Genomic DNA, 108,123 nt, shown 5'->3' on the forward strand with positions numbered 1-108,123 from the left:
AAAATTGTGGTTAAAGAAATCAAAGCATTTGGTGAAAAAGCAGCCTTCATATTTAAAGCTGTGGTATAAGCTGTACATGGTTTTCCTTCTTTTGTTTGGTGCCATTTGCTTTTCACCCTAATGACCTCAAAGTGCCTCATGTGTATATTGTTTCCATTAAACCTCAACTGCTATTTGTGTCTACTAAATGATGTATAATTTAATTAACTCATCCCATAGGTGTTTGCATAAAGAATATAAATATAGCTTGTTACTTTGAGTATATAATGTAAATATGTCTTTAAGTTTGTAACTGGTTTGTTACATCATATCCTTCTAAGTTGCCGAAGTAGATAACACCATAAAAACCGTTTCAATGTTTTTCCTGTAATTACCTGATTAAAACTATCTTGAAATGAAAAAAATATGTTTTTCCATTCTGTGTTGGTGTTGCTCAGAACAGTGTGCATGAAATGAATTGTTGCAGCTCAAGAACAGAATAAAAAGAAGTAAATACTGGTATTACCTTCAAACTCCATCATCTTTGATTGTAGGAACCATTTTTAAGAGTTGCTATAATGTTTTAAAGAAAAATGGGCTTATACCAGTTTGCTTTGTATGCATAGCAGTACTTGTCATTGACGTCATGCTGAGGAGGTCAAGATTCCTTTATATAAAACATATATATCTGAATTCCCACTTGACCCCACCACAAAAATGCGTATCTCTGAATTCTAAGCTTTGTGTAAGTTACAGAATAAGATATACGCCAGGAAAGGAAGGAAAACTAATCAGTCCATGAAGAAAAATGAACAAGCAGAAATCTGTGAGACCATAATTTGAAAGTTCAGTGGTCAGGGTTTAGGATAGATTATTTCAAATTGAATTGTATTTGCCTCTAGGTTTTACAAGTGCTTTCTTATTGGTTACAGCCAATAAAGTAATTCTCCCTGTTCATTTGATCAGTTGCTAACTTGAGGAATTTTTATTGTGAGGTGTAAATTTTACATGGACTATTAAGTGTAGATACTTGAGCTTTTAATTGATGATGTAAAAATGCATCTCTACCAGAGAAATGAAACAGACAAATGAATTGAATGACGAATAAGGTGAAGAGCTAGTAGAGAAAACTATAGAACTGTGTGAAAAACAAGTGTGAGAAAGCAGTCCAGCATTAAATATGGTTTCATATGATTTAGAAACCTAGTGTTACACCTCACACAAATCTACCGTAGCGTAATGATTAATGCACATCTTCTGGCTTTGAACAAGAAAAAAGGATAGGTAAGGGGTTCTTGTTCTTTTATTTTTCTTGTTGACTTCTTTTTCTTGCTTTTTTTTATCTTTTCTGTCTTGATTTGGTTTCATTTGGGGGGTTTGTGGCGGTGGTGGATTTTGTGGGGGTTTTTGTTTCTTATTCTTTTTTTTTTTCCTTGTTCTTTTTTTCTTTACAGCTGAGTCAAACTTAATTGCTGGAGTTCACAGAGCTGGTGGCAAGTTTCTAAAGACAATTCATAAAAATATCCAAGTCATTTACCAGTCAATACTCAGACTTTTGTATCACTGTTTCCTGAACCTTTTGGCTACTGTCATGGATCACTATGGGATCCTGTGCCAGAACAGAAAGGCTTCAATCTGTAGGATTGTATATCACTTCCATAATTTGAGAACACTGAGCTGTAATTTAACAGTTTGGAAACAGACGTAATAAGTTAAATGAATGACAATAAAAAATAATCCACATTTTATACCTCTGATTTGAGATTAGACAGTGGGTATACACACACAATGGGATCTGACTTAACTGTGCTTTGAGTAATGTGTCCTGTGATGTTGTAGTGTGTTTTTATACTTTGTAATACTCTGAAGTAGTGTGGTTTTTGTATCCCTGTAGTTTTCCCAAATAGTTTACCCCAGACTCTACCACATTTCCCTTTACCTATGTAATTCTTCTTCCTTGATGAGATCATCCCCAAATCCCACCCTGGCCCTCTGTCAATCACTCAGCATCCCATCCCTTCCATCTAGAAGCTTCGGTTCAAGACGTCGAGTGATAAGCCAGAGGCCAGGGGTCAGCCCCCGAGACTTGTTTTATACGCTGTCCTACATGTCTGTCCCCCAGTACCCATCCCTTAGGGTCATCTATTGGTTGGTAAAATGTTACCTACTTTTGGTTTCCACCTCCCTTTAAATGTAACCTTGGCACGTCTCCCGGGGTTCTCGGCTGGAGGCCCTGAGGTGCAGGAGCTCCCCAGACCTCCTCAATAAAACCTTGGATTTATCCCTGCCAAGAGTCGGCCCCTTTCTTCCACTTTCTTCCACAGAGTCTCTCCTGCTGCAAAGGTGCCTGGCCCAGCTGCCCTCGGCACCCTCGGGGCACAGAGAGTGTCTGCCCGCAGTCGGGGTCGCTTCCCCGCTGTCTGCAATTCGGGGCTACCCAGGGGTTCCCGAGAGACTCCCAGGGGGACAGAGACACTGTGAGTCACTAATAATACGTGGTTTTACCTAGAAGGAAAAGGAAATAAAGAGGTAAGTCAGTTCTTCAAGAAGCTTGTATCTCTAGATATCCATGCCCTGACTTGAGGGGGTTTGGAATATTTGAGAATATAATGTCTTTGACAGAATAAGCTTCTCAGATTAATTGTGATTTCAGCTAAGTGGTGGTTTGGCAGAGTCCAGGCACATCTCAGTACCCACCAAATTAAATACAATGTTTTAGCAACATGCAATTCTCTATGTCAGTTCGAGGTAATGCACAGGAACAATTATTTCATGTTTGGCATTTGCTGCTTTTTTATTTTTTAAACCACCAACAAAAACCTCTTCTGCATTCTGATTTGAAGTAATATAAATCAAGGTAAGTAAGCTGACCAAATAATAACTGGTTGAAAGAGACACCCTTCTAAATGTAGACCTAGTACTTATCAATCAAATCTGTTTCTGTGGTCAGTGCTAAAAGTAGCTATAAGAAAGCCTGTTTAATTGATTAAACTTACTGTTGCATGTAAAACTGGCTTTGAGTTAGGGGCTAATCTTCCTTACTCCAATATTGCAACCTGCCAAACCATTCCTGTATGAGCTCTCTCCTTCCAGTACTACATTTGTAGCATACAAATCTATTTACACCTGATGCCTCCTAGCTCTCTGTGTAACTTGCCATTTTGTACCCCATGTAAACAGCAAGTGGTATAGTGAACTACTTCTCTCAAACTGAAAATATGAAAATATTGTTTCTGAAGTAGAAAAGGGTTGTGCAAACGTACTGCTGCTGTCAGCAGTTATCAGTGCCCTTTGCTGGAGCTGGCTGTCTCTTTGTACCTGACAATGTGCTTTGGTGCTTCTCTGTTGTTGCATATATTGCCTGTGAGCAAAGTGTTACAGTAACTTGTTCTTTCCTGTCTTTTCTCCAGAACTTGTTCCCTTTTTCTTTCTGTGTGTTCTGAAGTCGTCTTCAGCTTTCTCTGCCAGCATATAGAGTTTTTACAGTCTGTGTGTGCATCTGATGATGTTAGCTGCTAATTACTAAATGCCCATTATAAAAAGTATTTAAAAGTTGTATTGCAAGCCTCAAAAGAGTTTGAAATACTGCATCAGTCTCGAATATAGTAATGCTGAGAAGTTGTCTCCATTAGGTGGGCATTCAGCCACAGACTGACCAATCCAAAGAACTGTTTTCCAAGTCTGATATGGTTTTACCTAAGTTTTCTTTTGTCTCTTACCTATTTGCATTTAACTGTTTATAAGATGGGCAATGGGCTGGATTGTGCAAAACATTGGGAGACTCTTTCCAAGGGGAGCAGGAAAACTAAAACACTGAAGCTCTAAACAACCGGTGGTTTGCTCTCTTGTCCTAAAAATCACATTGGTAATAGAGTTAAATAATTTTAACAGTTGTTGGAACTATGTTGAAACCAACAAGGTGGAACAAATTAGTTTGGGAAGGTTGTCACTGTTGGCCTTCAAGAATACAAGAGACACTTGAGTCACCAGCTGTGCAGGATCCACTGTTCTTGTTTTCCATGACTCTACAGCTAAGTGTTAAAAATGCTGCTTATGAAGGAGAGAACTCTTTCTTTCAGGGCTACTTCTCTCACAAGAATGGTGAATGACTCTTCCCGCTTCCTTGGGCTTAGTGGTCTGTTAGTTCTTGGAAGCCTGGAAATTGGTGGAGACATGAGAAGTGAGAATGCTGATCCCTGCAAGGCAAAGAGGTACACTGTGGGACAGAGGTTAAATCACCTCTGTCGAAGCAGGGGATTAGAGAGGGGGAGAAGAGGAAGAGAAGCATCATCTGGGTCCTACTCACAAAATTAATCTCTTCAGGATGTGTTCACAAGTAATGCAGCATTCACAGGAAATTTCAAACATTCTGAATACAGCTATGCAGTTTCTGACTTCCCCAGCACCTTTGAGCCTTTTTGTGTACCTGAATTAATAAGTCAAGTCTGATAGAGTCAAGGTCCTGGCTCTTCCCTAACAGGGAGTGTTTTAGAAATCTGCCAAGTCTTAGTCCAGAACACTCCTCTGTACATGGTGCATGTCTGGGATTTGCACAGATGAATAGCTAATTGACTGGAATTGAAGGTTGTTTGCTGTCCAGACATTTCAATTAACAACGCTGTTCTAAAATAGTGGTGCTATCCAGACTTCTGATTAACTCTAGGTTGTGGCAGACTTGCACAGATTTCTATGAGTTAACTACATTAGTAAACTTATATTTCTAAAGTCATAGTTCTGAAGGCTTTGGTGCATTTGGAGCTGGTTGATCAAAGAAGTGACAAGTCTCCATCCTCTGAGACATTCAGAATTCACCAGGGCAGGTCCCTGAGTAATCTGCTCAAGCTGACCCTGCTTTGGGCATTTGATGTTGGGCTAGGTGATCTCCAGAATTCACTTACCGCATCAGCAATACTGTGGTTTTTCAAGAAAATTATGAATTTTGAAGAAGCAAGATAGTTTCAGAATAAGTGGTGTGATTCTGTGCCTGCTAAACCTGATCTCTAATTTTGAGGCAAATCCTACTGTTAATGCTTGAATATTTCAAGTTAAGATCAAAGAATTGTCATTTTAGTCGTGTCATCATTATAACTCAATGTTTTTCACTGTCAGAATTATTAAAATATGAATATATTTCATGAACAAAGGCTTTTCAATATAAGTAATAGGTATTAGCATGGTATTGAGGTGAGGGGGAAAGCTAAGTGTTAGTAAGCTTAAAAATATTCACAGGTGTTTGCATAAGTACTGAACAGCTGCTTCATATGCTCTTTTGGCACAAAAATGTTTTCACAGAGTTGCTAACTTCAAGATAGTTTAGTTGAAAAAAAAAAAAATTCAGTACCTCCAAACCTTTTCCAGATTACCAATCTATCTTAAAAGCACCTCTAAAACCTCTCTGGAATCTGGGGCCTGAACCAAGCCAGGTGAAAATGCCTGTGCACAGTATATTTGGAAGGCACACACATCTGCTCAGGCTGAAGCATCAGCAGCAGGGTGAGACTGGATGTGGGTGAGTACAGGCAGAGCTGGCAGCTAGTCAGTAAATCTGGGACCCTGTTTCTTCTACAAAATTTAAACTGTTCTTAGTAGCCAGAGCCAGAGGATGGGTGGGGACTTGAGAAGACTGAGTCATTCCCCTTCATGCCACTACTAAAAAATCAAAGTAATGTTACTGCACAGAAATATTCATCCCATTTTTAGTCAGACATTTTTCTCAAGTGGTTACTAGAATAGATTTTAACTATCTAATTGCCAGTTCACATTTCTTAGTCCCATTTCTCTCTTATGAAGTTAGAAAAATGAACTATTCTAAAAACTTTGGCCCTTTTTTGTGTTTCTGGAAAATTCACAAGTACCTGAACTGCATCATGTGCTTGTTGGGTGTCTTGTTGCCAATGGATTCCTGCTAGTTTACCTCCAGCCAGCAGTGAGGTGGTAAGTCTGGCTCATCAGCTTACTCAATAACATGCTGATTGTGACTCAAGTCTTTCCTGCACTATCCTTGATGACTTCATGCTCATTTTAGCTTTTCTCTCCATTAATCTACCAGTGTCTCCAAAAATGCTCAATTATTGCCTAAGGTTTCTCTTCCCTTTAGACCAGTCACATCTTTGCTTTCCCCTCAGTCCTCATTTGTTCAGCCTGATAGCTCTGAACTGGCTCACATTCAGTGGTGGCAGTTCTCACTACTTGACAGTATTTTCCTCCAATGTTTATTAATTGTAAATATAATTTCTCGCTAAATGCTGCTGTGAGGCTTTGTGGTAGTGTAAGGAAAGAAGAAGGATTTTGCCCCAAGATCAAATGAAAAATCCCCTACTCCTCCCATAAGGTGGGAAGTAAGCTAAGGGAGGGTGGGAGTGATTATGTTGGTTGTGCTTTTCCATGCTATCACTCTCAGCTTGCAGTAATATACCTCTGGCACCCGAGTTAGGAGTGCAAGGCACTGGAGCTGTTAGACTCACTTTGACTTCACACCCTGAATGTGTGGCCCAGATGTATCTACTGAAACTCCTTCGCTGCAGCAGTTATCTCCATTCCCTCTGAATTTCTTTAACATAAACATTTACATTTAGAGGGAAAAGTAGAGTGAGAACATTAGCAGAGCTCTATTGTAACAGTTTGTTAGGACAGTTCCAGTTATTATTGGAATAATTTAGAAAATGCTCAACCAGTTGACTTCTAGATGACACAGAATAGTTTCTTCCAAGCTAACCTTTACAATGTGTTTTGCCCAGTGCAGATATTCCCAATTGGCTACATATCTGCTGAAGAATGAGACAGAAGTTACCTTTAACCATAACCCTGGGGATAGGCTTCAGTTACATCTTGAGTTCAAAGCTGCCTGCACTGGGAAACATCTTATTTCAAGTCCTTGCTCCCTTGATTTGTATATTTTTTTCACTCTTTTCCTAAGGGCTTACACTTGGGAATCTACTTTTAATCTCCTGAGGAAGACATAGCAGCCTTCCCCTTCATAAAGCAGGCAATCCTAAGGGTATACAGTGGAGTCTTTTTGTAGACCTGGACAGACCACCTGGGCTTGCTCCTTGATTGATAACCCATCACTAACTCAGTGATGGGTTGTGTGACTGTTGTTTACCCACAAATGACCTTTAAAAGATGTAGGCTTCTTTATCAGGTTATTGGCTGAAGAACTGTCCAAAGTGATACTGATTTGTAAATGGACAAACTAGGTCCGGCTATGTGTGTGGACCTCTTCTGGGATTGTTTGCCTTCTAAAAATTTTGGGTAGGTGAAAAAATCTCACCTTGTGTAATGAATGATTGTACTGTAGAAAAGATCTTCAAGCGTGCCCAGTTTAAAACTGTGTGTGTGGCAACTGGACGTAAGAACATTTAAATGGAACTGCTCCCACGTGTTGCAAAGGTCATTTAGGAAAGGCTGACATCATTAATGACTCATGTCTGCAAAAACACAGCAATTGACATACTATCACAACATCACTTGAGATGAAAGTCTTGGCTGTCAGAGCACACTGCCAGGACTCGGTGGAACTTTGACATCTGTGATGCAGCCCAAGAGGAATTTCAGGTTACATATTTACATGGATGATTGGATGGCACCTCATCAGCTGCGGTCACCTTGCAGTGATCTTTTCTTCCCTATTTCCACTACATGGTGCTGTAAATGCTTAACTATATCTCTGAAGATGAATTCTGCTTGCAGTACTCTCACCAGCTACTGACATCCTTGGATACTTGCTTCCTAAACTTCAAACAACTTCTGAAATGTGGCTGGTAGCAACACGCTAATAGAATTTTCAGTGAGTTCTTTTCTTCCTTTTTTGGACACCAAGTAACTTGTCAATAACACATCTACATTGACAGTTTTAAAGAAGATCTTGAAAGATTGTCAGTTCACTCTTAGCTTGATTTCTTAAAAAAGTGGAGAAAGGTAGTAAAGAGGTAGGTATCAACAGGTGCTGCTTAGTGTCAGTAGGCACAGACTAGCTATGTCATTTATAGATATAGATGGATATGGCTATGTTATGCAGAGTTATTCAAAAGCCTGCCATGTCATCATGTCGATCAGCACAATACCTGAAACCTTACCTTTGTCTTTTGATACTGACTGTTAAATCACAGCTGACAGTAATTTGTGATGTCAAACCAGGACTGAAGCAAAGTTCTTTCCCTAATGTGTTTTTTTTTCCATAGTATCCTCCAAGTCAATTATATGCTTGAATATTGGAACTTACAGTGATCATAGATCTCAGGAATTCAGAATATAAAATTGCTTAAAATCTTTAAAATTGCTTAAAATCTTAACTGGGCTCATATACAACGTGGTGAATGCCAAGGATTGCTGAGTGCACAGTCTTGGTTTCATCCAAGTACTCGTGCTTGCTGAAGACTTTTATGTCCATCCAGTACATATGTCAGTGAGCAAGCAGCAGTTAATCAGTCAGCTAGATAGCATGTAAACAATGTCTTACAGTGGTTTATTGACAGTCCTCTTCAGGTGAAATAGCTCCAGATGAGTTATTGATGGCTGATGGTACGTGTAATCTGCATAAGTCCATTTCAATGTTTTCAAACCATTACCTGACCAGAATGAGAAAGCTGAGCTGTGGTTTACCTTAGCAGCTTGGTATTCAGCCTTGCTCAACCCCTGCATTAGTTCTGCTCATCTGTTTAACTCAAACACAGTCATTTCAGTTCTTCTACCAATATAAATATTGCATGCAGCACTCTACAGGGGCATGGCATGAAAAGTTTCTTTTCAGCTGAGCAGAGCTTAGTGAACCACAGCATGTCCCGAGGAATGGCAAATACACCCAGCCTGATGTTGAAGCAAATTGTGGTATCTTAAGCAAAATCTCCATAGCCAGGTAAACAAACTGTGGTGTCTCAAGCAAAATCTCCACAGCCAGGAGATTTTTCTTTTCTCCCACCAGCAAATACATCCTAGAAAAGTGTTTTGGGTTGTTTTGTGGTTTATTCTCTCTTATTCTCAGTCACTTCTTTGCTTACATACATTGTTCCCTGAGCAGCAAGTTTAGGCTTTTATGCTGCTTGCTGCCCATAGCTTTAGAAGAGCATCAGCTTTGGGAACATCTGTAGAAGTGCCTCATCTCTATGCACGCTGCTCTAGAGTTCTTTTGACAGTGTCATGGACAGCTCTTTAGGAGATCTGTTATAAGCCTGAATCTTCAACAGCAAACATCAGGCAAGAACATGATCAGTATCACTTGTAGTCTTACATGGTCCTGCGCCATGACTTGAAGCCTCCTGATGCTTTTTGTTAATCTGGCAGTGGCAGAGTTTCACCTCATCTCATCAGCATTCACCTCAATGATGAAATTGCAAATCTTGTGCTGAGATGTACAAACCATGACAGTTTTCTTCCAATCATCCCCTAGGAACAAACAGAAAAAAAGTGCCTAAAAAGCTACTCCTAAAAAATGTTTCAGGAAAGGAGCGTATGACAAGGTTTCCATCTATAATACCACACATAATATCTTTAGTTGTCAGGTTAGAGGGCAATATACCTTCAGCTTGAGGTCCCAGCAGGGGAAATTGATCTATTCCTTTTGAAATGCTGAAATGTGATTAGCTGGGCTTCCTGATCTTATATTCTTCTACTTTTTCTTCTTACACCATCTTTTCTCAGTTCTTATCTCAGAACTTCCACTGTGACTCACCATGTAGTATTTTCATTATTTCATTACATAAATAAGCACTACCTGCACAGCTTCAAATGCTGCAATGCTAATCTAGCTTTCTACCATTCCCCTTATGCATCCTGACAGGCCAGGTGGGAAACCCTTACCTGTTTCCTATGCCACCAAACATCCCAAACACCTAATCTTTAGAAGTTAATCTTAATCTTTAGAAGTTGGATTACAACCAGGAGAACAGCCCTGTAAATGTGCGACCCTCCTGTGCATTGGGTTCCAACTACTTTGTTGTGCTCTGGTTTTAGCTCACTTTTAGACTGTGGTTGTCCAAATTCCACTTTCCCACTTTGTTTGGTCCAGTACATCTATTCCAGCTGGGAATAGGCCTCTGAGTTTGTCACTGCTCAGTGAATGAACCACATTGGTAATGTTTTTGTAAATTGCATGGAGAAACCCTGTTGTGCTTTTCCTCCCTTACCCCCTCTGCTGTAAGAACCTTGCATAAATTTTAGTGTCACTTAGTCCCACATGAATAAGACTCTTTCAGTGCCAGGGAAAAAAAGTCATTGAAATGCTAGTTAAAAAAAAAAAAAAATTAATATCCCTTAAATCTAGTGGAAGCTAGTATATATTCATTTTTAAACTAGATCAGCCCTTTAGCTAGTAGAACTTATTATTTAGGTGCTGTTATCATGCCTCACATTTTGAGTAAAGCAAAACTGCATGGATTACAATGGAATTATTTATGGAATGAGGAATGTCAACAGAGAAACACACTGAATATTTCAAAAATTGCTTTAACCCATAAGTGGTTAACATTAACATTTGTTTAGTGCCAATGAAGTTAAATTTATGTGGCACGTAATTTAGGAAATTGAGTAGGCAGAGAGCTGGTAGATGCTTTTTTAGTTAAAAAAAAAAAATGTTCATTTTCCGTTAAACGCTCACACATTTGTCATAGCAACCTTGAAGGTGGCCATAATGCTAAGCAAAATAAACAGTCCTAGCATAATGTTCACTGCAATAACATGTCTCATGAGCTAGTTCAGTACTCCTTTTTATTACCTTATTTTCATTGCTCATTCACTGTGTTGGAGTTCTGTTTTGTGGTTTAATCATTATTACATCATTTTCCTTTCTTAATTTAAAGGTGCTGCCCTTTTCCTGTCATTCCATGACACCTCTTTACTACATGCACGTATCCCTCTTTATTTCATTTTTTATTTCTTAACAGTGAGTTCTTTACTCTATTAGTTCTCAATAAAGACTAATAGTTGGGTATGTTTTTTTACAAATCTAATTAGACTCCTAATTGTCATTAGGAGAAAAAATACAACAAGAAGGGAAACAGGAAAAGGGCAATAGAGTTAAAAGAGTATGACAATACAAAATGCATAGAAATGTTCTTCAAAGTCTATCATAGTGACATCTGTGCGTTACAAAAAGTTCTAATGTTTATAGCTAATTTTCATCAAATTTCATGAATCGTGGACCCAATATTTTGCACAAATTCTGAGTTTAAAGTAGAAAAGCTGTTCTCTATTCCAGTAGTCTTTTTTCCTCCTCTTCCTTTTGGAGATGAAGATAGGTAGGTAAAATTGAGCAGAACAACATAATAGAGATTTGCAGCAGATGGAATATTTCTATTCTTTGTGTCTTTCCTGTCATTCCTAATATACACAGGAAAATCCCCACTGACTTTCCCTGGGGATGGCCAACTGCCAGGTCAGGACTGAGCAGGGACAAGGATTCAGGGCTGGCACCTGGTTTTAGCATTTTACCCTTTAACAGCTGACATATTGAAATAACTAAACTGTTCATTCTTAAGCAACATATTTGTACTACATAAACAGAAAAAAAAAATACTGTATTACCCTTTTCCCTTGGTAGAACATGCTAGTTCATGATTCAGGTGAATATTTTTATCTGGTAATCATCCTCATCTGAAACCTGAAATTTAGTTTATCTCAGATAACTCAGGTAGATAAAGAATACTCACTTTTTAAAATCCTTCTGAGATTCCCATTTACTCAATTCTAAGTTAATTCATGAAAAATAAGTAGGGGTTTTTTTCTGGTTTTGTTTTTTTTTTTTTTTTTAAGTCTCATATTGTCCATCCTCTGATATTCTGTTTAGGTCTGTGTATAAAGGCATGAAGAAATGGTCTTTGAGACATCTAAAGTACCTCTTAATGATATTTAGCCATAGTGCCATTTTCATGGAAAGACTATCTAAAAATGATGCAGAATTCTCCAGGATTAATGAAGAGCAGAAGGGAACAACAGGATGATCAGAAATCAAATTTGTGGATGCATTATGGATATTTGCTTTATAAAATCCCAAAGAAAATGTCACAAATTCTTCTCCCAAACCAAAATGACAATCCAAAGAAAATGTACTTATTCCCAGGAGCTTTTCCCAGGTGCTGATGCTTCAGCAAGGTTCCTTTCACTTAACTGTCTGCACTGAAATTTGATATTATAATTATTGCAACAGTTGTGTGGTTTTTCTCTTTCCTCACTAATCCCCCTCTCTCAGTGCAATGCTCAGGTACCAGAATAAAAGGGAGGAAATGCCATTAGGCAAAGCTTGTTTCCAAAGGTCCATCTGTGCAAGTAAGATCTGCTTGCAGGAGTGTAGATTGGGTCAATTTTGGATAAAGCATGAAAAATTATTTATGGAATTAGATTTAATTGATTATATAAGCCCTAACCTTTTCAGCAATGGTATTCTGAAGAAAATAAGAGATTAACTAAGAACTGATGGAGTAATGCTGTTTGTATTTGTTTTATGATGTTAATTAGGTTTACATGATTGTCTGCCATTTACCTCAGACCACAGGATTAACTAATGCCTTCCTATTGACTCCCTCATCAGAATTATTATAATTGCTTTTTCCATGCAGTATTATTACATACAACATTTACTTTAATTTCCCCCAAATATTGAATAAAAAGTGTATTCATTATATAATGCATTTACTCTTAGAGTCATGAAGTCATGAACTCATTTTAAGGACTGAGAAAAAGAAGCAAATACAAAATTATTATGGGCAAGACATGCTGTCTGCCTCAGCAGTCAGTTTAATGTCTGTCATGGGGAAATGTATTTTCAAGGCCAATTGTGGCACAAGTATTTTTAACTTGCCCTTGCTTACTCTGGTTTAAATCTGGAATAACTCACTAAAGTTAGAGAGTAGAAGCCTGGATGAATTCCACAGTGAGAAATGAATTTGGCTGCTAGCAAGTAAAACTAAAGCTGTTAATCTTCCTTTTGATTCTCAAATTGGTCATTTCTATATAAATGTTTACTACAGTTGTAGAATCTAGGAAGAAACTTACTTAACATTTTGGTTTGAAAATGTATTTTTTCCAGCTGAAATCTATATTTCAAGAAAGTGCCTTATTCTGTCAAGTGCCTTAACCTGCCCCCCTTTCTGTACAGCTGTACTGCCTCTCCACTTCTCACTGTTACCAAGTGGTTTCCTTTACAATACTTCCAGGAGGTGCTCCCTTTTCATGGACAGCCAACTACGTCTCATAGGGATTGTGAGCTAAATTCAGAGCAAGGGCTTTTTTCCTCAGATGTTTCTGTAGGCACTTACAGACACATTCAGTTGCCTTATCTACTCCACACTAAAAAGCACCTGAGTGCTTTTTAGATAAGGCACTCAGTGCCTAGTACTTCATCTGTGAATTTATATTATGTATTGTCTGGACATACAGGTGCAATCATATCAAACAGCAAGTTGCTGGGCAGCCCCAGGGATCTGCCAGGATTCACAAAACAGAGGTTCCTCATAATTTATCCATGATCCTTGATTTACTAACTAAAGTTCTCCAGTAACGAGGCATGTGAATTAGTCCCAATAGTTCAGCCTGTCTGAGTAACCCCTTGGGCTTCGAGTGCCAGGCTTGGACCCCAGCAGTGCTGGAGTCAGTGCTCCTAAGTGATGGTCATTGTTACATCCATCAGGCTCTCTGAAAAATTTCTATAGAACAAATATGTGTCCAAAAGGCACATTTCCAAGGCATGCAGCTAGGTAGGGGCAGACTTAATTCTAGAAATTTATCAGTGAAACCAATTTATTCATAATTGACAATCTTCAAGAAGAAGGCTTGCCTGAGAAAGCCTCAGCCTGCAGCCTGGTGGGATAGGGAAGGGATGTGGTGGGGGCTATGGAGCAGGGAGAGCAGGCAGGGTAGGGCAACACATGATGGGCTGATGGGGCTTGGCAGACAGGTGTAGGGGCATGACCTGAGGGGTGTGACCAAAGGCTGCACAGTGCAGGTTCAGATTTGGACCTCCCACAATACAGAAAATGCAGAAATAGTGAGTTAGAATATGCAGCATCCATCACTTAGTGATTAAGAAACACAATTTGACTGTTACTTAGAACAACAGCCACCCTTGGACCCTTGCCTGTCCCTTGGTATTTCCCAATGGATAACTAAGCTATCTCTTGCTCAGATCAATCAGTTTTATGAGCTTTACCCTTCCACGTCTAAGACTTTTCCTGCTTTACGAAAGATAGGCTGGGTTTTCGCACCACGGCATTGCAGCTGGTAGCATGCAAAACCCAGGGGAAGACTTGGGCCCCTCCATAAACTTGTCTTCAAGAAAACTGATAGAGCTGAAAACTGGCCTAGAAACTGCTCCAGCATGTTATCCTGACTCCTCCGTTCTGTCCACCATATTCTTCCTCTTGAAATGCACCAGTGTCTTGGTGGAATCACCAACGAAACCAACTCCTTCCATCTAAAATACTTTTTCACCATCTTTATGTTTTAATAAAGAGCAAGGAGCACCAGCCCTATGTTAGAAAGCAGTGGTGCAAGGATCCCTGGGTGCCTACAAGGTGTACTCAAATTGTCTTAAAGGAGCTTTTCCATTGTCCCAACTGGGCCATTGTCAACTTAGGAAACAGCATACCTTAGACTTTGGTCATGTCTCAGCACTTCTTACTCCTATTTATGCCTGGAAGTCTTCTGGGTAGGTTGTTATCTAAATGGGTGCCTATATTGCAAAAAAAAAAAAAAAAAAAAAAAAAAAAAAAAAAAAGGATGAGCAAAAGCTCCTACAAAAGAAGTCCTAAATAGTACCAGTATGTTAGAGGTGTCCCCTAATGTTCAGAACAAATAAGGAGAATTATAATTTGGGAAGGTCAGCATCAAGAGCTAACATAAAATACATTGAAAGTAAATTATTGATAAAATGGGGTTTTAAAAGACTATTAAGGAATATCATTCCCAGATAAGTACCTAAATGGATCTAAATTCAAGATGTAGCTCTGTGTATGGGCCTTACAATGAAATTCAGTTAAGCTGTGAAGCATAATTTTTTTTTACTTCCTACGTGATATTTTGCTGCAGAAGCCAGATCTACTGAAACAAGCCTCTCTGTGAACACAACTGAACTCAAAGATGAGTTAGAAAATAAGGGGCAAAACATCTATTCTCAAGTAAATGTAAGTAGAATTGTGAATAGCTTGAATTTAATATATAGGTTTTTTCCCCAGAACTTCTTTCCACTGCGCCAAGGGAAGGCTACATAACAATCACCATCTATGAAACCATTCTATGCATATACATTGTGTGTGTAGACAGTGTACAGAGCACCATCTACTGACATACAAAGAGCTGTAATACTCTTCCTTCCTAAATTATCTTCATTGCAGCTCATAACTATTTTGAGGTTTTAGCATTGCTACACCCCACAACCTGTCTTTGACTTAGATATGTCTTCCAACTCTAATTCACACTGTAAAATGCAAAAGGATTATGAGGCAAATGAAAATATGTTGGGAAGTAATCAGGCTAAGAACTTTCTCTTTTTGTGTCGCCAGCCAGCACACCCTGAATATGATGATTTCTTGAATAATCCTTTCATGTATATTGTAATAAAAATGTGAATTAAAAAAAAATAAACCTTCTATTGGCAGAGAGTAACAAGTGCATTTGCAGAGGCCATAATCTTTCTTTCATTTTCTCAGTCTATGTAATTTACATCAAATCCTAGCTTGGATTAATTCATCTTTCATTACAGTAGTTTTAATTTTGCTTGCTCACAGAAAGAAAACCCAGAATGTAATATATTACATGTATCACTTTATCTGCCTCTCCTGTTAAAATGAGTTTAAAGGTTTTAGTAGACTGAGAGCTGTTGATTGGGTACCTCTGTCCTCACTTCCCTCAACAAGAGGAAGCAGTTTATTTTGCAGTTTTTATTCTTCTGGCATCACCCCAGTGAAGTTGAATTTCCAGACTGCTTGTAGCGATTTCATTGCTGTCACCCCCCAGACATGGGGGGCTGTGCCTGAAGTGGCTCAGATGGCTGTAGTTTGCTGATGTGAGATACTGCAGCTATGTGAGAGCAGCAGAGTGCTCTGGGGCATCAGAGGTGTTTCTATCAGAGGGTATTCCCCCCCCCCTGCCCCCCATTTTTATAGAACTGAAATGCAATTTCACAGAAAGAAGGTATGAATGACATAGAAATAGAAAGGAAGTGCAGTCTTCCTTATTTCTCTGTTCTGCAGTAGAATTATTTTTTTCATATCAAATAAAACAATAAAGGGAGCAAAAAACCCAGATATTTTTCCCTATCTGTGTTGTTCAGCCATTACTGACTTGGTGTATGAATTACCAATGCAAATATGAGAGGGAGAGGAGTCTTTAGAGAGTAGCTGGAGGATTTGTGGAAGTGGTCACGAACACACAATGACAGTGTCTTGCTTTCACCCACATTACTCCCTCTTCTCAGTTACAGAGCCCCCAGCTTTCTGAGGAGCAGCCATATGGTTAGGAGAGGGGAACTGATGCTGCTCGGACAGGATTTGGGACTGGTTTTTCTTCTGTGCTCTCAGAGAACTCCTTAAGGACAAGCTGGGCTTAGGTGGCCGCACGATTTCACCGTTATTTCCTAAGTGATTTTTGCAAGATCCTTTTCAAAGGCTTGCACAATTCTACTTTCCATAGTTTATAATCTTATCTTCTGGTTTCTGTCTTGATACTCATGTGAAGGTAAGCTGTTTGCAAAAATCTGTCATTCAACGGAGATAGTCCTTCCCAGCAAAGCTAATGTTTTAAATTATTATACTAATATTAAGAGTATACACACAAATCCTACCAGATTCTTGCTGCAAGAATTGATAAATTTCTGAGCTTCCTGAGCATCCTGAGCATTCCCCAAAGGCATTTAAAAATTAAAAAATCGTTTGTGGACGACCCTTCTGATTTCATCTCACCAACAGTATGTTGCGAGCATCTTAGACTCATGCAATGCAGGCATTTAGGAAAAGGGAGAGAAGACTATTCTTGAAGAGTTTCAATGGTGCAAACAATTACTGTCATTACATGTTACCAGTAAGCTCAGAAAAAAGTTAGAACCATCCTAATAGCATCAGCCATGATATAATCATGTGAAATTGGACCCCCAGGAAGGAAAGCATAAGCTACAAATATACTGGAAGTCAGATGAAGAATTCAGCGCTGTCAGAATGGAATGGGTCTAAACATTTTTTCTGATGGGGAAAAATAGCCATTCAGAAGATGATTGTTGCTATTTATGAACATCAGGTTGCTAAGTGACATCGTGTGATGTTCACCACTTCATCGGCCACCCACAGTTCTCAAGGAATAGCAACAGAGGAGGTGAAAGGGGTGAAAGAAAACCAAAAGACTGAGTTACTATTAAAAAAGAGAAAAAAAGGCCTACAGTTCAAGGGCAAGGAGAATAAGCTTTCCAAAAATACCTTATTTCTTTTGCTGGGAGAATCCAATAGAATTATGCTAAGTAAGAACTTTTCACAGAAGCTGTACCTAGGTGAATCATTTGAAAAAGAGAGACTAAGAACCAAAACCTCCCCCAACCTGAAATATAAGTTACGGACCTGCTTTTATACATACATATGTAAATGTATGGATGTGTGCACATGAGAGTTTGTATTGAATTTTTCCATGAGAGGAAGACTCCATTTGTTGAAGGCCACATCATACTTTTTTTATTTGCTTCTAATGATGTCAGATTTCAATATTTTGGGCTAAAATGCTCCACACTCCTTTAATTTACTATTTTTTTTATTATTTCAGCTATCTCACTTCTACTGCCTCACATAGATTAGATTATTTAAGCACCATTTCTCTGAACCTTTGTCACTTCCTGTGGTTTGCAGTCTCTTGAAATTTATGAGGGGAACCAGGACAAGGTTGAGATTGAGATGGAGAGGAGAAAAAGTCTGGATCAAACACCCCACAAAAGCATGGGTGAGAAACTGATGAGCATGGATGTAGAAATAGAAAAGACGGAGAAGAAAGAACAAACTGCACAATTCATTTCTTTCTGTTGTCTGGTAAGAAAAACTGATGGCATAGATTGGTGGTCAGCATCGAAATCCTCTTCTCTTCCTGTTTGGGATACTTGTATCACTCGGGACTTGAGAAGCATGTTGCATAACACAAGCATGTGTTATGCCTTTCATGCTAGTGTATCTTTTTAGCTGGTAATAGTCATGTTTTTAATCCTACTTTTTTATTTAACCACCTCTCCCATTATGACTCCTTGTTGACGGCTTTTTGACTGCTTTACTCTGGACCATAAACATTCATTTTAACTTTACTGATGCTTTGCTTTAACCTTCGATACTAATATATAAAATGATTGAAAAATATAGATACACCCTAAATGTCTTGTTGGAGAGAGGGAAAAGCAAGACTTTAATTCCATGAACACACTTCTTTGTTGACATTTTCATTTGTGCTGCTGAAAAAGAAAAACCCAGCAAAAAGGCTCATATGCCCTCAGTTCATTTTCCCATGCTAACAGAGTAGCTTTTTTTCGCTGTGGCAAACACACCTTCCAGACAGGGAGTTGCTTTCGGACTTTAGTGGTTCACTCCCTTCCTGTTTGAGACCAATTATGTCTCATTTGCAATACCATTAGTCAAGGAAGTGGCTATCCTGAGGTCACTTCTCAGCCCACCCTTCCTAAATGGCACTGGTATGCCTTTCTTCCAAGCCACCGGGACGGGAGGCTGGGCCCTCTGTGTGGTGCAGGCTCCTCCAAACGTACAAGCAATGTCAATCTTTCAGGACTGGCCACAACTAGTGTGAGCTGAAATGCTCCAAACTAATTTGAAAGCTGTGGTTTGAAAAATGATGCTGGCTATTTATTAAAACAACAAGCATGATCAGACCAAGCCAATTCACTGGTTTAACAGATGGAAGCTTGTTAAAAATCTTTATTCCAATATGTTAAGAATCCAGCTTTGCTATAAATTGTGAAGTATGACTTGTGAGTCAAGCCCCAGTGGAATGGATGCCTCATACTCTGAAAGTCTCAGCCTTATGTTTAAGACCCAACATTTGCCACTTTATGTTTCAATTCAGGGATTTTTTTAGAAGTAAATTATTCCTATAATTTCATAATATTCAATGTTTCCTGTCTTTTATTTTAACTAGGATAGATAGTCTGATACTTTACATTTTATCAATCAAGGACAGTATGATGATGATTATTATTTCTTCTATTTATTAAATTCTGGTCTACCATCTTTACTACTCACATAACACTGTGCTTTTACACCTGAAGGACCAAGTTTTAAGTGATTTCCCAAGGATACACTGTGTACATGACTAGCAGAGAAATAATTTTGTCTTACTATATGCAGTTCTTCCGTTCCCTAGTCTCTCAGCAGGGGGTTAAGAGGGGAAAAGACCCACAGAAAATTCACTTAACTGTGGGAAATCCATGGAAAAATAGAAACAGGTAGTGATAAAAGAGAGTTAAGAGCTGATAGAGGGAGCTGTTGCAAATTTACATCCTCAGTTTCCCTATGGATGCAGCACAGTGTCTGTGCTGCCCTTGTTCACAGGCTTTCCTGGACAACCCTGCAGCCTTAAGGTGTTACTAACACTGGCTGCCAGGACTCGGTAACAGGTTTCTGATCTCAGGGAATCCCTCTCAGGTAACTCACACTCCTGATCAATCACATACCTTCTTTGCCATTTAAATATTCAGCATTTTCTCATTAAATTTGTATTTGCTATAACTATCATAAGACCTTTCTCTGTTGTACTTAAATGAAAACAGAGTAAGTGGCAATCAGGCACCTATGACGACATCATACATGAGTATAAACACTTAAAATAAAATGCTTGTGTACATTTATGAGCAAATCAACTTTCAACCAGAAAACCTAAAAGCAGGAACACTTTGTGCTTGAGTTTCATTCCCATAACTCTAGCTTTGAGCTGAGATTAATGAAGTTACCTTTCAGTGAAACAAGTGAAAGAGACAAGAATGGCTGTAATACATGAAGCCGCTCCCAGTGAAGCCCCACCATTTAACTTCTAAGAAATAATGTCAGTGTAAATCATGATGTGATGAATGCTTCACTGAAATGATTCATGCCATATGGTCTGAAGAGCAAAATGGGCACAGTTTATTTTTAAAAGAATAAGAAATAAGAACTTGGAATATTCATTGCTTTGTCCTGCCAGGCTGAACATTTGCTGCAGCAGGGGCCAGACTTACTGCAGGTCTGTCTTTTTTTGCTCACTTAATATGTTGCACTAGTTTGTGGCTTCAATCTCATTCATAATGGAATAATGCCTACAAAATTATGAACAGCACTCTGCAGCCTCTTCCGCAAACAAATTTTCACTGGGCACCTAAGGGCTACATCATCTCACTTTCCCTTAAAAAAAAACAAAAAAACAACAACAGAAATTTCAGATGTAATTAGTCCTTACATTATAATTACTATCTTGGTAGCAAGAAGACAATTAAACTGAGTCCCCTGACAGAGGTGAAAGGTGCTGGCAATTCCACGTGTCACTCAGCTTTCCCTTTTGTAAAGCTGCTTATGTTCAGTGCCTTTCTTTCTGTGTTGTTGTGTATTAATATATTCTGTGGGAGACTCCACTTAAGCAAAAAGGTTAAAAATCTAGGTTCCTTAATATTCATAATGCTTCTCTTGTAATACACCACTAGGAAAAAAGTGAAACAAATTATTCATATTTATTTAGTGATGCTGAAAGATGCAAGCACATCTCACTGAAATATTTAGGCCCCACATCTACTACCTCAAAGGTAAATGGCAGAACTCAGCAACTTCAGCGATGTGCAATTAAGTGTATAACCTTACAAAGCTAGACTGCCTTATTCATTTTATTCCAGCTCAAGGAGAGTGAAAAGACACCATCTTCTTAGACAAGCACTGTAAAAAGAGTACTAGTGGGTATGTTGCAATCACTGTGCAAGGTGTCAATAGCTGCTTGGTTCAGCCCTCTCCCACCCCTGTGCAGAGAGATGTGCCATAAGAAAGTCACTTGAGAGCAGTCCGTTTTCAAGGAACTGAACTTTGTATTCTGCAGAATTTATTACTGCGCACAGTTTCTTGAAAGAATTAATTCTGGACTGAAAACTTTGATGTCACTGCTTCAGGTGGCTTGATTTGGTCTGGAAGATGTTAGAAGGGTGATTTCTAAATCAAATATTTATGGTGGGATGTCAAGTTCCATTTTAGCAAGATAGCCAGTAAATGGATGGGCAGGATGCTTGTAGCTAGTGGAAATCTGTTCAGGTTCGGTGACATGGGTATCACATCATTCACATTCATTGCAAATACTTCATCTGCAAGACTGATGTAATTGAAATATATAGATCAATGTCAACTTGCAGTCTGATTCCATGATGATGTAATGAGGTTCATACTGCCTGGGGTGGCTACTCCTAAATCATCCTTAAAGATAAGAACAAGCCTGTGGAAGGATTAAAAGCAATTTAACATTAGCTTTTAAACAAGCAAGCTACACTTGTTTAAATGACAGCAAGTCTGAGGAACAGAACCCATTTTTTTTAAATAGGATAAAAGAATGATTAGCACCTTTTTACAGATGAAAGCTGAACAGACTTATTCTGGATTAAGTAAAACTGATGAAAAAATATCTGTGTAAAGAAACTATTTCATGGTAACAAGTAAACCTGTTATTGATGTATCTTAAACTTAATATAAGCTTCTTCTACCAACCTAAGTACACACAGAGTGCAGAGTGCTGTATTTTCTCAATCATTTTTCAGCTGTGCACATACAGTTCAACATTGCACGTAGGCGAGCTTGGATTAGAGGAAAGCATTTATCATGTAGTACATTCAACTCCTTCTCCACTCCTATGATCCCCTCTAGTGGTCAATTAATTGTCTGCTAAATGTTTCTTAGTACTACAAATTACTTGCTCCTCTCCTGCATTAAAACGGTGTCTGGCTCCAGTATGTTTGAATTCAAGAGACCTCATTTTTTATTCCTATGCTGCATATGAGAAAGACAAAGCAATGAATCTTTGAAATGTGCAGCTGCTGCATCTGTGGGCAGCTTTATTTTCCCTTCTAGGAGCAGACAGATTGTGCCCACCATGTAGAACCCAAAGCCATCTCTGTTGGCAGTGCAGACCAGGAGGTGATGGCCCTGCTAAAGCAGTAAGCAGAACCCTCCCACCCCATTCTTGCCACTAGGCTGTCTGAGAATGCCCATTGCAAGCCTGGCAGCGGGAACGCTTCTCAAGCAGTTTTGAACAGCGTAACAATTTGTGACTTGTCATAGTCATGCAAGTAAATTGAGGTTTACCTACCTCAATGGAAAACTGAGTCATGTATTCTGGTTTTTAGCGAGATTACAGGCAACTTGTAATTTAGAGATTTCATACAGAGTGGCAGACCCTTCCCCAAAATTCCCATTTTCACCTTGCTGTACAGACAGACACAGCTGCCATTTTGTATCAGTTCAAGCTGATTCAAGTCAGTGCTGATCCAATGCTATCTTCATTTTCTAATCTTGGCTGTGCATCTCTATTTTTTCCTTGTGCTAGCACCAAGAGGTACCTGACTGCTGAGGGAGATGGCTAACTGGCAGTGAAAAAGAAATTCTGACAAAAACTGAAAAGGTCTAGGGCACTGGTGACCTAGCTAAAGTCACATAGGCCTTCTGTTGGAAAGTAATGGCTGTGGAGTGCCAAGACCTCTCCTTGTGGTACCCTCACTTGCATGCTTGTGGTTTGGTGTTTATGTTTGTATATTGCAAAGGGCATGGGGCAAAGGCAAAGTCCACGCCCATGGGCACAAAACCATCTATGTGTGTTTTAGCCAGCCTACTCATGATTCTTTTTCCCTTCCCCAGAGATGGGAAACTCAGGAATGGACATGGAGAAAGCTGTGGACTGCATGAATGGTAACAGCATGAGAGGAGCATAAGTATACAACCGCAACCAAAATCTTATCTCAGTTGTGGGTGTCAAGAGACAGTTTGGGAAACTCAGACTTGTTCTCCTTCATACACAGAACATCTCTACTAAACAGAAAAGTTATGATAAAGTTATGATTTTTCAAGAACACCCTGTGGAATTAAAACAGTGACTGATACACCTGCTTGGCTATCTCATATATATATATGTATAAGCAATGCAATCAAAAGACAGTGGGAGAAATTACTAATTTAGGTGTCTTCCTGTAACATAAATTAGCGAAATACTTTTATTAGGAATATTTACAGCAAGACCCACTGCTGCCATCTACTTGTATCACACAGTATCTCTTAAATCACCAGGTTTCTTTTCAGTTTTGATAATGTTAGGCTAGTTTCACTTCCAGTTGTTCCCAGTTCTTTGTCTCAGCCTGCATTATTAACTGACATGAAAACAGTTTTGGAGAACAACTGTACAGTGATGAGTCACTCTGGGTGGCATAGAGATACAGCTTTAAAAAAGAACGGAAAAGAGAATTGGCTATTTCTGTCCAGTTCTGCATATCTTGTTTTCTCATTCTACCAACTGGATGTTAATGTTTAAAAAGGAGCAAGAGTTCATGTTCTGAATCTCTGCTCTCAGATGCACGCTTCTTCATTTAGAGAAATTATGTTAGCCCATCTGAAACAAAAGCTAATCAAAGATCTGTTACGTGGTACAAGCCAGTTGAGAGCTGTGAAAGAGATTGCTGAGGTACTGGCACTGATGTACACATATGGTCAACATAAGTGTGTCAGCCTTCAGGATGCTCTTCCTTCCCCTGACTGCCATAAACAATGTTCCTAATTTCTAGATTTCTGTCTGTGCATGTGGGAGGATGTCATAGCTGTCCTGATTCCCGCTTTTTAAAGCTTAGCACTCAATAAAGCCACGTCTTCTGTTAAACAGAAATAATTCAAAATAGTTGCTTCAAAAATTGTAGAGATTTCACGCATTAAGAAAATCTATGTTGTAATTACTTCCATCTGGTTGTATGCCTTTCTGGTCTTCATCTTAGATTTAGCCACTGGATTTTCTGAAGGTCCATATAAGAAAACACTGGTTTAAAAAGTTGAAAAGGGCTGCTGTGGTTTTACACCAGCTGGCAACCAAGCAACATGCAACCATTCACTTGCTCCCTCCTTCTCTTCCTCTGGGGAAAAATAAAAAAAATGGAAAGACACGTAGGTTAAAAAGTAAAGAGCAAAGGCTAGAAAACTTGTGGGTTGAGGTAAAAGACAGTTTAATACATAAATCAGAAGTTGAGTGCAAGCAAAGCAAAACAGGAATTAAGTCACTGCTTCCCATGAGCCCACTGGGAGTGTTCAGCCATCCCCAGGACATGAGTTACTTGGGAACACAAATGCCATCATCTCCAACTCCAAACAGCCCTCCTTATTCCCTTTACCCTCAGCTTTATGTACTGATCATGATGCCACATGGCCTGGAATATCCCTGTGGTAGTTGGGGTCAGCTGTCCTGGCTGTGCCCCTTCCCAGCACCACCAGTCCCTTCACGGGTGGGGTACTATGAGAGTATGAGAAGCAGAAAAAGCCTGGGCTCTGTACAAGCACTGCTCAGCAGTAACAAAAACATCTCTATACTATCAACTACCTGAAACACAGTCCCATACCAGTCACAGTGGAGACAGTTCATCCACCTCAGCCAAAATCAGCAGAGCAGGGCTGAGGCACCACCCCACAGTGGAAAATCTGCATGTGCCCGGGAGATACGGCCTGCACCATCTCAGGCAGAATTTCTCCGTTTGAGAGGTCACAGAAATAACGCAGCAGTCCATGCCTCAAGGCCGGCGTTTCTGAACCATGTCCCAGAGGGGGCTCGGGGTAGGGCCGGCAGAGCTGGCTGCCCTGGCATGAGCCATGGAGCCCCAAAAGGTGGCTGCGGTCATTCCCGACCCTGTATTTCTGCGGGCGGCCGTACCCCCTGGGGCGGGGTAGGCGACTGCAGGGGTAGCGGTTTGGGGCCGAACCCGGAGCACAGCCGCAGGGCCAGGAGGAGATGAACCCCCCGGGGAAGGGTGAGGGAGCCCGGCCGCTCCCCAGCACGGGCGGAAAGGCAGAGCCGGACTGTATGGAAGGGTCATCCCCAGACATGAGGCGGGGGCTCGCCCCGAGCCGCTCAGCGGCCCCTCGGAGCGGGGGTGGCCGCCGAGGGAGGGGCGGGGGCAGCCCGGGGCCGTCCCCCGGCCGGGGCTGCCGTGCGGCGGCAGCGGAACGCGGCGGCGGGCGCGGGTTGCGGAGGGCCGGTTTGAGGAGGGCACCGCACGGCGCGGCGCCGGCATGAGGGAGCTGCTGCCGGGCCCGGGGATGGAGAGCGACATCTTGGACGCGCTGGAGGCCTTGGGGTAACCGGGGAGCAGCGGCGGCTCCCCTTGCGAGGGGCCGCGGGCAGCCTGGCTGGGCGCGGAGCGGGCCGCCGCAGCGCGGGCGAGAGGCCGCGACGGGGAGCGCGGCACCGGCAGAGGAACGGGCCCCGCGCTGCGGCTGCGGCGGGACCGGGCCTCGGCCGGGAGCGGGGTCACGGCGTGGGCGGTGGGCTCGCCCTGGCTGTAGTGCGGGGAGCGCAGAGGAGCCCGGGCGCTCCTGGGGTGCAGCGGCCGTGGAGGGGCACTGGGGCGGCCGCTGGAGGCTGGCGGGGCAGCACCTCGGTCTTTGGTGCCTGCCCACCTCCCGCGATGTGCTTCGGATGGTGCGGGACAAAAACTGTGCGAAATTTAGTTTTCAGTTTTGTTATTACCAGTACTCGAGGGCAGTCAGTTGTTACTGTTAGGAGGAAATTTGACCAAACACCTGAGTTAATGCTTGGATTCTTGTCTGTCAGGCGTGTTCTGAGAGGACAAAGTGTTTTCACATGCACATGTGAAAGTGCCTGTCTCATATTTTCTGACAAACTATTTTGTGTATAAATGACCAATAACTTTTTGTTGTGTTTAAAAAAGAGAAGTCTGAATTACTCCTTGACGAAAGTAGTGTAGAAAGATCAATTCCTTTAAGTGTAGTTACTAACCAGTTTACAATAAAATAATTTGAAAATATGTATATGTTGTGTTACTCTTACTTCTTATTACTAATGTTTATCTGTCTGTGCAGGTACACGGGTGCCCTGTTGGAGGAGGAGGCCCTGAAAAAAGCAGCAGAAAATGGATTGTCTTCACCGGAATTTTTTGAGCTTTGCATTTGGTTAGGTTCCCAGATAAAGTCACTTTGTAATATGGAAGAAAGCATCACTGCAACAGATGGTATATCAATGTTAATTTAGTATTTGTTCAGTGGATTTAGACCCATACTGTTCATCTAATAGTGAAATTATGGTGTTGAAGTTTACAAGAAAGCTGAAAGGTAGCCAAACTCAGGCTGATATTTGTATATATGTAGCTCTTAGATTAAGATCTGTTCTGAAGACTGTTTCAAAAGGAAAAAAGAAGGTGATTTGGGGTGGTTTTAAATATACATAAATTTGAAGAGTACATTCATGGCTGTAATCATATTTTGATGGCATAACTTGCAGTGCCGGGTGTTTTCCAGCTGTTGGTCCAGCACAGTGCTCCAGTCAGCATCCTGTGTGGATATGAGAAGTGCTTCTTAGCACTGCCTGGTTGTTTCTTCTGAGAGCTGAAGCTTGAATGAGATTTTATATTACTTATGTTTTCACCAAAAAAGTAGTGGAACTAAAACTAATCACTAAAAATAATGGGTTCATGACTCCTGTCACTTCTTCATCAGAAAATTAGTTACACTGACATGCTACTTAGAGGCATAAACTGTTCACTTCCTACTGGTGGTCATTTGTGTTCATGTCTTCACAGACTGCTGTAGCATTACCTCATTCAAAGCACGAGTACAATATACTATTAGAAGGCATATCGTCTTGTATGTAGGACTTTTTAAAGAAAAATGTTACTGGTGTAGTAGGTGGTTAGTCTTTGGGCTGTTGAAATCTGCAACAGAGGTGTACATTAAAAAATTAGATTGCAGTTTGATGTTCCTCTAACAAGCCATTAATTGTGCATTTATTTCCATAGGTGTGAAAGATATAGAGAGCTTCCAGCTTGAAATTAGTGGCTTTCTGAGAGAAATGGCTTGTCCGTATTCATCACTGGTGTCTGGAGACATCAAAGACAGATTAAGAGAGAAAGAAGATTGTCTTAAACTCCTTTGTGAGTAATAATCATTTTTCCCATTTATAACACAGTATTTAATGTGCATGCTTTATCATAACTGAACAATTTACAATGAAGAGTTCTCTATGGGTTTTTAAGTTGATGTGTACAGTCATTACATGCTAGCTCAGCATGCATCAACTCACTTGTGCAAAGTGAAAAATAGAGCAGCATACAAAGCTGTTTAACAGAAACTAAAACTTCTTTTAAAAGCATGGTGCAACCTACTGAGGCCTCCTGATCCCTCTCTTGATTCACTTGTTCCATCTCACCTAAACTGAGACCTTGCCTCCTGTGTTTGTGAGAGGTTTCAGAGCAGCTTGAAAAGAAATGCTGCACAATCTGAAGGTGCTGAAAGCAGAATTGAGAGAAGCAATGTCTTAATTGTAAGTTGGACTTGGACAAAAGAGTGGCAGCAAGAACCAATGTGGTAATATGAAACTAGCAAAGGAACTTGGGATCTGGTGGCAGAAGGGAGTTAAACAGTTAAATGCGGTATGTAGACTGAAGGTAGGAAGTCAGGTGAGAGAAATTTGAGGTAAAGAATAGGAAACATACTGACCTGTTCAGGAGAGAACTGAGAAAGTCTCCCTTTTATCATGGTTATCTTACAAATGTAAGATATTGTAGCTGTACTGAGAATGTGGATGCAGAAATGCTGAAGTGTCTCTAAATCTGCTGTTATGATGCTTTTCTCCCTAGTATTTCTAAGTACAGAACTTCAGGCTTTAAAGATACTGCAGAACAAGAAAGTTAAAGGCTCTCATTTGGAAAAGCACAATGAAATTATTCAGGAAATGCAAACTATCTGTGATGCACTGGGTCTGCCAAACTCCTCATCGTCTGATATTCCTCCCTTGTTAACCAGTGTGGAACAAAAGGTATGGGCTTTTACATCCTCTCACTCCTGCTAAACTGTAAGCACTGTCCCAGTAAGCATTCGTCATAGAGTTAAGGGCCCAGCAGTCTCACCCATAAAAACCCTATCTGACAAGTGCAAAAGAATTTTAATCCTGAAAGCCAGCTTAGTGTTTTAAGTTAAACTGTTTTAGTTATGAAGTGAAGTATTTCAGCATTTTCCTGAGGTTGCAATGTACCATCAGACATATTTTACCATGCAAGTTTAAGGTCTAAGTTTTCCTCTTACCCATTCAGATATGCTGTAGCAAGCAGAAAACTTTGGGTAAAAACTGATTGTGCATTTATATATCTCTAGTCATTTCTGGAATGTACCTAAATTTAATATCAAAAACTTAAATCAGTCCTTTTTAGTTTATTAATTTCTAAATTGCAAGTGTGGATTTGTTGCAGAAGAGGATGAAAATGCCTGAATTGCCAGTATTCAGTGAATAAGCCAGCATAAACCTTAGTCAGCAAGATAGTTCTTTCTGTTGTGTCCCTGAGGTTCCAAGTCATTTACTGATGTGATCCTTAATCTGATTTCCTTACTGCAGAATGTAAATAGGCTCTTGAGGTGGAATTTATCTTCTCTGTCAGACAGCTAAAAGTTTTGCTCTTCATCTCTCTCTAGTGCTTGGGGAGAGAGGGACTGATCCCCCTTGTAGGGTAGAATAAAAGCTCCCTCTGCTTCTGAGTCTTCGAACTTAATAATTTGACATGATTGTGCTTGTTTTTTTCATTCTTCCTCATCAACAATTGGGCAGTTGAACATTGAGAGATTTTGGGGTGAGGGCCTGTTATTTGCATGATTTTTTTACATCTGTCTTCAGTGTGACAAGGCAAAACCTTAAATAGGTTAATTTATAAAAGGCATCACCCAGGTGCAAGTGAGACTGCCTATTCCTACGCTGTATCTGTGCTTGATCTGTTTGGTTCTAAGGAAATCTTTACATTCAGTAAATATTTTTGAAGGGATGAGAAGCAATTCTAGCGCTGTTTTGGGGATGAAGATGTCAGAGTTACAACTGATGACTAATGGCCTGATTGTGCTGATCTCTCTCTGTGAGTGATAGCTGTGTTTGCATCCATGTGTGTTCATAGGCTGCAGCTATGGCCTGTGACCTTTCTTGCTCAATTCCTTGCTTCACTTCTTCACTGGTGCAGATTTAGTTTCAGTGCATTGTAAGGACAGGACTCCAGTTTTGCAGTTGTGGGACAGCAAGACCAGACCTGGAGCACCAGTTCCTTCATACACACATATGATATAGAACATTTTCTTTGAATTATTGGACTCCTGGTGTCTGCCACCTTTGGCAAAGTGTGACATTTCCTATCAGGAGGCATCACAGGCTTGAATAGTGCATGGTGTTGCCATCCAGTTTGTATAAACTGTTACACTTTGAGAAGTACTAAAATGAGCAGAATCTGAAAAGCGTTTTATCTTTGGTTTTGGTTATTTGGTTTTTTTATTAATGCTGCCTGGACTATTTTCCAGTAGTTTTCAGGTCTGTCAGTTCCACTGTGGTTATACCACTTGTACTCACTTCAGAGTGTAGAAAGGTGGCAAAACTAGTTCATTCATCTTCTGTGACTCCAAATTAAGAATGTAATTTATTCTCTGTGTGTTTCATTCCTTATGAACAAAGGATTTTTTCTTACCTTGCAGGAGATTTTGTAGAATTTCTGCAATGTGTTTACTTGTCCTCCATCCATTACTTTAATATAGGGCAAGTTTGATAGATGACTGAGTTAGAGACCTAAACTTACAGATATAGGTGCTTTAGAAAGGTGGTGCTACCAATGAAAGTTCATTGGCTTTGTAAACATTTTTTAAGAGCATCATTTTGTTACTTTTTAAAAATATGAACACAGAAATTCACTTGAAATGATATATTTATTTTTCCAAATAATTTTGTGCTTTTGATTTAGATTCTGCATAAAATTGCACTGTTGATATTTAGTATTATATTATTTGTAATCCAGACTTACATACTTACCTAGTATTTTTATTTAGTGTATCTGCAAATGTATCTGCAGCATTTCAACATGTCTACTCTTTGTCTCTGTCTAGCATCTTCAGCATTGTCAGTAGCTGTGGGAGTAGTTCTGAGAATAGTTTGGCTGTGCAGCAGCAACCTACCAAAGGCCAGATCACACACTGTATTTTGGTATGGAACATTAGAACATTTATTGTTTTAAGTGATTTTCCAGTCTATTTAAGAGATTATTATAAAATCAGGATTGCTTTCTTCATTCAAAATGAGTTTTATGGTAGCTCAAACTTTGAATGTACAATCATAGCAAGTATCTTTTGCATCTCCTGTAATTACCTAGGGTAGTGGTTATCAATATAACTAAAGAAATGAGAGATAAATAGACAGTATTACAGCCTTCTATCACTAAGTATATCTTATTATACAGTACTGAAAAACTAATAGTAATTTCAAAGTTGTTTAAGATGCTGTTCCCTTGTAAAGTATATTTAGGGGGAATCTAGGAGTCAGTCTGAAATTTAGTGCCAAAACCTCCATAAATTCTTACTGAACATTGGTGAAAGATTCAAAAAAGTTTATGCCAGTGTTGTGCTTTGAAACTAGTGCTTACATCTGGCTGTTTTCTAATCAAGATAGTGTGAATTTCACACCTAATTGCGAAGTGACATTCTAATACTGTTTATTTGAAAAAACTTTTAATGTGATATTATTCAAAAGACTTCTAACTTTTTTGGCCCACATTATTGAAAGTACTCCGCTACTTTTCACATATCAGTGGAATGAAAAGAAACTACAAAGGGCTACTGAACAAACTAAGTCAAAATTAAGCTAACATAACACTTAAGTGAAATGTGAAAAGAATTTTTTCTTTAAACGTTTGGGTAGAAATCCTGGAATTTATTATTATTTAAGTTAATGTGTTTCATTTAACTTTTGATCTATAGTAATTTTACAGATGTAATGGTGCCTGGACAGTAAGGATTAATGTAACTGCAGGGAGCAAGACCAAAGTGTTGTCCTGTTCACCAAACATCAGGGTCAAACAAAAATGTATTTAAAGTTAGATAAATACTGAATTTATCTGCAGATATGTGAAACAGAGGCTTAAAAATATTTTGTGCTTAAGATTTTGGGTGATCTCTATGCAACTGTACAGTACACCTTATGACTAATTAAGGAGTACGCCTTATGACTAATTAAGGCAACTTTCTCTCCTCAAAGTGTTGCTATTTTAAATTAATAACATGACACCTTTCCACAGGTCAGGTTTTTTTCAAAATCTCAAAAAACTCTGCAGGTGCATACATATATGATGTTTTTCTGTGCAAATGGTGCTAAATGTAAAAATTACTGCTCTGTTTTGACAGAAGATGAGGATATTTAATAAATACACTGAACATGGTAATGAAATGGGAGCTAAATTTTTTTTCTACAAAATTACAAAACAAATGAGAAATGTCATGTTCAATAAGGATACACTATATTTGTTAACAGTAGAATAACTGTTTCTTTTTATGCAGATTTGAATTTGGTTTTTTTTTGTCTCAAGCAGATGCAATGGCTTATTTGTTTTCATTTTATATTTAGAGAGTGTATGAACTCCCAAAGCAATCCCATGAATTTTTAGTGTTACCAAGGTCATTGGTTGCACAGTATGTCAGATAGTCAAATACACTTATCTACATCTAGTTTTAATTATTTGGTTTTAGTTTTACACCTGAGTGCGTAAAAACATTAGGATGATTTGGCTATTACAATTTGGTTTATGTTTCTTTGAGTATGTTTTCACTGCTCTTTTATCAGGGCACTGCATTTGGTTTCATTTCCACTTACACATGCAGACTTCTTTCTGGGTTGTGGTGGGTTTTTTAAACTCCTGCATATCCTTCTCAATCCAGGGCAAGTATCCAGTGTGGAAATACAGGTTATAGCATAGATTCTCACAGCCATTGTGTTCTTGTCCTCTGGCAGACTGTTGTGTGTCAGAATTCCTGTGCTCATACCTCTGTATCAGTCGTGGCTGGACAATGTATTCTGTGGCTGTAAGGCAGCTCAGATTGTTTCACCATTATAGCTGTAGGATTTCCCCCTGAGCCCTGCTGATGGGATTGAGGAGTACGTAGAGATTCACTAATCTGAATATGACTTAACAGTGTGACAAAAGCATAGACCAGTTCATAAGTATAGACCAGTTCATCAGTGAAGAGATTCCTTCTTAACTATTATTGATTAGTAAAGCTGTGCTGGATAAAAATGACATAGGTGTTCTCTGACTTGGAAAGAAAACATTGCAGAAATTTGGGGGCAGTTTCTCAGTCAGTAAAGGATTGTTTCATTTAGCTGCTCTCGTTTCTTCTAGTTCAGATTTTCATTGATTATCTTCCTTAATTGTTCTCTCTAAACTTCCTTTCACTTCTCAGTTCATGGAAATCAGGAGTATGCAGCAGTGATTGACTTGTGATGGCAGAATGTGTGGCTTTCATATGTGGAGCCCAGTGTTCTGTTTACCTCTTAGTTGTCCTTGCAGCTGCAAACTTAAAATAATTCTAATCTCTAGGTAGTATTCAGCATCACTGGTTTTCACATCTTTCACATTCTAACTGTAAATTACATTGAGGATTTTTCATTTTGCTGTATTGGTTTTCGTTTCAGCAGCTGGTCTCATTTTGATAGACTCTCTCTGTTTTAAACTTTGAGGTAATATTTCTGACAGTGGTATATGAATAGACACCTCTTGTCCCATAGAATTTTTAGTTTGTCTGCTGTTCATTTCCTCTTCTATACTCATTACTGATCTATTCGTCTGTTGTTGTCATGCTGATCTTACTCTATTGTTGATTATTAACTTTCGATTTTGATCTTCAAACATTTATTTAAATTCAAACATAGTTTGTGCTTGGGTGCATTTACATTTTGGAGTGGAATATGGCACTGTGTACATGCTTCAGTAAAAAAAAATGACTACATGCAGAAGACAGACAACCTCGGAGTGTTTTTTGTAAAGAAAAAGGTTCTAGAGAAGTAAGACTTATCAGAGAAGGAGTGTTGGGATCAGTATGGTACATGGAACTGAACTTCACCCCTTCTTGTAACCTCTTTTTATATGAATTGAATATAACAACAGGGAGTATTACACTAATTAGATTGCCACTTTTCAGATACTGCTAGGCAGTCTTTTCTCTTAGAGTCAAAACAGTGTTTTCCCTTAATTTGTTCACTTCACAATATATTTACCTCAGACTTTTTCTGGGATATTGTTTTTAACCTGCCAGAATGCTGCCCAGCAGTGATGTAAAAAGAAAGAATATAAACCTTGGTTTTCACAGAAAATTTGAGATCAGATATTTTTCTTCATATACACACACACAAAAAAGAGATAATTTTAAAAATCCTGCCATATGAGAGATGATTTTCTAAGTATTCCTTTTAAAAATTAACTAGGTGCTCCAGAATTTGGTTTTTGCCTTCTGGAATTTTTTTACATAGCAGTCATTAGAGATGATATTTCTGTAACATGTGAAGCTCAAAACTGAGCTTTGAACCATGCCTTTGTCGTGTAAATGCCTGAGTGCCTGCATGAAGTCTTATAATCCTTGCAAATGTACCTAATGGCTGTCCCCAGTTACAGGTTTCACTGTAGATCATGCACTACCTTAATCCTTCTTTCGACATATAAATGAAAATTAATTCTAGTTTTATTCATTTTGCTTGGTTCCCCATGGTTATTTACTAAAGCAAATAAAGATGTAGTTCTCTCCATCAGACTGTACAAAACTTGCATGAACAATAATATGCATGCAGTCAACTCCAGCTGAAAAATCAGTTGGACTATGTTCAAGCTATGTACAAGTGTTGTGGGCATTCATGGTCATGATTTTAGAACAGCTGTGCCAAAGGAAGCTCACTCAAGAAGAGGAGGTAGAGATTTCTTGTAATGAGAGAGGAAAATGCAGTGGTGTTTGGAAGGTAGAGAAAGCATATTTCATCTCTTATTATTGAGGGCAAGAACTAGTGGAAGAAGTATGAGCAAATTTGATTTGAAGTGAATGCAAAAGTTTCAAACATAATTTTAACTGGAACCAGGTGTAGGATTAGAATAAAATTAATGAGAAAGAATGACTGCATGCCTGTCATATCTCCTGCCTTTCTTAATAACACCCATCACCAGATTTTTTGTAGCCCAGTGTAACATTTGGCAACAGAACTCCTAACTTCCAATTGTTGTCATTGCAAAACCTAGTAGTATCTAAAATGAGTAATTTAGCTGTTCCTACTACCTGTATGCACTTGATAAATTTGCTATATAACTATTGTTCTGTTAATGGGAGGACAAGGGATGTGCCATAAAATATTTTTGTATAGAGGCTGGTCATCTTACAGAAGTATTCAGGAAATCTTTTTATAGTGGATCATAAGCTAGAAGATACATGTCTGTTTTCATGAGTCTGCTAAAACAAACGTGCTGTGTTTGATCTTCCGAGTAGCAAAATGAGATTGTAACAAATTTTGCTGAAATAAATCTAAAATATCATTTGTGTTCTGAGATGTATGTGTTTTTTTTAGGTGAAGGACATTCTCTCAAAAGTTAAAAATAACCATGTGGGGAAGTCACTGCTGACAAAACCTCTGAACTCTGACCAAGTGGTAAGGAAAAGTTTCTCCATTTCTTTTCAGTATTTAACAGGATGGTCAAAATGAATGCATATGGCTTCATTTACCTTTGCCTTTTTACAGTCACTGTTGTATTGCTGAATATTAATACTAAAACTCAATTGCTAAAAACTAACAGTGATAATCAGGTATACTTCTAGAATTGACATTATAGAACAGACCTTGTGTTGGTTCATCCATTGTTCATTTTCAAATCATTTTGTACATGCGTCCTACTGCAGCATTACAAAGATGCTGTGCAGTTTGTAGTGGTCACCTCGGGATAGACATCTTAGTTGATGGATGGGGTTGAGTTTGAATTGACCTCTATAACTTTATATATTTGTCTGTTTGAATTTCTTATTGTAACACTTCAGGAAAGATTGGAAAAGATCAATGATGCTCTTTGCAGTGAGTACGAGTGTCGACGGCGGATGTTGATGAAGAGGCTCGATGTGACTGTGCAGTCTTTTGGCTGGTCTGATAGAGCAAAGGTAAATGTGATGTATTTTTTGCTTCCTGTAGGTGGGAATCTGCTACTGTTCCCCAAGTCTTCCTACACAATATGCATGCCGTGTAAATACACAAATACACTTCCATCACTGTTATCTTTTTTCCAGCCTGTTCTCATCTCAAGCTGTAATATCCAAATCCTAGGTATTGAGGAAGGGGATGGATTTAACCAGGCATGGCACAGTCCATCCTTTGTGATTGTTTATAGCTTCACAATTGGAAATTTTAGCATCCTTTGCTGGGGTTTTTCACTCTAATTAAAGTTCCCATCTCCCTGTTCTCTGTATCTAATGCCTTCCAATGAAGTAAACTAGGAGGGAACCTGTGCACTTCATACAGATTCAAAAGTAAGACAAATACTGGGCCTTAACATAGATTGGGTGTAATAAGTGACTGTTCATAATGTCTGAGAGGTTGCAGTGGCTGCCCCCTATCTTGGATTCTACTAGATGAACAGCTGTTCAATTGAACGGGTTATTTTAATAGTAGCTTGTGTGAGAAAATCACACAATTGCTTGTAAACCTTCCAGTCACTAAAAATTCCAAAGCACTCCACTGTATTTGTTCTGCTGGTATTGCTTTAATTGTGATAATTTCATTTGTACTATTTCCTAGAACTCTGTATATTGAAAAATAGTCATGATAATTCCGAGCTGGAAATATATCTTGTTTGTGTCCCAAAGAGTAGGGAGATCAGACACAGGAAGTTTGTAATTTGATGAAGACATATGTGAGAAGCTGGAAGCAGATGATTTAGTTCATTAGCAAGATCAGCTTTCCTTCCAAAGGTTTCTTTAGAAAGCTTAAGGTGAATAAATCTTACAACTTGGAAAGCTTACTGAAAGTATGGATTGTTGCAAGTCTTTGTGGCATCACAGTTTTTCATTGACAGAATCAGCTACATGAAGTTCACTAAGTATCACTGGAACACATGAGTCGAGGTGCTACTGTGCTGCGTTGGAATAGCTCACTGTTTAATTTCTGAAGGGGTTGTGAATGTTTTATGCTGCAAGAAAGGAAAAGGGAGGCATTTAGCTCAGAGAAGCCAGGAGATGGCCCTACTTGTATAACTTCCTTACAGCTGTACCAATACAATTATGTATCTTCAAATTTAAAGTATACTTATAAAATGTAGTTGATGTGACTGATGACTAACTTAAGCAGACTAAAAAACTTTGTCATTTGCTGTTGTTCCATAAAAACAATTAATGCCCTTTTGAAATAGAACACTAGTTTAAAGAGATTTTTGATGATAAAGTAGTCAAATGATTCATTTTCCTGTTTATAAAGACTGTTGAATGTGAAATATATTAAGTTACACAAATAACCAGGTTACATACTAATTCAAAATAACATACTGTTTTAAATCTTTTTTTTTCCCCTATTTCTCTTGAAGGCTGTTCATAACTTCTTTGAGAAGGTTTTGGGGATTGAAAATGTTTTGTCATTGATGTAATTTGGAGATTTTTATTTTTTTTAAGCCAAGAGACAAATTTTTGTCTTTTTAAAATTTGTTAGCTTGCCCTTTTTTCCCCACCATTAAATAGATATTGATACATTTCTCTGCTTTTGATGGTATGGCATTTTGGGGATTTTTTGTTTGTTTGTTTTTTTGTAACTTATTCAGCCTCCGGGAGGGCTAAGTTTGCAAACTGAAATGGGTTCATAAATGATGGAGTAATTACCTAGCAGAACAGTCTTGTCAAGGTTCAGCATGTATTATCTGGTCTAGCCAATATCAAATGTTTTATTTCACTCTGAAGGTCATTCTAGATTTTCCCAGAAAATATATTTATTTTTCTTTTCTGCTAAATAAATTAAGCATCAAAGCATGCTTGGAAAAAATCTAATGTTGTCCTCTTCTCAGTCTCACTTTTTCATGGCTTGGAAAAGTGTTTTGCTGCATTGGTATATTTTCAGGTTTTTTCCACAAATTTACTTTATGTTGAAGCTGCTCTGTTTTCATCATGTTTAGAAGCAATCTGCTGAATATGGTTATATAAAGCTCTTGGGAGACCAGTATGGACTCCTTAAGTTTTAGTCTGTAGACATGTTGGAAGACATTAAAGAATCTGTTGGATGCCAGTGGATAGAGGAGTTCCTTTTGTACTGGTGCTGAGTTTCAGCATCAATTAAACATAATCAGCAGCACTTAGTGTGTAATAGCCCCACCAACAGGAAGAGAACTGGTGATAACTGGCACTATGTTTTGTAATACAGCTTGTATTTTCAGAAGCTACACCTCACCTTGTGTTCAAATTGAAACTTACTGCGACCAGCACGTGGTTTAGAGTAAGTCTGTTGGCGTGTTTGATATCTGGCAAGTAAGTAGTGTTTGATGTCACCCTTTAGGTGAAAACAGACGAAATAGCACGGATCTACCAGCCCAAGCGCTACGCGCTGTCTCCAAAGTCCACCATTACATTAGCTCACCTTCTTGCTGCTCGCGAGGATCTGTCCAAGATCATCAGAACCAGTAGTGGCTCAACACGGGAGAAGACTGCCTGTGCTATCAACAAGGTACGCTCTTCTGGCAGTGATAAATGGACATGGGCATTTGCAGACCACTGAAAAGCAATTCTGGAATTACACTGGTTTTGCTTGGTAGCTTAATTTCATTTTTTCCATTTAAGAAAGGAAGGTTTGCAGTATTCTGGTAAACATTGCAGAAAGTCCTTTTTCTGATCTCCCTAGACAGTCAGTCATGCAACTGGATGAAACAGAGTAGTGTAGATGAGGGGGAAAAAGTTGTATGTATATGTGCAAATGACTTCTTCAGGTCAGTGATACTGCTCACCTCAAGGATACGTATAAGTATTTGTGGTATCAGTTCCTGAGCTACCTTGCCAGGATATTATTGTTTGGTTTGTAAACCCACATCTCTAGTTCATCAGTGTGTTATAAATCACAAAAGTTTCTGCTGTCAGAAATGTCATTTTGCTGCAAAGTAAAATTATCTGGTTTGGTTGCAGTAATGAATCAACATAGTGCTGCTTTCTTGTGTGTGATAAAAGCTGAAGCTTGCAAATAGTGATGTGAGTTTCACCATTCAGGTGGTGACTAAACCTGATTCTATTGATCCTGTATTTACAGATTTTTCTAATGTTTTTTTACCTCATATAGATACTTTAATATGCTTCATTCCTTAACACTCTGAAATTTCTTAATTATTTTAGGATCTCAGAGAAAGTTGGGGTTTTCTTTTTTCTTGAGAGGACTTTAGTTGGAGTGCCTGGGACTGATCAGGGAATGTTAACAGTGATCACACAAAGTTTAGGAAGTACGAGAGCAACAACAAAAAGACCTACTTGGATAAATCTTTGTTCTTCAAAGATGTTTGTTTTGTTTAACTTAGTCCAGTGCAGTTTCTCTTTTTATACACTGAGTAATACCTGCCATAATCAAGATGCCTTTTTTTTTCCTTTTCTTGGAAGTGTTACTGCAGCCTATTGCATATTTTGTTTGTTCTGGCTCTTTACTTCGTGTCAGTAGTTTCTAATGTTAGGCAAACTGATGTGCCTTTGAGAGCTGCACATCAGTTTGCCAGTTGTTTTTTGTTGTTGGCTGATAAGGTTTGAGCTTGAACTTTGAAATTTCAGTAGAAGAGCCACATCATAAGGAGTCTTTTCTGTATGAATATATATGTGTATTTGTATATATTATATATGAAGTGTGTATATTGCTTATTGCAATACTAATACTTCAGGTGTGCAGTGTTCTTCATAAAAAATTCACAAAAGTGATATGAGCTAGCTAGCTGCAGTTATTTCTCTTTTAGAGGTGAAAAATGAGAACATCTTCACAGTTCTGTTGTGGTGTTACAGGGACAGGAGCTAGTGATTCTCTGTCAGGCACTGCACTGAGAGACCAAATTTCCTGAAAATAGCAGGAACCATTTCTCTGTTCACAGGAGAAAATTCTGTCTTTCTTCAAGTTATTACTACTATTTTGTAACTCTGAAAATGACCTATTTTTCCATACAGGTTCTGATGGGGAGAGTCCCTGACCGTGGAGGCAGACCCACAGAGATTGAACCACCTCCTCCTGAAATGCCTCCATGGCAAAAAAGACAAGAAGGTGGTGGAAGAGGTGGCTGGGGTGGTGGTGGTGGTGGAAGGGGTAACTGGGGGGGTGGAGGGGGTAGAGGAGGAGGAGGTGGAGGTTTCAGAGGTGGTGGAAGAGGTGGGGGTGGCTTCCAGGGTGGAGGTGGCTTCCAGGGTGGAGGTGGCTTCCAGGGTGGAGGTGGCTTCCAGGGTGGAGGTGGCTTCCAAGGTGGCAGGGGAGGCTATGGTGGCAGGGGAGGCTATGGTGATCCGTATGGTGGAAGGGGAGGGTACCGAAGATACTGAAGTACTGTAAATCTTAACGGAGTAACTGGCCGAATATAGTGGTGGTGTTTACTGGTACTAGGAATTTAGATATGTTGACTTGGGTTTAGGTTAGAATTAAGTATGACCATATGAGTAATTTCATTAGACCAACTGATGTTCTCACTGAGTTCTTTTAGTTAACTGAAGTTTTATACTAAAATCTGATGACTGAAGTCCTTGTTTTTCGTACTGCTTATATGGTGTTTTTTATTATGTCATTTTATTTAAAATAAGTCTCAGAAAACTGAATAAAGCCCTTTCTAAACAAACAAAAATATATTAATGGTCAGACCCTCTCTAGTTATTGCATGTTGCATGTCTACTCTCCTGCTCCAAAATGTTGTGTAGAAAAAACAAAGTAGGCCTAAGAACTGGATGAAACCACTTTTAAAAGACTCAAGAATGCTGCTTTCAGGCTTGTTCTCTTCAGGTCATTGTTTTCCATTCATAGTTTTCATGAAAATTAATTCATGAATTCATTCATGTAAATGAGTTTTAATTTCAAATGTTAAAATCCTTAAGGCTTTGGTAAAAATTATTCAATTAGATTTGATTATTCTTGCAGAACTTCACATTATAGTAACATTGTGAATTAATACTTTGCATAAATTAATCAGATCAGGTTGGTTTTTGTGTTCATAATGTATCAGACACTCTTTAGTGGTCAAAGCATGTACTGTAAACTCATCATAGTGAGTTTTGATAGTGTCTTATTTTCATTTAACCTGTTTTCCATTGTGGGTGTTTCATAAAAAAATCAGATTGGGCAGAAAACCTGAAGCCATCATGTCACATCTGGTATGAATTCATGTGTATATCCTTGTGTATCAGCTTTGAGACACAAAGTTGGAATAAGGTGAGCTTTTTAAGAAAGAACATGACATTTCTGCTCACCTTTTTTTCTTTCCCCTTGCTTTTTTAAATTATTCTCTTCTCCCTTGCTGCTCTGTGTTTGGGAATCACCAGCTGTCTGGTTAGTAAGTTAACAAGACACCTCATGCACATCACTTTCTCAAAGTGATTTCTCTCTCTGCCAACCTGAAAGAAGCCCTGTCTTGACATGGTCTGGGTGCCTTCTCCCTCCCCTACACTGTTAGTCTAGAAGGAGTTAGCTGACATACTATCATAGCTGTAAATATATGCAGACAATAATTAAATTTAACGCTGTCACTTAAAGTCAGTTTCTGCTGGCCAGTATCTTTTAGATCTCCCATGTTGTGAGGCTGCTCCTGAGTACAGAGGTGGGAAGGGGATGCTGCCTGAGTATGTTCTCATGACAGCATTTATCAGGGTCAGGTCATGACAGAGATTCAGGAAGGCATCTGATGAACCTGGTGTGTCTGATGATTAAATTGCACAGCAGGCTTCAAGCACTTGTAATTGTAGGTATAACTGCAGGTTGAACTTTAGGATTTGATTTTGTGTTTATATTCCTCAGTTACAAGTTCTTTCTGCACAAATTTCCTATTAGTATCCATTGGTATGTTTTAAAGACTTTTTTTACCTTCAAAAACATACATATCATGTCCTGTTTCATTGGCAAGTTCTTGCATGGGTTTAAAGTTCTTTTCCTAATCAAATTATTATCTTTCAAAAGCTTTTCTTCTGTTATTTCCTCTCTCATCAGTTTGCTTGAGAACGCTGCTTCTAACGTGATGCACATGGCTTTACTTGGGTTTTAGGGTTGCAGCAGGTGCCTGACAAAAAGAAGCAGAAGTTTTGCTTGCTAGAACATGTTAGCTGGGATGTGAACTTTTCCAATAATGGCTTAATGTCACCCAACTGCTAGCACTGAAGTTCCTTTGCCAAATTTTTCTATGTTTCTTACCGGCCTAAGCTCTTGCCAGCCTCTGCAGTTGTTAGGGAGAGACCCCTCATGGGTCACATGGGAGCACAGTTATGGCTCTCTTGATTCTGAGCCTGGTTTTTGCTTAAGGCTCTGGAATAGCTCCCAAACCAATGACGTACCACATGAGACTGCTGGCCTTGGAGCCAAGTGTTGGTCAGCAAAGGAATAGAGAGCAGCTTTTTAACAACCAAAGCCTTAAGATTAAATTCTGCTTCCTCATCCCAATGTTACTTTTTGCTACAAGTTATCAGCAGTCAAGCATGTGGCTTCATCAAGGAACTACACCTGGAGAAACAAACGACTTAGCTATGCTTAAAGGTTTCATTAGTCTTAGGATGCAAGATTGCAGCAGTTTAGTTGGATTGTTGTAACTGCAAATGTGGACGTGCCTTGGTGTTTTTACACTCATCAGTCCATCCTGTTTGTTAGTAGGCAGGACAGTTCTGAATGAAGTAAATCATCAAGTGAAGCAGGTGCATGCCCACTTCAATTCCAACAGTTAAATTATTTCAGTATCATGTTTCAGTTATGTGTATGTAGACCATGTAAAATATGGAAATACAAATAGGCTGGAGATTTTCTTTTTTAATCTGGCCATTTCAGTCTTAAATAACTTCAAAATGTGAAGCCAGTAGTTAAAAAATAAAGTAAGCGCCACCACATTTCATGGAGGTATCCTTTGCTGTCCTTTTGTCAGAATGTATGCTTTTAATTTCTCAGTCAATGCAACAATACTATGAATTGATTTAAACCTCAAGTTTTGTCTTGAAAAAAAAGGTTTTTCAAAAATTTTGTTGTAAGTAAAAGACTTTCATATATATATTTGTGAACATTTTTGTGTTTAATAGCACTTAATGAATACCTAAGTTAATATTGTTTTGTTGGTTGAAGATCTGAAAAAAAAGGTTGGGGATTTTTTTCAGGAATTGAGAGACGCTTTTGTCAACAACAGTAAACACTGAGGAATAAAGTACTGTATTTGAAATTATTTGCATCATCTGTGTGCATTGTGACTTGGATCCACTATCATATGTTCCTCCTTTGTTTGTAAGAAAGAATTCCTGCTGGTGATTTACAGTAGTGGTGAAACTTTTTATGGTAATGGAAATAACATATTTTGGCCAAAATGGAGAAGGCAATAGGTAACTTTATAGAAAAATTTTAACAGGCAAGGTATGTCACAAGTCTGGGATTTTGTCTGGGAGTACTAAGGAATCCCAGTTACATTTTATCTTAACTGAAAAGAATTTAAAAGCATAGTGACCTATATGATCACTGCATTTGTCTTTACATAAACTAAGGAAATATCCTCCAATTACTTCTCAAGTTTTATTTTATTACTTTCTATATACCACTTGTTTTGCATAAGACTGTAGAGCAGATTTGCCATACAAATAGGAGTTTCACCTCTTGTCTTCCTTCACAAGACTGGGGACAACTGAATGGATGCCCATTTCCCCATATGAAAACCAATTTAGGCTATGGTAGTTTGAAGTTTACCATAAGGTAAATAGCAAGTCTTTAGGGTGCTACAGTTCTGCCTGTAAAACAGGCAGCATTAGCAGACACAACAGAAGCCTTGCTTAAATTTGGCTACTGTGCTGTGAAATCTTTTCAAAATTAGTATTCTTAACAAAAGTGAGAGAATATGGTACTAAAGACAGGTGCTTTGTAATACTTGGAATAGTGAGTAACAACACAGTGTTTTTACTGTGTCAGCCCCGAAAATACCCAACAAATAATTTGCAAATACCTAGCTTCCTGAGTTTTCCCAGGCACCATTCCAAGGCTCAGAGAAGGTGAAGCTGGTCTAAGGCACTGGTACTAGGTTAATGCTGCAGAAGGGTCTCAGATAATGGTCAAGGAAGATGAGTATAGGTTGTATAGATTTCTCTGAGATACAAAATCAGAGGCGGCAGGAAATGCAATTTTAATATTTTTCTATTATAAATATTAAACCAAAATCTTACAATTTATGTAAAATCTTTACAATCTGTACACTTTTTCAGTCTTCTCAGACAGCATTAAACTTTTTCAAATTGCCACAGAGATCAGTTACAACAAAATAACAGATGCTGCTAGAACAAAAAGGTTTTTCCAAAACATATATGAGCTAATCTAAATGCAATTGTATTTAACCTGAATGTAAATAGTAGGCCTGCCTTGTTAATTACAGTACTACTCAATATATTTACTTTTATCTTTAAACAATCAGAATTCATGCTTAAAAAATAAATGGGGAATGGTGCTTGTCCTTTCTGCCTTCCTGTAAGTAGAGCTGGACCTAGAGAAGGAAGAAGTGAGCGTTTCCATTTGACTTAGCCATGACAAGATAAATTTCAGTATCACTGTTTGGTAACATGACTTCTAAATAGCACTTATAATCGTGTCTCTTTTTCCTAACATAAAGCAGCTTGAAGATGAACACAAAGGCAAGTGATTTTTTTTCTGGGTAGCATTGTCAGTTTTAAGTTTCCCTGTAGTCAGGTTCCACTGTTAAGTCTTTCATGCAGGAAAAAGAAAGTGAAAAGAAGGCACTAACAGCACTTGAAAGAAAAAAAAAGGGGGGGGGGGGGGAGGAAGGAGGTAACTGAAAGTACTTAGAGAGCTCTGAAGTTACCCAGGTATCAACTGACTTCTTTGAAGCAGGAAGTGTTCAGCACACATGAAGCACTGCACACTTGTTCTGTAAGACATTCCTGCAAACAGATCCCTGTTAAATCTTTCAGATTGAACAAGCAAACTTCACAGAGAAACATTAGGTTAGCACTTAGGACAGTACAAATCCGTGGTCATAACTCAGTTTGGAGTATTAAGTACCTAGTTATACAGTAGCCTTAGGGCCAGCTGCTGATATTAGGGAATTTTCCTTTTAACTACAAGGTTTTGGTCATGATCTCCAAATTCCATCATAGATAAAATATATGTATATACACAAATTCTATTCAAATCCAGAGTTCAGACCACCAGTGAGCACTTACCTTGGCTGTACAAGATTTATGAGTCTTAGCTGCTCCTCTGAGGTATTTTTTAAATAAGTGAAAATATATTCAACTTTTATCTTGTTTAATAGTTTTAGAAACAGACTTTTATTTGTTAAATGCCTATTAGAAATACACCTTGCTGTAGTTCCCTGAAGAGGACAGAATCAAGAAGCTCACAGAAAATGGGCAAACCAAGTTTGCAGACATGACCTGACAGCCATTCTGATTGCTTCACTGACCAAAGTGCAATTCCATGTTACTTGTTAATAATTCAGGTTTAGTGTATGAGTTTAAAAAGCTGCACAGTCTCCAGAGCTGTTTTTTTCTATGCATTTCAGTTATTTACAGTAATGTTACAGAAAGTCTACTATTACTATTCTTTCCCTCCATTTGTTTTTACTTATACATGGAGTTGCAAGTACAATCCAATTTCCAAGCAATTTTGAATCACTAAACTGGCAAGTACTTTCAAAATAACTTTATAAATAAAGCATTCATATACTTGATAATGACTGGAAATTGTGGATGGAATGTATATTTATGCCACTCTGAACACAAAGCACAGATGCTATTGTCATTGACTAAATTTCAACCTATAATGGAACTGGAAATTTAGAAGTGTTGAGCATTAAGTGGACTTTGTTTATGATGTTTGTATGAGTGATGACAAACACACAACTCAAAGTGTACAGATTCTCTTGGAATGTAAATGGAATTTTCAAATCAGCTATATTGACAAGTATATTTATCAGTAACTTGAAAGACTTTTATTTTACCTTAAAAATATATACACTTTGTGTCTTTAAGTTACGTCCCTCGCACCTTTTACTGTACAAAATTTACAGACATAGGAGCACACTCATCTTGATTCTTAATGTAAAGTGCATGTGAAATCCAGGAGAGAGAAAATGGAGAATCTTGTTAGGAGCTCTGCAGTAGCTATTGTACAGGGACTGCTGTACAGTTTCCCTCATAATATGGCTCTAAAAATTCTGCTCAACAATGGCATGTACTTTGACATGAGAGAAATATAATTAGTCTTGTCCCATATCTACTGTATCTGGAGAACAAGTTACTCCTTAAGCCAAATAAGGGGAATTAAATCTTCCAAGCCATGGCATGGAAGCAGTATTCAATGTCAAGTCTCTTTAGACTCACTTCTGTTAACTTAATAAAGGTAAGTGTTTGAGCAGCAGAACTTCTAAAGCTCTGAAAGATGTTTAAAAAATTGTCAGTTTATCTTAAAGTGTATGGATCAACCAAATATCAATAACTTAGCTACTTTAATTTTCTTGTTAATTTTTGGAATGAAATGTGACCATTCACTTCATGTTTTTAACTGGTTTCAGCTCCAAGAAGGAATTGTTTTTCCTAATGTAGTTTTTCTACAGTTTTACTTACTCAGCTTTATCAGCCATTTGTTTCTATAAAACTCAGTTTGGGCCAAATTTGAGGTGGCCCAGTCTTATGAATATCTACTTTGTCAGAACATTTGTACAGTAAGGTGTGCTGTGGCAGCCAAGTAAGTCACTGCAAAGTCAATATGGTCTTCAACATGCACAGAGACTTCAGCAACACTCTCACTCCTTTTAAAAGCAAACCCAGAAGATATATTTCCATTGCACAGATAATGCTATATTACCTTACAAGGTCAAAATTATTTTATACATTTGGGAGTGCATGTTTAGAAGGGAAATGTGTTGGGTAAAGAGAACATTTCTGCTTAATATCCCTCAGATTCTCTCTCCAGTTCACTTGGTAAGCAGCTTTATCACAGCCCCTCTTTCAGTCTTCCATTCTTCCATTCCACAGCAGATTTTCCTCTCATCTGCTAGGAGCAGTCTCTGTGTTGTAGACTGTCAACCACATGGTTTCTTTTCTGGATTGTGAGAGATTCAATTGTTTTGTGTGCCTGTTCCAGTTGGATCTTTAAACCTTCATTGTCTGCCTTTAGAATATTCCTTTCCTAAACAAACAAGAAAAAAAAAATAGAGAATTGTATTTTATAGTGTAATTGTTTGAGGACTGCCTGGTTGAATATTTATGTATATTTATGGCTGAATGCCATAAAAATAAATCGGTCTAGCTCTCATCAAAACCAGTAACTTATCTGAATATTTCCACAGTCCCTGTTCTACCCTTTGGGTATACTCTGAAAACTTTCCACCAGCTGGTATCTGAGTCTTGTCCACAACCTGCACTTATCCACCCTCCACTGCACCTCTCATAACAACAGTAGTCTGGGGAAAAAACAACACAGGTCACGCTTTACCACTCTACTGCTGCAGAAATTGATGTAGCAGAAGCATTAATGCATAACATCATCTGGTGTTTAGTAATTGAGGTCAGAAGGAGGGAGCAAGGCCAAGTGTAAATTACAGGGCTCACATGAATGGGGCATTTTAAAGAATACATTGTTACAAGTCATCCATGTTTCATATCCTTGTTGTATTGAATATACTCTTGATTGAAAGGGAAGTGGTTTGTACTGAAAGACTGTCTTAATCTTGGTCTTAATAAACCACTCATCTTTGATAAAACATAGCTTCACTTTATCAGCACCATGGGATATTTTGAAAGTTATAGTCATCATTCAAAGATTAGACTGTGGTCCTGTGGTCATCACAGAATAATGATAAATACCGAGTAAAAAGTATGGAAACAAGTCTTTGTTCCTCGTAATTGTAGCTGGATCCATCGTCCATTAGTTGCACCTTTGGAATTGTAACAGTCTCTTTAATCTGTCTGGAGAGGTGTTTGTACAAACCTGAATCTGGGCCCCATGTTTGAGGTGACACAGTGTTATGAATAGCTATTTTATCAGAACACTTTAGAGTAAGCTGAGATACAACAGGGCTGATGCAGGTAAAATCTAGCAGGAAGCATCCTGTCCACAGCAAAATTTCTTGGTGGCCCTTACACTTGTCAGTTGAACAAAAGCAGAGCTCCCTACCCTCTCAGCCCCTGTCACTTGGGGGAGCAGAGGCCACCAAAATCAAAAGAAATTCAGAACTATGTTCCTCATTTGATGGAGTAACATTCTGTCCTGAGTGATTGGATTATGTTCACATCCTGGAACAGACAGGGATCAGTGTGAATGTCTTCAAAGCCCTATCCTAGCACTAAAATTGATCATTTAAATGAAGCATTGCTGGAAGTTAAAGTGGCTAAGACTTTATGATGCTATTCATGGATTGTTTAATTGCAATTAAACTGGCAATCACTGGAGTAAAGTGACACCTTTCCACCCAGCCACTCCCCCACACATCAACCACTTGACCGTCCTGTTGTGTAAAACAGAATTTGTTCCATCATGTGTGTACCTGCTCAAGTTCCTGGTATGAAGGTTTACAGCTGTGATGCTCCTCCTTCATTTTCTGGCTGGAGTCCTTGTTTTCCCATTTAACAAATGCCTTTCGGCGGCCTAGAATTGGGCTGGGAAACGTGGATGCTGGAGCTGCCTGGAGATAAGGATTGTCTGGCATCCTGTGTTCTTTCTTCTCTCTCCGCTTACGAGACACATCACCAGCCAGCAGTACAGGATCAGTCTGTGTGCTTTTATGAATCACAGCTGGTTTCAGTCTCACTGAGATTTTCTGAGCTGAGGAACCCATGAGCATAATGGTTCGATCCTTACTGTCTTCACTGTGCTCCATTACTTCTCCATTAGGAAAGGTGAATGATCCTTCTTCTTGTCCTTTAAAATATATATGGTAAATTGAGGCAAGATCTTCTCCCAGAAAAGGAGAAACAGGAGGCATGGTAATTAAACATGATTTTAATAAATAAAGCATCTATTCCTTACTGACTTTTACATTCATTGCTCTCCAAAATAGGTGTCATTAGAAGTTTCTCAGTGTTGTGTCCCTTGAAACAACTCTTAGCCCTGTCTCAGTAACACAGATATGGATCAGTAAGAAGAAAACAGGTGTGGCATCAAGGTTAGCTTGAGAAAAACTTTGGTATGGGTAAGAGGTGGTTAGTACGTAGTGCTGCAGTCTTTTCAGACACAAGCACAGAGATGCACATAGCATCAACAGAAATGGGCTGCATTGAGCTCTACATATCTGCTAACAGGAAGCCTAAGGTGGAATCCAGCAGTATGAATCTTATTTAACACAAAAGATTGATAATCAAAGGGGCAGGAAGCAGATTTGAAGAACATTAAATACAGGCAAAGAACAGGAAAGAAATTCAAAGAAAGTGGATATGCAAAGAGTTGAAACATTAAAATCAAAATAAAAACAGAAGTAGCCTGGTGTTTTTCAAGGACAACATATCTTCTTTGGAAGCCTACACAGTAAGAAAATTTTATACAGTTTGCTTGATATAAGGAGAAAAATAGAGAGGTGTAGATTTTTCATTTCCAACTCTGTGGAAGATGGACAGATGGATAGGAATTAGAGATTCAGCTACTGAAGTGGAAAAAATAAAGACAATTAGATGTTGGTTTTCCTAGCAAAAGAGATACATAGGAAAACCGTCTTTATGAACTCTACATTAAAATTTGAGTCAGAGATGTAACAGTGCAGTAGTCAATGGCACAACCTGCTAAAAAGAAAGACTTGCTTGCCACAGGGTGAGAGAGTTAAGGAAGCCTCTTAGCTCTTCACATCACATGGCATCTAGTTCTCACAAGACTCTGGCAGAAGATTTACTCATTATTTGGTGGAATTTGTGCACCATACATTGTGTAGTGTGACTAGAGATCTCCAGGAAAGGGAGTCCATCCTCAGTCTAGTGCAGGAATGATGTTACTTGATACATGCTAATATACATCCCTTTCTAGTTTCTATGTAGATAAAACACTGCAGTTAACTCACAAAACCTAAATGGATGCTGTACAACAGCTTTAAAAGAAAAAGGAGCAAAGAAAGGAAAGATTATCTACATATTTTGATATTTTCTCACCATGGAATTGCTCTTTAACTCCTACTGGGCAGAGGCTTGAAGCAAGAGCAGATGTTGGGCTGTTGTCTGCAACTGAAGTTTTGGATCTTCTCTTGCATTCTATCACAACCAGGTCTTTGCATTGCTTGTGACAGTTCATTCCACAATCTGTAAAGAAAACAATGTTTACATGATTCAGTGGCTCTGCTGTAGCATCTAAGGTAGCTCTGACACTACTGCCCTCCTGGGAAGCAAGAAGCCTTCTTTGGTGTTCTCTACATGCATTACCTGTAACAACATACATCTGTAAAACAACATCCCTTTGCTATACATGCCTAAAACTCCTTTTCATTATGAAAGCACAAAATGAAACCATTTTGTACTTTCAGAGCCACGTAAGTGCTCTGACTTTAGGAGCTGCAGAGAAAGCTGATACCTATATGAGGAAGAAAACTGCAAAACAGATGTTAGGAATGTGCTGCACAATATTCACAGAATGGTGATGTTTGTGTCCAAGGGTCTGTTCCCAAACCCCCTGAATTCAGTCATGTCTTGCAGAGCATTAGAGATGTCAGTTACAAGTTCCTTCACCTCTGCATTTCCTGTATCTGTCATACTATTCTTGAATCAGTCTTGTTCTCCCGGGGAGGTTAGATTAAATGTATCCATATACCAAGCCATGTACCTCAGGATGATCAGAGTTTTGTCATTTCCTATCAATTATGGATTAAATTTAACAAAGTATAAAGTACTTTACCTTTGCATCTGTATCCTTGTTTAATGACTCCCCATAGCTGAAATTCAAACAAACAAAAAGCCTACGTATTAATATATTTCTCTGCATGTTTGGTACCCGCAGATAAAAAGAACACTAAAAGCTCTACTCTTTTCTAATATCTGAGCACTTGCAGAATATCTTGTTTTCCTTCACTTCTAATCATAACATCAAAATAGAACTATTTACCCCTTTAGCATAAGGTAAATAGAATATTTTATGTGTCAATGACAAAATATCTTGAGCTAATCTACTGAATACATCAGCAGATGTGGCAGTTCCTCAAGAAGCTGTGGAGCTGGAGTAGATGGAGAATTCTTCTGTCTCAGCACCCATGTCCAATCTCAGCTGAATGGAAGATTGGTAGGAACTTATAACAGTTTTATTAAACCTTCTGTGCCTCAGGCAGAGGCATGTCATATCTGTATCAGGACATGAATTCTAGCAGCCCCAAGGAGTGAAAGGCTCTGCATTTGGAAGTCTTGCCTGAGACTGTTTTTTGTGACAAAACCAAACCCCACAAAGTATGAACCATGTTTGAACATATTGGCGCTGCCAAGAGGGGAGTAAAGGGTACCTTAAACATCTACAGAGGCAGAAGTCTGGTGTTCACTGATGTTTTATATAGATCCATTTCTGTATATGACACAAGGCAATTATGAGATAAAAAAGGCATAATTTCAAAGAAAGTTAACATAATTTACTAAAAAGTGAGCTTACAAATCCAGCGCAGTTGTCGCAGAAAGTGGGCCTTAAGTAAGTTGTCTCTTGGAAGTTGTGAGCAAAGCCAAGTCCTAATTTGGAATAGATTGAGCTTGCCCTCATAAAGTAAGCTGTTATTTCATCCCTGCTAATCAGACCTTCCCTGGAAATAAACAAGAAAAGTTGTTTGTGAGACACAGATTTTATTAAATGCATAAGGAGAATTAAACGTCTTTTTCTTCACATTTTATAATAGCAATAGCTTAATGCACAAAACACTAAAGTGATCTCAGTAATCTTGCAATGGCTTCCAAGATACACAGAAGCTTATCTGCACATTTAAACTGCAGACTGACAGGATAAATGGAATATCTGCGTATGTGATGCAACCTCAAAATTACTTCATAGTAAACCTCTGAAAAATCACTACTGTATTTTCCCATGCTCTAATATGTTAAGAAAAATGTACCTGATTTTATCAAAATATACATTTTTCAATTCTCTATTTTTAAGGGACAGCTTTATCATAGGAAAATTCTTTAGCAGTATATACTGGATATAATTTGAAAAATGTTTATTTTTCTATTGTCTGTTTTTCCTTCTAAATGAGCTTGGATACCACTGCTGTAAGGCCAATGAAGATGTCCTTCACAACAAATTTAGAAGATGCTTTTTGTATGTTTTCACTTCTGTCTGTGTCTGAGGAGGATGCTTTTAACACCCTAATGATAAAGTACAATTTAAACACAAAACCCACTAAATCTCTCCCAAAACAGATGCTACAAAGTTGATAAGCAGGTACTCACCAGTCCTTAGCCATTACACAAAACGAGAATGGGAAACTGGCAGCAATCTTTTCAAATTCTTCCTGGGAAATGTATCCGTCCTGATCATGGTCATAATTTTTAAAGACAGACTGTGCAAGGTAATAGCAAATAGTTTATAATGAGGATGGTCTGAATTACCACTTTAAAAAGCCTCCACATTATTTATGGATTTCATCTCCCATCTTCTCCCAGTGTCTATTAAACAGTGAAACAATCTAATTGTGTTTTTTGCTGGAGACTAAAAAAGCATTATGATTTCTTGGTTTGCAGCAAAACATAGGTAAGTCAACATAGGCTGGACTAAAAGCTTCACAACACAATGACAGCTGTTTTTTACTTCTGCTTTAGAGTCACTGTGTCCAGGCTCACGTATACAACTTGTACTAATGCTCTCAATTAGTGCTCTCTATGGTGGTTTCTGCAGCCAAATCAGTGTAGCTGCCTACCTTATTTTATTGGGTCAGTGTTTTGAGAAAATCAGTTATAGGACAGAATTGTCAGGCAGACACCTGTTTCCTCTCATGGAATGTATTACTGTTTGTCACAGGCTACAAGCCGAGGGGCAAACCCAGAACAAATTTTAAAATATATTTCAAAACAGTATGTATCAAATGATGCCTCAATATTAGATGTGCTTAGAAAGAAAAGAGATGAAGCAGGCAAGCAAAGATGAACTCTTTACATCTCTACCTCTATCAGTTTTGAAATCACTTTACTTAGTGGTTTCCCATAAAGCAGGGGCCCCAAAAGAAAAAGCAATTGCTGCATGTAACAAAGCCACTGAGAGGCCTCCTGCCAGACTGCATCAGTAACATGATGTTGGAGGCCCTGGTAGAAATGGACTCCCTGGCTCCCTGGAAGAGTGCCTCTGTAAGTACATAAATCAGCATTCACACCTCCTGCTGGCCCTTTACCCACTGAAGGAATTTCCATCCATGCCTCATGGCTGCTGCTGCTATTTACAGGTAGGCAGAAGTATCTGTTTGTGAGGACAGAAGTCCCATCTCCATATTTTCTCATACCTTGAGATTAAGGCTATAAGGATTTACAATAATATGAAGTACACTGGCCAACCTTACTTACATCTACCATCCTCTGAACGTGTTTGCTGATGGTTTTTGGATCAGGTTTTGGGGCCACTCCTGAGGCCCAGTCTGCAACTACTGGTGGTTTGGAAGGTGTCATAGGCTTAAAAAAATTGAAAGGAACTTCATTAAAACCACATGGAAAGATTTTCAGTATTACACTTCTTCCATTTGTGACAGTGGACTATGTGACACAAGACTGCAGAAATGACCTGTTGGACCCATCATTCTTTTGGTAATTACATGGTGGTTAAGCTCTTCCTTGAATTGTTCAAAAGAGCAGTCATTCCCTAAATTGTCACAATTCACTGACAGCCCTGTAAAATCACCATCTTTTCCATATTAATAAAACAGGAACAAAACTACCACATAACACTCATGTGTTTCATTATATGAATCATATAAGAATTCTCCATTTGAATAAAACAGTATAAACTGCCAAGATTAAGACTGATGTCACGTCTCTACACAGCAGCTTCATTTGTCTTTGTGTTCATATTATACAACCTGATATGGTGTCAACTCTGCCACATATTCCACCTTGAACTTCATCATTTGTGCTTTAATAGATTTCACTTCAGTCTATAAAGCTAAAATGTTTTCAATTTAGCATATAATAAAATAAAATAATAAATTGAATGCAAGAGATCAAATTCTCTTTTAAAAAATCCTGGTTTTAAATTTCAGTCACTCATAAAAGCCCTCCTTTTGTCAAGAATCTGTAAAGGCCCTTACAGCAGCTCGGTGACTTCGTGGCTCTCGTGCATACGAAAGTTCATAAATTTCATCTTCTGTGTAGTAAAGATCAAGGGACAGCTGAAAACAAACACATTAGTTTAATCCCAGAACAGTCACTACTACTTTATAAACTTGCTGCTGGAGTGCACTCATATTTTTTGGTGCATTATTTTTTAATTTAGATTACACCTAGGAAAAAATGAACTTGAGCTGCACAGGTGCTCAGAGTGATGTGAAATGTGTCCAATTTTACATTACAGACTGTTATTGCCATTATTGGGAAATCTGTAACAGAGAGTATTGGGAGTTCAGAAGCTCCTGCATTGAAATGAAGTATTTCTTCTCATTTATATCCTGTCGTATATACCTGCATGAAATTATGACCAAAGTTCTACATATTTGTAATAGCCGTTTTTATAAAACATTATTTAGAAGAAAAAATACTTAGAATAATTTCAAACACAACATTTAAAACAAATGGGAGAAAGAAGTAAGAAGTTCAACATTTCAGATAGCTGTATTTCGGGCTCTGGTCATGTGTGCTTAATCTCACACAAGGGTGCTCCCAGTCAGAACAAATAACCTCAGGCACATAAGCATTTTTATCTATTAGCTTTTTCCTGAAACAGGGCTTGTAACCAGAAAGTGGAAGCAGACTATCTGGTTTTTCCAAGATGAGATACTTGTTAAGGCCAAACAAAACTGAGAAATAAGAAAGGAAGATTTACTCTTTTAATAGAAGGTAGTATTTTAACTTAGTAGGAGAAGCCAAAACTAGTTTTAACAATGTCCTAGGTAGTATCAATTTTTTAGTAGCATGGCATTGACTAGATAGGACTGCGAGTGAAATACATCAGCTACATTTGACTAATGTTTATGTCAGACAGTTTCTTATCAGAAGACACTTGACTAGAAATGCTGTATCTTGAGGGATTGAACTTTTATGTGATTTCTTTTTCAATACAAGGAATCTTCCTTACTGACAGTATAGGGAGTAATACAGTGAAGTAGAAATAAATACTTCCTTCCCTTATAGAGAAATAATTTGAAGCCTACTGCTGAACTGGCACCTCTACCCTTGCTGCCACATAAATCATCACTAGTTTCTTCTCTTCTACTCCTGTACCCCTTTGGGGAAAAAATATGACAATCTTATGTATTCATAATTAATTAATTAACAGAATTCTCTATTTTGTTACTTGATAGGTATATGACATTTTTAATTGGATATATTTATCTTATCTAACACACTTACTGTAAGCAAGTGAACAAGGTCCATATTAGCCTCCAGGGGAAGTGGCATTTCCTGGAGTTGTATCAGCTCATCTATGTGGTTATACAGAGAATATAATTTGTACACATTAATCTTTTTGTCCTCCAAGTAGTCTGGCATGCCCTCATAAAGGGATATCAAGTCTTTCAGGTGGACCCCAAGGATTGGGATCTTAAAGTTACTGCACTCATTATAGGCACGTCGGTAACTATCATAATTTCTGTAAGACGAAAGCAATTCTGTCATTTCATTAAACACCTAAAAATAAAAAGAAAACCAAAAAATCAGCACTGGTTACTGTTTCTGTTTTCGTCATACAGCACAAGAACTTGCCATGTTATTGTTAAGGAATTTACTCATGACTCTTGAAAAAAATTTTAAAACTTCGAATGAAATCTAGGTATTCTAGATCTCCTATACCCATAAATTAGGTACTAATATGTAATTATAGAAGGTTAATATGTAGTCTAATCTATAATGCTGATAGCCTAATCTATAATGCTGGTCTCCTTGCACTCCCCATTTAGTCAAATGAAAAGAAGTATGATTTTCTTGAATCAGGGGGATCTGAATGCCGTCGATGTGTAAGCACAGCACAAGCTCTCTGACATTCATATGAGCAGCCATCTCCACATTCATATGTGGAAAGCATTCTCTGACTTTCAGGACACCAGCTGGAATTGCTGGAGAGGTCCTGGCAGTGAAACCATGCGCTGTGCCATGATCCCATCATGGCATGACCAGAAGTTATGCTATGGTTCAAGGTGACATACCTGTCTTTTTAAGAAAATTTTTTCCATGGAAATGAATTAGAAACAGTATCTTGGGTTTTTTATAAAGGCCAAATCAAGCTTCAGTCAAGCAGTATAAATATTTCCCTTGTTTAAAATTATACAGGTACAAAGTTGACTCATTGACATAACAAAATCAATGGACTAATGTTTTTTCTGGGAAATTCTGGCCAGAATTCTCCATTTGTAACCTTTACAAACTGTATGATGCAGTTAAACCTCGAAGTGTTTTTTCAAGTCACTAATTACCAGACTTTTATTACCTGCTTTCTATTAGCACCTGTATACAATTTCTTGAAACAAAAAGTTATTTAAATGATGCACACACATGCAGACCTTAAAATGACACAATTTTGAAAAATATGTTTCTAAAATAAGTTTTCTAACTGATTTTATAGATTCTGATAGCTGTAACCATTTCCACTGGGAGGTCACACTTCAGGTCCTTACTCCAGGTATGCACTGTTCATTTGGGTTGATCATACTGTGATCAAAACAGGCTCATTAGATACCTTCATGGACTCTTTCAGGCCCAAAAAGAAGAAAGTATCTTATTCTCTTAAGAAGTCTCTTAAGAAGACACATGAATGCTTAAGAATTGCTAAAAAATATGCCTTCCTTCCCTTTTTAATAGCTTTCATTGGTGTTTCACAAGAATTTAACTGAATATTAAAACAGAGTCCTAACAGTCCATCATGCTATGTGTGCATTAGGGCTAAATTTGTTCAAGTCTAAATTAAATAAAACAAATGGAAAGATCTGATGAACAAAATCAGTCCTTTCACTCAAAGTGCAGAGCTCTGTGCTAGCATTTTACAGACTAAGGATGATCAATGTTACTACAGAAGACAACAGTTTGTTTTTCAAGCGTTCTAGGATCCAATTCTCTGTTTTCATGTCTGAATATTATTCTGTACTAGTGCATGTAAACGAAAATGCAGCTCATGACATTTGAGACTAAAGGATAAACCTTACAGAATCTATACAAGTCTTAAAGAAAGGTGGAGTTGCAAGAAGTGTAGGACTAACTGATGATGTAGAGATAAAGTAATAAATAAAAACCCTTCAAAACAAAAGAAATCTTTGTTCTGTCTTTCCATCTTATCCAAAGAAGTAAGGTTACTTTTAGTGTGTCCAGTGACAAAAAAAATTAAAGGTTCTCTTATCTGTAAAACTTAGAGAAGCAATACTAACCTTAATTACATCATGAGGAACACATGAGCTTGTTTCCTTGAGCCTGGAAATCGAACTGTGACAGAGACCTCCTATCACTGCCATTAATGTGTTAAAATTCTGCAGCTGGTGGAGCTTCTGTTCACATTAAAAAAAAAAAATCAGTATAATTTAAAGGTTCAGGTTGTTCAATGTGCACACCCAAATTTTAATTTCCTCCACTGTCTTCCTCCAAAGTTTGTGCCATTTGACTTCATGTATTGTGGTGATGAGCTGTGATTTTACTGGGTGTCACATGAACTTACTCTACTGTTATTAAATAAAATATTAAATTTTCAGATACTGTAAGTCTTCAAAGTACCTCCTCAGCACTTCCTCTTTTCCCACAGCCTACCACAAGTAGGAAACACTGCCTATAATCTTGGTTATGACTGCAGCTGAATTAGTATTCAAAGAACACAAATCGGGGCATAGCTCTCCTTTTCCCCAGAAAGGTGTTTCTGGAGGAATGCTTCTAATTACAGCCAAAGCCATGAGAGTTGCTCATGCTTTGGAAAGCTTCACAGCCACACCTGGGAATCTCACACGCTGATTCAAAAGCAAGTCTAGTTTTACAGTGAGAATCATTTCATCAGAATGAACATGAGAAAGTCCTGGTGCCATGACTCTGATATCCAAACACTTGGTAAGAGAGCACACACACACACAAATGCACATGCTGTGCGTATGAGCCAGCAGAGCAGCGCCAACACTCCCAGCTCACCCAATAGTAGCAGTATGGGAAGGGCAGAAAAAGGGCTGCATCAGAGAAAGACAAAATAAACACCAAACATGCTAGATTTTAACTGACCTGTGCAACATGGATAAACTTGATGAACACTTCAGCCCGAAGCTGTGGTGTTGGTCTGCTGAGAACCATTAGCTGCACCCACTGAGAGATACCATTGCAAAGAGAAATTGATCTTTCCATTGTTGGGTTCTCTTTCACACAACTATTCACAATGTAGTTCTGATAATCTGAGAACTTAAAGAGAAAAAAGAAGCATAAATGAAAATTCATGTAGTTTCATATGCCTCATGATCTGTGTGTGGACAGAGGTCTGCTTTGCAAATGAAATAAACCGTATCTTTTAAACCTGAACTATCCATAAAACCGAAATCTTTCCTTTGTAAAAGCTTTTTTAAGTTCAAAGCAGGGGCTTCCACTAATTGAATTAACTGAAAGCTTCTTTTTGCCATAACTCAGAAGTCTTGGCTCTTATAAATCCCAGGAGGAGTAGAACTGGGGTGTCCCTTGCAGCCTCAGTGGCTTCACAGATTCATTGACTTCTATTGGGAAGGTTAAACAGAACTTAAATTGTAATCTAATAACTCAGTAATAGTTTAAGGGAGTTCAGTGTTCAGTTTATGTATTCTGTATCTGGGGCACACTTCTGAATTAAGCTACATTAATACAAAAAGCAGGCTGAATGGGATTAATGCAAAACTGAGATAAAACCGTTAAGAGTGAGGGCTGCAGACTCAATACTTTTAATACAGCTTGTGAGATTATTTAATCAAGACAATCTAAAACAGTTCAGTAAATACCTGTAACACACTTTTTTTTAAAGCCATTCCTAAAGAGAAGAAATAATTAATTTGCTTTTGTTGATGCAATTTTTATCCATTCTGTTGATTTATACATTAACAGAAATACACAAGAATTTGAATCATCAGAAAACGTGACATGGGATTTTTACATCCATTCTTTACTACAATCACTAACATCTTACCAGAAACACTCATAGCTGTAAGAGATATACACTCCTTTCCACAGGAATATGTGGAATAGCATTGATCTTTAAGCAAAGGTCAGGCTGTTGTTTGTTTCTTACACTCCCTCCCTCACCTTCTCCCAATTTAATAATTTTTTCCATCTGTTTGATAAGAACTACTAGCACTTTCAAAGCAGATGACAGCAGACACCTCTAGATTTGTCCTTATTAAATTAAAAATTTAAGAAATATTAGTAATAAGTAGAGCTGTCTCTGAGATTATATAGTACTTACATTACAATTATTCTTTGAATTTTGAACCCCAGCCAGGTTTGGCTGGATCCTGAAATTCAAGCAACTACTCTATACAGATGGATAATTTTTCAATATCTGACTACATAATTATGAACTTCATAGCAGTTTCAGTACAACTTTGAATCAGTTTATATTTTTTTTCTCAGCAGTCATCTCCTTCAGAAAAGTTTGGGTTTTTTTTTTTAATGCTGAAAAAATTAATCTCCAAAACGCTACTTGAAAGTTTTGAATTAATTGTGGTACACAAATAATTTGAGCTCAATTATAACAAGCTTGTTAGTGGCAGATGCAATATTTATATACCTAAACTACTTCAGTGTAAGAGTCTGTTATTGTGATGACTAACTTAAGAGCCTCAACAGGAATCCAGAATCCAGATTCTTACAAAAGACTGTGGCCTCCCTGTACTTTATGACTAGAGATTAAAATACTTTCCAAACACCAGCATGCCTCCAGTCCTGGCTCTGTGAACAGCACTCCTTGCATTTTAATTTGCTGCAAGATAGATGGCATCTCATGGAAGATTTTGCTGTATGCTGTGTATGTGATCAAATATTCCCTTCTGACTTTCAAAAGCCCAAGCCTTTAACAGTTATTCCAAGGACATAACACAGCTGGTAATCTTCAATCTTTCTCCTGGTATATGATGCCACATTTGAACAACAAAAGGATTCTGTGGCTTAGCACATCATGAACATATTCTGCAAAGATTTAATTAATATAGCTAATTTTAAATTACATATCATTTTCTGACCCAAAGTCTTGGTATGCTCAATTTATACAAAAACATATGAGGTACCCTGCATATGAAATGAATTCATGCATGTAACTGTTGGAGCTCCATGATACATCTGACACTGACTAAAACCATACTTGTTACACTCATTAATTACCTTACATCTGCACAGAGGTTTTGAAAATGGTAAGTTATATAAGCTTTGCATATTATTACTGCCTACAGGCAGCAATCTGTGCATGACTTCAGTTCTACAGCTTTTTGAGTTTAATACAGAACACAGAGTCATGTACTGTCAGCTCAAAACAAAGTACATGAAAACACGACTGTGAAATCTTCCACCCTCTAGTGAGAGCCCCTTTTCTTGCATAGGTTCAAGCTTCATATTAGTGGTACCAAAAAAACCCACCAAAACCAACTAAATAACAAGCAACAGCAAAAAAAGAAAAAAACACAGAAAAAATCACTTTGCTTTCAGTCTTATTATCACACAGACTTTGCAACACTCCTAGATTTTGGTCCATAACATTCACTTTTCCATGTGTAAACTGTATCAGGTTTGAAAAGAGGCGATATTGTAGCATACAATGATGCAAGTGAAGCCAAGGTGCATAGGGAAGTTTGCATCTTATCAGCTACAAACATTACTGAGAAAATAAATCAAATGAAAGAAAAAATATCTTCGATAAATCCTTAAAATTTGTTTGTGTATATGAAAGCTTGTATTATAAAATATATTTAACCCCCTTATATTAAAAATGGCATTTTCTAAAGTGTTTTCTTGTCTCTGGTCTTTATTTTGTTATGCCCAACCACAAAAGACAAGCAGAGTCCAGTGCCCATCTTCAGTGCAGTCAATTAGTCACTGCACAGGATTGCTGCACTGTTCACTACAGCCACAGAAGGTTAGCATTCTAGGAGAATATTCCAAGTTTTCTTCATCCCATTTCAGCCTGATCACTGATTTGAGTCAAAGGAAGCTTCTTGTGCCCAATGGCATCCCTTGTTCTAACAAAATCAGCTTCTTTGGAAGGTTTTCTCCTCTTCCTTTCAACTGATCTTGCCCCAGGTCTCCCACAGTTGAGGCTCATTCTCTCACTCACATATGTTTGTAGCAGAAGGGTAGTTACTCAGAATCTAAGTTACACTGGCCACCTTCAATACTAGTAAAGCAAAGCAGTCTGAAAAAAGGCCCAGCATGTCCAACATCTTGTATGGCAGTTAATCTTGTACTGTTGCCTCTCTGCCATATTTCCTATGTCTTTCCCATATTTGCTTAATATAAATAAATAATTACATAAATAAATAAAAAATAACTTACTGATATTCTTCTGAAAGACTTAAACTCAAGATAGGTAAGGTGGTCTGACAGCTCCTCTGGCTCAAGATGATCAAAAAGAAGAGAGACTTTCCGTTTCTTACTGGTGTTGGCCTTTACACGCTGTGTCAGCTTTCTAGACCAATCCCTAGAATTTCTTTTAAAACACAATTACTCCAAGTTATTTACTGAAGAGCAAAATTTTTCTCTTTCCCTAAGTCAGAGGTAACATTGTTTTCATGCCTTACTGCAGTAAAAAGTGAATTATTTGAATTTCAAAACAGTAAACTCCTTTCATGCATTAGAGATTATACGACAAAATATTATTGTTAGTCTTTATTGTATTGATGTAGCACTTTAAGTACAATACAACTGTCTTACTAAACATCATGAGAGTCTATATAATTTCTGCAATCAGTTCTATATTTCCAGAATAGCTATCTGTAACTTTGTCCTCATGGAACCCACCCAGAGCTCCTCCATTTAATAATCCTTAGATATCCTTGAGCAACCTCTGAGTATGAACTGTCCCCCTTTGCTATTGACCCATAGAGTAATAAAATTTATTTCCATCTGAAATGCCAAATATCCCCTTTCATGACCAGATCCAAATGTATGCCAAATTCTGCTCTGCTTTACCTGTGCATTTCCAAAGTACAAACTGGCACTTGTGTTGCCAGTTGTACTGTTCCACAGAACTGTCTCACTCTCGTGTAACAGGGAAACATGTCCTCCCAACAAAGAGCTACGTGACATACAGCTCTAGGATTTGGTTCTTGTCACGACAAGTATTTTATAACCAAAATCATCTAAACAATATCAAGAGTATGACAATGCAATAGACTATATCCTCACTTACCTTTGTTGCTAAAATATAAACACACTTTTTTTACCTCATCTGTTACCCAATCAAATTTTATTCTCCTTGTTCAGTGATTTCAAGTGATCTTGCAAAACCATTAGGCATCTACAAATTTTCTAAGTTCCCTGGACAGGGTAAAACCTGGCTGTCATAGAGAATCAGCCCAAAGTCTACACTGCAGCTAAATCCAACCTAAGCCATTCCTGAAATGTTCCACTACATAATGTATATTTCATCTGTAATGAAGTATAAATTCTTGTGAGGACAGCTAACATATGACTTATGAGAGACATTATAATCGAATAAAGGAAATTCAGAGCAAAAGTTTATTTTCTGAGTATATTGAGACTTCGACACTCACATTTGAGATGTGTCAATTAGACGACAATGTAACTCCTCACCATTAGCTCGAACCACTTCTTGAAATTCCTCCATAGCTGTGGACAGTTTAGAGTCCATTTTGAACATAATCCAGAATTCTGTAATCCAATACCTATTAAAATTAAAATACACACACACACCAAAAAAAAAAAAGAAAAAAAAAAAGGTTTTGATCTAAGTTAGGTGGAAATTTAGTATGACCCTGTATGGGTTGAAATGTTCCTTTGGTCATTTCAGGTCAGCTGCTCCAGCTGTGTCCCCTCCCAGTCTCAAGCTCACCCCCAGCCCGCATTTTGCAGGGGCAGATGTGAAACAGAAGGCACTGATGCTGTGCAATCACTGCTCAGCAAGAGGTAAAATAATGCTGAGTTTTACTCACAGATTTGACACACAGCATTATAGAGGCTGCTATAAAGAAAGTTAACTCCATCCCAGACAGACACAGTACCCAGCACTATACATGTAAAAACCTGTGCTTGTGGGAAAAATGGAAATGCACATTCTTAGGGATGCAAGTATGAACTTGCCTGGAAGCAGAAATGTTACCAGATCTCACACAGTACTAAAGCATGCTTACATAACCAATAATAATCTGCTCTGAGATAATAAAATAATCACAATTTAAAACAACTTCTACTCTCCTGTTACTAAGAATTTCCCCCTTTGTGTAAAAAAGAGATATCCTCAATCTATTAGAGCTGAATATTCTCCCTTTCTTCTGTTTTCTCTAAACTGAGATATCAAACTTTATTATACTTAATAGGTAAAAGTTAGAGTGTTCCAGGACGACTGCAAGTAGAATTACTAAGGAGAATTACCTACTAAATGCAATAGAGCTTTGCTTAGTATAAAAATAACTGCAATATCCTTAATTTTTAATAGACCTATATAATAATATTAGACACACTTGTATCATTTCCTGAGCACTGTCAATTTTCACAGATGTTTAAGATACAGATTCATACAAACTCAGTTCAAAACTGTGACCTGACAACTCTTGCACTGATTTAAGCAGATCTGCTAAAAGTCAGTTGGACCTTTTTGTGTAGAGCTGCTAAAGTGAACCTTGAAAAGCTGAAGCAAAATACCTGTTTCTCTTTTTAATATCAATTTCAGACATGCGAAAACATATTTATATTATATAAAACATATTTATATTTGTCACATGGATGACTGCAAACTAACCAATAGCTACCAACCACGAATATACTTACCTCACAAAATAGCAGATCTTCACACACAGCATTGAAGAGTTATTTTCTAAAGCATTAAGATAGGTAGAAAGCTGTTAAGGAAAACCACATCCATTCACATATGATGTAAAATGTAACATGCTTGATACTTCCCAGCCTGTGAGCAATAAGAATCATCCTGCTGATGGAAAATATTATATTAGATTAGGGTTTTGTGTAAGTATATACAAAGTATATCCCAAGGCTGTTCCAAAGTTTATTGCAACTATGACTACTATGAGTAATATTGGTGCTGTTGCCAGAGCACTGAGTGTCAACCAGTGAAGGGATTCTGTTTTCTATATGTTTCTTTGCAGCATGCCTAGCAATTTCTCATAAAACTTGTGCACTGACACATGTCATTAAAATTTGAAATATTCATACCAATTTTATCAATCAATGCATTTATGAAGCAATCCTTTTTAGCTAATTCACTGGAGATTAAGAAAAAAAAAGTTTTCTTTTAAACATAACCAGTTGTAGACAATGGCAGAGCAAAATGTAACATCCCTCTCCATAGTAACCTCGCCTTTCTAGCTACACAACAGTTTTCATCTAATTTGCTCTGGCAACTGAAAGAAACAATTGTATTTTTAGTGCATTATCTCTTTAAAACATGTTTTGATATTGTAGCCAATGTCTGTTGAAGTAATGGAAAATCCATTTTGAAAAATGTATTATGCATGTCTTGATTCTTCTGATGGAGGTGACACACATATTTTCAGGTCTGAAAAGCATAATTTAATGAAAATATCTTGTGGATCTACTCACAATCTGATTGCAACTAACTGCAGCCTAAATCTACCACAGCTGAGGGGACATGCCTTCCACCCTTTCACCACGCTTACACTACACTGACTACAGAACTGGTGAAGTCAGAGTAAGTTCCCAAATATTTTTAAGGGCCCCTCTCTGAATGACTAGAATTAGATGACTTACAAAGAACTTGTAACCACCTGAAATCACTCCCATAATTTAGGGGATGGGAAATGGTACAACTAGAACACTTGCAAGGTTTTGCGAAATACAAGAGCCCAGACTACCTGATCCATTCAAAACTGTCTTTAACTTTTAATGTCTTTACAGGGAGCTACACACAGAGTTAAAAACCAAGCTTGCAAAACACGCAAGTCTAATAAAAGTTTGAATTGCTTTTCTGGTTGTAGAAAACGTTCCATCTCAGAAAGAAGATGCAAGCACTGACTTTGTTGCATTTTCCAAGAGCCCAGGAGCCTAAGTGAAATGCAACACTACACCACAGCTGTAGCTCAGCACACTTGATCCAACACCTGCCATTAGAGAAGCAGCAAGACAGTCCTGCTATAGACAGATAGTCAGTGCTCCAGTAAAGCTCTGTTGTCAAGGATGCTGCTTGTAAATGCTTGGAAGACACAGAGTTTGAGGAAAGAAAAGATTATTAAATTGAATTGTACCAAAACTGGATGGAGACTCTTAGCATGACAGGTCTCCATCCTGTACTGTGCTCATCTAATTAGGAGTAAACATTTTGTAAAGCTAAGAAGACAGGTAACATATTCCACAATTAAAAATTCCAAAGAAAGGCGAGTATTGTGAATATGATCTAGTAGCCACATTGTGAAAAATCTAATGAGCCAGAAACACACACATATGGAGTCCAGGCAGTCAACTCAAAATGGGAACAAATAGAAAAGAAAAGCTTATGACTTATTACAGCAATTTTGAGGGTGTGTGAGAGAAATAATTTTCATTTAAATTTTCACACCCAATGATACAGTTTTGTTCTTTGTTCTTTGACTTGATAGTGGACAGAGAAAGACACAGATCTAAAACTTAGACCCAGGTTCACAGTACCTAATTGAGGTGCCTAAATTCATCTAACACCTGCTAGATAGTCCCTCCCCAGCCAACAGAGGGTGATTTACCCTACTTAAAACCTGACTTGGAGTTTCCTCTTTTCCTCTGTGTATATCAAGCAAAACCCAACAAACAAAAACTGCCAACTCCAAACAAAACCAAAGCACACCATACAACCAAAAACTGCAAAGAACAAGTATACAGATTAATTAGTGGAATACTAATACACACATAGATTAAATATCCTCTACTTACCCATCTCAAACTTGTCAGACTATAAAGTTACCTTAAAAGCAGGTGAAGATTACAAAGGATATAGATCAACAAGTTTCTGAAGCATGTCTGCAGAGGAGATGAAAAACTGATGCATGGCCAGAATTATTTTTAGCAGCTGGTTGTTTTGACATGCATTTCCTTCTAAATCTGAAAAACAAAAAGGATTATTCATATTGAAATCTTGCTATACCTTCATAAACAATTTGCAACACGCTTTTTCAGAATCCTAATTCTAATCAGGTCTGTTCATGTATGCTATTTCAAAGATAGCAGTAACTTCCTAATTTAGGGAGTGCATAATTTTTCTGGTGAGAGCCATATAACAACTACTATATTTTACTACTGTGTTTGGAAGACTCTTAAAAATAAGGAAAAAAAAAAAAAGGGAAAAAAAAAAGCAGTTTTGCCTTTTTTGAGATCTGTGTCTCAAAAGTAATCAGAATGCCCAGATAATTATACATGATGATCTAAGCCCAACAATGCACTTAAATGCTTAGCCTTAGGCATATGAATATAAACTTGGAAACATATCATTGAACTGCAGAGCAAAACAGTTCAGCCACTGATCCATCTCAGCCAGTCATTGGAATGACTACAGTTATCAAACAGAACAGCAATATTCTCAATTGTTTGTGAGCCTTTTTATACAGATGACACACACAACACCAGAGTGCACATACAGCATAGGATCACAGATGTGCATAGATGCATGTGGAATGAGACACAACATATGCTAGAAACCCAGAGGTTAACCTGTGCATCCCCCCTAGGCTGGACCTAAATGTACTGCACATCAACTTGAACTGTGCATTACGGGGATTTCAGCAGAAGGACTTTAGACTACATCTGTCTTCTGGGTCTCGTGGGGTTTTTTTCCATATGTCAAAAAGATCAAGGACAAGAAATGCAGAACACTTTAAAAAGTTTCCATTTCTGCAACAAACAGTAGTGAAAGTGTTTGTAAATACTAACTGACTATGTTCTCCCACAGCCAGTCATAAGAAAACCTAAGTAGTTTGAATGGGAATTTGACGCCCTTTCAAATACAAAAGAAAATTTATCTTCTTGAATAACTTTAAATAGATTAACCTCTATGGGAATAAACGTCATTCTCTCTTTAAAAAGCAGTAGCAGGAACAAGATAGAGAAGCAAAGCCCAATACAGCAAAGCCCAATACAGCAAAATGGAAGAGGGATGTGAAACAGCAGATTTTTAGCATATGAAATGACTTCTACTGCTAGGGAAGGCAGGGAGAAGGCACTTTAACTTGCACATCACCAAAATGGAAATTTAAACATAGCCCATTTGCAAAATAAGATAATCCACATTAGTTACTGGGTGAGAATTTCCATGCACTTCTACAGGAAGACACCAAATGTCTCCATCTTCAGTGGTAAGGCTAAGGGGAAAGTCTGCCTGTCCTACAGCCCCATGAATGAGAGCAGCATAGACCCCAAGTAACAGGAAGTTCTTGATCTGCCTTTTGACTTACGCTATGAGTTCTGTTTTACAGCATGAACCAAAGTTTATGTGTTCCTTGTTTGTGACCACACAAAATTTCATTCCATACTGAAAGAATCCTTCTGAGATATAAACTGCCTAGGTATTACAGCATGAGCACTGAGGGCAAACCAGAAAGTTATTCAGCTAGAGGAGTGGGAAATTTGCAGAGGAAGGCTGGGACATCAAGAATAAATACTTAATCAGGCCTTTAGTATTTGGCATTTTGTACACCTTGAGTGTCTTCACAAAGAGCACAATTATTTTAGGCCTTGCACACAGAGGCCTGTATCAGTTTTCTTCCTTTGGCAAAACTTGGTGTTCTGCCAGAAGCTCCATCCACTAGCTCCTGTTTAAACAGGAAAAGAGTTCAGTATATGCTTAACTTGGAAGCCAAATGGATATGTGCACACACACTCTTAAGAATATACAGCTTCTTGTAAGTGCTCAATATAAAACATTTCCAGACAACAAAGACAAAAAACAACACTCTCTCTCCCTCAGCACTTTCATTGTGTGCATTTCACCGTGTGCAAAATCCTCTGCTGTGACATAACACAGGTATCACTTGGCCACAGGTTCCCATTTAAATTTTTGGTTTCTAGGTGGTGTCTCTTCCATTTAGCTTTTTCATGTCACAAAGGTACAGAGAAAAACAGTATGTTCTGCCTACTATTAGTAATTAAGTCAACACATTTATGGTGTTTTCCTACATAATGAAAGTGTATTTATGCTTCACCACATCCAGACCCAATTATCTTGCAACAGAGATACACTTCATTACAATGGCATGCAATTATTTTGCACACATTAAAGCAATACCTACAATACTGGGGCTATCTGTTCTCTCATCCAACTAAAAGGCTCGCCTTCACAAAAAAACCCATTGTATTTGTGGTGGCTTAAAAAACAAAATAAACACTCTGCAAAAAGAAATCTAAATGTTCCCAGTAGAGCTGAGCACTGAGCAGCAAGCCTGCATGGAAGAGCACACAATTTACAATGGTATAGCATCTTGTACAAATGGTGGAGCCAGTAAGAGGGCTGGCCTGACTGTGCTGCAATTGTGCCTCTGAGTGCCTCTGCAGCACTCTCCTGAACCCCCAGCAGTTTGTTTTAAAACTCCTTTTCATTTCCGTTTGTATACCTGCTTCTAACCACACAGCCTACTGAGTAAAACCACCGAGTGAACACTAACTAAAGTGGGATGGGTGTGTTTCAGTAAGTCAATTTACATTAAAGAAAGCTGCAAATTACTGCAAGAGCCTTAGCTTTGTCTCACTGCAGCGAAATACAAATAACCAACTCCTTATTTGTTGCATGTTTTTCTCCTGTAAATTCCCCTATTGTATTAAGATTTTTAATAAATGTACTCTGAAATAAAAAAAAGCAGAAGTTGAATATACTTTTCCAGCATTTAACTCCATGAGTGAAAGCACAATAACAGTTAATGATAAGCATTTTATGATCCATGTAGTAGCACAAAGCTGCTAAAAACTACAATTACAGAAGTTCCATTTCCTGTGTTGGACTCAGAACACACAAGGGTAAGAACCTTCTAATTTAGGCCCATCAGCCACTCTATTGCATGATCCAATGAGTGACTCCTCATAATCCATGATTTAGAAATAACTTAAGTATCTCTAGGTCCTTGAACGCTTTAGAGAAACAAATTGCTCAAAAGTCAGTAAGCAAGGCTTTAAGAGCAAATTATCTGCTTTTCACCAGGTCCTGATGGCCACGAGCCTGTGGTAAATATACTTAACAGAAAGTCTATGTTCACTAGAGAAGATCGCTGTACTGAGACTTTCCCTCTGATGCATGAATGCAATGATAAGGCAGTAGTAAGACTGCCAAGGATGTCTTAACCCAACTGAATTTTGCAGGAAAGAAAAGCTATCTTTTCTAGGTCTAAGAGCTGCTTATTTCATAAGCACCATCTTTATTTCATAAGCAGGTTCCAACAGTATCACCTAGAGTACAATTTGAAATGAATCAGAAGTGAATCACGAAGCACTGACATCACATGATCAGTGACTAAGCTACTAAGAACACGAATAACTTCTTGTAAACTCCCTTAAGTCTTTCAGTGGTTATCAAAATGCAGAAAAAAACACAGTGCAAGAAAGTATCAAGCAATTGCCAGAAGTTAAGTGCAAAGCTGAAAGTTGTGGGTTGCTATTCTGATGTGCCACATAGAATTCTTCAAGACTTCTGCATTTTTTTCCTAGTAGTTTAAAGAGTATGGCGTGAGGATGGTGCTATAAACATCTGCAAAGATTATTAAGTCAACATGTGATCTGAAAACGGAGGGAACTTATGTTCTTAAGGCCTCAAAGTTTCAAAGACCTTGATAAAACACACAGACATGTAAGAAATATGCATATACATGTGGGAGTACATGGTTTAGTGGTTTAGTGACTGAAATGAAACAGCCGTAAGTCAACGCATCTGCCCCACATACGAGGTGCAGTACTGCAAGATAACTTTAAAATGGCTAGAAGCAACCAAAACTAAATAAAATACTTCATGAGTATTTTACAGATACTCCCTGGAAATTCCCTTTACAAACAGGAAACAGTCTGTTCCCCTTCAGCTTCAAACTTATGCAACCCACAGTAGCCTTCTTACTCCAGGCTTACTACTTCTGTGTTGGAATACAATGTCCTCTAACAGAGCTAGTAGTTTAACAATCTTCATTAAATTGAATAATTTGGCCAGAATCAGATTCATAAGAAGCAACCATTCTCCATATCAGTTATGACACCATTATTGAGGGTCAGCGAGCACATTAACTTAAACTAATTTTTTAATGACAGCTGAATGCTCAGTTGATGGCAGATTTCAGGGCTAGGAATCAATATATTGTATTCTGCTGCTCCAATACAGAAAGAGCTTTCTCAAAATCTCACTTTAGAACCAGTTTAATTTGTTCTAAAAATTCTACAGTGATGAGGACTTCACAGCTTTTTTAGATGACTTATTCCAATGCTTGAGTTTCTTTATCATTTAAGAGTTCTCCTTTCTGTCTAATCAAATATTTCAGGCAACTTGGGCTGCTTAAGCCTAGACTCCAGCAAACAGAAAAACATTTTCTTTTCCTTATCAATATATTTTCTTTGTTTAAGGGTTGCATCCCTCATCTATTTTCTGAGCTAAGAAACATCAAATTTGTCATTTTTTTATTCCTCAGAGGCAAGGTTTTCTAGCTCTCTGGTCAACTTTGATGTTTTCTGAACCCTTTGTAGCTCAGACAATTAAGAAGAAAACCTGAATATAGTACTACAGAAGAGATCTTAGCACCAGAGTTAGAACATTGTTCTTAATATCCTTTACATAATACCTTTCTATAAACCTACATTTTAATGAGAGATAATGTATATACAGAAAATATGAAAGTACACACATCCCTCCATGCACACAGAGTTTCCACAGCGATACAATATCATTATTGTAATTAATTCCATTTTCAGTTTTAAAGTCCTTCTTCACAATGAGATCCTTCTCTGCAGAAATGCTGTATTTGAAGGACTTTACCATACCAAACCAGCTGATTACTCCAAGTAGAACTTTGTACTCATCCTTGGTGAATTTTTCTTTATTATTTCGAATCATTATCTTAAGTACTTAATATCTTTCAGAAATAATATAACTTAATGAGAATGTCCTTGCAAAGATGACACAGTAATTAGGTAATAGAATGCTTTTTTTAGTTTTAGCTGCAGCAGAAAGCTGGTAGAATATTGAGCTCTCCAGCTTCCATTTAATTCTGTACAGGATGATGGTATTCCCCCTCATGCCACAAGAGTTACATGATGTTTAGCAGATAGCACCAAAAAGCTCAGGGAATTGCACCAAAGTTTTGGATTAGTTTGTGTCTTTTTAAATTGGCTTATTGTCCATACATGCCTGCAACTATTGAGTTTTACATAAATTTATTTACACAAGTAATTGATCTGAAGAAGAAATGCTTCAAAACTAAACTTAGAAGAAATCAGTATTTTCCTGAGAGGAAAAATTGCACTACTTTGTGATCAATCCTGCACCAACAGCTCTCTAAACAAACCAAGTTAACAAAAATGTTAGAAGAAACCCCATAAAGTTGGTGTTTCTTCAAGCCTATTCCATTTAAGCTCCCTACAGAATAGGGGAGGGGGCAACCCACTCCTGTTCTTCCAAATACTCATAAACAATGCAGATATATCCAAGACAAAATGAGGATAATATGTATCCAAAAAGAATAATAAGGCTGTTTTGTGTGAGGGTAGGGAACATTAGGGGAGATAAATCTCCTGGGAAAATCATTACCCTCTCTCAGAAAGAGCTTTTGGAAAGCTACATCGTGCAGAAAGAGCTCTAGGTGGGTAATTCTTTGAAATGAAAACAAGGAGATAAAAGCTCTTGTCAAAGGGAAATGGGATGATTTTCCGAAATTAAAATGTACTTTGAGAGAAACCAAATGCAATGTGGGTGGAAAGCATTCCATTACCCTTGGAAATTCAGATGAGGCACATAGAAGAACACAAAAAGTTTGCACACACAGATGCACAACACACATCCTTCTACAGCATACTTAAAATATTGATTTTAGCAAATTTAGATGCAAACTTTTTAATAAAATAGTCTTTTTCTCCAAAGCCTACAAAACATAATTTGAGTATTCAAGACTTTTTCCAAAGCTTTAAGTCATGATGCTGGAGCCATGTGAATTTTTTGAGCTGCAGGCAACTCCTGAATAATTCAAGTGTAATGCTTGGCAACACAGCTGTGTAAGCATAGGCACTGATGGATAGGAAAAAAACAGACTCCCAGAACAGACCCAGAAACTTCTGAGGCCAGTGTCCCTGTCTGACCACTGAGCCCCGATGTGTGCTTAACCCTTACTCTGCAGTGTTTTACAACAAGCTCCTCTCTAAGCCCATGACTGATCCTGGGGCAGTTGGTCATCACATCCAAGGCAGGAGGAAGCCTGTCCCACCCAAAGGTTCAAATTGCAACAGACTGGTAGACACCAACCTGCTTGCCTCCCAAGGGCTTGAAGAAGTCGCAGATCCCTTGGGTCCCACTTCCTGACCTCAATTTTCATTAGTGCCGCATGCTCCAGCTCTAATCCTGCTGTAATATTCCTCACTGACCGTTTCACTCACATACCTTAGCTTCCTAGTCTTTGCTTTAACTTCTAGGTACACTTCTGGAACTGGTGTTTAGAGACTATGGCAAGCTAACCTCTAACCCAGCAGCTGGGGATGCCTTCTCACACTGCCCCACCAGCAAGGAGGCTAGAGGGACAAGCCAGAACAGCTGACCCCTAGCTGACCAATGGATATTTTCTGTCATACCATGTAATGCTTAGCATTTTAAAAAAGGCTGCGAGATTGTCAGGGCTGCTGTTGCTTGGGAACTGTCTGGGTGTCAGCTGGTTGGTGATGGGCAATTAGAATATTTTGCATTGCTAAATAATAGTTATACTGATTTTTCCTGAAGTTATATTTAGATGCATGAAGACAGAATTTGCAGTCATATCCCAGTAGCAAATATAAGTAAATAAGAGACTGCAGTACAAAGAAGAAAGTCTAAGTTTTCTTCATTTTGTTTTATTACTTACTTCTTGGTTTTGGGAAATTATATTGAAAAAGTGAAGTCAAATTTGCTATACAGAACTCTATAACATATATATAAACATACCTAAAATTCCTTTTCTTTGGGAAATTTTTTTCACAGACATCAGGTTAAAAAAGAAATAATTTTCATTTTGGTACAACCACAATTAACTTTAATAGTTAGCTAAACAGCACTTAGAATTCTCCAGAGCAGTAACTACTTTTCTCTTCCCACAATGTCATGCATTCTACAGAGCAGTAATGACTCTTCTGTTCCCACAATGTCATTAATTGATCATTAACATAGTTTCTGTTGCCAAGCAATAGTAAGGTTTCTGTATTTGACCAAATAGCACTCAGATTACCTAACACACAATGATCAACAGCATTTTCACACAGAACAGCGTCGTGAATAAAACTTAACCACTTCGGGGGGAATTGGAGACCTCAACAATCAGCTCAGGCTTGAAGAGGGAGGGATAGAACCCTGCAAGTTTGTGCAGCATGAGACAAAACCAGGTGATTGTTCAGGCAAGCCTGAGAGGGAAAAAGCAAATGGCCACAGTTGCATTCTGTGGGTGTGCATATGCCTTGAAAGAATTTATTGCCTTTGAATCAGAATTCTATATAAGAATTTGTTATATAGTAAATCTGATAAAAGGATAAATTCAGTAATTGAACTGTGATTGTTTTAGTAGTTAATTGTATGCTTGAACTAGACTGGAAGAACGTATTTATGTTCAAAGAAGAGTGAGTTTTTCCAGATAACTGATATGGGAAAAACAGGATAGTTTTCATTTTTTCCTGTATTTTAGAGGAGAAAATGCCTACAGCTCTAAAGAGGGAACTCTAACTTGCCTACTTCTCTGTTTGTAAGATGGATGCAATATGTATCTGACTCTCAAAGAATTCCTAAGTCTCAATATGTTTTTTGCATGATATTGATATGAGCAATATAAAAACATTATCAGTTCACGTAAGTACACAACTCAATAATGTAGTTATTTTTTATTCCATAAAATGTGAACCATGACTACCTTTTAGGTAGCTTACATCTAAGAGGCCACCAGCACCAGCACTTTTGTGAGATTTTTTGGTTTCTATCAAAACACTTCCATAGCATCTTTCATCCAAATTAGTCTGAATGTAGTTTCCAGTATTTCTACGGTTTGTTTACAAACATGTCACTTTATCACACACTGAGGCAACAAGCTAGTTTAGCACAGATCAAACACTGCAGAACAGCTAAACATCACAACCTACTCCTAGACCTAGCTGTATATGACTACCATTAGAAGTTGCAAATTGTGTTAGGTTCACATAAATTCTATTAAGAGCATTGCTAATCTTTGAAGTTGTAATTTTCCACTTCCTTTAAGTCCTCCACGGGTTAAAGCTGACATATATGTATAAACAAGTAGCTCCATTGCATGCAGTTTATCTGGGATGAGATTTCACATGGAATTATGCTACATGGTCTCAGAAACATTTTTGTTGCTTTCCTAAAGCCCTTTACTTACATCTCTTTAAAGAAACCAAACACAGGGACACTGTAGTGTGACATGCATTTGAAGATGATACTTCTTGATCTCTTTTTAACAGAAGCATCTGAATTGTAGGATAAGCATAGGTTATCCATATGCTACAGTAAACATACTTCTAGCACTCAAATGTAAGAGGTAAAGAGTAAGATCTTGTACTCAGAGGTTAAGGACAGAAACTTCATAACAACAACATCCTGAGCTCTTACAGAATTCTCAGCTTTTAAATGATCCTCAGATTTGTTTAGCAAGATGTGTTTGAATAAATGATGGCTTTCAAGTGCACTCTTGGAATTGTTTCTTAGGTAATTCTACGACATTTCAGGACTTTATTACAGACAAAACAAGGAGGTATCAAATTGGCAATATGTTAAAGACACATGTTGTCCTGATTGCAAAAGTCTTTAAACACTTGTAAAAACAATTTAAACAAATATTTTGTGTGGGCAAGGAAAAGGCCGTCTGACCCTACATGGTTTATAAGCTTGAATGCATGTTGAAATAGCTCATTGGATCTTTTAAAGGTATGTCTGTTTAAAAAATGAGAACCCTTAAACTTTACTCTAGATTAAAAAAAGTAGGTTTATAAGAAAAAAAATAGACGTAATCGAAGAAAAGAAACAGGGACCTCTTAGCATGCACTAAAATATTGTGAACTTTCAAAAAAAAAATCATTTCCAGATTAGAAATTGACTTCACAACACACATTCAGAACTTCAAGTTCACAGTAGCATGGGGATACCCTAGGGTGATAAATGTCATGAACATTTAGCAGATATAAAATTAACAAATTAGGTATCCAGCAAAGGGAACACTGCTAATACATTTTCCCTCTCTGATCTGTAACACTTTCTGAACTAAATATATGCTACCATTTATGTAGTGTCACAAAGATTACTATAAGAACTAGACATAAAAGTATGGCTGTGTTCTACTGACCTGCCAGCAAACTAGACCCTACTCTGCTGGTTTCAACAACAAAGCTGATAGACTAAGTGCCTTTACAACTAACAACAAAATAGGACACAAAGTCATATTGACTTTCAGAGAACTGTCTGCCAGTCAAAAGTACATTTTTCCAGTCATTTTACGTACTACATAATGGAAAAAAAAAATGGATGCGGGGCGTTAAAGTCACTGTCCTATGCAAAATTCCACTCCAGAATCACAGTCACTGATGAAGATCTCCTCAGGAAAAAATTATCTCCCTCCTGAAGCTGTCATATTCTGGGCCAAGATCTATTAACTACTTTTTTGCTTCCCTGAACTTACAACTTCAGCCATTTTGTTGCCAAAGGAAAAACTACTTTTAATTATCTCTTTATGAGCTTTTTGTTCAGGATTAATATCTCTGATGTAGAGGTTGCACTGAATCTAACCTTTCTGCAGCTACTGTCTTTTCTGGTTTTTTAAATCATTTAACCCTACCTCCTGCTTTTCCTCTCTATGCACTCTCTTTCTTTCTCTTTTTCTCCCCTTCTTTTCTAGGCAATGATGCATTTATTTGTGCTCCACAATTCTTCTTGTCAATCCAGATCATAGCTGTAACACCATCCTGTAGCTTCTTATAATATTGGGATGTCTTCTGAGACACATTTTGGAACATATTTTGAATCACTGTCCTGTATAACCAAATCTCTTCTCTTAAATCTGGTGAGAGTGATTTCAAGTCTCTCCGTATTTTCTCCTAAGAAAGGACCGGTATTCCTTTCTAAAACACTTCCAACATTCAATCTCTCATCATGCTATTTTTTCCCTAAACTCTTGCCTTCACTTACATCCTTGCTTTTTTGTTGCCTTTACTTTTGGCAATTCATTTGCAGGATGATTCATCTTCACCATCCTGATTCAAACTTCCCTGGGACTTGAAGAAACCTCTACTTTTAGCATCTTCTCATCATGCTGTTGAATAATGATGCTTACTCTTTCAGATGTAGTGACCACCTACATGACTTCAAATTACCTTTTAAGACCCTCATTGTTTCTGTCACTAAGGCACACGCCTGTCATTCATCAGTCCAAGCTAAAGAAGACCAAGTTTGAGAGAAGTGAAAGAGCACACACTAATCACCCCAAAGCAGGATTTTAAGTTAACTGCACTGAACTTTTGGATTAACTTGGCTCTCCTGACAAAGTCTTTCATCTTGGAATCCATTTATAATACTGCAGCAAAGTTTAGGTGTCTCACTTTTAATTTCAGTAGCATATTCCCTTCTTCCTTTCTTCTCCTAATCCATGTTGTAAGATAAACTACAACAATCAATACAACAAGAATCAACACAAACATACAGCCTGTGTTCTCCACAGCTGTGTGTATTGATTCTTAATACCTTCTTGGTTAGACCTTCTTGTGATCTTCTCTGCATATACAGCAAAAGGCTGCCAGCTTCTCCTTACACACCGTTGTTGACAGCAGCCTCTCTTACACACTGTTTGCTTTCTCCAAACGTGTATAATTGAGTCCAGGAATATAAACTCAGCTGCATCCGTTACAGAGGAATTGTATTTGCCCACATAACATGCAGCAAGTGCAGTATAATGCTAACAAGATGCAGCATCTATTCTGAAACATGACATATCAACATCTCTATCTACTGCCTCTCGCTCTCCTTAAGACCAGACAGCAAATAAACCAATGGCTTTTTTCAGAAAGTAAACTTCAAATATACAATGTCTCAGGGATGTTCTGTACTTTAAAGATTTAAATAAAACTTGCTCAAATCACAATAATGACTTTATAGAATAATATACAAAATATTATAGGTCAGCATATCCAAGACTGAAGATATAATCTCAGCCTAAACAGAACTATCAGCATAGAGGTTGGAAGATTTCAGTACTATGCATGGAAAGAAATTTGCTCAATCATTCAGATTCCTTGTAATCATTCTGCAACTATGCTTCTTTTCCCACCCTTTTGCTCCCTGCCACAAACCCTCTTCAAAATCTCAGATTAAAGACTTTTTATCTCTTCCTTTATTGGCACAAATGTGAATGAATTTTGCACTGGTTTTGCTGATAGTACAAGAGCCTTCTTTAATGAACTTTATTATGCAGGTTACCTAGTGTTGTAGCAGTTGTATTTTTATTTAAATACCTTAATAGGAGGTTCCAACATAGCATAAGAACATGCATAATTTCATGGAAGATGTGTAATTACAGACACTACTATGAATTGTCCAATTAAGGGTCTAAACCTCTGCAGCACACAACATGATTTTAGCAGCCCTTAGAGAGTTATAATGATGTTTGCTGATGCACTACAATTCACCTTGCTTGACCTATGTACAGCTTGTCAAGGGTCAGGAAAACCCTATCTAGTGGATTACAGTAAATTTTCTAGCTGAAGTGTGAAACCCTTAAGAAAGATTCACACGCATGTGTAGCTGAACTGCACAGGTGCACTTGCTTTTCTTCATTACCTTAGTCCTTTTAATATACTGATGAGAACACCTAGGCATGTCTATATTGCTATACAGAGTATTAGCCAAAAATAATCTCCTACTCAGGGTTTCACCTGCACTACTTTAAATCAATCACTTAATTTTATAACGTTACATTTATATTACCGTTTTTTCATATAAACGTGGAGATATTAATATTGGTCAAGTAGTCACAATATTACAGCTACCTGAAGGTCTTATATTTTAGATATCTCATCCCCCTCCAATTGAACTGAAACTTACAAAAATATCAATCAACATTTGTTGAGGAATTAGGGCTTTACAGAAGTTCAGTGTCTTCACAATAACGAATTGGGGAAGAAAAGAAGCAAAAGAGAAATAAGACTTTACTGACAACTACATGTTTCACCAGCTTTTCTCAGACATGCATTTCTCTGCTCATGCTGATTAGAAGGCTTTAAAGTTAAAAACCCCTCGTTTTAAACAAATGTGAAAGATTAGTCATTGTTTACACTGTATTTATGCACTGTACCAGTAGATCAGCACGATGTGTTACTATTTAACTATATAGATAATTATTTTAGAGCTGAGTGGGTGTTCAAGTACATTTATCTTCTAAGGACTACTTCTGAAACTAAGACTTTCCCACATATACTTTGGGAGTAGCTCAAAGCACTGAAAGACTCAGCATTAACAAACAGATGTGCCACTTATAAGCAAATTATTCAGAATCACTTTAAGTGTCTTCAGTAATAACATTTTAATAACATTGAATATAAACACATTTACTAATGAGAAAGTTGGAAAAGGAAACTAGGGGTACATGGCTCAGGCAATGGTTACACTTATCCATATTTCAATTCCTATTGTAAAAGGACAAATAGATAATTGATACGTTTAAAAAATGCAGTTGTGATTTCTGTTTGGATTCTTTCCTCTTATAAAGAAACAACTTCAAATCTATACTGATAACACAAAAAACAATCCAGTGTTATCTCAACTAACTTAAAAATAGCCCCTCTTGTTTAAAAATGTTTAATCTGAATTTGTTCCTTACATGCATTATAAGAATGTTATTGTAACATACAAAAATACAATGATTACTTGCTGACATTTACAGAATTGGTACTTGAAGGCACAACAAAACTAATCTTAGAAGTGTAGATGGTTGGAATGTGTCCGGTTCCCTCAAGAAAAAGCAGTAGTTACTCTAATCTCTCAGCATACATTACACACATCTGCATAAACACATCCATCAACCAAAACCACAATCACCTGTAGCACAGGCAATTCTCAGTTAACACCATTCTACTCCACCAATAAATCAATTTAATTCTCTACTAAGGGATTTAAACACAGCCAACAGAAACATAATCATAGATATAGAAACAAATTAATATGACTCTAAAAACCTCCAGGCACTCACCAAAAGACTGAATGCAGGTTTCAAGAAGGTCTTCCAAAGTGGCTCCTTTGGCTAGGTGCCCCAAGGGCACCATCATGACCTGAGTATGGTTTGAGAGGCTGTGACAGTGGCTGGTCTGCTGCAGCTCCAGCGCTGATTCAGGGGCAGTGCTGCATGCTTGGGCAGGTTGCCTAGAAGAAAGCACAACAGTGAAGTAAATACAAGATAGAGTGGCAAATTTTACACTGCATGGGAAAGGAGGAGAGATTTAAAGGACAATTAGCTCCTAGTTAGGGTGCTGAAAGGCATAACCCTCCCACTTGATATGTACACCAAAGGGACTGCTCAGTAAATGACTTTTTTGTCAGTTGCAGAACACATGGTTATGGAGCTCCCTGAATGATCTGTCAGGATTATAAGGAGTCTTGTCTGTTTGTTGGAGTGTATGCAATAAACTACCACCAGCTGTTTGTGTGTCCACCAAAAGTAAAGGAGCAAAAAAATATTAAACACATCGGAAAGCACCTGACAAGTTTTATTAATTTAATCTGAAAAGTCACTGTTAAGTAAACAAAATATCAGCACAACCTAATAGTGGAGTTTCACAATCAAAACAAATATATTAATTTGCATCTATTAAATGCTATTATTTCCTAGGTTGCTTTAAAATAGTAAACATGAACAAATAAATGTATTTAATAACAATGGTAAATGAGACGAAAATAAAGCACATATCTAATTTCAGTCTTGTGTTTTGCCCATATAATAAATACCTTCTACTGCAAGAACATGTATGTTTATGGATAATATTAAAGGTTATTCGTTGCTTGCACACAAGTTCATATTTCTGTATAAAATAGTAAATTGGAACAATATTGTATTAATGAAAAGTGGTAAAATATATTTGCCTACAAATACCAGGAACCACTGCAAGATCTGACTTGAGAGTATAACCATACAGGTCACAAAATAACAACACGCACTGCCATTTCAATGAAACTTGGGTTTATTTCAGGGACTCCTGAAATTTCAGGGATCCTTTAGGTTTATTTCAGACACTCCACAGCCTTCCTAAATAAGTGACTCCAGTGTCTTTAAGGTGCTATCTTAAGCTTTCACATAACTTTTATTGGAACACTATGCAAGATTCTATTAATCAGCTGACAGTCCCAGGAAGAAAAGGCATAGAAATTCCTCCAGAGTGTGTTACATACAGATAGTAGAAGTAAATTCACAGACGTCCCTGAATAGGCACTCCTGCATGAAGTTAAAAAAATGCATGCCTTATGAAGACAAGCTGGACCCTACCTCATCCCTGTCAAAGCCTCGTCCTTACCTTTCCGTATCACTTGAATGCTGGGGAAGCCACGAAACTGACCACAGTGTCATTTACAACCCAACGTTGATCCCAGGCCTCCATAGTTTCAAATTCAGGAAAATACATACCTGACTCTTCAGAGGCAGCACTCATCACTGACTGAGCTCCTCCGTAGTTAGGCTGACAGTAGCTGACATGCAAATATTCCCTTCCCCCTTTTTCTCAATTTCCCTCTTAGCTTTTATGATCTGACTTCCTGTTCTCATATAAAAAGAACAGGGGCCTGATCACCTTTCAGTGTTTTCTTTTTTACAAGCTTAAGCCCCTCTCCTAGCTTTATTCCTAGCTTTATTTGTGCCTCTTCAACACAGGGCGGAGGATCCCAGCAAGCAGTAACTAAGTAAGAGTTAAGGCAGAAGATATTTCAGGCTTTGGCAACACCCAGGAGAAAACCCGAAGTTTCCACACCTGAAAAAAGTTTGCAGTTATTTTGTGGCCGATTTGGCCATGCCGGACAGGCAAAGCTCTGCCGGTGGTACCTCTGGTTATTGCTTAGAACAGATCCTCTCGCAGCAGTCACCCGACACGACAAACAGATGAAGGGGGACTGAGGTGCAGCGGGGGGACGCCCGCCCTGCATTTCCAATGTACATTCTCGGCGGCGGGGAGGACATCACAAATAAGCGACCGTGCTCTGGCTGACTGACCCGGGGCAGGTGTCGCTCGCCCGGCGGGGCGGTGCCAGCCGCGTTCCCGGCCGCCTGCCCGGCCGTGCCGCAGGTAACCGAGCCCGGGCGGCGCTCAGCCGCCACCGTAACGTGAGGCTCCTCCAGCCCGCGCTGACCCGCCTGCTCGGCCGCACTGGCACCCCAAAGGGTGAAACAAAATCCTCCCCCGCACACTCCCCCCCGCGCTTCTTTCCTCTCCCTGCCCCGCTCGGGAGGACCCGGGCGGCCCCCGCAGAGCCGCCCCCGTGCCCCACGGAAGCCCCCGCCAGCCCCGCCGCGGGGAGAGCCGCGCCCCGGAGAGCCACGCTCTCAGGCGTGACACCGACCCCGGTGCCCTCCGCCGCGGGGAGGGGAGCGACGGGGGCAGAAAGCAGCAAGGCAAACTCACTGGTTTTCTCTCCTCTTGCCTAAGGTCCCCATGCCGGTCCCAGCCGCAGCTCCGCCGCCCGGCTGGCTCTGCCGGCAGCGCAGGGAGCGGGGCTGCAGGGAGCGGGGCTGCGCGGGGCGGAGGAGGCCGGGCGGAGCGGCGCGGCCCCCAGCATCGCCTCCTCCCTCCCGCCTCGCCGCTCTCCCGCTCCCGTCTCGCCTCGGGAGGAGTCTGAAACAGATTCAAGTAGGGCAGCGACGGCGGCGGCCGCCACCCGTGACGAGCGCTGGCGGAGATCTTATCGGCAGGAGGAAGTACTGAGCTGGGGCTGCTCTTCTCTGAAGCCGCCGGCTTTACTAGGTACCGCACGCGCTCTCACCGCCCAGCTCCGAAGCCACCACAACTTTTTTTTCCACGGCACCACCTCGGCCCGGCAGCGCAGGGCAGGGCAGGAGCTGCCGTTCCCTCCCCTCCTCTCCTCCCGGAGCCGCTGCTTCCCGGCCGCCGGGGCTGGCCCGGGCGCGGCTGGAGCGAGGGGCGAGCGGCCTGCCCGGCCCCCCGGTGCCGGCCGCAGCGGGCGGGCGGGGGCCTGGCGAGGGCCCGGCTCTCGGGTAGGGGCCCGGCTCACGCTGCTCGGCCCGGGGGACACGCGGCTGCCTCACCGAGTGAGCCTCGGTGCCGTGCCGAGGTGGAGGCACAAAACTGAGGTGACCGCGTTGGTGATTGCCACTTTAAAGGCTTATCCGGCACCTTCGCTGTCCGTCCAGTTTAACTGCAGAGCAAGGAGAGGGGCCGCAGTGTTTTTCATGGTTCTTGTATCACGATTAGGAGTTTTTGAGAGCTCTTCCAACTCAACGTTGTCAGCTTTTGTGCTTCTGAGAAGAAATGGCCAGGCAAGAAATCTGAAAGGGCAAAGTCACCCTATATCTTGTAACCATAATTTGCCCAAATGGTCTTTTTTTTGAGAAATATACTCAACAGAGCAGTACAAAATACAGGGTCCCAGAGATGCTGCATTGTCAAGATCTTGTTTTAGAGCTCAGTTTATGAGTCGTCATAATGCCAATGTGCCTCACACCAAGATTCAGACCAATTTCATAAACTAGTTCTTTAATTCTAAGACTAACTGACAAGGTTCAGATATTCAGAGTAATCTTCTGCCAGCAATCAGGGCACATTTCAGGTTTCCAAAATGATCAGTTTTGCTCACTGGCTTTTCTCAGAGGCAGTGATAAATACCATTATCACAACAGGGACTGGGGCAACTTGACTTTTGCTTTGCTGAAGAACTTCAGGTAAAAGGAAAAACCCTACATATTCCTGGCAATCACATTCAGTAGGTGCCATTCTTTTAAGTAATTTGTAAGGTCATTCCTAGCATGGAGCTTGGAGGCCACTGTGGTTTAATGAACACAAATACATTAATATGTATCCAAGGTCACATGTCATGTGCTCTGTGGCAATTGTGTTGTTAAGCCAATCTCCTGGCTGTACTTCAGAGAAGTACATCCCAGCCATCTTTGCTTTTTCTTTAACACATTTTCCTTAAGAAGTTCACATGCATGCTGCCATACACACACAAATAGATGGAGAGATGGAGGTTTGACAGAAAGAGTACTTTCAGGCTTCATGGCCTGAAATTAATCCATAAGTAAATCTTACAGTACACAATCTCATACAAATATTCTGTTTTAGTTTATGTGCCCAAAGAGCAGTCTGACATACTGACCCTTGAATGTGGCATTCTTCTGATGAAATGGTCTCCTACTGTAAAGTAGATTCATGCTTGGTTTGTGTTCTCAGAAGATCAAAGATATGCTCTATGGAAAAGCAAGATATTTCTTCTATTTCCAGAGCTCCACTCAGTAGTCATTTGCTTTAAAGTATAACTTATGATACTAAGCCACCCTGCTAACAGAGTTGCAAGATGCTAATGCCTAGGACAAACCATATTGCTCCCAAGGAACATGACCAGCTCAGTATTTTTGTACTCATGTGCTCAGATTCCTGGAAGATTTTGCAACAATAATAACTTATAAATTGGATTTTACCATCCGAACCAAGTGAAAGAACCATCTTACTGCCTCAGCTCAAGCTGGATCTTTGGAGTTCAGTTGTTCTTCAAGATACATCTTTTCCCCTCCAAATGACTGCAGGACCAAAAACATAGCTTGGCCTTGAATCAGAGTAAAAGTAATTTTCTGAAAGCTGTGATTTCAAATATATTTTAAGCTGATTCTGTTTGCTATTTTTCCTGGGCCCATACCTGCTGTTTACACTGGGCCAAGTAGTGATGCATGTGCTACCATACAGTGGGTTGAACACAAAATCCAGACAAAAAATAAGCAAAGATAACCTAAATAAAAATTATACATATTTTTTAATATGGTACTAATTATTTAAATCATTTCACCACCCACTCGTATTAGCTCAACTGTTGCCACAACCAAACAGTGACATGAGAGCAAGACCACACATTTTTACAGTAGCATCTACTTAGATCTGGTTAACATAGATCATGGTGAAAGCACAGCCTCATTTTGAAAGCTCTTCAGTGTCCTTGTGGTGTGGAATCATGAATGAGAAGGGTCCTTGGCACTGACAGAAGATCCGATATGTGGCTGGGTCAGTAGACAACATTAGAGCAGCAAGGCAGATAATATAGTGTAGGAAGCAATTCCAGAAAAGGAGAAAAACTTGCTAACATAATTGGGAAGAAGAACAGAAAATAGAAACCTTAGAAGAAGAACAGAAAATAGAAACCTTAGAAGAGTCGCTGTATGAAAAGTCAACATTGCAAAATCTTATGTAAACTAGGTTGTAATCAGTCATTGGATTTAACAAATTGTCCTCAGTGAGAGCCTACTAGCAATTGCCCGTGATATGCCAAAGGTGTAGTGTCTGCCCTCTTTAAGGTATCATCTAAATGTACTTCTCTGCTATAATTAAAGTTTATAGATCTTAAAACTCTTAAAACAGTTTGTTGGTGTGAGTGTTGATTTCTGTTGTAGCTAGTAGAGCGTTTCTAGTGTCTGTTCCAAGCCTGGGTTATCCTTTTTGATCAGGATGATCTAGGCTTTGGGTACATTCACCGATTTATCAAATATTTCTATTTTTGGAAAGTTGCAGGGTTAGTGAAGATTTTGGTCTGATAACCCCATTGAGGTTATCAGACCTTGGGTAATTCTCTTTCTACTCTATACTGACATTTCTTCTCTAAAGATTGCTTCAGTTAAACATTAACATCCAGCAGCCAGCCTTAAGTTGAACAAGGTGAGACACAACCAGAATTTATGAAAGGAGAAAAGGAAAAGCTTAGAAAAACTGCAAGAACCTAGAGCAGAGCATGGAATGCTTGGACTTGCTGATTTCTGATTTTGCCAGAGCATTTTGTGGGTTATTTGCCAGCCATGGATTTCCCACCATTGTCAGTGGACACTCAGGCTGGTGGTTACAGCTACTGCGAGTAACTTTGTTCACTTCAAATGCCAAAGGTCTGTGGGATGGATTGAATGAGTCCAGTCCTAGTAATGACCCATGTGGGTGTAAATATGCTGCCACTTTATGGAATATCTGTGGGTCTTAGTCTTGGAAATGATAGGCAAGACATAGCTTGTGGGTATAGGAAATAACTTTTATCAGACCAACTGGCAAAATTAAAAAGCCACAAAATTTTGAGTAGATTTAACAAGAGTTTCTGTAGACAGTCTCAGAATCACACAATGCCTGATTTTGGAAGGGACCTCAGGTCCAGCCTTCTGGTTGCTCAGGGCTTTATTTAGCTCGATCTTGAAAGCCTCCAAGTCTGAAGACTGCACAGCTTCTCTGATCAGCCTGTTAGAACATTTGACTGACCTTATGGTTAAAAAAAAAATCTGGAAAATGAAAAAAATCTCTACATCTAGTTACTGTCTAAGTTTGTTTTGATTTATTTGTTGTCACTCATACTCCTGCTGAGCACTGCTGTGGAAATCTAGCTCCCTCTCAATAGTGCTTTTTCCTATATTGTACTACCTGGTCCAATAAAAGGCATTATCTATCCCTAAAAACCTTGTCTTGACTGTGTTTTTAAGCCATTGCAGTTATGACTGTATAACCACATAGAGAGACCCCTTGAAGACTTGTGAACTTCAAAATTCCTATCTCATGTGTATGGGTGTCAATATTGCCTTTCACTATAAAACAAGGTATCATTTCTTTCATAGCATCTCTGCTTCCATTTAAATCATAGTATGGAGGCATACTGGTGGGAGTGGTCATTTTTAACTGCTTTGGTTACATAAGTTAGATGGTTTGTAGTCACTAGAAAATGAGGGTTAGAGAAGTAAAAATATTGTCTGATGGCTGAAATATTTAGAAACTTCTTGTGCATCTTGTATGGGCTCTAGAGAGTTCTTGCTCTTCAAGCGATGATGCCAGAAAGAGCTTTCTACACACGTATTTGCTGTATTCCTCAGGTGCTGACTGGTCATTCTTTTACCTGCAGAAATTGCAGAAATCTGAACATTCAGTAGTGAAAATTAAATAAAAACCATATTCTTCAATCATGCAAAGGACTAAGTAATGCTAATTAGTTTTTGGAAAAAAAAAATCCTCATAGTCTCATTTTAAGTACTACAACTTCTGTGGCACTTCCTTGTGCATCTGCTCCCTGTTTTTAAATAGAGAAAAACCCTCCCACTGTCCTTCACAACGAGTGATAAAGTCTTTTTTTAATATGCAGTTGTGTTCGTAAATATTTGTCCAATTGCTTGGTAATATATTCTGAAAAGAATTGCATCTGTGCTTGTGAAAGTGTTCATATATTCCAGGAATGCGCATGAGCACAAGGTTTGCAACCCAAATTAGAGCTTTTCTCATTCAGTCCAGGCAGTGTGGGACTGATAGATGAATAAATGCATCAGGCAGTGCATGTAGTACTCCAGTGTCATCGTACTCTGATTGGGATTCTGGGCAGAGACAAATCCCCCCAAAATGGCCAAATTCCTCTTCCCTTTTTCTTCTGTTTAGATAAATCTTACAATATGAAGTGAGCTATCACAGTATCTAATATTTAATAACTTCGAGGTTCCTTCTGTGTGCACTCTGGGCTCCCTCACAGACTTAAAATTCAGCAGGGAGTCTAAAATTGACTTTAAGAACTATGAAGAACTATGTCTAAGTTAATCATTAGGTGTATGTACAGATAATGTGCAAGCTGCTGATTGGCAACAGTCTTGAACTATCGGCTATGTGTAATTGAAACTTAGATTTTGTTGTTGCTTTTAATCAAGAAAATTTTAAACAAAAGTGGACTAAAATGAATTCTTGTAAAATTTAGAAAAAGCAATTAAGATGCATCTTGATAATAGATAAAAGCATCAAGAGGTCTGGTGGGTTAGGAAATGCCACTAACTAGTGGCATTCTTCTGGGTAGATTCACACTGATTTGTGTGGCTGTTAGGCTCAGTTCCCCAGCCTTTCTATTGATTCAAAATTTTGATATTTTTCTATTTAGGAGAATGCTGAATTATAGTAAACATTGATCATCAGCCCATAAGGATCATCTGCCCACCTTGCATGAATTCAGAAGCAGCACAGACTGGGGCAATATGCAGTGAAAGGTCACGATATTGCAAACTGAAATCTGTATTCTGCATCAATAAAATCACGTTTAAAGCTGGCATCAGAGAAAGAAGAAAGTTTTTATTTACTATAACTGAGTCCAACAGCATTGTCATCATAACTTTTATTTCCCTCCTGTAGCCCATAGCAAAGTAGTTTTCTTTCCTTTATGATCTTTCAGAATAAACATATTTGGTCAGATTTGATTTGGGTCCTTACATGTACATACAGTTTACCTACTGATTTTGATAAGAATAGCACAAAACACCTTATTTCTTAAAACACGTGTATAAAGTATGGAGAGATAAGGTGAAAACCAGCTGGTACCCTTGAAATAACTGTCCAGAAACTCAAGATACAGAAAGGAAAAGCATAACAATACTACTAAGAATGCTTCTTTTTGGTTCACCATCTGATTTAAGAGAACAAAATAGCTACTTAAACAGGATGTAGATAAAATCACCCCAAACCCCCTTTGTAAACATTTTCCAAGGAGACAGTGATTAGCTACTTCCTTTACAGGATATTTCTTGGTCAGCATCGAGAGGCCAGACATCATGCTCTAGAAATATACTAAGTGCATTGTTTAAACATTTTAAAATTGGTTTCACAGTTAAATTGTTGCGGATATAACAGTCCCTTTGAAAGTATAACAGGATGAAAGTTGGGCTCACAGAAGTGTTGGGGTTTGGTTTTTTTAAATATAATGTTTACTTAATTTTTTCCTAAAATTACACTGGTCCTTCAAGTTGGAAAGAAATGTAGACATAGTTTCCATGTGCTTTGATTTTGGCAGAGCTGCTTTAAAATTTCCAAACTTGAGTGGACAAAATTTGATTTTGCTGCCGCAGTGTTCAAATTCAGTGATAATAATTTTGCCCCCGTTATTTGCAGTGACAAAGTCAGTGGCAGGGATTGTGTGAACAAGTAGGAGCGACAACTCTTGCTGACTGTGAGGTGAGAAGTAAGGAGTAGTCATAGGGGTTTCATAGGACATGGGTGTGGTCAGTGGTGTTTCTCTGCCCTTTCTGACTTCATCTGCAGGGCAGGAACCTTTTCCAAGGGGAGTTCACCTTGGAATGCAGGGTTGTGCTGATTTGAACTAAGCACTGAATTCAATGCTGAAAATGTAATTGGACATGATATGCCACAGAGACAAGCCCCATTCTTCTCTGCTGAGGGACTCTCCTGTTCCATCACTTTAAAGGAAAAGTTCTTTGCTCTTCTCACCAGGTTTTGCTTGCCCCTCTCTCTGTTTCTCTGGTGTGCTCATGATGTGAGTCAAATGGAGAAGAAAGGGAAGAAAGAGAAGAAAGGGAAAATAGGGAAGGAAGAGCATCTTCCCTCAAACCCATTCCAGCAATTCAGCAAGCCCATGGTTCTGGAGGATCAGAAGGAAGCAGAATTGAGCTAAGAATGTGGTTACAGTTAACAATGGCTGCCAAGGCTGGCTCTATTCTGCTGTTATTGCTACAGGAACTAACAGTGAGTTGACCATTATTTAATAGGAAAAAGTAATCATAGTGTGGGCTGCAAATGGTAAATTTACTAGCCATGTGTGTGCACGAAGGGAAAGGTTAGGCTCTTCAAGACTCCATTTTTCCCTCATGTGTTCTCTTCCTTCTATACTCATGGCTAGACCTCGAGGCTCTTTTTTCCACTTGCCTAGGAAGAAGGGTGGTAGACTGAGTAATTTAATTGATGACTTTTAAGTCCAAGAGAGCTGATATTTCATAATATATTTGGAGCTATTTAGAAAAAATCCTGAGGGTTTTTTCAAACCTGTTCACAAAACATGCTACCCATCACAGTACTTTGTTGAACTTCTGTGTGGTCCCTGAAGAACATCATCAGGATAGGGCAATACACTGGGCAGTCTCTATAGGTCCTATGGTTATGGTGAAAATACCTTCAAGAGGTGGGGGAGCAAAACTGTTCTCAGACCCTTCACAGGAAAATACTTAACACTCTTTTGTTGACACCATCAAACTTACAGAAAGGGGATGTAAAACCTGCTCCTCAGTTTTGTAGATTTAATAGACACTTTGGAATAAATGCTGTTGGGAACAGGTCAGGAAAATTAATGCAATAAAGAAAATTTCAAGTAAGCAGAGAGAAAATGGATATTGGTTGTCCATTGTGGCTAGATGTGAAATGAATAGAGGGCAATGTCAATTACTTAGACCTAAAATGATGCAAATTTTTCTGAACTCCTCAGATCCTTTCCTTTTCCCAGTTTTATAACTCCTTACCTTTTCAACTTTTAAGCAATGTGTACTGTTTCCTGTTTTAAAGGACCACTCAGAATAGCAATATTGTTAAGTATTACTGTCACTTTTCTGGATTAGAAGCCCTATCCATTGTTGGCTTCAGTTTTAATCAGGGAGAATAGATGTAGCAGTACTGAACAAAATGTAATGGTGAATATACACCACTATCAGTGCTCAGTAGCATATAAATAATTGAATCATTTGAAGGTATTTAGACAGCAATTCAGCAAATTCAGTGTATTCACATCTAAATGCACTCTTATTGCAAAATGCCAAACAGGGAGCTAAAAAATCATATGCTGAAAATTAATCTTGTTTAAGATACATCCTTATTTATTAAGAGCTCCTCTAGAGGCAATATTAAGGGGTCCTTGCAAAGCCCTAGCCCAAGCATTGTTAGGTTCAGGAACTTAGCCTTGAATTACAGGTGTCTCTGAATATCTACCTTGGAAAACAATGCACAGTTGTCAAGATATGCCAACAACTTTCGGTGCTAATATTTTTTCTTGTCTGTCTACAAGAGTGTTAGGCAAAGTATCCGAAGCTTTTTGTAACCTCAATTAGAAGGTCTTTCAAAATTGTTTGTTTGCAGCTTTTTATTTTTCTCCCTCAATCATCTGTGAAAAAGGTGACAGTACCTTTCTCTATCCCAGATGAAACCAGTAAAAACACTTCTGAAAGCTTCTTAAATCCTGTGGTATAAACATGAAGAGTGAAGTCTTATGACAACTTGAAAATAACACAGTAGTGAAAGTTAGAGTTTCTGCTTCTGTCTGAAGAGTGATCATTTGAGTGTGTTCTCTCTATCTATCTACCTGTCCTATTTTATCACTTCTTTTGAATTTTGAAAAGAAGATCTGTTAATGTTTGCTCAGAATGACTCACAGGTTAAAAAAAAGTGTGCTATTTCTTTGTCAAATACAAGCACATTTTAAAATTTGTATTTAAACTTAGTATTATCTTTAAAAGTTCAGAAAACAAAGAGGAGGGGAAAACATTGTCAGTAAACTTTGTGACTAATGAGTCACAGTAACTGAACTAATGTTCATAATGCAGATTGGTTTATGCTGCCTTTAAGAGCATGCCACACATTATTATTCTCAGCATCAGTTACAGAATAAAATTTCAGACTCTAGACAAAAAACCCTAATTTCTAGTTCCCTAGCAGAACAATGACAATAAAAAATTGTGCTTAGAGGGACGGGTCAGATTCTATCAATATTCAAATCATCATTTTAAATGGTGCAAAGTATTTGTATTCAGATAAGAAAGTTAGGTTCTTTTGTCTCAGTCTGTGGTTGAGACAATGAAAAAGAATTCAAACTTTTAATCAGAATAGGTCTGTAGAGCCCTTGACTTTTTTTGAAGGGTAAGTGGCAAAAAATAGATACTAGCACACTGTAGGGATAATTGCTGTTTGGGTTTCACAACCTTATACCTCTTTAACCTAGCTTTGATGATTCCTCAGACACCCAGTGGGAAGCATGCATGTGCCATACTGACTTTACAACATTGTTCATCACCACTAGAAGTTGGGCAACTGGGTAGATGTGCTAGACCATCTCATTTTCATGCAAAATTCCAAGATTATGCTGTACTAATTGTTGTGGTGGTGCTCAGAGGAGCAGACATAATTTTAATATTTGGAGCTGTGTAGATTGCAGAGCATGCTGAGGTATACCATACAGAACTGGAGAGTTATTTAATTGATTTTTTTCTTTTGTTATTGTGTTTTATTTGCCTGTATTTGCTTCTATTTGCCTTTATTTTAATTGCCTGTATTTATTTACATACAGTATTAATTACTTTGCAGCCACCTTTGCAGGCATTGTTTGTAGGCCTCAATTACTTTCTTCATTTACCTTATTTTCCTGATCCTTGAACTCTAATCTCAGTGGCTTTGGAAACATTAGGGATAAGAGGAAATTCAGGAAGTCACTCCAGCTATTTAACAAGCCTATCTCAATCATGAGCCTTTTCTTTCTCATTTTTGTGACATTTACATATAGATCAGAACACATTGTTTCGTTTTTTTTTTAATTTTTGTTTACATGTTGTGCAAATACCTCCTTTTCCTTTTATCGTTTATCCAGTTTATTTTATCATCCATGGCCATATGGTAATTTCTGATATTCTGACAATTTTATTATCGTTAATCACACAGAATCTGGGGTAATTAAGTCACTACCAACATGGCCATTTTACTAAACAACTGTTCAGCAGGATTGATACCTTATTCCATAGAGTATATTTTAGGATACAGTATGTTTTAGGATACAATTTTGTCTTTCAAAATCTTTAGATCCAAGTGAAAATTCTTAATATTCTGACATAACTGCTTCCTCAATCTGGTGGCATTTAAGTTCTGTTTCTGGTCAGGCTAGTAAGCCCCCAACAAACAAAATCCATTGGCTATTTGTTCCTCTGGATATTGCCTGAATCTTCCTTTCTCAAGGAAGTGTTCTGGTAGTTGGCAGTGTTCATGTTTGTTGCGTGCATTCCTCATTTTCATGTTTGTTGTGTGCACACAAGGGGTTTTAGTTATTGAATAGGAGAGTGAGAGCATCCTACCTTATAGCCTGGCATTTAAGACATTAGGATAAGATTTGAATTTTTACAAACAGTGGAAGGAATTGAACTTAGGCATCTCATAGAATCATGAGTGTCAGAGTATTCTCTATGAGTGAGAGCATCTCTATTAGGGCTGCCAGTATCTGAGCCCTTGAATTTAAATACATTACTAAACCAGACTGTTAACTTCCTTGCCATTTGAAGAGAATCTGTCTTAAGAACAAATTCCATAACCTCAAATTAAAGAAATATTTCCTTCCGATGAAGACCTCTTCTGCACCTCAAATGATGTTTTAGGATATAATCTATCAGAAAGAATGACCACTAATTGTGTTCATTTGCTCCCAGCTCAGAATGCAGTCTGTGGTCAATCTGAGTAACTTAAGCTTCTGGATTCTGTTCCATGGCCAAGCACCTAAAGTGTCTTGTTATGGCTCATAACTGTTAGTCAGCTCTGTGTTTCATGGTTAAGAAGAAGAAAGCTGTGGAAGAGCAAAATTCTGATTTTAATGTAAGAAGCTGATATGTCACCGACATGTTTTAAGAAGAATCCTTTTCTTGGTATTTTTCCTCCTGAGAAGCTGAGAGGCCTCAGGAACAAAATGTAAACAATGATTATCTGCTGCTGTGGAATGCAACAGGTGGATCTGTGATTGGTCTCATGTGGTTGTTTCTAATTAATGACCAATCACAGTCCCCCTGCGTCGGACTGTTTCGGTCAGTCTAAGCCTTTGTTATTCATTCCTTTTCTATTCTTATACAGCCTTCTAAAGAAATCCTTTCTTCAATTCTTTTAGTATAGTTTTTAATATAATATATATCATAAAATAATAAATCAAGCCTTCTGAACATGGAGTCAACTTTTTCGTCTCTTCTCTCATCCTTGGACTCCTGCAATCACCGTCACACTGATGCAAGTATCTTAACTAAGCCAGACTTATATTTCATCATAATCCAATAAACACATCTTAAGCATTCAGTTAACTTATGCTTCCAATTTTCCTTGATTACATCACTTTTTCACATTGCAATTGTATTGCTACTGTTTGAAAGTACCACCCTCTTAAAATGTGCAATCACAGTGATTGCACAACTAGCTGTATTCATTACTATAGCAACAAGAATAAAACGTTCCCTAGCCCATCCCATGTAAACGGTCTCTCACTGCATTTTATTCTTATGCTGAAGGAACATGTGTGACACAATGGAAATTGTGTGTTTTGGTTTAGTTGAAGGCTGCTCACAGTGAGGCAAGCAGAACTGAATTTTACTGGAACCCTTGTTTTAAAAAGGGAAATAAAATTTCTGACCTGCTCCGGAGTACTCAAATGAAACATATCCACCCGCTCTCCAGCTTCCATCACACCCTCCTGGCAGGGGATCTCACCAGCAGGACAGGGAGCAGTGCTTGTAAAGAAGCAAGTTCCAGCACAACACACATGTTCAAATGGAATAGTCTAATGTTAGAACTTCAATCATTGCCTCCCTTGAGCCCCGGTGAGGCCTTGTCTATGCTGATATTTTTGATTAGCTCTTGCCTCATTATGGCATCGGAGATCACTAACATAAATATTCTCCATCATGAACATAGCTTCATCCCTATTTTCATCTGTTTCCTCTTTCTTCCTTTAAGTACAGCAGTGAAGCTCTCTGCTGCCACCAGTTCTACTCTCTGAAAGAAAATCTGGAAATCTGATACCATCCTTCCGTGAGCAGTTATTCTAGGTAATTTCTTCATTTAAGCCTCAGTTCATAATGTTGCATTGTTTTATGAAGCTTCATTTTGTTGTTGGGTTTTTAATTAATGAAGCTTTTAAACAGAGGAAGACTTTAAAACATAACTGAAGAAAGTGTATGGTTCTGTTAATATCAAAACTAAAGTAAGATGATTTCTGTCACGTGAATTTTCCTGCTATCAGGCTAGCACCTACAAGCATACTCCTCTTTTCACAACATTTGTATAACATTACCTTTGAGACCCAGAGTTTGGAATCACGTTATCTGTGAGACCAATACTTTGTACTGTACCCATTTGCTACAACTTGCCAACAGGTTCAAAAGTTACTACCAGGACATGTGTGCAGCCACCCATACAAACTCACGGTGATTGCACAAGTTTCATTTCCTTAGCAAACCAGACTGAAAAAAAGGCACAATACAGAGAACTCAAAGCTGTCTCTCCTAATCCAGCATAATATCCACATTTTAGCAAGTGAAAAAAAACGAGTATTTCGTTTCCCCTGTAAGCTGTATGTTTAAAAAGCAGCTTCGTTCCCTGCTATCGGGCTTAAATGCAGGAAATCCTTTGTTTGCTATTAGTCAGTTGTGTAATTTTGGTCAAATTTTCATCTCCCTCATCTCATTTCCTTTTTTGCCTGTTTAGAAACAGTGTAGTCAAGCAGGAACAAGCACTTTGTCCATGTCTTTAGTACTTAGCATGCTGATGCCAATGAAAGACTCCAAAAATTAATTCATATAGCAACATTTCTTTTGTTCATTATTGTATAATTAACCAAAACAGAAACAATATTCAGTCACCAAAACACAAAAACATATAGCTGTTCACAGCTAACTTTCTGAAATCTTCCCACAGATTAGAGGGGATTTGTTTATCAACTGGCCAAATTTAAGCTCATACAACTTTTTCTGGATAATTTAAAAGAATAAAAAATCAAATAAGCTGCTTCATATGAAGAACTAATCTTAATGACTAGTTTCTTCTCCTCTTAAGTACCCTTCCTAAGGATTCTTCTCTTAAACAATCATTTATTTGACTATTTAGAATATGTCAGGATCCTAGGAAGGAAGGATTACTGTCTTCTTTTTTTTTCCTAAATTGAGATTAAAAACTACATAGAGAAATTCTGTCTGGTTTTGATGTTACTGGTGGTGCAAGTGCTGATAACTGAAGTAAATTTTTTCAGTTCAAAAGGACTACACCAGCCTAGCTTACTCATTACCTCGCTACAAACAGATCAAGGGATGGGTTCTGTGATAAAGTAGTAAAGGCACACCACACCCTACACCCAGTTATAGCAGAAAAAGGGACAGGTTTTCATTCACACTGCTTCTCTGAGATGCTGTTTACCTCTGCTTTTCTTTCAGCACAGACTAAAACTATGGATTTGTGCCTTAGGTTTAACATCTATAAATAAGGGTTCTGAACTGTTAAAAGGCTGTTATTGATATGACCATAACTGTTGTAGTCTCATTTTGCATGAGAAATGTGTGCTGTGCTTTGGACTAATACAGCAGTGATCCCACAGAGCCTGTGCAAGTTGTGAGAGACAGTCAGTGAAACTTTAGCGTAGTTTGGATTAGGTGTCCATCATTCTCAGTTTATGTTAAACCAGCAACAAGTTTTATGTTGACAGAGTAACCTTCTTCCTCCAATTGCTTTAAGGTCTCTTTCTTCTGTACAGTGTTTGCAAAGGCCTGTTTCTCTTTCATGCACTATTTTTAGGAATTTCCAATGTTCAAAAACTTTTGATAATTTTTTCCTATCTGATTGCTAACTAATCAAAAGGTGTTCCTGATTCATAATTGGAATTGAAGAAAAAAGCTTTGAAAAGGAGATATGACTAGCATAAAAAATGTCAATTACAGCCAATTACTAAACAATTCTTCTAAGCTGGTATTAACTGACGCTGCTTGCAAATTAGCACGGAACAGAGGAGCAATAAGTACAGTTAAACTGAGGCTTAGGGCCTGGAATAATGAGAAGCAAATATGTTTTATGTGCTAGGAATGTGAGAACTGTCATTCTAGAGTGCATCAATGCTCCTCCCTTTCAACCTTGAATCTTGCATTTTCATCATGTGTACTTGTAGACTTCATTGTAGGTTATTTTGTTGCTGCTTAGGAAAGAATCCAAGAGAGCTGAAGTTGAAGCTTGTGATGAATGCAACAGTACTACCATGAAACAGGACCTCTTCAGATCCCCTAAATGAAAAAAAAATCGCTTTGGGTATTATTCTATTTCCATTTTTTTTTCAAGTGTCATGTGATCTTTGAAGCAGCACATTGTGCAAGTTTTGTGCACTAACTCCAGAACAGTCTGTTCTTAGAAAATGGGTAATGCTGAGGATAATGAAGAGCTGAAGTATCAGGAAACTGGTATCAGGACAGGCTTATAAAATACCCTAGAGAGATGTTTTCTGTCAGTTAGATGCATGACACTTGTGCCCACAAATCTGTACATGAAGCAGAGAAGACTCTTCTTCGGGTCTTGGTTAGGATAAGAGAGATATGATGTATGTTTTTAGGACAAATTCTTACATCTGAGATAAGCGAAATTGATGTTTAAAAAATCTTCAGATGATAAATATGGGAAATAACCTGAAAACAAAGAAAATATTTAACATTCTTATAGGAAAAAAAACCCCACAGATATTTATTCTTTCTTATCAGCAAATTTAAAAAATTAAATTACTGAGCTTTGCACATTTATAAAATCTAGCTTATATCTTACTGATTCTGCCATTTGTTAAACATTCATCATTACACTTACATCATATCTAAAAATGACTCATGCACTTGTATGTAGAATTTCAATAACATCCTGGTTGCTAGGCTACATGTGATCACTCTGACATATAAAGTACCTCTCAGAAATGGATTTTTAAAAGTATATAATGATGACATCTGTAGAATTTTTTTATTCAAGAAGTATTTGTCATTAGGCAAAACAGCATGACATTTTAGTTGTATTGCTCACGATGTCTAACAGACACATATGACTTTTTTTCCATTTCAGTAAACAACTTTATTTCTGCCATATGCATGTGAAAGAGTAGTTTCTTGGGTGATTTTTCACTCAAGAAATTTGACTTGTTTTTTCCCCCACTGTCCATGCCTGTCAACATTATTACTTGTTTTTTTTATCTTTGCTTCAAGTTCCTCCTAGCTTTTTCTGAGGACTAGTCAAAGAAATCACCTCAAATATGCATATGGATTTTGACACATGCTTCTATGTCTTCATCATAGAAGTACAGGCTTGTTCATGCACTGAGTTTGTCCCAGCATTAACTGCTTCCTGGCAGAGATTGGGGAGATTTCCTGGTGCTGCCACTTCTCCATTAGTCCAACCTTCTCCAGAATTTGTCCTCATGACAACATCTGAGCTTTGGGACCAGAGCTATCTCTGCCCCACTAGTAGTATTCAATTTTAATTTGTATCCTGAATAACCTGTGGGAAAAGAACACTAAACCTGCAAAGTTATGGGGTTAGTATATGAGAACACCAGAGCTCATGCATTCTGTAAAATCAGAGGTTGATTAAATTAATTACCTTTTTTGGTTCTGTTGCAAAATCAAAAAAAAATCACAAAGTACATTCCTTCTATGTCTGTCCAAAATACTTTTTTTCTTCTAGCCAAACATTTTTCTTAGTATGGATTCACAAAAAATACTTCATTGTGATTTTATTCATTTATTCATTTATTCACGTAGCATTGGAAACATTTGATCTTTTCAAGTTTTAAAAAAATTTAGTTCAGGCTTGATTTTATAAAATGAAACTTCAAAAAATATTTCATTATTTATGAAACAAAATATTTTGCCCAAAGAATAGCAAAAAAAGAATTTTCATTTTTCTGCCTCAGCATTTTCAGATTCAACTAATGTTAGTACAGTAGAAAAATATATTTTTTATCGATTAACAGAATTATATAAATACTTATTTAGGTCCGTAGGTAAACATGCATCAATAGACAGTAAATAAGAACATATTATTTCTGCAGGACTCCTGCCTGATATACCATCAGTGCACATGATAATCAGTGCTTGATAATTATTGAGAGGCCAATATTGTGAGGGGGGAAAGTGGCATTGAAAGGGAAAGTGCTGTTATGTGGTGCTATCACTGGAGCTCTTAGAGGCTCGTTCTTCAAACAACACTTGTTTTGCCATTTCATTAAACAGCCTAGCTGGGGGATACAGGAGTGTGATAAGGGAGTTTGCTGTCAGCAAAACGTGTCTCTCACTAACACAGAAGGCACTGCAATGCCCAGGAAGACCTGCATGACTGTAAGAGCTGGAGCCATACACAAGGGACAAAATTCATTAGTATCAAGTACAAGTATTCTTTGGGACTAATACTGAGAGTTTCTGTTAATTTGTGAGCTTACTGGTGGGAAACAGCTGTGGTGGGACACAGAGGTTGATGACAGAATGATTCATGAGTCACTGGTGTGATATGGCTGTAGGAGAGACGTGTACCAGGTGACACTGGCTACAGCAGTGCTGGAAAGCAGTTGTGATATTTGATGGGCAGGAGCAGGAGCTATCTCATCTGCAATAGCTCCAGGCATCCAAGCTCCAGAAAGATGATTTCACAGTGAAACAAATGTAATGGAAGGAGGTTTGCCATTTCTCTGCTCTGGTCCAACCTGTCATAAAACCCTTGTTTATTTAGCTGAATATATGACACTTCATTCTTAAAAAAACCCCAAAAAACAACAATATTAGCAAGCACAAACAGAAATTTTCCATGATGCAGACTAAGCATTAGAAATTTTTGGCAAAATGGTCAGTAGAATCTGGAGATGAATGGGTTATAGCTTTTCCTACTGTGGGCAAGCAATTCAGTAATCCTTCAGTAATCAATTTGGAACATTTAGGAAAATAATTAGATTACGTGGTAGTCTGCAATTGCATCTTTAGCAACCTATAGCATAAATTAAGTCTGATAGTTGTATGGTCCTATAAGGAATTTCTCATTTCCTGCAGTATACTGCTCGATGACTTATTTACAGTTTATTGCAGTCTGCACTGAATACAGGAATTAGCTTCCATTTTACAAAGTCTGATATTAATAATTAAATTTAGTAAAAATTGAAAGAAAACTTGTTCATGTTGTGATAAAGAAACCAAATAACCAAATTGTAAGAATAAAATGCAGAGAGTTAAATCATGTTGCATGTCCCATGTGAAATATCTATAATCTTGTTTTCCAAATATTTAGAAATTTATACTAAAATCATAGTTATCATTAACTTCTGCTGAGGAAACTCAGCTCTGCTAAAAGTCAGATCATAGGTACCTTATTTTTTTCTGTGTCTTGAATGATACTTAGATTGCAGAACTGTATGAAAGAGACAATTTAATGAAAATTCTCCAACATGTTCTATAGCACTCGTTCAAGCTGTAGCAAAAGACCATATTTCTTTTCACCCAATTTGTCCCTATCAAATAGAGATATTTTAAAGCAATGCTTTGTCTCAAGGTGACTGCTAAGGGTTGAAACTGAAATGATGCTGAGATACAAGCTGTGCAAAAGGCTTAACAAGGTTGAATTAGTGTAATTTGATTGCTGCTCTGATCAGGCACTCTAATTGTCTGCCTGAGCCTCGTTAGAGGATGAGCCCCCACAGGCTCTATTTCCACTCCACAGGGTTTCAGTGGTAATGCCAGCCTAAGGCACTGCTGCCTTTGCCATGCCTGGACAGCCATTACTGCAGTGCTGTGTTCCATGTCCCCTGCCTCATACCTGGCTATGGAACAGCATCACACAACTGATATGCCTCGTTTGTGCATGTTTTCTTTCTTTTTAACATAAATCATTCAAGCCCTCCAGATCACAGAACAACTCACAATTGATGCTCTGGCTTCACCTAGAAGGGGGGTCATGCACTACCGCCTGAGTCCGGCACTTATCAACTTGAATAACTCCTCATAGGGCAATGACTCACCAAGCATGTCTGTGTTGGACACTAGATGTCTGACCACTGCTTGGGGAGACAAACGAGTTTAACTGTGAAGTGCAGTTTGGTAGAAGTGGCTGTAATCGTTATATAATCACCAGACAAAACAAGTTTTAATAAAAGCAAGAAAATCCACACCATCACCTTGGAAAATTTAACAATATCTGACAAGAACGATTATAATGTGATCCTATTATTTAATCTTTTCAATCTACACAGGTCTAGAACATAGACCACATGATGTATTTTTGCTCGATTTTACTCTCAAAGGTGGCTCTATCTTGGTAGCTGATATGTACAGAAATACCCAGCTAGTAGCAAACAGTAGCATGAAGAATTTCAGCCCAAATATTTGCAGTTTGTAGTTAAAAACAAGAAAAAATAATTTCTTAGTAAGGAAAAATCATAAGGATTAGCACATTTACAAAATGATAACCCTATATGCATTGCACTTATCATCTTATTTAAAAAAAAAAAAAAGAAGGCAGGAATATTGGTTTTAAGCTGTGGTTTTACTCTCTCCTTACATGCTCTGCTTTGATTTTGACACTGCTTGTATGAGCGCTTCTAAAAACTGTGACCTGGTTGGTACCTTCAAAATGGGCTTCTGAGAAAACTTTGTGCCTGACAGGTTGTGATTTTGTAAAATCTGACAAAATGGGAGCACTAACCTCATTACCAAATACCAGTTTCTTCTTCAACTTTCTTTCTCAGTCATGTGCGAGTAGTTTCTGTTTAGTCAGAATTCTGTCAAACCTGAACTTTTCTCACACTAAGGTGCTCCAGATTGCACACGTGCATTTGAGAAGTTTTCTTTCAGATGGTCATTGAAGTCTTTGATTTGAGCTAGAATTCATTTGTTCATGCATTTCATGTGACATTACTCTAGCAAACTCACTGACCATATGCTTTAACCAAAGGGTCATTTTTTGATACCATTTCTTTCAAAGACAAGGTAAAAATTGGCCATTTTAGTGAATGAACTAATTAGAGTAAAAGCACATCTTTCTCTTTTACATGCTTCTTTTAGGTGTGAAAAGCAAGTAAAAATTGACATTTCTTCAATAGATAGACTACCTTCATGTTTGTATGGCATTTAACAACCAACAAATCCAACTAGATATCTTTAAAATAAATTCTACAATTGAGAGTTATATTTAACTCATGGAACAAATTAGTTGAGGAAGAGAAAAGAGTACATTTCTGTGTAGAGAAGACAAAACTGCATGTTATTGTAAAAGCTGCCAAGACTTGCTCACCTAATGCAAAATTTATCCTATTAGAAATACTGCTTCGGTTTCACTTCTTTCTCTTCCATGCTCTCACTCTCTTCTCAGAGTAGTAATTTATTTGCTGTCTTTTAAGAATTTAGCTCTGTACCTCATAATCTCCATGATTCACTGATTACTTTAAACTTAGCCACCTAAGAATACAAATAAAACTTATAATTCTAAAATTCAGTTCAAAAACTAGCCTTAAATTCTAGCCTACTGATGACTGATCATCTGCATTCCGATTACCACACCTCTGTATACACAAGCATTCAGGTGAAGGACCAGGGCTGTGGACCATAACCAATCAGATACATCTTTTGCTGAGTGCATGAGATAATGCACAGGCCTAAATATTATTTTCTTACCAGGTTTCAAAACCTGAGATGAGAACAGACTAGGTTATGTATTTTCCTGTTTATACCTACTTTTACCCTCAAGAGGAGAATGGAATGTATATGTATGTAAGAGAAAAAAAACCCTTCTAGTGAGAGCCCAAGTTGGCCTGCACTCTGTATTCAAGAGACAATTTCTACTACAGAAAGAAACAATTTTCAGAGATTACTACAGATAAGTACATAAAGTTTTAGATGTTATTAGCAGTGTTTCTGAAATTTGTAATTCTTGATTAAAGAAGAATCTGTCACTCAGCATTGACCCAAAGAAAAATACATATCCGTAGGCTCTGAGGAGATCTTAAATGGATGTTCCTTTTACAGCCTAAGTATTTGTTGGAACTAAAATGAAAAGAGAGAAAAAGAGCAAGAAGTTCTGTAAAGAAACATCAAAGGCCATTAGAGAAAGAGCTTTTAAAAAGACAGTAGCATATGGAAAATAATCAGGCACTTCTTTATAGAGAAGAATAATTTTGAAAGTAATAGAATGCTCAAAAATGGGTAAAACTTGCTTGTGAGGTGTCTTGTCCTTAGTTAAAGCTATTTTTAAAAGGTTTACCAAAGGAAAACCTCTCTAAATACTATTGTCAGTGGAAAATAACACTTATTATTCACATATTGCGAATATAGTTAATGTCTGGTTATTGTTGGCTGAAAAAATACATATAGACAAAAATAGTTCAGTGGACTTCAATATATAATAAATTAATAATAATTAATAATAAATACATTTAATACATTTCAGTAAAACCACCAGAAACTCTGTGTGGCTTTGAAAATAACAGAACATTTTAATTAAATGGAAACATGGGCTGGCAAAAGAATGGCACTTAGTTGTATCTCTTTAATGAGTAATTTTTACATTTAATAACTTGGACCATTTACCACTGAGATTGATGATATTTTAAGGCTGTTGTTAAACAGCCTTAAATTCTCTATTTAACTTTGTTAAATTCTCTATTTAACTTTGTTAAATCTTTAAAGAGATATCCTTGTATTTCTCCTTGATGCTAAACATGGCATATACCCTGACAACATACCATTTAGTTAATTTTTTGGGTATTGAAAGTTTAAAGTGGCCTGAAATGTACAGTGTTATTCTGACCCTCAATCCAAATTGTTACAAATTGCTGTCTGAAATCTGGATTAATTTTGTGATGTACATCCTTCCTTTGTGAAATGCCTTCTCTAGTAAGTGATCAGGAGCACAACTTCATCCAGTCATCCAGCATTTCAGCATAGAAAGGGTGAGGTAAAACACAAAACAGTAGGGAATATTTAAAATTGAAGGGCCCATTAGGCTCTTCCTTCCTGTAGGCTCTTTGGAAAATTCAGATACCAGAAATATCAAATCAGGCATATACTTTATATACAGCATACCACAGTTTCTTTAGTTTTGGTCTAGCTCCTAATCTCCTGTACCATCAGCTTAATGTGTTATAAGTAGGCTACTGTATAGCTATAATTAATTGCACTAGTCATTAAGGAATAAATTCAAATACTAAACTTGGGAAATGTGCAATCCAGAGTTAGTATGATTGTCAATCCGGACATTATTAACTTACATGTTAATAGATACAATATCAATTAACTGCTAGGAAAAAAAAGTTTTTAAAATTGAGGCAGTATTTTGAAGGTATTTCCAGACATTACCACATTTTAATTTTGTACCATTTTTCATTGTGAACATTTGAGAATATTTGAATCTGTAAACAAATACTAACAAAATATGCCAAAGCAGAATATGCAGAAATACAAACATAAAGAGTAAGTTCCTAGTTTATTTTTCTCAGTTCTGATTTTTGTGTTGAATTGCTGTTTTAAGTCTGCTCAGAATATTTGCCAGGGGACCAAAAACAAGTTATTTACAAAAATAACTAGAATGTAGGTCATACTGGAGACCATATGTACCTCATTGGATTGATTAGAATTGATATTTTACAAGTACCTGGCCTGCACAAAGGAAAGAATCTCATTTAAAAAAAAAAAATTGCATGTTTTTTGTCCAGGTGACGTGACTGGTGAGATGGAAGACTGCTTTGTTCTTCACAAGACTTGTCCAAGTCACTGAATAGAATGAGTATCATGTCCTTTTCATAGATCATGTCTTCATCTCATCTTCACCTTGATGAGAAAGCATGAAATAAATTTGGACAAACATGGGAATCAGAAGCCACGAGTGTGTTGGACATGCCACATTGAGCAAACCCAGCAAAATCTTGTTTGATTTGGAAGCAAACACTAGAAACCAGAGAGAAAGGTATGTCAGTTCCAGTGGCCACAAGGTCAGAAGACTATCAGTTAGGAATGAGTTGAACTCCCCCCAGGACTCAGAGACACTTGGTGCTTTTTGTTGGATGCTTTTTTCTCTTTGAAAACAGGTTTGGGTTGGTTTGTTTTCCTTTTTTTTTTTTTTTGGGGGGGGGGGGGGGGGGGACCAACTGTGTGAATTATGAACATTTTTCATTTATATTTCAAGAGAAATTTCTGCCTATATTGTCTTATCCCTTGGTTAGAAGAGGGATTGCACTGTGTTGACACAAATTGATTCACTTCCAACTCAAAAAACAGGTAAATTTTTATCTTGGTTAAGAGTTTGCAGAACAAGAACTCCTATGTTGTAAACTTCTCAAATAATGCCTGAAATGATGACATTTCTGAGTGTGGGCTCTTTGACAACACTGGGTGGCATTGTACAATATGGGACATTATAAAGTAATAGCATATGTACACAGATTTTTACAAGTTTATCATCTGCTGCCCTTCCAGCCCTCAGGTTGTAAAAATACTGTGAGGAACTCACCACTAGCTTAGGTACAGATACTTGTGCAGTAGTTTTGAGCACACAGACAGGCCTGATGACTTTATGTTTCCCCTCAAAGGAAGTGTTCATGTCTTTGTATATAATTAGTTCCACTATGAAGAAGACCTTAGAAGAGAAAGATTTGGTTCTCTTGTTAGACTTGTGGTTCATGGGGGGGATGGGGTTGGTGGTGAGGTAGAAGAGAGGGTTTTGCACTTAGTCATAAGCGGTGCTGGGAGCAAGTAAAACCATTAGTATAGACTAGCTCTGTGTGGGATTCCATTACCAGCACAGAAGGAGATACTCACAAACAGAGAGTGATTTCAGAGAAATGTCACAGGGTGGAAATTCCATTCCTTTCCAAGCTCTGAACCTAGGAGCTCATTTCCATTAGGGAAAAAGAAAGAAGAAAAATAAATTTCCACGCAGAGAAACACCCCCTGTGCATCACATAACACAATTAGACAGAGACGTGAACTACATTCCTGATGATGAGAAAAATTTGTTTTCCTGACAGTTATGTGATATTTTATAATGTCTGTCAAGAACTTTGTCATTAAATTCTACTGAAGAGGCACATAGGCAAGTTCAGTACAAACACCTATATTTGAGGAAATTAATTTTTTTTTAAGGAAATCAACTGAGTTATTATCTAGATAATCTGAAAAACAAGATAGAAATAAAATCACTTCCCTGTCTTTTATTTTTATAACTGTGGTTTTACCTCATGTAATTTTAATGCTTGTTTCTCCTCTTGTTGTATAAAGTACAGCATAACCGGAAGGACCAACTTGACTAAAGTGTATCTGACAAGTCTTGATATATCTAATTTTTCAGCAAGTAATACACAGCAAAACAAAGAAAACCTTCTCAGTCTTACATTTTCAATGGTAGTTAACTAAAAATAGAGACAAGCAGCTATTCAACTTGCAAGCTGGTTTTAATAGGATGCTATTTCTTAGGATGCTACAAAGCCAGAAGGATTTTAATGGTGTTGCTGATGATTTACAAATTAATTAGGCTCATAATCAATAAAGATAAGGAAATAGAGGGAGTCATGATAATGGATGAGGAATGTTTTCATATCAACAGACAGGAGTTTTTAAAATCTTTAAATGAGTGAAATGAGAGCATTTAAAACCTTAAATTTACAACTGGACTTTGTTTTTAAAAGTAGCAGTCACTGTGGTTATTGCAACTTTACCTGCACTTGATTGGAAAATCCAGATCTCTGAGGTGTTTGTTACTGGCTACACCACTTATTCTTGGTTCTGACTATTGCTATGCATCGTCCCACATATTTTGAGATTATCAGTCAAAATGGCATTTAAATTCAAACACCTCCTAAAATATTATGGCCCTTCTTTTATATATATACACGATTCCAGCCAGTTTATGGAATCCATTTAACATAAGGGCACAGGTCTCAGGAGCAGAAGTTAAACTGTGACAGTCTGACTGTGCTGACACATGCGCCCGCAAGCAGTGTGTCCCTGTGGCCAAGAAGGCCAATGGGATCCTGGGCTGCAGGAAGAGCATGGCCAGAAGGTTGAGGGAAGTGATCCTGCCCCTCTGCTCAGCCCTGGTGAAGCCTCACCTGTAGTGCAGTGGGCTCCTCAGGACAAGAGAGACAGGGAGCTCCTGGAGCTGATCCAGTGAAGGGCAACAAAGATGATGAGGGGACTGGAACAGGTCACTTATGAGGAAAGGCTGAGGCAGCTGAGCCTGTTTATACTGGAGAAGAATGAGAAGGTATGTTATCAATATATACAAGTATCTGAAGGGTGAATGTCAAGGGGATGGAGCCAGGCTCTTCTGGATACTGCCAAGTGATAGGACAAGAGGCACAGGAAGTTCCACCTGTGTAGGAAAGAAATTCTGTGTGCTGTCCTTGTGAGCTAGCAAGGGCCTCCTGAAGATAAGGAAGCCCTATATCTCTCCTGAAGGAAGACACCAAGGTTGTCACCATGGAGACAGGATGAAGGAGAGAAAGTCAAGAGATATGGACTCTGGCTAGCTCACAGAGTGACGTGGCTCCCGGATCACCTACTGGGAACTTTGTTTCTCCTTTATGACCAATGGGCACTTAATGTGTTAGAGGGGTGACAGTGTCTTGTAAAACTATAAAAGCAACGTTGCTAAAATACATCTCACTCTTGCACCTTTCTGATGCAGTACTGTACTTTTGCACTGTGTTGTGCTCTACAACGACACACCTGAACATGAGGAATTACTTCTTTACTGTGCAGGTGACTGTGCTCTGGAACAGGCTGCCAGGAGAGTTGTGGTCTCCCTCGCTGGAGATATTCAACACCTACCTGGATACAATCCTTAACAACAGGAACAATCCTGAATAAGGGACCCTGCAGGGAGGTTGGAGTAGATGATCTCTAGTGATCCCTTCCAGCCTCAGCCATTCTGTAATTGTATAACTCTGTGACAGCTGATCACTTCCAGCACCTGAAGCCCTGTAGCTCCTGTTCTTCTCTCCTGTGTGCACCTTGTCCTTCTCCCTCATCCCTCAGCTGGCCATGTAATGCCAACAGAGCTACCCTGTCCCATGCAGAAGCCATGTCCCTCCAGCATGGGACTGTAGTTCAGAGGTAAAGGAAGTGCAAATGGGTGGAAAGCCAGGACCAGCAAGCCACGGAGATAACTGCTTGGCTTCCTGTGCTCAAACCCTTCACACACAGGCAGGTTTCAAGCACATTGTGAGGAGGAGAGAGAGGCAACTTGGCAACACAACTGCCTTACAGCCCTGGCATGATGCAAAATTCCTGGGGATTGGATTTGGAGTCCTTTTGCGTGGACAGTTAAAAGGTCTGGGTTTGAGGACATTCTATCATATGTCCCACAGGTCTAGAAGCACTGAACACAGTATGGCCTACATACTTTCAGAAACTCTCATAACAGAGTCATTTTCTGAGCATCTACTTTTAAGGTTTTAAAGTCTAAAATATTTTCATTAATTAATTTTAATTATGGGAAGATTTGAGCTTAAATTGGACATTAAATACACTGAAAATATATCTTGGAGAAATGAGTAGAAAACTAGGAGTCACCATAAATGGAAAATGAAGTAAAAAACCAATTAATCTATTTTGGTTTAAGAAAAACCCAAACTACACAAAACCAATTTGTTAAGGACCACAAGTTACCTGTTGGTTTCTTCATGTTGTTCTTTTCATAGCCAGTCATGTAACAGACATTAGCCTGGCATCATGGGTTTGAATCTCAGTAACTGACTTGAAGAGAGTGGGAAGGATTTTATTTTTTTCAAAAAAACAGCAGGTGGAAAGTGACTTGGTAAAGATGACAGCTGACTAAAGAAAAAAACAGAAAAAGTAGCTGCCTACTCTTTACCCAAATGCCTACTCCTTGGAGCAGCTGCAACTGAACAGTTTAACAGGAAAGGATGCAGCTTGTTTTCCTTCATGCTCTGTCACCTCACCCAGCAGTATTAGCAGCATACATCAACCAGGCTGCCTTCAACAAAGAAGATGCTAAACATTTACAAGTTGTTCGGCATCAGATAGGCCGTACTGCACTAACTGCTGAAAGCCAAGGACCTCTCCAGACGTGCCTTTTGTTTTGCAATTAGCGTATGGTTTCTCAAGCAGGAAGTCAGCTTCACGGGTGGTGGTTTTCTGCAGCTAAGATAATCAACATAGGAATTGTCTGATCTTTGTAGGTTTCTTAAACAGATATTTTTGTGCAGTCGATGGACAGAGTTAAGTCGTTTCACTACATGAAAATGTCTCATAAAGCTATAAATAAATTAATGTAGAAACTACTAATGATCATTTCTTCACATTCTAACATTGCTGAGTTTTTTTTCAATCTCTATGTTTTGATTCTGTCTTGAGTGTCTGCAAATTTATGAATGATTGAAACCAAAGAGAAGAAATATGCTAACTACTTTGCTTTCTCTTGCCCTGGTTTCAGCTGGGGCAAAACTCATTTTCTTCTCAGTAGCTGATGCAGAGCTGTGTTTTGGATTCGTTAGGAGAACAATGCTTGTTCTGATATTTTGGTTGTTGCTAAGTCATACTTACCCTAAGTCAAGGACTTCCCACTCTGCTCTGCACTGGTGCGGCCTCACCTTGAGTCTTATCTGCAGATTTGGTCACTGCAATATAAGAAAGACATTAAGCTATTAGAGAGAATCATGGGGAGGTCAACAAAGATGGTGCAGGACCTTAAAGGACAGCCATATGGCTCAGGTCACTTGGCTTGTTCAGCCTGGAGAGGATCCCTGAGAGGGGACCTTACTGCAGTCACAACTTCCTCATGAGAGGAAGAGGAAGGGGCAGGCACTGATCTCATCTCTGTGGTGACAGTG

At 38.3% G+C, this 108,123-nt stretch overlaps 2 protein-coding genes across 2 annotated transcripts; one reads left to right on the plus strand and one right to left on the minus strand.

The window, feature by feature from the left end:
- The first annotated feature begins 25,142 nt into the window (after positions 1 to 25,142).
- On the plus strand, positions 25,143 to 42,259 carry FAM98B (family with sequence similarity 98 member B). The gene is made up of 8 exons (XM_084208060.1): positions 25,143 to 25,261; positions 26,007 to 26,155; positions 26,939 to 27,073; positions 27,779 to 27,957; positions 34,534 to 34,614; positions 34,998 to 35,114; positions 37,486 to 37,653; positions 39,117 to 42,259. The coding sequence occupies exons 1-8, from the start codon at positions 25,197 to 25,199 to the stop codon at positions 39,480 to 39,482; spliced, it is 1,260 nt and encodes a 419-aa protein (XP_084064186.1). The 5' UTR covers positions 25,143 to 25,196; the 3' UTR covers positions 39,483 to 42,259.
- A 3,699-nt stretch (positions 42,260 to 45,958) lies between these two features.
- RASGRP1 (RAS guanyl releasing protein 1) lies at positions 45,959 to 81,217 on the minus strand (the record flags this gene model as incomplete). The annotated part of the gene is made up of 17 exons (XM_084207163.1): positions 45,959 to 46,302; positions 47,660 to 48,033; positions 49,248 to 49,394; positions 49,984 to 50,020; positions 50,722 to 50,866; positions 51,510 to 51,619; positions 52,614 to 52,718; positions 53,351 to 53,431; positions 54,609 to 54,884; positions 56,612 to 56,728; positions 57,441 to 57,614; positions 60,717 to 60,870; positions 61,937 to 62,068; positions 63,171 to 63,241; positions 65,350 to 65,447; positions 78,773 to 78,942; positions 81,186 to 81,217. The coding sequence occupies 17 exons, from the start codon at positions 81,215 to 81,217 to the stop codon at positions 46,168 to 46,170; spliced, it is 2,358 nt and encodes a 785-aa protein (XP_084063289.1). The 3' UTR covers positions 45,959 to 46,167.
- Between the last annotated feature and the right edge of the window lie 26,906 nt (positions 81,218 to 108,123).

Source organism: Fringilla coelebs, assembly GCF_963513975.1.
Source record: "Fringilla coelebs genome assembly, chromosome: 6".
Lineage (NCBI taxonomy): Eukaryota > Metazoa > Chordata > Aves > Passeriformes > Fringillidae > Fringilla > Fringilla coelebs.

Bases quoted from the DNA above. Each gene is read 5' to 3' on its own strand.
- FAM98B (XM_084208060.1), top strand. From the start codon at position 25,197: ATGAGGGAGCTGCTGCCGGGCCCGGGGATGGAGAGCGACATCTTGGAC. The intron at 25,262-26,006 runs GTAACCGGGGAG...CTGTCTGTGCAG, and splicing joins GACGCGCTGGAGGCCTTGGG to GTACACGGGTGCCCTGTTGG. The intron at 35,115-37,485 runs GTAAATGTGATG...GTCACCCTTTAG, and splicing joins GCTGGTCTGATAGAGCAAAG to GTGAAAACAGACGAAATAGC.